At 40.5% G+C, this 112629-nt stretch overlaps 4 protein-coding genes across 4 annotated transcripts; 1 reads left to right on the forward strand and 3 right to left on the reverse strand.

Moving 5' to 3' along the window:
- Positions 1-7782: 7782 nt before the first annotated feature.
- On the reverse strand, positions 7783-22324 carry f10 (coagulation factor X). Its single transcript, XM_061716224.1, has 9 exons — positions 22156-22324; positions 17652-17812; positions 17490-17514; positions 17284-17397; positions 15268-15399; positions 14317-14558; positions 11911-12028; positions 10391-10578; positions 7783-8802 (listed from the first exon to the last, which is right to left on the reverse strand). Exons 1-9 carry the CDS (start codon positions 22217-22219, stop codon positions 8371-8373), a joined length of 1476 nt encoding a protein of 491 aa, XP_061572208.1. The 5' UTR covers positions 22220-22324; the 3' UTR covers positions 7783-8370.
- A 4831-nt stretch (positions 22325-27155) lies between these two features.
- Positions 27156-33858, reverse strand: si:ch211-207l14.1 (histone H3.v1). Its single transcript, XM_061716237.1, has 4 exons — positions 33287-33858; positions 30937-31161; positions 30427-30525; positions 27156-29119 (listed from the first exon to the last, which is right to left on the reverse strand). Exons 1-4 carry the CDS (start codon positions 33599-33601, stop codon positions 29012-29014), a joined length of 747 nt encoding a protein of 248 aa, XP_061572221.1. The 5' UTR covers positions 33602-33858; the 3' UTR covers positions 27156-29011.
- A 2151-nt stretch (positions 33859-36009) lies between these two features.
- On the forward strand, positions 36010-48247 carry LOC133425143 (zinc finger protein 74-like). The gene is made up of 10 exons (XM_061715824.1): positions 36010-36113; positions 38359-38540; positions 40373-40441; positions 41820-41906; positions 42924-43022; positions 43465-43901; positions 44692-44839; positions 45592-46162; positions 46845-47300; positions 48030-48247. Exons 1-10 carry the CDS (start codon positions 36110-36112, stop codon positions 48245-48247), a joined length of 2271 nt encoding a protein of 756 aa, XP_061571808.1. The 5' UTR covers positions 36010-36109.
- A 1950-nt stretch (positions 48248-50197) lies between these two features.
- On the reverse strand, positions 50198-93841 carry f2 (coagulation factor II (thrombin)). The gene is made up of 15 exons (XM_061716223.1): positions 93679-93841; positions 90715-90795; positions 89670-89749; positions 89564-89588; positions 87493-87558; positions 85848-85956; positions 84253-84389; positions 81017-81316; positions 61486-61605; positions 56046-56175; positions 54523-54690; positions 53518-53691; positions 51692-51870; positions 51514-51584; positions 50198-50457 (listed from the first exon to the last, which is right to left on the reverse strand). The coding sequence occupies exons 1-15, from the start codon at positions 93749-93751 to the stop codon at positions 50305-50307; spliced, it is 1866 nt and encodes a 621-aa protein (XP_061572207.1). The 5' UTR covers positions 93752-93841; the 3' UTR covers positions 50198-50304.
- Between the last annotated feature and the right edge of the window lie 18788 nt (positions 93842-112629).

A 112629-nucleotide genomic window follows, 5' to 3' on the forward strand; every position in this document is an offset into this window, starting at 1 on the left:
AAAATAAGGATCTCTAAAGAACTCAATTTACCTTCTGAATTAATTTCTTTTTTTATTATTCTGTTCCTTATGTGATCCATCATATATGATACAAACTGCCTGCATTCATGGACGGACAGACAGACAGATAGATTTTTTTATTAATTGTTTGTGTTGTATTTATTTTTTTTGTTATTATTTTGTCTTTTCTTTCTTATTGTGGACCAGTCAATTGTTTGTGTGTCTGCATGTGAGCTCTGAATTTTCTTTATTATCTTTATTTTACCTCGTCGAAATGCCGCCTAAGAAGACCCTCACGGCAGAGGAAGGCGAGGGAATTAAGTCGACACTGGAGTTTTTGGCGGAGGAGATCTCTACCATTAAACAACAGCAGCAAACCATACTAGACTTGGTGCTGGAGGTAAAGCTGCTAAAGCAACAGAACCAGGAGAAGGACCGGAGAATTGCCCTCCTGGAGAACAGAGTCTCGGATTTGGAACAATACAGCAGGATAAACGATGTTATTGTTACCGGACTCAAACTCAAACCCAGGTCGTATGCCACGGCGGTGGCGGCGGCTGCTAATGGGGGAGAGAACAGCGAACGGGAGGCTAACTCGGTGGAGCAACAGGTAGCTGCATTTTTCCACTCAAAAGAGATCAACTTTAACTGCAACGACATTGAGGCTTGTCACACGCTTCCAAAGAGGAACGACAAGAAGGAGAAAACCACCACAACCATCATCATGAGATTCGTCAACCGAAAACAGAAAATTGCCTTGATGAAACAAAGAAAGAAGCTGTATGGAACCGACGTTTTTCTCAATGAACATCTCACCAAGCGCAACGCTGACATCGCCAAGAAAGCCCGAGTCATGAAGAAGGAGGACAAGATACAAGCCACATGGAGCACCAACTGCAAAGTATACATCAAGCTGAACGGACCACCGGAGGAAGCAAAGGTACAATGCATACGAAGCATGGAGGACTTGGACAGGCTATAATGGCTTCATGGACGGAATCAAGGTACTCCATACTCAACATACGTGACATAATCATCTTTCAATCATGGCACACACAGAAATAACTCATTCATCTATCACAAGAGACAATGAACAGTTAAGGCAAATGATTATGGACTGCGACACGCTGGAACTTAAAACATGTGAATATACTGACCATAAGCAACTGGACATAGAAAATGACATTGACCCGGACAATCATTTTTTTTCCAACATCAATGACAACTGTTACTATTATACTGATGAACAATATAACCAGACAATCAAGGCTGCTGGACAATTATCAATAATCCACTTTAATAGCAGAAGCATGTATACTAACTTCACAAAAATCAAACAGTACTTAAGTCGCTTCACACAACCATTCAGCATAATTACCATATCAGAAACGTGGATTGACGAGGAAAAAGGTGTGGACTTTGGGTTAGAGGGTTATGAATTTAATTATATAAATAGGAAATGCAAAGGTGGAGGAGGAGTAGCTGTCTATGTAGATAGTAACTTGAACTATAAGGTGATAGAAAATATGACAACTGTGATTGATAATTTAGTAGAATGTTTAACAGTTGAAATATGTATGGAGAATAGTAAAAATGTATTGATTAGTTGTATATATAGAGCACCAGATACTAGTATTGAGGTTTTTAATGCCTGGGTAGAAGAAATGTATACATTAAATAATCAAAAAGTACTATTTATATCTGGTGATACTAATATTGATCTTTTGAAATCAAGCAATCATAGAATGACAGAGGCATTCATTAACACAATGTATAGTTTAGGTTTACATCCAAACATTACTAGACCCAGTAGGATTACATCCCATAGTACTACATTAATAGATAATATATTTACTAATGATATAGATAATAAAACAAGGAGCGGGTTATTAATTAATGATATAAGTGATCATTTACCTGTGTTTACTCTATATGACTGCAATTGTAAAAAAAATGTGTTAGAACCCAAGCTGCAATTTAGAAGAGTAAAAACAGAGGAAGCCATCAATGCACTTAAAAATGACTTAAATGCACAGGATTGGGAATCTATATATACAGAAAATGATATTGATAGAACATATGACAATTTCTTAAGAATATTTAAAATAATATATGATAAGAACTGTCCAATAAAACAGTATAACAGAAAACATAATTATATAGATCAACCGTGGATCACTAAAGGACTGCAAAATGCATGCAAAAAGAAAAACACATTGTATAGAGAATTTATTAAAAGAAGAACTAAGGAGGCAGAAGATAAATATAAAAAATATAAAAACAAGTTAACTAATATTATAAAGAGATGCAGGAAGGATTATTATATCAAACTATTAGATAACAATAAAAATAATATTAAAGGAATATGGAATATATTAAATAGTATTATTAAAAATAAATCTGGACAGGTGAATTACTCACAATATTTTATTGATAAGGACACTAATAATTATAATATGGATGAGGTAGTTAACAGCTTTAATAACTTCTTTGTGAATGTAGGACCAACATTGGCTGAGAATATTCCTGATCCTGTGACATCTGAAGAATACACTGACAATATTATAGAAAGAAATCCATGTTCAATGTTTCTTACAGCAGTAGAGGAGAGGGAAATTATAGATATTGTTGATAACTGTAGTAATAAAATGTCCACTGACTGTAATGATATAGATATGAAACTAGTAAAGAAGATAATCAGAGGGATTTCTAAACCACTAACATACATTTGCAATTTATCATTTCAAACCGGTAAATTTCCTGATGGCATGAAAATAGCTAAAGTGATACCAATATTTAAAGCTGGGGACAGACACAACTTCACGAATTATAGACCTGTTTCTTTACTTCCTCAAGTCTCCAAAATTTTAGAAAAACTTTTCAACAATAGATTAGATGCATTCATTGAAAAACACTGTCTACTCAGTGACAGTCAATACGGATTTAGAGCAAACAGATCAACAGCTATGGCATTGATGGATTCTATTGAGGAAATAACAAATTCTATAGATGAATATAAGTATGTAGCTGGGGTATTTATAGATCTTAAAAAAGCATTTGATACTATTAATCATGATATATTATTTAATAAATTAGAACGATATGGGATTAGAGAAATAGTGTTAAATTGGGTGCAAAGCTATTTAAGTGATAGGAAACAATTTGTGAAGTTGGGTGAGTCTGTGTCTACATGCTTGAGCATTGCTTGTGGGGTCCCACAGGGGTCAGTACTGGGTCCGAAATTGTTTATTTTGTATATAAATGATATGTGTGATGTATCTAATATCTTCAAAATGGTAGTTTTTGCAGATGACACAAATATATTTTGTTCTGGAAAAAACTTACAGGAGCTATTGGACAAGGTCACATCTGAATTATATAAGTTAAAAAGGTGGTTTGATAAAAATAAATTGTCGTTAAATCTGGCTAAAACTAAACTAATGTTATTTAGTAATTATAAGATAGATAATCAGGTAAAAATACAGCTAGATGGTGTTGAAATTGAGAGAGTTTCAGAAAACAAATTTCTTGGGGTAATAATTGATGATAAAATTAGCTGGAAATCTCATATAAAATATATACATAATAAATTATCTAGAAGTGTCTCAGTTTTAAATAAAGCTAAGCACTTATTAAATTATAACTCACTACGCATGCTATACTGTTCCCTGGTTTTGCCATACTTGAACTACTGTACAGAGGTCTGGGGAAATACTTATAAATCATCACTGAAAGTATTAACTATACTCCAAAAACGAGCTATAAGAATAATACATAATTCTGGATATAGAGATCATACTAATAGATTATTTTCAAATTCATATCTTTTAAAATTTAAAGATATTATTGAATATAAAACTGCCTTGACAATGTATAAAGCAAGACACAATCAACTCCCTAGGAATATTCAGGGGATGTTCTTTGATAGAGAAGGGGGGTATAATTTAAGGGGGGAATTAAATCTAAAAACCAGAGTGGCTCGGACAACACTTAAAACCTTCTGTATTTCAGTATGCGGAGTCAAGCTATGGAACAGTATACATGTAGAACTCAAGCAATGCTCAAGTATGAACCAGTTCAAAAAAAGATATAAAGAATGCCTTATTATGAGATATAGACAGGAAGAGTTACATTAAAAAAATAGCGTGTTAGATAATTGAATTTGTATGATGTATGTATGTTGACCAGTATATGATATATGCCAAAGGAAGGCTCTTTTTAAATGTATAATATATAGTATAGTATATACTATAGTATATAATATAGTATAATGTATTGCTCCATGGTGTATATTGAGTATTATAATGTATGGAGAATATGAATATGTGTGTGTCTGTGTGTGTGTGTGTGTGTGTGTGTGTGTGTGTGTGTGTGTGTGTGTGTGTGTGTGTGTGTGTGTGTGTGTGTGTGTGTGTGTGTGTGTGTGTGTGTGTGTGTGTGTGTGTGTGTGTGTGTATGTATGTATGTATGTATGTATGTATGTATGTATGTATGTATGTATGTATGTATGTATGTATGTATGTATGTATGTGTATATGTATGTATGTATGTATGTATGTATGTATGTATGTATGTATGTATGTATGTATGTATGTGTATATGTATGTATGTATGTATGTATGTATGTATGTATGTATGTATGTATGTATGTATGTGTATATGTATGTATGTATGTATGTATGTATGTATGTATGTATGTATGTATGTATGTATGTATGTGTATATGTATGTATGTATGTATGTATGTATGTATGTATGTATGTATGTATGTATGTATGTATGTGTATATGTATGTATGTATGTATGTATGTATGTATGTATGTATGTATGTATGTATGTATGTATGTGTATATGTATGTATGTATGTATGTGTGTATGTATGTATGTATGTATGTATGTATGTATGTATGTATGTATGTATGTATGTATGTATGTATGTATGTATGTATGTGTATATGTATGTATGTATGTATGTATGTATGTATGTATGTATGTATGTATGTATGTATGTATGTATGTATGTATGTATGTATGTATGTATGTATGTATGTATGTATGTATGTATGTGTATATGTATGTATGTGTGTATGTATGTATGTATGTATGTATGTATGTATGTATGTATGTATGTGTATATGTATGTATGTATGTATGTATGTATGTATGTATGTATGTGTATATGTATGTATGTATGTATGTATGTATGTATGTATGTATGTATGTATGTATGTATGTATGTATGTATGTATGTATGTATGTATGTATGTATGTATGTATGTATGTATGTATGTATGTGTGTGTGTATGTATGTATGTATGTATGTATGTATGTATGTATGTATGTATGTATGTATGTATGTATGTGTGTATGTATGTATGTATGTGTGTGTGTATGTATGTATGTATGTATGTATGTATGTATGTATGTATGTATGTATGTATGTATGTATGTATGTATGTATGTATGTATGTATGTATGTATGTATGTATGTATGTATGTATGTGTATATGTATGTATGTATGTATGTATGTATGTATGTATGTATGTATGTATGTATGTATGTATGTATGTAGGTGTATGTAGGTGTATGTATGTATGTATGTGTATATGTATACGGCTTAATTTCGGGTGGCAAATTATATTTTGTGTTGTAAATAACCGGGGCAGGGCTAAATAAGTTTTTTAACTTCTCCCTGCTCCATTTCGAGCATGCAAAAAAAGGAAGAAAAAGAAAAAAAAAAAAGCCAGTGAGGCATGTTTTTGTTTATGATTGTTATGATTTGTATTATACTGTATTTATCATGATTATTATTTAACTATTGTTCTTTGGTTTAAATATATATTTTTTAGCATGTTCGAAATAAAGTTTTTCATTCATTCATTCATTCATTGTATTTTAATTTTTAATTGTTATATTTTCTAGGGCCTATGATCTGATATAGTGAGGAAGAGACAGGACTAAATCAGCTCCTGTTCCCTCTCCAACACAGTATTTTGCTGCTGTTCTTTATTTTTGGATGAGACTGTTCAATTGTTTTGCTTTTTTTTTCTTTCTTTTTTTTCCTCCATCATCTTCCTCAGAGAAAAAGAACCTTAATTGTTCAGTGGAAGCTGAATTGGCGAGCCAGCCAGGAGACCCATCGAAAAGTTTGACTTATTTTCTTTTTTATTTGATCAAATTGAATTGATATAATTGTTATTATTAATTTTGATTGTTCTTAGTCTTGTACTTGTTTATTTATTTATTTTGGGTTTAGGGAAACTAATTAACCACCTGTAAAGAAATTCAATGAAATAGGAAAATAAAATAGGGATACATAGGGGATAAATAGAAATAAATGTAACCATTAATATTAGAATTAAATCAATATAAAAATAAACATTTATCGTACAGGTGGACTTCTAAATAGAAAGTTTTATTTATTTATTTATTGTATTTATTAATTTGAAATTTTTATGGTATTATTGTGTATTGATATTGTGATTGTGTGGTTCTGTCTTTACTTCCCTGTTTCCCATCTGCCCTGATTGTCTGATTGTTTGCACCTGTTTCATGAACAAGAGACATATAAACAAAAAATAAGATTGACAAGTAAAGTCAATACAAAGGAACAGTAAGGCATTTTAAAGCAAATAGCAACGACATTTCAGAAAGACACTCAAAATAAAAGATACTTTGATATATCGGTTAATAATTTTTTTGCAGTTATTTGACTTAATATTTTTTATTGAAACAAAAAAACTTTTGAAATCATTTAGAAAAAAATGGAAAGAGGCTTCATTTTTCTCCACTTACAACAGTGTAAATGATATTTAGCCAGTAAGAGAATGACATTAACCAAGAGAGACACTGATTTGTCAATTGTATCTATATAAAAAAGAATTAGCGATTTCTAATTTTGGAATCTCATTCATTTTTAAAGATTTCACGCCAAAACATTTGTGAGACACAATAGAAACATATGATCAAGTGATTCTTCAGATTCATTACAGAAATCACAACTTCAAATTTAAATCTTTGTCTCAAAAATTCAGCGGTTGGATACATTTTATTAATCAATTTAAAATGAGTTTCCTTGACTTTGGGACTTTGCACGTGCGTCTCGTCAAACCTTCCGGCTGGTCCAGACTTTTCCTTCCTCCACTTGTCAGGTCTGGTTTTGTGCAATTTTTTATTTATGTTATATATGTTGATGTGATATGTTTATATTATGTTTTGTGAGATTTTTTATTGCAATCCAAGGCAGCAGCCGAAGCTGGCGACCCTCAGCTTTCCAAGCTAACGGCCTTATTTTTGCAGTTTTAGAAGTGACTCTTTTCTCCAAAAAGTCGAAATGTCAAGAAAAAAGTTCAAATGTCGAGATTAATGTTGAAGTACAATTTCGAGAAAAAAGTCAAAATGTTGAGAAAAAAGGCGAAATTTCGACTTTATTCACGAAATTTTGATAAAAAAGTCGAAATGTCGAGAAAAAAAGCGAAATTTTGAGAAAAAAAGCGAAATTTTGAGATAAACAGGCGAAATTTCGAGAAAGAAGTCAAAATGTTGAGAAAAAAGGCAAAATTTCGACTTTATTCACGAAATTTTGAGAAAAAAGTCGAAATGTTGAGAATAATGTTGAAGTACAATTTCAAGAAAAAAGTTGAAATGTTGAGGAAAAAAAGCGAAATTTCGACTTTATTCACTAAATTTCGACTTTTATTCACGAAATTTAATTCTCCACCCAGGTTTCTGAAAAGTTTAATTAATTTCAGCTTCATAATAAACATAATCTTAAAAGCACACACAAAAATTAAGCTTTTATTCATTATGCAAACGTACATTTATAAGTAAAGCTTGTATTTGTAACATTTCAAGAAATTCCTGTAGCCAAAAAGGAAAGACATTTCTCTGACATATGATGTAAAACTGACTTCTCTTCAGTCAGTAAAAAAGTAAGAACATTTCAATAATTATTAAAAACACCACTCTTTTTCTTAATTTTTCTTTATTTTTTTCAGATTATTATCAAATTTCTGCCAGTAACTGTGAAAAATAACCAAATGAATAAATGACAAAAGATATTGGTTTGCACACAAATTGTAACTTTTCAAAACTTTTAATAATATTGGACAGTAAGCTACTAAATCCACCAAAACTAGCAGCTATTTACTAGCCTTCTTAGCAATTAAAGCTTTATCAACAGATTTTTAGGGCTAACATGTATAATAAAACCCACCACTGGTTTCAAACTGAAAATGTAAAGGCCCCAGACTAGAGCCTTGATGAACTCCAGCACCAGCTCAGTCTTGGTTGTATGTTTGTCTGAAATGCGACTATTTTGGGGGCGATTACTGCCAGATTTGTACTTTTTGCCGACGACTGAATCCTCTTCACAGGTAGATTCTCTGGATGGGGCCGCGGCTTCTCTTCCGCCGGCTTTTGTTCCCGCCGTTTCTCTCTTTGGGCATCAGGCTGTCGATGCCTTCGCGGATCCAGCGGACGTACTTGGATACTTGCGTGTAGACGCCGTACTTGCCGTCTTGCGCGCAGCCCTCGCCCCAGCTGACGATGCCGGTGACGAAGTAGGTGTCGCGGTAGCGCGTGACGTGCGGGCCGCCGCTGTCGCCCTGGCAGGCGTCCTTGGCGATGGTGTCGTAGCCGGCGCAGAACATGCGCATGGTGATGCGCAGCTGCGTGGAGTCGCGGCAGGTCTGCCGGTCCACGTACGGGATGCTGAGACGCTGCAGGATCGTGGAAACCTGCCGGCCTTCGCCGAGGCGGCCGAAACCGCTAACCATTCCGTCGGGCTGACGCATCAGCACCTGAGAGGAACAGAAGAAACGGAACACAGTTAGCGTCTCCTAACATGTAATTGTTTTATTGGCAGCCTTTATACACCAACTACGGAAGGGTACCAGAGCTTTGAAGGAGAAAAAATATTTGAGAAGGGAAGATTTTTTTTTTTTATTATGCACCTCGAGAAAAAAGTCGAAATGTCAAGAAAAAAGTTGAAATGTCGAGATTAATGTTGAAGTACAATTTCGAGAAAAAAGTCGAAATTTTGATAAAAAAGTCGAAATTTTGAGAAAAAAAGCGAAATTTTGAGAAAAAAAGCGAAATTTTGAGAAAAAAAGTGAAATTTCGAGATAAAATGGCGAAATTTCGAGAAAAAAGGCGAAATTTCGAGAAAAAAGGCAAAATTTCGACTTTATTCACGAAATTTATGATAATAATGAGAATAATGATAGATAGATAAAAAGGCGAAATTTCGAATAAAAAGTTGAAATGTTGAGGAAAAAAAGCGAAATTTCGACTTTATTCACTAAATTTCGACTTTTATTCACGAAATTTCGACTTTTATTCACGAAATTTCAACTTTATTCACGAAATTTCGAGAAAAAAGTTGAAATTTCGAGAAAAAAGTCGAAATATCGAGAAAAAAGTTGGAATTTTGAGAAAAAAGCAAAATCTCTACAAAAGTCGAAATATCGAGATTAATGTTGAAGTACAATGTCGAGAAAAAAAGTGAAATTTTTAGAAAAAAGCAAAATTTCGACTTTATTCACGAAATTTTGAGAAAAAAAGAGAATAATGTTGAAGTACAATTTCGAGAAAAAAGTTGAAATGTTGAGGAAAAAAAGCAAAATTTCGACTTTATTCACGAAATTTCGACTTTTATTCACGAAATTTCGACTTTATTCACGAAATTTCGACTTTTATTCACGTAATTTCGACTTTATTCACGAAATTTTGAGAAAAAAGTTGAAATATCGAGAAAAAAGTTGGACATTTTGAGAAAAAAGGCAAAATTTCTACAAAAGTCGAAATGTCTCGAAATATCGAGATTAATGTTGAAGTAGAATTTCGAGAAAAAAGTCGAAATCTCGAGAAAAAAGTCAAAATCTCGGGAAAAAAGTCAAAATCTCGAGAAAATGAAATGTCGAGATTAAAAAGGAAAGGAAAAAGGAGAAAAAAGGAGAAAAAAAAGAAAAAAGAAGGAAAAAAAAGAGAAAAATACAAAAAAAAGAAGAAAAAAAGGAAAAAAAAAGGTCAAACATTTTTGAAAAATCTCCAGGAGCCACTAGGGCGGCGCTAAATCTAATGACGAGCCCTGATCTAAACGTTGGTCAATCTGCCCAATAGATTAAAACTGTTAAAGGAAAAGTAAATATGTTGTTTGTGTGTAAATGTAAAGATTACTGGGATTACAGAAATACTGCTGGTTAAGGAAAAAATGCACAATGTCTTGTTTTTTGAACAAATGCAGATTAAGTTCAAAACTAGATGTATTCATGTAAAGCAACAAACTTCATATTTAATTGTTAATATCACAGATTTAAATATGTTATATTTACATGCGCTTAGATTGATTTTTCAGTGCATGTTTGAACTAAAATGTTCAAGTCAAACCTTTTCAGCGAAGTCTGTCTCGGGTAAACAGGCGGGGACGATGTATTTGCTGAACTTGATGGGCGTGGCCAGTTTGAGCAGCGCGATGTCGTTGTGATACGTTTCCGGGATGTATTTGAAGTGCGTGACGATCGCGGCCACTTCGTGAACGGATTCAGTTCCTTCGTTCACCAACGTGTCGAACTCGCCTGCGGAGAAAAGACGTGTTTGAAGTGGAAAGTTAGCACGATATCACGTAGATCTGTACGTCTACGGGAGAGTACCAGGACCACGCAGGAGAAATAATACTTTAGACCAGAGGTTTTAACTGGTTTATTATAACCAAGAAGCAACTTGGGGACCAACTGCTTTTGGGGATGTTTGTTTTATTTTGCACCTGGATTTTAAATAAGAGTATGGGCCTATATAGGCTAAACACACCCGAAAAAATCCGAATCACACCCGACAATTAACCCGAAAAAACACGAAAATAAACCCTAAAATAAACCCAAAACACACCCAAAAAACACCCGAAAAACACCCAAAAATAAACCCGAAAACACCCGAAAAAAACCCGAAACCCCCCCTTAAATAAACCCGAAAAAACCCGAAACACACCCGAAAAAAACCCGAAAAAACCTGAAAATAAACCAGAAAAAAAACGAAACACACCCGAAAAAAACAGAAACACACCCGAAAAAACCCTGAAAAAACCTGAAAATAAACCAGAAAAAACCCGAAAATAAACCCGAAAAAACCCGAAACACACGTTTTTTTTATTTGCACCTTTTGCTATAAAAAAAAAAAACAGTCAATGAAAAATGAACAATAGGAAGCCAAGAGGCTTATAATATTACAAAGTTCACTCTCACTCATTTGACATCATTTGGATGGGTAAATGATTCACACAAATGAATAGTAAATGGAAAATAAATTGAGTCTAAAGAATAAATATATATTTTTTAAATTATTATTGTTTTCCATTTACAATTTCACGGACCACCTGCAATACCGCCACGGACCACCAGAGGGCCGCGGACCACTGGTTGACAATCCCTGCTTTAGAGGAGGAAGATTTGTTTTATTGTGCACGTCGAGAAAAAAGTTGAAATGTCGAGATTAATGTTGTTATTTAATTTCAAGAATAAAGTCGAAATTTTGTGAATAAAGTTGAAATTTCGAGAATAAAGTTGAAGTACAATTTCAAAGAAAAAAGTCCAAATGTCGAGAAGAAAGTCAAAATGTATTTCAACTTTATTCTCGAAATTTCGACTTTATTCACGAAATGAGTTGCAGAACTACAGTCATATCATTCATACAACAGTTTTAATAACACTAACCCAAATCTATATCAGAATCGAATTGAATCAAATCTTGATAATCGATTCTGAATCTTAAGAATCGGAATAGAATCGATTATTGACATTTGGATGGATCCCCAGTCCTACGAAGGAGGTTAATGGTTTCATATTGTGATTGTAAAACCTGAAAGGTCCAAAGACGAGTGATGAATTATTACTGCAGTCGCTGGTCAAACGTACCTAGCTTGATGTAAATGTAGCGTGACTGGTTCATGCAGTGGGCGGCCGTCAGGATGATGTACTCGTTCAGGATTGTTCCTCCGCAGAATCCCTGGTCGTCCTCGTTCAGCAGGAGAGCCTAAAAACAGGAGATTAATCTGTGGTTAACGGTAGGAAGACATCCACACCTGGATGTTTGATTAACATTTAGGCTGCAGTCATGTGTAAAACCAAGTACTGAACTGGAAATAGACAAATACTTTGGCTTCTGTATCCAGATTGTTCCATAAATTGATACCTTTTACAGAAACACAACGTTCCATTAATTTTGTCCTGAATTTTTTTTTTTTTCAAAGATCTCTGTTCCTTTTACGTTATACTTATTTGATCTTTTTTCAAATTTTTTCTGTATATTGATTGGCAATATTTTCTTATGAGCTAATATCCACGTAATTACCGTATTTTCCGCTCTATAAGGCGCAACTAAAAGCCTTTAACTTTCTCAAAAACCGGCAGTGCGCCTTATATATGATCATTACGGTAATTTCTGTTACTGTAGTCAGGGGGATTGTGGGTAATGTAGTCAGGGGGATTGTGGGTAATGTAGTCAGGGGGATTGTGGGTAATGTAGTCAGGGGGATTGTGGGTAATGTAGTTGGCGCTAAAAACGTCAGGAATCGTCAGACGTTCAAGACAACAGCAGTGACTCTGACTCGCATCATGGCGACTTTGACGAGACGGAGCAAAGCTGGTTTTTATTTCGTTAATAAAGTTTGACATACGGTACTTTTCTTCTTGTTTTTTTTTTTTTTTTTGCATTTGCTGTAGGATTTTGTAGCATTTCCTGTAGCAGCTCCATCAGGTAGATACGTAACTCAACCCCAGCCACTATAGTACGGTATTTTACCAGATATTTAGTGCACCTTATATATGGAAAACGTTTTAAAATACGTAATTCATTGAAGGTGTGCCTTATTGTGCGGAAAATACTTCTGTAGTTCCACTAATTCAAGAAATGTCAACAGTTTGAACTGAAAGAATAATGGATTTGAAGGATGACTATATTGTTTTCTACTAATTAGGGCCCTAGCACTTACAGTGCGAAGGCCCTATTGTATCTGTATGAATTTACATTTTTTTCCTCATTTTTCTTCCGTATAAAGGAAGGCCTTTTTTTCCCCTAAACGTGCCCAAAAAGTCACCAAATTCTGCACCAAGCCAGGCCTGGTGATAAATGTGATATTTAATGGTTTACATTAATGGGCGTGGCCTAACGGCTCAACAGCGCCCCCTAGAAAACTTTGTGCCTCAAGCCCCACAATACGGTTTGACGTACATGCAGGAAAATCGCTGGACACCTGTATCATGTCGTAACTTAAAGAAAAGTCTCTTGGCGCCATGGCCCAAACCGAAAATTGCAAGCGCGAGGGCCCGTTCATCGCTGCTTGCAAGCTTTAAAGGAGCATGAGGCTCCTTTTAAGAAATGAGACTCTCTAGCGCCACCCTCCACCACGACGGCCGTCGGGGGTACTGCAGCCAACAGTGAAGCCGGCACGGGAGAACGGGGAGAACGAGCATGCAGCGTCATGTGACGTCACATCTGCAGGACAGCGCGGGAAATTCGGGACCAAATTGCAGCACATTTTGCAGCAACAGCCTGTTCAAGGCAAAGGAGAGATACACTAGAGGGCTCATTCTTTTGGGTTTGGAACGCTTCATCTGACATTATTACTGGAAAACTTAAAACATATACACATTTTTTTCATAAATTCTGCCTCAATCCTGCCTCATGCTCCTTTAAGTGCAAATTTTATTACATTTTCAGTTAGTTAAGTGCAAATTTTATTACGTTTTCGATTGAGTTAAGGGCAAATTGTATTACATTTTCGATTGAGTTAGGTGCAAATTTTATTACGTTTTCGATTGAGTTAAGTGCAAATTTTATTACGTTTTCAGTTAGTTAGGTGCAAATTTTATTACGTTTTCGATTGAGTTAAGTGCAAATTTTATTAAATTTTCAGTTAGTTATGTGAACATTTTATTACATTTTCGATTGAGTTAAGTGCAAATTTTATTACGTTTTCGATTGAGTTGAGTGAAAATTTGTTCAAGGCAATGGAGAGATACGCTAGAGGGCTCATTCGTTTTGGTTTGGAACGCTTCATCTGACATTATTACTAGAAAACTTAAAACGTATACGAATTTTTTTCATAAATCCTGCCTCAATCCTGCCTCATGCTCCTTTAATTATTCTTATGGCTTTTTTTGTAAAATGAAAATAGACATTTCCCCAAACTTCAATGCAACAGGTCAGATATGGCACAATCGTGTTGTTGATCATCTGAGGTTGTATTTACGACAGACACAGACCTTTAGATTAGTATTTTGGTGTGTACGAGGTGTTAGCATGTTTTAAAGTTGGTGTACCTGCCATGGACACTGTCCTGGAGGACAGTCCTCTCCGTTGACGATCCGAGTGTGTCCCGATCTCTGAGGGATTATCGTCTGCTCGGAAACGTAGGACTCGTTGATCGGACCAGAGGGAACGGAGTCGACGTCCATCATCTCGGTGGTGTTTACGTCCACGTTAGCCTCCGTCACGTTCTTTCTCTCGTACGTGAAAATGGTCCGAACGCTGTCCGACACGATGGCGCCACATTTGAACCGCTCTGGAAGAGTTTGAGAAAAGAGTGAAAATGTTGAGATTAATGTGGAAATGCAATTTTGAGAAAAAAGTCGAAATGTCGAGAAAAAAATCGCAATGTTGAGAAAAAAGTCGAAATGTTGAGAAAAAAATCAAAATGTCGAGAAAAAAGTCGAAATGTTGAGAAAAAAGTCGAAATGTCAAGATTAATATTGAAATACAATTTCGAGAAAAAAAGTCGATATGTCGAGAAAAAATCGAAATGTTGAGAAAAAAGTCGAAAGGTCAAGATTAATGTTGAAATACAATTTCGAGAAAAAAAGTCGAAATGTCGAGAAAAAAATCGCAATGTTGAGAAAAAAGTCGAAATTTCGAGAAAAAAATCAAAATGTTGAGAAAAAAGTTGAAATGTCAAGATTAATGTTGAAATACAATTTCGAGAAAAAAAGTCGGAATGTTGAGAAAAAAGTCGAAATGTCAAGATTAATGTTTAAATACAATTTCGAGAATAAAGTCGTCATTTCAACATTTCAATTTTATTCACGAATTTTCAACTTTTTTCTCGACATTTCAACTTTTTCCTCGAAGTGCATAATGAAAAAAAAATCTTCCTCCTCTAAAATATTATTTTTATTTTTCTCATTTTTATTTTTCCTAATACTCTTCCGTAGCTATCGTTGGTGTTTCAGACCAAACTAGACGGCCATATAAGTTAGTTTTTGATCTTTTCTCACCGTTGGAGTGACAGGATTTGTCGTCCGACGCCAGGAAATATCCGTCGGCGCAGGAACAAGTGGCACTTCCTTCCACGACGTGGCAGAAATGTTCACAGCCGCCGTTTCTGTTCTCACAAAGTTCAGGAATAACTGCAAAGGCAAGGCAAGGCAAGGCAAGGCAAATTTATTTATATAGCACAATTCAACACAAGGTAATTCAAAGTGCTTTACATTGACATTAAAAGCGGCAAGACATAATAACAAATGGGTAAGAATAAGAAAAGAAGTAAAATAATAAAAAGCACAAGCTGTTAAAAAAAAAATAAGGGCAAAGACCATGAAAACTGGAGTTTACAATCTGTACACTGATACAAATATTGTGCTTGATCTACTTTGCATGAGATTATTATGTAGATCAAGAAAGACTAGTCTTTGTATAAACTACTTAATTTTTTGTATGTAAATGATACATTTTGCAAGAATGACGAATTCCATCTGCAGATTGGTCCTTGATAAGATTTTTCCGATTCCAATTCCATTTTCGATTCTGCTTAACAATTCGGTTCTTTATCGATTCCCTTATCGATTCTCATTTGGAAAAAAAAACAATGAGGCAAAATGGCGTTAATATGATAAGCATGTTATTTAGTTAATTAGTTACCAGCAGTATTATTAGCCACGGACATGCTAACGTTGCTGCTGCTACTGGGTTGAGAATGACTGACATTAGTCGGGAGCTGATCGAAAACACATAATTCATTGATCATTATTGCTGTTGTGTACACAAATGTTTTTGCATGTTGGTAGCATTTCCTTCCTTTGACGAAATATATATATATATTTTTTTTGCTTTTTTGCTAATTTAGCTTTTTTATTTAATTTTTTTTTTTAATTTCTATTTTATTTTTATTTTCAATTTTTTTTTCTTCTTTTCTAATCTTTATTGTAAGCGCTTTGAGACTTGTTCTTCAGGTGAAAATGCGCTCTATAAATACAATTTATTATTATTATTATTATTATTAATATTATTATTATTCACTTTCGCTTATTCACACTCGTTTAATCGCTATCGCTAATTCTCAAAGACTTGGCCCGATTGGCACTAAAGGACCGAACAACCTCATTATTACAGTTATTACAGTTTTTCCGATATTTAGCTTTCAATTTAAAAAAAAAATTATTTTGGATGCTTGTTGCTAGGCAACAGTTTATCGTACAGTTTATGGTACAGACATCATTACAACATTGACAAACCTGGGGCGCGTTGTACTACAGCATATTTTAGTCTCATCATGCTAGCTATTCCGCTTTTTGAGATATTTAGCTATTCTAATTTTGATGCTAACGGAAATTTGGACGCTTTTTGCTCGGCAACACGATATCGGTTTGACCTACATGCACGAAAATCGGTACACACCTGCATCATGTCGCAACTTAAAAAAAAGTCTCTTGGCGCCATGGCCGAAACCCAACAGGAAGTCGGCCATTTTTAATTAATCGTGCAATTTTGGCACAATTTATGCCATTTTCACGTGTCGTACTTTAACAAACTCCTCCTAGCAGGATCGTCCGTTCGCCATAAAACTCACTCAGGAGACACAAAAGACGTTAACCATGAAAAGTTATCAAAATCGTGAGTTTTCGTGAAATGGCGTGGCCGTGGCGCCGCGTCAAACTTCAACACTAAACAGGAAGTGATACTAGTAGCTGATTGGTCCATATTTGATAGTTCCTACTTTCTGCCATAACTTTTGAATGGTTTGACATAAAGAGTCATGGGTGGAGTCATCGGACTTAGTTTTGAGTCCTTGATCTTTATGGGTGAAAATTGCACACGTGAGGGCCAGCTCATCGCTGCTTGCAGCTTTAATTATTATTATTATTATTGTTATTGTTATTGTTATTATTGTTATTGTTATTGTTATTGTTATTATTATTATTATTATTATTATTATTATTATTAACCAACCACACACCCTAAAATAAATCTACGAAGCTGAAAATGAGCGGACAGATGTACGATGATTCTTGTACCGATTTCGCAGTTGAAGCCCTTAAATCCCTCCGGGCAGTAGCAGGTGTAGCTGCCGATCCCGTCCTTGCACTGGCCGCTGTGAGCGCACGGGTTTGAGTCGCACGAGTTTCCATCTGCAGGAAGAGCGGGAAAAACAACGGTGACGAGTTTTACCTGCCAAAAAGATAAAACCTGCGTGGAAATGATAGAGTTAGAAACAACTTACCGACATAAATGGCCCAGAACTCGTTCTGAAAAGAGAAGAGTAGGCAAGTTAGCTAGCCTGGATTCGTGTTATTTAAAGAAGATGTTTGTCTAGAATTTGCCATGTTTATGCTGCTGCTTCGTTAAAGCTAGCGGTGGTTTCTTGTATTTTGGTGCGTCGTACCGTTTTGTCCACGTTCTCGAAGATCTCGCGTGCCTCCTCCCAGTCGCAGCGTTCCTCCACGCACTCGCGCTCCTTGTTCCCCTGTTTCAGCTCCTCCAGGAAGCTGTTGGCTCGTCTATGCCGGATCAGGACCTGGCTAGCCGCCGGACCGTCCAGGAACACTGAGACACACAGAGAAATTAACATTTTAGTACGGAAGAGTATCAGGGCCAGGCAGGAGGAAAATAAAAATAAGATTTTGGAAGAGGAAGATCGTTTTTTCATTTTTTTTCAAAAGTTGAAATGTCGAGAAAAAAGTCGAAAAGTCAAGAGAAAAAGTTGAAATGTGAAGATTAATGTTGAATTACAATTTCAAGAAAAAAGTCAAACTGTCGAGGAAAAAAATTTTGAGAAAAAGTTGAAATTTTTTATTAAACATACAGTACAGACTACAACAAAAGACAACATCGAGTTACAATGATATGTATCTAGGTGTGTGTGTGTGTGTGTGTGTGTGTGTGTGTGCGTGCGTGCGTGTGTGTGTGTGTAAATAACATAATGAAAGTAAATAAATAAATTAAGAATATTAACTTGAATAAGTGAGTGATATAAAGTAATATATGTAATACTATAATAGCATATAATAATATAATAATATCCCAATATAACATAATAATTTTATAATATTATAAAATATAGCAAAATGATATCACCATACTATAATATATAACAATATAATAATACTATAATATAACATCTCATGCTATATTGTTTTCACACTATAAAACAATATATCATGATAATGCCAAGAATAATTATTAGAATTAGAATTGGTAATACATATATTGCAAAGAACTAAAAAATGTTATTAATTAGCGTCAGTTTGAACGTTTGAACGTTTTATCGATGTCTCTGCAATATCGTGTTGCCGAGCAACAAGCGTCCAAATTTCCATTAGCAACAAAATTAGCATAGTTGAATATCTCCAAAACCGTAATAGCTAGCATGATGAGGCTAAAATATGTTGTAGTACAACGCGTCCCGGGTTTGTCGATGTTGTAATGATGTCTGTACGATAAACGGTTGCCTATCAACAAGCGTCCAAAGTCAAATTGACATTTTTTTTAAATTGAAAGTTAAATATCGCAAAAACCATAATAATTAGCTTGATGAGGTTGTAGGGTCCGTTAGTGCCCATCGGGCCGAGTGTTTGAACGTTTGAACGATGTCTCTACGATAAAGTTCGGCCGAGTAAAAAGGTATGGAATTTTTGCCCTTTTTTTTGCTTGCTAGCCGCTAGCGTTGCCACGGTAACACTTTTGACTGAGAAAAGCAATGCCCATCGAGGCACAATGGAGACGCATCCAACGATGTATGACATGCATGGGTGCACGTTGCGGTTCAGGCTACGTTAACGGATGATTTATTTATATTTTCCCCCATAAAAATGCATAGGTTTTTGTTGCCATGGTAACAAGCCCCACAGGATAGAATGGGATAATTTGGCTTCAATATCTCAAAAGCTGTAAAGGACAGCGTAATGAGACCTCAGTATGTTGTAGTCCACAGCAACCCGAGTCTTTTAACGTTGGATCAAAGTCTCTACGATATCGCGTTGCCGCGCAACAAGCGTCCAAAGTTCTGTTGAATATCTCAAAAACCGTAATAGCTAGCATGATGAGACTAAAATATGTTGTAGTACAATGCGTCCCGGGTTTGTCGATGTTGTAATGATGTCTGTACGATAAACCGTTGCCTAGCAACAAGCGTCCAAAATAGAAAGGACTTTTTTTTTTAAATTGAAAGTTAAATATCGCAAAAAACATAATAATCAGCTTGATGATATTGTACGGTCTGTTAGTGCCAATCGGGCCGAGTGTTTGAAAGTTTGAACGATGTCTCTACGATAAAGTTCAGCCGAACAATAAACGTGCAAATTTTCGCCTTTTTTTTGCTTTTTGGCATCTAGCGTTGCCACGGTAACACTTTTGACTGAGAAAAGTAACGTCCATCGAGGCACGATGGAGACGCATCCAACGATGTATGGCATGCATGGGTGCACGTTGCGGTTCAGGCCGCATTAACGGACGAAAAAAGCATGCGGAAAAAGAAGAAGAAAAGTGAAACCTTTTCTGTATACTAATATATCGCCTGCATTTTCATGTTTTTCCTCGTTTTTTCGGGCGCGTTTTATTTTTTGGGGATTTTTTTCTTCCACATCAGAGCGGGGTCATGCTGTTATTATGGCCATGCCAAGTGGCATGGCCATAATAACAGATTATGAACAAAACATGCTGTCTAGAGCATGCTGGGAAACCACCCTAGGCAGAACAATACAATATTAAAACCTTTCAGCCCTTTCAGAACGCTACCCAACCTGTGGAGCACGGGGGCGTCGGTATCATGCTACGGGACATGCTAGTGACGCTAGCTTCAGCAACAGAACTTCACCCGGAACAAGGAAGATTCTGCAGATATATTAATGTAACAACTCAACACATCAGCCAAAGACGTTAGTTTCGGCGTTGATGCGTCTTTCAAACGGATAACGACCCCCAACGGTCACATCTGAGACGTAAACCTGGACCCAGATCCACCAGTTCTGGGAGGAATGGACCAGTATCTCCCTGGAGCTCCAGTTTGAACCAAGTTAAACCAGTTAAAAACAGTTTAACCAAATACGATTACACTACACTGCATTGTGACGTAGAATTGTCAAATTGGTCGCGCAGATACTTAGCAACCAACAAAAATGGAGGATAACTTTACCGGTACCAGCAAAACTTGGTCCCTTAGCATCTGTTAAGCCTTCTTCTTCTGTTTCTCTTGACATAGAATTGTCAAATTGGTTTAATTTACCGCACGAATTGTTACAGATTACTTTTGTAATCCTGTATTTGACCTGGTATTTGTAGGTTTTGAACGTATAGAAACGTAATTCTTCCCATTGTAAGAATGAGATGAACCTGCTGGATCTACTGCCCTTACTGACTAACAACTGCTGCTTTTTATTATTTTACCTCTTTTCTTATCATTTTATTTCATTTTATTTGTTATTTATGTTTTAATTGTGTCTTGCTGCTTTTAATGTTGATGTAAAGCACTTTGAATTACCTTGTGTTGAATTGTGCTGCACAGATAAACTCGCCTTACGAACCGACGGCCTGTAAACTTTCACAATGAATAAACAAACTAAACAAACACATCAGGAAACAGGGAAAGTGTCTTCAACTTTGCTGATCTTAGGAGTGTTTTCTGTCACTTTTCCTTTTATTTCCACTTTTGTAGAAAAGATTTACGTGGTTTCGTTTCCCAGAAACAGTTTCAGGAGACGCTGTCAAGCAAGATGAGTAGGGACGTGAATTGATAAGATTTAAAGGAAAAAAGGAGAATAAACAGGTCGATTAGCATCAACTTTGTTTTATATCTTTGAACAAAACGATTTGGAAACGAAGCTTTTTCACAGCTAAATGGTTTTGAGGGCTTTTCCTTGGCCATTCCTGACATAACGCAGCGTTACTGTGAGTTAATGATCTTGACTAAAACTTGCCTTCTACACATGTTTCACATTTCTCTTTTCAACCAAATACCGAGCAAAAAACCCAAACGATTCCAAGGAATTGAAAAAATAGGAACCGGTTCTCAACAAGAAACCGGTTTTCGATTGCTGTAAAGTCAAACCAAAGTTAAATGAGTGCAAACACAAAGAACTGCAAAAGGACTACATTTTGAAAGTTGTTATGCTATTAGGGCATTTAATTTACTTAATTTATAGCATGATTTGAGTATTTTCATACTTTAATATTCAATGTCATTCTTTAAATGTAATTTAATTGTATTAATTAAAGTTTGACCGTGAACGTAATTAAGGTTAAATAAAATAATTAATGTTTAAACTAATAATTCATGTTAAAAATACATGCAGTAATGGTAAAGCGTCAGTTGAAGGTGAGACAATTTATGTCAAAATGCATTAAAATGTTAAAAAAGAAGGGAAATTCATACTTACCTGAAACATGATAAAATAATTGACAAATGGGTAACTTTATTTGTAAATTTGCAATTTAATGTTAAGGTTTGGGTTTCACAGTATTAATTTATTTATTTAGGTGTTTATTTTATGGTATTTCTGCACTTATGTCATATTTTGTATGCTTATTTCCGATTATAATAATTTGAATTATGTACAGAATTTAAACATTTTCTTTTTATGTGTTTGATTGGAAGGTTTTTCACCTAATGGCAAAGGATGGATTATGCACCTTGGAAATAAAAGAAAGAAAAGGAAAAGCTGTCTGGTCATTTGACTGGATTCCAGTTAAAAGACACTAACTTGACAATTGCCATCCCTAGAGATGAGGTCATCCAAACTCTCTCCAAACATCTCAGGGTCAAAGGTCAACCCCCCCCTCCCTCCCGCCGCCTCTTTCCACCTCCACCTCCTCCGTGACACTAAACAGATCCCTGTCTCTTCGTCTAAACTCCACATTCCCTCGTCTTCTTCTCCAGTCCTGAGTGAACGTACCGTTAGCGGCGGCGGCCAGGTGGACGGCTAGCAGGACCAGGGACAGTCGCAGACACCAGATCATGGCCCCGGCTGGACGAAAGCTGGCCGGAGAAAACCTCAGGAAACCTCGGAAACTCAGGAAACCTTGGTGTGGCGAAGGGGAACCAGCAGAGTTTCAAAGTGCAGAGAGGAGGAGGTGGAGAGGCCAACGACCTGGGAGGACCGGGGGAGGACGGAGAGCCGCGGCCCGGGCGGGGCTTATCTCTGATTTCTGGCATTCTGGCCGGAGAATACTGGAAATACTTCAGCAGGAGTTTGGAGGAAAGCTGCCGAGCAGGAAACGTCCCAGCAGAGAGTGACTGCGTTTCCAGCATCAATAACCTTTTTCTAACACATGGCACAGCCATGTAAACACCAACAACCCCTTTGAATAACCGGAATTTGCTCATATTCCGGTCGACAAAAAAAAAAAAGTTGAAATGTTGAAAAAAAGCCGAAATGTCGAGAAAAAAGTCAAAATGTCAAGAATAATGTTGAAGTACAATTTTGAGAACAAGGTCAAAATGTTTTCAACTTTATTCTCGAAATTTTGACTTTATTCACAAAATTTCAACTTTATTCAAGAAATTGTATTTCAACATTATTCTTGAAATTTCAAATTTCTTCACAAAATTTCGACTTTATTCATGAAATGTTGACTTTATTCATGAGATTTTGACTTTTTTCTCGAAATTGTATTTCAACATTATTCTCGAAATTTCGACTTTATTCACAAAATTTCGACTTTATTCACAAAATTTCAACTTTATTCAAGAAATTGTATTTCAACATTATTCTCGAAATGTATTCACAAAATTTCGACTTTATTCATGAAATTTCAAATTTATTCACAAAATTGCAGGAAACCGAGCAGAGAGTGACTGCGTTTCCATGCATCAATAACCCTTTTCTAACCGGAATATTAGCAATAACCCAGTTTTGCACGGCCATGTAAACACCAATAACCCCTTTGAATAACCGGAATTTGCTCATATTCCGGTTGACAAAAAAAAAAGTTGAAATGTTGAAAAAAAGTCGAAATGTCGAGAAAAAAGTCAAAATGTCAAGAATAATGTTGAAGTACAATTTCGAGAACAAGGTCAAAATGTTTTCAACTTTATTCTCGAAATTGCGACTTTATTCACAAAATTTCAACTTTATTCATGAAATTGTATTTCTATGGAGTCAAATCCAGGCAAAAAGTTTTGCTAATTTGAAAATAAAAATTTGAACCTGAAAATTATTGTTTGCAGTTTCAAATTTTTTTTTTCGGTATCAGATCTTTTTTTCAGTTTCAGAACTTTTTTTTTCAGTTTCAAATCTTTTTCAAAAAAATTTGAAACTGAAAAAAAAAGATTTGAAACTGAAAAAAAGAAGTGAAACTGAAAAAAAGATCTGAAACTGAAAAAAAGATTTGAAACTGAAATAAAAAGTTCTGAAACTGAAAAAAAGATTTGAAACTGAAATAAAAAGTTCTGAAACTGAAAAAAAAGATCTGATAGCGAAAAAAAATAATTGAAACTGTAAAAAAGAATTTTCAGGTTCAAATTTTATTTTCAAATTAGCAAAACTTTTGGCCTTGATTTGGCTCCATATATTTCAACATTATTCTCGAAATTTCGAATTTATTCACGAAATTTCGAATTTATTCATGAAATTGTATTTCAACATTATTCTCAAAATTTCAAATTTATTCACGAAATTTGGAATTTACTCACGAAATTTCGACTTTATTCACAAAATTTTGACTTTATTCTCAAAATTTGATTTTATTCACGAAATTTCGAATTAATCACGAAATTTCGACTTTATTCTCAAAATTTCGATTTTATTCACGAAATTTAGACTTCATCCTTGAAATTGAATGACCTGGGAGGACCGGGGGAGGACGGAGAGCCGGGGCCCGGGCGGGGCTTATCTCTGATCTCTGGCATTCTGGCCGTCGGCTGGAAATATTTCAGTCTCATCACAAGTTTGGAGGAAGCTGCCAATCCCAGGAGTGTTAGAAGTGAGACGTCTTGTGGGTTCCAGTCTGGCCAGACCTGTCAAGTCTCCCGTTTTGGCCGGGAAACGACCGTATTTAACCCCTCTTTTTAGTATTTTCCCTTAAATTTCCCGTTTTAAAGTCCAAACTTTAAAGCTATCTGGAGGATAGGAGGCAGACAGTCAAATGGGGAAACCATCTTTCTAAGCCGCAGGCAGTTTTATCGCGTCATTCAGGCAGCCAATCAGCACAGAGCCTCATTATCATAGCCCCGCCCACTCAGAATCCTGCATAGATAATGATGTTAAAGAATGGGAAGATAAAGACATGGATCAGAGGCTGAATTTCTAATTTATTTAGAAAAACCAGGATCCAACCTCTGGAGTTGAAGTGTTGAAGTCCCCTCTTGGCAATTTCTTAAAAAAAAATCAAAAATCACATTTGCAGTAATATTATGGTAAAAGGCCTCAAAAGTAAATTTTCTATCCTATTTTTTATTTTTTTTGATGACCAGAAACAGAGGTCCACTGTTAGTTGAAGTGCAATGACAGGTCCACTGATAGCGCGGTACGCGTGTTTATGTTAATGTGTGTGTGGGTGTGTGTGTGTGTGTACTTGCGTAACTATCCAACAGTGGACCTCGGCGTCGTTACACACTGACAAACAGTGGACCTCAAAGCCGGCAGGGACATTTTTCAGGTCCCCTGAGGGTCATGCTTTAAATCATGTCTGATACTAGGGGTGTAACGATACACTAATTCCACGATACGGTACGATACGATATTATTGCAGTATTTTTGTAACAACCTCTAATGAGGAACATATGACTGGAAAAAATTGTCTTTTATTTGAAAAACACAAAATACAAAACAATACTGTGCATTTGCCCTATTGTTCCAGTTTGTATAAACTTTATAACTGTTTAAGTTTTAAAGAGAAAGCCATGCCAACCATTTTCCACAAACTGAACTAAAAGTAAATGTCAGGTTTGCATTATGCATCTTCTGTTTCATACAAGTACAAATATTTAGACACAAACTGAATAGTTTCTCTCATGTATGACTTGACTTTTTTCTTTTCCAGAAATTTAACAACTAAAATTAAATAAATAAATAAAAGTAAATAAAAACATACAATTTTCCATCATAAAACAGATTGATTCATGCTCACCTTATAAGTGTAAGAGGAGATTTATTTTTGTTAAGGTTATTTCATTATTTTATAAATCTATTCTTTATATTGTGATGTAAATCAGGGACTATAATGACACTAGTCAGTTTATCTGTAGTGATTAGTCTGTTTTAGATTGGGCGGAGTGATACGCCACAGTACGGCACTAGGTGCTGTGTTGATGTTCTAAAATCCTACACTGTTGAGGGACATTAAAGTACACTGGAACTCAGCAGAAGTTTCCCCGTGTTTATCCTACTCACCACCCCAAAAAGGTTTAATTTAATAAGGTAAGGCTTAACTCTACACCAGCCTTACATCAGTAAAAGTTCAGAGCTCAAAACAGGACTAGTTTCTTCTGAGCGGAGGAAGATTTTGGTCCGCGCCGCCGCGGTCGGATGCGCGTTACTAGTCAACACAATAGATTAATATTAATAACCCAATATCGCGATACAGTTTGTCACCTCCACGACACGTATCGTGACGTTTTTGTATCGCGAAATTTCGTGGCAGGATATATCGTTACACCCCTATTAGATAGTATGAAGTGACAATCACACTCCAGCAGGAGTGAATAAAAGAAACAAGCTAATTTAAAACTTGTGAGAAAAATATCTCAACTAAATAGTCACCTGGAACAAGATTTGTAGTTGTGTTTTTTGTAACAAAACATAAAGACGGAACTTTAGTGGATTTCCTAACCAGTTTCAAGCTTCACACTCAGGGGTTAATTTGTGCCGGATCCTGCCGGAACAGGATCCGGCACCTCTCGATTTTGGCCTCCCTGCGTTCCGGGACTTATTTGGGCAGATCCGGCACCTCTCGTATATATATAAAACAATAATAATATAAAAAAGTTTTTTTTAATGTATAAAAAATAATTATATGCATAAATTCATTTGCAGAACAAATCCCAAGAATTTCATGTTGTTTATAAAGATTTAACGTCATTTGAAAGAGTCGGAGATTTGTTGATGCTATGAAAAGATGGGCCAGCAAACCGCGCCCCTGACCAAAAAAAACTTGACCAAACTGGAAATTTGCTGGATCTGGGGAGCAAGCAGCGAACGGTTGCTGTGTGGATTATGTTCTCACTACAAATAAAAAAACGGGCTGAAGCCCTCCAAAATTTGATCTCAGCCCCCCCAAAATTAAGAGGACATTTTTCCCTTTCCAACGATACCAATATTGTGTTTGTACAATTTAAAACTGCGTTATTTTGGGGTTGATGCAGCCGCGTCTCTCTACCTGCAGTCACTGCACTGTGTCCAGCAATGTCCCGTCCACAGCTCCGTCTGATTGGTTACACACAGAGACAGGCACGGGAAACAGCCAATCAGCGGTGAAGGCTGTGCATGCTCTGTGAGAACAAACAGAGGAGCGGAGAATAAGTTTAGCCGGGTAGAGAAGCTCCGGAGAGGATATCTATGTTTCCAAGGTAAGTTAAGGCAGCAGACACCCTATTATTGTTATTCTAGCTTTCCAAAGTGCACCAGATTGATGCATTTAAATGGATTATGCTAAAAAAAATTCCCGGGGGGGCGTCGTCTTCTATTCGGGGTCTAGACGTTATACCCATCACAACGCTAGATGATGCCAGATATCTGTAAATGCTGAACTGAACTCCCCAGGACAAAACTACGGAAGAGAATCAGGACCAGGCAGGAGAAAAATATTTGAGAGGGGAAGATTGTTTTTTATTGTGCACTTCGAGAAAAAAGTCGAAACGTCCAAAAAAAATTGAAATGTCGAGAATAATGCTGAAGTACAATTTCGAGAAAAAAGTCGAAATGAACAACGGAACAAACAACAATGGAACCAACAATGGGGAGAGTTTGGTCTTTATTCAGCTCAGACATGAAAACAGGGAGAAGCGCTAAGTAGGACATGATGGACGGATGAGGAAACCTAACAAGAAACATCACACAATACACTAAACAATCAACAGACCAATCAAAAGCCCCCAATCATAGATAAGTGGTTTCTGTACTTTTACCTGATGAGGTAATAAAAACTCTAACTAAAGGCCACAGAATAACATGTGCACCGAGAATATTGAGGTTGTAGTAAGTATGTATGTAAATAATACATTTTGCAAGTACAGTCAACTTAATTGTGTTAAGTTTACTTTATTTATCAAAATTAATTTGACTTTAAAAAGAAAAAAAAAAGAAGAAAAAAAAGGAAAAAAGAAAAAAGGGAAAAAAACAAAAGAAAAAAAAGGAAAAAAAAATTAAGTTGACTTTACTTGCAAAAATTAAGTTCACTTTACTTGCAAATGAATTTTGTACATACTAAAAATTAAGTAGTTTATACAAAGACTAGTCTTTCTTGATCTACATAAAAATCTTGTGCGAAAAAGTCGCCTTAATTTTTTGAAAGCAGATCAAGCCAGATATTTTTTCCTGTGGTTTCTACTTAAACAAATAAAGCATGTTTCATCTAAACGTTGGTCAATCTGCCCAATAGATTAAAACTGTTAAAGGAAAAGTAAATATGTTGTTTGTGTGTAAATGAAAAGATTACTGGGATTACAGAAATACTGCTGGTTCAGGAAAAAATGCACAATGTCTTGTGTTTTGAACAAATGGAGATTAAGTTCAAAACTAGATGTATTCATGTAAAGCAACAAACTTCATTTTAAATTGTTAATATCACAGATTTAAATATGTTATATTTACATGTTGGGATTAGTTCCCAGACGTCTCAGGGAACTTTGATTGTTGGGGATTGTTCCCAGACGTCTCAGGGAACTTTGATTGTTGGGGATTGTTCCTGGACGTCTCAGGGAACTTTGATTGTTGGGGATTGTTCCTAGACGTCTCAGGGAACTTTGATTGTTGGGGATTGTTCCTAGATGTCTCAGGGAACTTTGATTGTTAGGAATTGTTCCTAGACGTTTAAGGGAACTTTGATTGTTGGGGATTGTTCCTAGACGTCTCAGGGAACTTTGATTGTTGGGGATTGTTCCTAGACGTATCAGGGAATTTTGATTGTTGGGGATTGTTCCTAGATGTCTCAGGGAACTTTGATTGTTAGGAATTGTTCCTAGACGTATCAGGGAACTTTGATTGTCAGGGATTGTTCCCAGACGTCTCAGGGAACTTTGATTGTCGAGGATTGTTCCCAGACGTCTCAGGGAACTTTGATTGTTGGGGATTGTTCCTAGACGTCTCAGGGAACTTTGATTGTTGGGGATTGTTCCTAGACGTATCAGTGAACTTTGATTGTTGGGGATTGTTCCTAGACGTATCAGGGAACTTTGATTGTTGGGGATTGTTCCCAGACGTCTCAGGGAACTTTGATTGTTGGGGATTGTTCTTAGACGTCTCAGGGAACTTTGATTGTTGGGGATTGTTCCCAGACGTCTCAGGGAACTTTGATTGTTGGGGATTGTTCCTAGACGTCTCAGGGAAACTTGATTGTTGCGGATTGTTCGTAGATGTATCAGGGAACTTTGATTGTTGGGGATTGTTCCTAGACATCTCAGGGAACTTTCATTGTTGGGGATTGTTCCTAGACGTCTCAGGGAACTTTGATTGTTGGGGATTGTTCCTAGACGTCTCAGGGAACTTTCATTGTTGGGGATTGTTCCTAGATGTCTCAGGGAACTTTGATTGTTGGGAATTGTTCCTAGACGTCTCAGGGAACTTTGATTGTTGGGTTTAGTTCCTGGACGTCTCAGGGAACTTTGACCCGGCTGGAGCTCCAGTCGACCGGCTGAGGTGTCGACACCTGAACGTGACAGGTAGGACACGACTGCTTCCTCCACAACCACTCCTCGATGCACTGGAGAGAGAAACAGACGTATAAAAACATATACGAAACAACTCATTCAAATTATTGCACTGCAAAGAAAGAGAGAGAGCAGGAGTCAAAGGGTTTGGTTTGGTCAGTCTTGTCTCTGCAGATTCACAGCTGCTTCGTTGTTTGTGATCTTTGTGGTCATTCAAAGTCCTTTTTTATGGTTATTTGACTGACTAACGTATGACGTCAAAACTCTCTTCAAGAGCAACGTGATGGTCTCACTTTTGGAGCATCTGGAGTTTCCGTCGAGGACCTGAGGTTCGTCTGACTTTCTCTCCTTAAACTCGACAAAACCTTTGATCTTGATAACAGAGCGTTAACTCTGAAGAAGGAACCCGCTGGTTTGGGGTTAGGGTTAGCATTTGGGGAAAGGGTTTGGGGTTACATTTAGGGTTTTGGGTTATTTTGGGGTTAGCATTTTGGTTTAGCATGGGGGGTAAGGGTTTTAGGTAGGGGTTTGGGATTTGGGGAAAGGGTTAGGGTTTTGGGTTAGGGTTTGGAGTAAGGGTTAGGGGTAAGGTTTGGGGTGAGGTTTAGGGTTTGGGATTTAGGGAAAGGGATAGCATTTAGGGTAAGGGTTTGCGCTAATCGTTTGGGGAAAAGATTTATGGTTAGGTTTAGGGTTTGTGGTAAGGGTTAGAGTTTAGGGTTAGCTTTTGGAGTAAGAGTTTGGGATTTGCGATTAAAGTTTGGGTTTAGGGTTAGCATTTACGGTAGGGTTAGGGGTTTGGGGATAGGGTTTATGGTTAGGGGTAATGGTTTGGTATTTGGGGTAAGGGTTAGGGTTTGGGTTTACATTTAGGGTTTTGGGTTAGTATTGGGGTTAGCACTTTGGTTTAGCATGGGGTAAGGGTTTGGGGTTAGCATTTGGGGTTAGGTTTAAGGTTTAGTGTTAGGGTTAGCGTTTGGGGTAAGGGTAAGGGGTAAGGGTTTTTTGGGGATTTGGGGTAAGGGTTTGGCGTTTTTGGTTAGGGTTTTCGGTTGGGTTAGGGTTTGGGGTTAGAGTTTGGGGTTTGGTCGTTTATGGATCACCCTCCATCTTCCATCTTGTGGGGCTAGTTTTACCTCCTTGTGGAAGGTGTGGCTGCAGGTTTGGGGTTAGAGTTTAGGGTTTGGGGTTTGGGTCGTTGATGTATCTCTCGGTGTTCCGGGTTAGCGTTAGCGTGGTACGGTAGCGTGTTTTACCTCCTTGTGGAAAGTGTGTGTTTGTGTGTGTGTGTGTGTGTGTGTGTGTGTGTGTGTGTGTGTGTGTGTGTGTGTGTGTGTGTGTGTGTGTGTGTGTGTTTTACCTCCTTGTGGAAAGTGTGTGTACACTCCAACTCTCTGGTTCCGCCAGATCCTTGATGGAGGTCGTTGTGACAGATCAGACACACACTGTAGGCATCGCTCTGCAACACACACACACACACACACAAACAAACAGACACAAACAAACAGACACACACACACACACACACACACACACACACAAACAAACAATCAAACAAACAAACAAACAAACAAACAAACAAACAAACAAACAAACGTTTCTTTTACTGAAAACATCTTCACAGCAAACAGTTTAAGTGTGAGTTCCCTCTGGGATAAATCTGGGTTAGCTGGGTTAGCAGATAGCTGGGTTAGCTAGGTTAGCAGTTAGCTTCTCTGATCCGGTTGGTCCAAATAGGACAGGCAATTCTGGGCCCATGTCTTAATTAGGTTCACTTTTATGAGACATTTCGACTTTTTTCCCCCCATCTATATCACAGATCGGCCTCATGCTAGCAGCTAGCTGCTACCTGCTAGCCCCGTTAGCTCACCAGCGACATGACGTTGCGTCTCCGGAACAGCGCCCGTCTCTCGGGCGGCACGGCCTCGGGGATCGTGGGTATGAGGGATGACCTCCGCTCCAGCGGAGGAACCGCCGCCTCCTGCGGAGACGGGAGGAGCCGCCGCGACGACGTGCGTCGCAGCAAAACCCTCGCCGACACCGCAGCCTGCGTGGACGAGTGGAGACGGGACAGCTGCATCGCCGACAGGGTGGACTGGAGACAACGGAGACAACGGAGACAACGGAGTTAACGGAGACAACGGAGTTAACAGAGACAACAAAGACACTGGAGAGACCGGAGAGAACGGAGACACTGGAGAGAATGGAGACAAACAATCCAGGGTCAAAGATCTAGATCTGGAGTCCCTCTACCGACCGCTACGATCCAGATCCAGACCTGGATTCAGGTCCCTCGCACATGCAATTTTCACCAATAAAGGTCAAGGACTCAAAACTATGACACCACCATGAGTCTTTATGTCAAACCATTCAAAGGTTATGGCAGAAAGTAGGAACTATCACATATGGACCAATCAGATGAAGGGTGGGCGCGCTTTTTGGCGTCTATCGTCGCCACGGTAACGCTTTTGACAGAGAAAAGTAATGCCCATCGTCGCAGGATGGAGACGCACATTTTGATGTATAACACACCTGGGTGCACGTTACGGTTCGGGCCGTATTAACTGCCGAAGAAATGGCATAAATTGCGCTAAAATTGCACAATTAATTCAAAATAGCCAACTTCCTGTTGGGTTTGGGCCATGGCGCCAAGAGACTTTTCTTTAAGTTGCGACATGATACAGGTGTGTACCGATTTTCGTGCATGTACGTCAAACCGTATCGTGGGGCTTGAGGCGCAAAGTTTTCTAGGGGGCGCTGTTGAGCCGTTAGGCCACGCCCATTAATACAAACCATGAAATATCATTTATCACATTAAAATGAGCATAGTTGAATATCTCAAAAACCGTAATAGCTAGCATGATGAGACTAAAATATGTTGTAGTACAACGCGTCCCGGGTTTGTCAATGTTGTAATGATGTCTGTACGATAAACCGTTGCCTAGCAACAAGCGTCCAAAATTAAAATTGAATTTATTTTTAAATTGAAAGTTAAATATCGCAAAAAACGTAATAAGTAGCATGATGAGGTTGTACGGTCCATTAGTGCCAATCGGGCCGAGTGTTTGTAAATCTGAACGATGTCTCTATGATAAAGTTCGGCCGAGCAATAAGCGTCCATTGTGGATTCATACAAACAGAAGGGGTCTCAGCCCATCTCTGCTTTTTACCAAGCTATGGGGGAGAGCAGAGGGGAGTCAACCCTCTATATAAAAGCAAAATGGGAAGCAGAACTAAAGATCCAAATACAATAGGATGAATGGTACCACATGTGCGAGACACAATGTATGTCCACAAACTCATTAATTTGGAGGGAGTTCTGCTGGAAAAATCTAACTCGATATTTTATAACACCAAAAATAAAATCTAGACAACTTGCCACACAACAAAACTGCTGGAGACTGAGCGGGAATGTGGAGGCAGACCATGCACACATCTTCTGGAACTGTACAAAAATTAAAATATACTGGCAAAATGTAAATTTAGTAGTTAAAAATATTTTGGGATATGAAATCCCAAATACTTGCCCAGTGATGTATCTTGGGAATATTGTAAAGGTTGTAACGAGAGAAGATCTGTATTTGACTAAAGTGTTACTTGCAGCAAGTTAAAAGGCAGTCACAAGAAACTGGCTCAATGTAAATGCCCCGAAACAGGAACAGTGGTTGGAAATTGTCCAGGAAATTTGTGTTATGGAAAAATTGACATATCTTTTAAGGATCAAAGAGGATGTGTTTGAGAAGAACTGGGAAAAATGGAATACTTACATGAGACGTAACACCAACTAAACAAATGCCGAATGGAACAGTGGACTGAATAAAGGATCATCTCCAGACAGTTTGTTTTTGTTTTTGTTAATGTTATTATTATTGCTATTCCAATATGTAATTTGTTTGCTGTATTGTTTTGTTTGTTTCCTTGTGAAAAAATAATAAAAATTTAAGTTTTAAAAAAAAAAAGAAAAAGAAAATGGCCGACTTCCTGTTGGGTTTGGGCCATGGCGCCAAGAGACCTTTCTTTAAGTGGTGACATGATACAGGTGTAGCGATTTTCGTGCATGTACGTCAAACCGTATTGTGGGGCTTGAGGCACAAAGTTTTCTAGGGGGCGCTGTTGAGCCGTTATGCAATAGGGCCTTCGCACTGTAAGTGTTGGGGCCCTAAAAAAGCCATGTTTAAACCCTCTTGTGTAGATGTTGTTGTAGATATTAGTTATCTTACCGGGCAGGGCAGCGAGGCCCGGCGGGCCAACCGCGTGGGCGCCGCCGGTACCGGCGGTTCGATGCTGATCCGGCTCTCCGGCCTCCCCGTCCTCGACTCCCGTTCCTCGTCCTCTTCGCTCTCCTCGTTCTTCTTCTGCTGCTCGCCGGCTCGGTACTTCAGCATCCAGGCGTTGAAGATCCGGGCCCCTTCCTCGTCCTCCTCCTCCTCTTCCTCCTCTTCCTCTCCCTCCTTATCCTCCTCTTCCTCCCTCAGGGCAACCAGCTCTTCGGCCTCCGACAGATCCTCCTCCTCCTCCTCTCTGGCTGGCTCCATGCTGACGATACGCTGGTGTTTCTGTGAGGTTTCTAGGCGTTTAAACGGCTAAATCAGGGTCAGGGTTGGTCGTAGACGTGAAGGAAGGCTCAGGTCGGAGGAGGAAGAGGAAGAGGAGGAGGACCAAGAGTTCTCCGTCCTCTTCAGATCCATAAAGCTCCGTAAAGATCCATTAGCTGTTCCTCGTCCTCCTCCGGCTCGTTTCTGCTGCCGGTGCTGCTTTTGCCCTGAAGTTAATCCTCCAGGAGAGGAGGAGGAGGAGGAGGAGGAAGATTACACCTGCTTACTGGATCTGTGTCACAGGAGCTGAAAACTGCTGTGACTGGCCGTGTCATTGATCTGGTCCAGGGTTAGCTAGGCCGCTACAGGCCGCTAGACGCCGACCCACATCTCCAGAGAGAAGCTCAACAAACGTCTGAAATCAGACCCAGATCTTCCTCGCTGCCACAAACACATGTTTACGAACACACACACACACACACACACACACACACACACACACACACACACACACACACACACACACACACACACACACACACAGACATCTAGTCTGATGTTGACTGGGATTTGGGGTTAGGTGAAAGGTTTGTGGATGATGTGGTCCTGTTCGACCAGAACCAGGTGGAGGATACGAGCGGCTGGGATGAGGTTCCTCTGAAGGATGGATGGATAAGAATAATAATAACTAGAAAATTTCATGAAATTTTGATATGGGCATGCCCTACTGCCCATTCGTCCCCTCTCGCTGCTTTGGTTTGGGGCTGTAGTGTTTGTGTTCGGGGTGGTTCTATGTCAGTTTGAGGTGTTTACGGTTGTATTGCATTCATTCCTGTGCTCCCCACAGGGGGTGTGGTTTAGAGGTGGTAAAAAACCTTTGGGGATGGGCCCGTTTGGCCTGGATTTTGACATAAAATTTCCTTAAATCACAGCTTATATATATGTATATGTATATATATATCCATCTGTAAATATCCGTCTGTTATCTTTTTCATATACTAATATCTTATTATTTATCTTTATTCTTCTTCTTCTTCTTATTATTATTATTATTGTATACCAGTTTACTGTTTATAGTGTTTATAGTGTGTTATTATTATTACTGTGTTACTACTTTTTTCTATTGTTGCCTCTTGTTTTTGCACTATCCCCTTTGCTGCTGTAAACTGCAAATTTCCCCTCTGTGGGACTATTAAAGGTTTATCTTATCTTATCTTATCTTATCTTAGCTTCATGAAATTTGAATATGTTGAAGTCCACAGCGTGCCGAGTCGGGGAAACAAAACCGTCAAAACCGAGTCCGATAACACCACCATGACTCTTTATGTCAAACCATTCAAAAGTTATGGCAGAAAGTAGGAAATATCAAATATGGACCAATCAGATGAAGGGGGGGCGCGCTTTTTGGCGTCTATCGTCGCCACGGTAACACTTTTGACTGAGAAAAGTAATGCGCGTAGTCGCAGGATGGAGACGCACATTTTGATGTATAACACACCTGGGTGCACGATACGGTTCGGGCCGTATTAACGGCCGAAGGAATGGCATAAATTGTGCCAAAATTACACAATTAATTCAAAATGGCCGACTTCCTGTTGGGTTTGGGCCATGGCTCCAAGAGACTTTTCTTTAAGTTGTGACATGATACAGGTGTGTAGTGATTTTCCTGCATGTACGTCAAACCGTATTGTGGGGCTTGAGGCACAAAGTTTTCTAGGGGGCGCTGTTGAGCCATTAGGCCACGCCCATTAATGCAAACCATTAAATATCACATTTTTCACCAGGCCTGGTTTGGTGCAAAATTTGGTGACTTTTGGGGCACGTTTAGGGGGAAAAAAGGCCCTAATTTCAATCGTAACTGGAAGTTACTCGTGTCATTTGTTGATGTTTTTTTCCAGGATTCTGATTGGCTAGCATGACTTTATCTTCTCGTTACACTGCCCCCTGTAGGTTTGGCTGCTCATAGCACCTTAACAGTGTATATAATGATGGTATTTTTCAAAACATAGAGGGGGAAATATCCATTTTTGTAAATACCCGACTACGTGTGAACGTGGCCTAAATATCTCCAGACGAGATAGTTTAGCTGAAGCTTGTTATTTGCTTTTATTCAGACAAAGTGGGTTAAACACAGTTCTGGACTTGGTTTATTTTTACTATTTTTAGTCTCCAAAACAACATCCAGGTTTATTCCAAAGGTGTTTGTGAAAAGATAATTAATTATTGTAATTGTCTTGGCCTGGAGCTGAAGATGAGGAGGTGGAACGAGGTGATCTTCTTCTCCTAAGTAACCGTTAATCATCCTCACCTTCTCTCACCCCGGCGGGGCGCATGCGCACCTCGGCGGGGCCGGGAAACACGTGCTGCCGGCGCATGCGCACCGCGGCGCGGGTTCCATGTCCGGGTTAAGAGTTTCCCCCCCAGCATTGTGATTAGCCGTTAGCTCTTAGCTGCGGCGTTAGAGCCTAAAAACCCGGTTTTACCCGGTATTTGTGCGGCGGCGGCGGCATGGGTGAGTTTTAACGGATCTTTCTGACCCAAATTCAGCTGTTTTACCCGGAAGCAGTGCCGGTTTAATCCGGTTTCAGGAGCCTCGGCCCGGAAGTCCCTTCAGAAAACAGCCGATTTAAGACTTCCGTCGTTTATAAATGTGTTAAACCTTTTGTAAAGGTTTAATTGCCGTCTGGTCCGAACCGGGTGTGGTTTCACTTCAGTTCGGCGTGTTTGTTACACGTCGGTAAAGTATTATATTTGTAAAAATGACCTAAAACCCCGGCGTTGGTGGAGCCGTTTGTTGACATGAGTCAGAACCAGAAACTCCAAAAACTGGCTGGTGTAATTTCAGGGAGAAGTGAGATAAAGCTAAATTATAAAGCTGTTATAACCTAGACCACTTCAGACAGACAACGACTTAATATAAAAATACAATCTTTATTTGGAAATTCAATGGATAAAAAGACAAATGTAATATAAGCACGTTATCACAATATATACAGGGACATTAGAATATTGTGATTTTCTGTAATGCAATTACAAAAACAAAAATGTCATACATTCTGGATTCATTACAAATCAACTGAAATATTGCAAGCCTTTTATTATTTTAATATTGCTGATCATGGCTTACAGCTTAAGAAAACTCAAATATCCTATCTCAAAAAATTAGAATATTCTGGGAATCTTAATCTTAAACTGTAAACCATGATCAGCAATATTAAAATAATAAAAGGCTTGCAATATTTCAGTTGATTTGTAATGAATCCAGAATGGATGACATTTTAGTTTTTTTAATTGCATTACAGAAAATAAAGAACTTTATCAAAATATTCTAATTTTCTGGGACAGTCCTGTAAAGTTAATGGACAATAAAATAGACAGGTTGGTACAATAACAGCAGCTTTAACGTGACCAGGTCTAAAGCAGTGACCACTCAGGACAACTCTGTGTAAAACATCAAAATAAATACCATTAATAAACAGCGATCACTTGAGTTTGAGTTTCTGCCGATCACGATTTTCCCCGATCCGATCACTTTTTTTGGCTCCCGATACATTTCCGATACTAAAAAATAAAAAGGACTAAAACTAAATGATCCCAGGTTTCTTTTCTTGTCCATTGGAAACACATTTATTTCAACAAATTATCAGCTCTGGTACCACAAAATGTAAAAACATGAAACTGTAAACTAAAACAAAAAGTGCAGAATAGTGCAATAACAAAAATAAATAAATTTAACTTCAAGAGAGGTCGTTGAAACTCACAAACACAAGAAAATTAGAATACTTTTGTCTTAACCTTAGTGCAACATTCTGAATGAATGAATGAATGAATGAATGAATGAATGAATGAATGAATGGATGAATGAATGAATGAATGAATGAATGAATGAATATCAGCAGCTTAATGAACATGAACAGATAGAACATTTCACTATTCAAACATTAAACCGTGTTAGTTTCACTGACTTCGTCAAATGCAACAATATATAAAAGGATTTAATATCTATTAAAAATATTAATAACTAGGTTTGTCCTGATACTTTTTTGGCCGATACCGATGTTTTGAAAATGCCGTGATCGGGCCTGATCGATATAAAGATATAAAGATATAAAGATTCTGGGCACGCCTGGCCCTGCTCTGGCCCACACACCAGAAAAAAGTCGAAATGTCGAGATTAATATTAAAGTACAATTTTGAGATATCGAGAAAAAAGTGGATGATATCCACTGATCCCGTTTCCATGCCGACACCGTTTCCATGCCGACACCGTTTCCAAACCAACACCGTTTCCGTGCCAACAGGTCCCCCCCACCTCCCCGTCTCCTCCCTGCGTCTCCTCGTCCCCCCCCTTGTTGAAAAAAGTTGAAATTTTGATGAAAAAGTTGAAATTTTTATGAAAAAGTTGAAAATTTGAGAAAAAAAATTGAAATGTTGAGAAATAAAGGCGAAGTTTAGTGGAAAAAAAGGCGAAATGTTGAGAAATAAGTTGAAATGTCAAAAATGCACGAAAAAACGCACGCACGCAATGGTGGTTAATGGTGGTTTTATGAGCCTCCACTGATCCTGTTTCCATGCCAACAGCCCCCCACCTCCCCGTCCCCCCCTGGTCCTGGTCCTGGTTCTGGTTCTGATCTTGTTTCCATGCCAACACCCCCCCCCCCCCCCCCCCCCCCCTCCCGGTCTCCTCCCTGCGTCTCCTGGTCCCCCCCCCCCCCCCGGTTCTGGTTCTGGTTCTGATCCTGTTTCCATGCCAACAGCCCTGCGTCTCCTGGTCCCCCCGCTCCGTCTGCTGACCGGGTCCGTGTGGCGGGTTCTGCAGCGCCGCAGCGTGGGCCAGTACGGGATGCTGGAGGACTTCGTCTCCATGGTAACGGAGGCGGCACCGGACCTGCTGACGGACCGGCAGAGGAGCCTGATGCTGCTGGCGCTGCGGGCCAAGGTGGGTGTAGAACCAGCAACCTGATGCTGCTGGCGCTGCGGGCCAAGGTGGGTGTAGAACCAGCAACCTGATGCTGCTGGCGCTGCGGGCCAAGGTGGGTGTAGAACCAGCAACCTGATGCTGCTGGCGCTGCGGGCCAAGGTGGGTGTAGAACCAGCAACCTGATGCTGCTGGCGCTGCGGGCCAAGGTGGGTGTAGAACCAACAACCTGATGCTGCTGGCGCTGCGGGTTAAGGTGGGTGTTGAACCAGCAACCTGATGCTGCTGGCGCTGCGGGCCAAGGTGGGTGTAGAACCAGCAACCTGATGCTGCTGGCGCTGCGGGCCAAGGTGGGTGTAGAACCAGCAACCTGATGCTGCTGGCGCTGCGGGCCAAGGTGGGTGTAGAACCAGCAACCTGATGCTGCTGGCGCTGCGGGCCAAGGTGGGTGTAGAACCAGCAACCTGATGCTGCTGGCGCTGCGGGCCAAGGTGGGTGTAGAACCAGCAACCTGATGCTGCTGGCGCTGCGGGTTAAGGTGGGTGTTGAACCAGCAACCTGATGCTGCTGGCGCTGCGGGTTAAGGTGGGTGTTGAACCAGCAACCTGATGCTGCTGGCGCTGCGGGTTAAGGTGGGTGTTGAACCAGCAACCTCCCGGGAACTGGTCCTGGGACACACGGGTCTGGTAAAGATACTAGGGGTGTAACGGTACACAAAATCTCGGTTCGGTACGTACCTCGGTTTGGAGGTCACGGTTCGGTTCATTTGCGGTACAGTAAGAAAACAAAATGCAAATTATAAACGTGCTAGTTGTTTATTACACACACACAAAATAACATTGGCTCTACGTGTGCCGGCACTAGGACCCAGCGGACGCATGGTGTGTGGTCCGGCTGTGTTTTCCTTCATGCTTCCCTGCAGCGTCTCATGCAAACACAAACACACGGACCTGCAGAAACATTTCTTTATATCATGTTGTCTGTCGCCCGCCATATTTTTTCTTTTTTTGGCCGGCGCCATAGTTGGCTGGCTACAAACTCTATACATCCCATAATGTATAATAATATGCCCGCGCTCTCAGCAGCGGTACTCGCATCGTTAAGGCTGATTTATGGTTCCGCGTTACACCAACGTAGAGCCTACGGCGTAGGGGACGCAGCGAGCGGGCGTACGGTGCACGTCGCTGCGTACCCTACGGCGTAGGATCTACGTCGATTTAACGCCGAACCATAATTCAGGCTTTACTAGGCAACGAAACAGGTTGACTCACGTTGCAGAACAGCGCTGCAGAGGCTCCTAAACGTAAATGATCAAACGTAAATGACGCCAGGCCTAAACAATGGTAGGGGAAACACTGGACTTGTCACAATTATGTGCTTAGCTCTTTAGTTCTTCATTAGTTAGTGCTTTTTTTTTTAATCCTAATACTTTCTCGGTGTGAGCGCAACTGCATGTGCAGCTGCAGCAGCGCTCTGCTCCACAACGTGCGGTCCTCTACTTAATATGTCCGTGTGGAAACTCGTTCGGTACGCCTCCGTTCCGAACCGAACACGCTATACCGAACGGTTCAATACAAATACATGTACCGTTACACCCCTAAAAGATAAGGGTTTGGTAAAGAAAGACACTGGTCTATCATCGGCGTAGAGAAGTTGTCCGGTTAAGAGTTACAAGGTAGCAGCAACTCTTTGCCGGACCAGAAGAACCGGTTCCGAGGTAGCAGCAACTCCCAGAACTCCGGTTCTCAGCTGGTCCCAAGTTGAACGAGTTGTGAACCAGAACCAGCTCTGGAACCGGTTTGGTGGGAAAGGCGTCGTCTTGTGTCCAACAGAATCTATGTTTTATTCTCCAGATGACGCTCAGCGACCCGGATGATGTTCCCGCCCACCTGGAGAGGATCCGGGCCATCGCCACGGCAACGGTAACGACTCGCTAACGAGTGACTGGGAACGATTCAGATTCAGAAAACTTTATTCATCCCCGAGGGGCAATCGCAGGACAACTGAGCAGCAAGACGTTGAAAATATCAAATAGAACAAGAAATAAAATAGAATAAAATGAACAGATAAATAAATGGAGCATGTCTCGTTATGTACAAAAAATATATATAAATATAAGAATGTGGGGGGGGGGGGGGACTCTGTGGATGTGGGGGATGAGTTTAGCAGCTGGAATTAAAGAGCAGGGTAGCTTTGGGGACAAAAGTGTCTCTCCTCCTCTCAGTCCTGCAGGCAACGCAGCGCAGGCGCCTCCTGGAGGGGAAACACTGGAATGCAGGGTGGAGTATGTGGGAGGGTCCTTCATGATTTTATCTGCCTGGCTGAGGGCCTGCTGGTTGAAAACCACAGACAGAGTTCTGACCGGCAGGCCGATGATTTTAGAGCATAAAGATGCTCTGCAGTCTGTTCCTGTTCTGGTGCTGAGGGAGAGGAACCAGCAGGAGAAGCTGAGGGAGAGGAACCAGCAGGAGAAGCTGAGGGAGAGGAACCAGCAGGAGAAGCTGAGGGAGAGGAACCAGCAGGAGAAGCTGAGGGAGAGGAACCAGCAGGAGAAGCTGAGGGAGAGGAACCAGCAGGAGAAGCTGAGGGAGTGGAACCAGCAGGAGAAGCTGAGGGAGAGGAACCAGCAGGAGAAGCTGAGGGAGAGGAACCAGCAGGTCATGGAGAAGCTGAGGGAGAGGAACCAGCAGGAGAAGCTGAGGGAGAGGAACCAGCAGGAGAAGCTGAGGGAGAGGAACCAGCAGGAGAAGCTGAGGGAGAGGAACCAGCAGGAGAAGCTGAGGGAGAGGAACCAGCAGGAGAAGCTGAGGGAGAGGAACCAGCAGGTCATGGAGAAGCTGAGGGAGAGGAACCAGCAGGAGAAGCTGAGGGAGAGGAACCAGCAGGTCATGGAGAAGCTGAGGGAGAGGAACCAGCAGGAGAAGCTGAGGGAGAGGAACCAGCAGGAGAAGCTGAGGGAGAGGAACCAGCAGGAGAAGCTGAGGGAGAGGAACCAGCAGGAGAAGCTGAGGGAGAGGAACCAGCAGGAGAAGCTGAGGGAGAGGAACCAGCAGGTCATGGAGAAGCTGAGGGAGTGGAACCAGCAGGTCATGGAGAAGCTGAGGGAGAGGAACCAGCAGGTCATGGAGAAGCTGAGGGAGTGGAACCAGCAGGTCATGGAGACGGTCATGATGCTTTCCAGGAAGGCATAGTAGAAAGTGGGAGGAGCTTATTGGGAAGGAGGGAGGAGCTTGTTGGGAAGGAGAAGAGAGTGAGACATGAATCTGCAGCTAACGGCTAGTCTGTTTGTCTGTCCTTTAGCGTGACGAGGACGTTAGCGGCTGCTGCTCCGCTCTGTCGGCTCTGGCCAACCGGCTGAGTCCGGCCGACACGCGGCGCCTCCTGGAGGTGAGTGTCGGTTCCACCGCCGCCGCCGTAGCATGTCGCCTCGGCGTTCCAGCGCCGTTTGTTGAGCTGCATTTTGTAATAAACGTCCAAAATGTAATAACTTTGTCATTTAATTTTGTGATAAAGCTGCATTTTCTTATTGCGGCTTTAGTAATTGCATTTTGAAAAGATTATTATAAAATTAATTGGAACTTTTTTATTTTCTAGGAAATGTAATAACTTTTACATTATGTAATAAAACCTATTATTGTTGTTTGTTTAACAATGAATTTATACAAGAGTGACTTTTTTGTTTTTCATGCAATTTCCCAATAAATCTATGTATAAAACTCTGAATATAACTTTAGTTTCCTATTAGAAGTTTGTAATTATATAGGCCAATAACAAACTAATAAACTATGATTTAGAATTGTTATTACATAATTTCTCGACATTTCGACTTTTTTCTTGAAATTTTGACTTTTTTCTCGACGTTTCGACTTTTTTCTCGACGTTTCGACTTTTTTCTCGACATTTCGACTTTTTTTCCTTTTTTTATTTTTTTCTTCTTTTTCTTTTTTTCTCTTTTTTTTCTTCCTTTTTCCTTTCCTTTTTAATCTTGACATTTCGACTTTTTTCTCGACATTTTAACTTTTTTCTCGATGTTTTTGACTTTTTTTCTCAACATTTCGACTTTTTTTCTCGACATTTCGACTTTTTTCTCGACATTTTGACTTTTTTCTCGACATTTAGACTTATTTCTCGACATTACGACTGCACCATGTTATTACATTTTCTAGAGAATAAAAAAGTTGCAAGTGCATTTATTTAATAATCTTCTCGAAATGTAATAATTTATTACATAATGCGGCAAAATGTATTACAAAATGCGTTGGGGCAGTTTATTACAAAATGCAGCAGTTTATTACAAAATGTGGCTTTATTATTATAGGAAGGAATAAATGACAAAGTTATTACATTTTGGACATTTATTACCAAATGCGTCTCAACACCGCGGTTCCTCTGTTTTTCTTCCAGGAGGTTTTCGGCCAGGGCTTCGACTCCGCCCTGCAGGCCCTGGTGGAGGACTTCCTGTCCAGGATGGAGCAGCTGCTGCCGGTTCCAGACTTCAGACAGGTCGACAAAAACGTTTTCTGTTTTAACAGAGCAGATTTTTTTTCTTTAAAACTTTTCTCTGAATTCTGAGATAATTAACTCGTTAATTCAGAAAAACAGCAGATTTTTTTTTTATATCAAGTGAATGCAATACGCTTCCGTAGAAACGATTTTAGAATCAGAAAATTGATTTTTTCAACCCAGGCCTAGCGGTGTAGCCTTCATGCTAAACATAATTAAAAAAAAAAAACACTTTCCAATAAACGTAATTTAAAAATAAACACTTTCCAATAAACGTAATTTAAAAAAAAAAAGAATTACACAAAAAAAAAACACTTTCCAAATTACGCAATTTTAAAGCAACAAAACGCTTTCCAATTAACATAATAATAAAAAAAAACTCTTTCCAATAAACGTAATTTAAAGCGGTGTAGCCTTCATGCTAACCTAACCGTGTCCCCAGGCGGCCTCCCTGCTCGACGGCGCCCCCTCTGTTCTGGAGGACTGTCTGCAGGAAGTGAACAGTAACGACCTGAAGGAGCTGCTGACCAATCAGAGCTGCGGGGGCGGAGCCACAACCGCCGGTACGACCAATCAGAGCTGGGGGGGCGGAGCCACAACCGCCGGTACGACGACACCAACCTCGGAGAAGCTCCTCCTCTCCGCCTGGTCCCACCCCCTCCTGGCCCGGCTGACCAATCCTGAGCCTCCGCTGGCCGAGGCTCCGCCCCCACCCCAGATGGAGGTGAGGACGGAGGCCGAGCCGGAGCGGCTCCAGGAAGCTCCGCCCCCCCAGGCCGAGGCTCCGCCCCCGGCCAAGCCAGAGGCGTCCAATCAGAGCCCGGCGGCGGCGGCTAGCGAGGACGGTCCGGTGGCTCAGGTGGATCCGGACCTGGACAGGTGAGACCCGGTTCCCTCTGTTGTAGGGGTTTGGTTTTATTTGATTTTTATTTTTGTACATGTAAAAAACAACACCTCAAGAGAAGCTAAGAAAACAAAACAAAGAATTTCGTCCTTTAACACTTTATCTTAATTTACATGTGCAAAAAAGGAGTAGGAAGAAGTGTAAACTTATTTAATCCTACTGTCATTCACTAATCATTTAACGCAGGGCTCGTCAACCCGCGGCTCTTTAGCGCCGCCCTAGTGGCTCCTGGAGCTTTTTCAAAAATGATTGACCTTTCTTTTTCTTTTTTCTTTTTTTTCTTCTATTTTTCTCTTTTTTTAGTCCTTTTTCCTTTCCTTTTTAACCTCGATATTTCGACTTTTTTCTCGAAATTTTGACTTTTTTCTCAACATTTCGATTTTTTTCTCGAAATTTTGACTTTTTTCTCGACATTTCAACTTTAATCTCAACATTTCACCTTCATTCACGAAATTTTGACTTTTTTTCTCAACATTTTGACTTTTTTCTCCACATTTCAACTTCACGAAATTTCGCCTTTTTTCCTCAACCTTTCAACTTTATTCACGAAATTTTGACTTTTTTTCTCAACGTTTCGACTTTTTTATCGACATTTTGACATTTTTACTGACGTTTCGACTTTTTACTCAAAATTTCGACTTTTTTCTCGACGTTTCGACTTTTTTCTCAACATTTTGACCTTTTTCTCTAAATCGGTTCCCTCTGGGTTCTCCAGAGTCCAGATCCGCAGGGAGACCCGTTAACGCCGTCTGTTTGTCCCGTCAGGACGGACGACGCACCTGGAGACGCCGCCGGCCAATCAGAGGACGGGTCGTCCTCCCAGGTCAATCCCCTCCACACCATTTCCCACAATTCCCAGCGTGTTGCTCACCGGTGTCCTCACTGTGGGAAATGTTTCATCTACCGCTCTCAGGTGAGAGGCCGAGCCGGTGTCGTAACGATGTCGTAACGATGTCGGAACGATGTCGTAACTAGGGATGGGCACGATTGATCCACGATCGATTACTGATCGTTAAGAATTTTGTCGATCATGTGAATTTCTTATCGATCGAAACAGGGGGGGAATTTCTTATCTCCCCCTGTTTCACGAAATTTCGCTTTTTTTCTCAACATTTCAACTTAATTTGCGAAATTTTGACTTATTTCTCGAAATTGTACTTCAACATTATTCTCGACACTTCGGCTTTTTTCTCAAAATTTTGACTTTTTTCTCAACATTTCAACTTTATTCACAAAATTTTGACTTTATTCACAAAATTTTGACTTTTTTCTCGAAATTTCAACTTTTTTCTCGAAATTTCAACTTTTTTCTCGAAATTTCAACTTTTTTCTCGAAATTTCAACTTTTTTCTCGAAATTTCAACGTTTTTCTCGAAATTTCAACTTTTTTCTTGAAAATTTTGACTTTTTTCTCGAAATTTTGAGTTTTCACGAAATTTTTACTTTTTTCTCGAAATGTTGACTTTCCTCGAAATTTTGACTTTTTTGTCAACATTTCCAATTTTTTTCACTTTTCCACTTTTTTCTCGAAATTTCCAATTTTTTCTGGAAAATTTCCACTTTTTTCTCGAAATTGTACTTCAACATTAATCTAATTAATCGAATGCTCATCCCTAGTCGTAGCTGGTTTTAAGGTGATTAAGTTGTTTGTCGTTGCTACTGCAGGTGATCCGACACCTGCGCAGCAACAAGTCCTGCCGCTCCGCCGTTAGCAGCGGTGCGACGACCCGGCCGAGTCCCCCGGGAACCCCTGGTACTCCGGGAACCGCGGGAGCCCCTGGTACCCCGGACGGGGAGCCCCACCCCCCGGACACAGAGCCCCGCCCCCCAGAGCCCCCCGAGCCCCGCCCCCTCCGGACTCTGGCCTGCTTCCAGTGCGGCGCTGCGTTCGCGTCGCGGGAAGAGCTGCTAGCGCACCGGCGCAGCCACCAGGCGCGGCCCGTGTTCCGGTGCGGCCAGTGCGACCGCGCCTTCCGGCACCTGTCCAGCCTGACCAACCACAAGCAGACGCACCTGGACAAGGACGGCTACGTCTGCGGCCGCTGCCACCGCGCCTTCGCGTCGCCGCAGGAGCGCGACGCCCACCGGCTGCAGCACCGGCCGCCCGACCTCGCCTGCAGCGTCTGCACGCAGACGTTCGGCTCGCAGACGCTGCTGCTGCGACACCTGCAGACGCACGCCGAGGAGGGCGTCGCGCCGCGCTACAGCTGCCGCTTCTGCGAGCAGAGTTTCCCAGGTGAGATACGAGATTACGGAGGAACCTGGAGGTCCGTACGGAGAGATGCACCGATCAATCAGCCGCTAAGGCATTTTGCCGGAAATGCCGCTAAGGCATTTCGACTTACTCACGAAATTTCGACTTTTTTTCTGGACATTTTGACCTTTTTCTCGAAATTGTACTTCAACATTAATCTCGACATTTCCACTTTTTCTTGAAATTGTACTTCAACAATCCTAAAGTATAATCCCAAAGTATTTGACCAAACTACAAAACAATAATCCAGTTGCAACAAAACCAAAGCATTCAAAACCTCCTAACATCTAGAGATAAAAATTTGGAAATTCTTCTTTTCTCAACGTTTCGACTTTTTTCTCGACATTTCAACTTCCTTCACAAAATTTCAACTTCATTCACCAAATTTGGACTTTTTTCTCGACATTTCAACTTTATTCACAAAATTTTGACTTTTTTTTTTCAAAATTTTCGAATTTCTTTTTTGAAATTTCGAGATTTTTTTTCATTCTGCAAAGTCGAAATGTCGAGATTAATGTTGAAGGATAATTTCGAGAAAAAAGGCAAAATTTCAACTTTTTTCTCGAAATTTCAACTTTATTCACAAAAATTTTGACGTTTTTCTCAACATTTCAACATTAATCTCGATATCTCGACTTTTTTTCCCCAACGTTTCTGTCTGCAGGCGTGACGCAGCTGCGGATCCACCAGCGCTCGCACGCGTCGCGCTCGTTCCGCTGCGACCAGTGCGGCAAGTCGTACGGCTCGCTGACGGGCCTGAGCGCGCACCGCGCTAGCCACGGCGCCGACAGCCGCTTCCTGTGCCCGCAGTGCGGCAAGCGCTTCAAGACGCGCGACGGCCTGGAGGGCCACCTGCGCGGGCACCGCGGCGAGCGGCCGTTCCGCTGCCGCTTCTGCCCCAAGACCTTCACGGCGCTGGCCGGCCTCAACGTGCACGTGCGGCGCCACACCGGCGAGCGGCCGTACGTCTGCGCCGTGTGCGGCAAGGGCTGGCCGTCCGGCGGCGACCTGCAGAAGCACATGCGTACGCACACCGGCGAGCGGCCGTACGTCTGCCAGGAGTGCGGCAAGGCCTTCTCCATCTCCTGCCACCTGACGGAGCACCGGCGCATCCACACAGGTGAGACCGGTCAGGTGACCTCGGCCCGCGCCGCCGGCGTTTGTTTTATTTAGGATCCCTATTAGCATTAGCAACAGCATTAGCTTTTCTTACTGGGGTCCGACATACACACAACACACAAATAAATCACCATCATTCTCAGACATAAATAGAGAATTAAAAGTTGAAATGTCGAGAAAAAGTAAAAATTTCGTGAATAAAGTTGAAATGTTGAGAAAAAAGGCGAAATTTCAACTTTATTCACCAAATTTCGAGTTTATTCTTGAAATTGTATTTCAACATGAATCTCGACTTTTTTCTTGACATTTCGACTTTTTTTTTAAATTTCGCCTTTTTTTTCAAAATTTCGTGAATAAAGTCGAAATTTCGCCTTTTTTCTTGAAATTGTATTTGAACATTTAATAATATCGACATTTTCAACTTTTTTCTCAACATTTCGACTTTATTCACCAAATCTTAACTTTTTTCTCAACATTTCAACTTTATTCACGAAATTTTGACTTTTTTTTTAAATTTGAACTTTTTTCTCGACATTGTACTTCAACATTAATTTCAACATTTCAACGTTATTCATGAAAATGTGACTTTTTTCTCGACATTTTGACTTTTTTCTCGACATTTCGACTTTTTTCTCGACATTTCAACTTTTCTCTCAACATTTCAACTTTTTTCTCGACATTTCAACTGTTCTGTCTCCCCCCCACCCGTTTCCTGTGTCCCCCATTCCAGGGGAGAAACCGTTCAGCTGCCCCGAGTGCGGGAAGTGTCTCCGGAGGAAGTTCGACCTGAAGAAGCACCTGTTGTCTCACAGCAGCGTCCGCCCGTTCGCCTGCAGCTGCTGCAACAAGAGCTACACCCGGCGGACGCACCTGAACCGGCACCTGCTGACGCACCGGGGGGGGGAGGGGCTGAGTGACATCACCGAAGGGGAGGGGGAGGCGGCTTAGTGACATCACCAAGGGGAGGTGGCTTAGTGACATCACCCAGGGGGAGGGGCTTAGTGACATCACTGAGGGGAGGGGGAGGCGGCTGAGTGACATCACCGAGGGGGAGGGGGAGGCGGCTTAGTGACATCACCAAGGGGGAGGGGGAGGCGGCTTAGTGACATCACCAAGGGGAGGTGGCTTAGTGACATCACCCAGGGGGAGGGGCTTAGTGACATCACTGAGGGGAGGGGGAGGCGGCTGAGTGACATCACCGAGGGGGAGGGGGAGGCGGCTTAGTGACATCACCAAGGGGGAGGGGGAGGTGGCTTAGTGACATCACCCAGGGGGAGGGGCTTAGTGACATCACCGGCGGGGAGGGGGAGGTGGCTTAGTGACATCACTGAGGGGGAGGGGGAGGCGGCTTAGTGACATCACCCAGGGGGAGGGGCTTAAGTGACATCACCGAGCTGAGGATCCATCGTCCTGCTTCGTCTTCTCAGGTCCTACAGGGACTCCTTGTCTCAGATGTGAGACTTGGTGCCGTCAAACCCAGGCTCCGCCCCCAAAAGTGGGCGGAGCTTGAACCAGGAAGCAGGACTGGATCTGTTTTTGCTGGAAAACCTTCATGTTTGTGAGACTTTCTGCTCCTCTGGATCCGCGGATGTTGAGATTAGCTCTGCCCACTTTAGAGATTAGCTCCGCCCCTTTCGAGATTAGTTCCGCCCCTTTAGAACTGTTTATAACTGTTTAAAACTTTGTTTAAAACTGTAACATCAGGAAAATAAAGGTACCATATTTTCGATTGCTGTCACATTTCAACTTTTTTCTCAAAATTGTTTTTCAAATTTATTCACTAAATTTTGACTTTTTTCTCAACATTTCGACTTTTTTCTCGACATTTCAACTTTTTTCTCAAAATTGTATTTCAAAATGAATCTCGACATTTCGACTTTTTTCTTGAAACTTCGACTTTTTTCTCGAAATTGTATTTCAAGTTTATTCAAGAAATTTCAACTTTTTTCTGAACTTTTGCGTCTTTTTTCTCTACGTTTTGACTTTTTCCCGACGTTTCGACTTCGTCTTCTCAGGTCCTACAGGGACTCCTTGTCTCAGATATGAGACTTGGTACCGTCAAACCCAGGCTCCGCCCCCAAAAGTGGGCGGGGCCAGCGGGCCTGGGCGGAGCTTGAACCGGTGCGAGCTGGTTCCTGAAAGAGGAACCAGGAAGCAGAACTGGATCTGAGCAGCTGGAAAACCTTCATGTTTGTGAGACACTTTCTGCTCCTCTGGATCTGCGGATGTTGAAATTAGCTCCGCCCCTTTAGAGATTAGCTCCGCCCACTTTAGAACTGTTTATAACTGTGTTAAAAACTATGTTTATAAATGTAGCAAAAGGAAAATAAAAGGACCATATTTTGATTGTAACGTTCTCATTTCATCCGAGCCGAGAGACGATCGTTGGAGGATATTTTTTTTTTCTCGACATTTTGACTTTATTCACGAAATTTTCACTTTTTTCACGAAATTTCGACTTTTTTCCGGAAATTGTATTTCAACATTAACCTCAACATTTCAACTTTATTCACGAAATTTTGACTTTCTTCTCGAAATTTTGACTTTTTTCTCGACATTTTAACTTTTTTCCTGAAATGGAATGGGAGGAGGGGGAGGCGGCTTAGTGACATCACCGAGCTGACAAACACCACCGGTCCAGTTCGATCCATTGTCCTGCTACGTCTCCTCAGGTCAAACCCAGGCTCCGCCCCCAAAAGTGGGCGGAGCTTGAACCTGGAAGCAGGACTGGATCTGTTTTTGCTTTTGACTTTTTTCTCAACATTTCAACTTTATTCACGAAATGTGGACTTTTTTCAGAATCAGATCAGGTGCAGGTCTTCGGTACCAGAACCAGTACCAGTAATAGTACTAGTACGATATTCAGGTGGAGGTAAATGAGACCAGAGAGCAGGTGGCAGCAGTTATGAACACAAACTTTATTAGCATCATGTTGTTTACAGGTGGACAGGAAGTGGGTGGGGCTATCCGCCCTGTGGGCGGGGCTAGCCTCGGTGGGGGCGGGGCTAGTCGTCGTCCCCGCCCACCCTCTCGATCACCTTCCTCATCCACCTTCCCATCCGGAACAGGTGCGTGTAGAAGCCGTACTTCCCGTCGCGGTCGCAGCCCTCGCCCCACGACACGATCCCGATCTGGTACCAGCGGTTCTCCAGGGGGTACTGGGGGTTAAAGGTCAGAGGTTAGAGGATCTGGTACCAGCGGTTCTCCAGGGGGTACTGGGGGTTAAAGGTCAGAGGTCAAACGATCTGGTACCAGCATGGATCTATTATAAAACTGGATGTGATATCAAAAATGGCCGCCCATTCATTTCAATGCATTCTGCTCAGCCAGCCAAAAATCTCTGACTTCCTGGTTTACTTCCGCATACACGGGCCCATAGAGCATGCTCAGTTGAGTCACCTCCCATCATGCCCCGGGGCAATGACCCGTTATTAATATAATATGTATTAATATCATATATTAATTAATGTATATTATTACATGTATAGTATTACATATATTATTAATGTATTAATATAATATAATTACATAATATATATTAATATAAACATCCATGAATGCACGGACACGGCAGTGACGTCAGCCGTGACGTCACGCCCAGAAAGAGACTTTTCTTTGACTTTTCTGGCCGTTATAAAACATTTTTGACATTTTCAGACCGACAGATTAGGAGAAAATGAACTTTGTTTGAGACCTGTCTCTGTCTGAGCAACACACTCTCGCGAGATTTGGCTCTCATCGTTTTCCCATCGGATAAAATGAAGTTTAAAACTAAAATAAAACTTGCTTCTTTGCTTAATAATACTGTTATTTTTATTATTTAAGTCTTTTTGGAAGGGAAAAAAAGAATATTAGACTGATCCGATGATCTTGTACTGGGTGGGCAACCACGCCCACTTAGGAGACTCCCCCTCCCAACGGCAGGAAGTGCTGCTGTTACCATGGTAACAACTCCCCCTCCCAACGGCAGGAAGTGCTGCTGTTACCATGGTAACAACTCCCCCTCCCAACGGCAGGAAGTGCCGTGTAGCTCTGAGTAGTACGTCCCAATTAATGCATTACTGATATTTACTCAAAAGTGTGCCGAACTTGAGTATTTACTGTTCATTTTGGACGCACCACTAGTCTTCTGGCCTGTTGTTGCTGGAACTTCCAAGTATTAAAATAAATAAATATAATAAGTGCAGATTAGCGGTGGCGTTGGTTCTTCTCACCTTCATCACGAACGGTCCTCCACTGTCGCCCTCGCAGGCGTCGCCACGTTCTTTATCTGTGGGTTTGAAACCTGAAACACAGACAGAGGACTGAATATTCTGATTCCAGCAGTCCTACAGAGTCCAGCTCGGTTCTGGTTCTCGGGGATGTTTTAAACTCAGATCAGGGAGGTTTTACCGGCGCAGAACATGTTGTCGGTGATCCTGACGGACGTGGACCTGACGCAGACGTCCTGCTCCACGATGGGCAGGTGGATCTGCTGCAGGACGGTGGGAAGGTTCCTGGACGACGGGTTCCACGTCTCCTTCAGGTTCCCCCAGCCGGTGACCCGGCCCTTGAAGCCCTCCGACATCAGACTGGAGAAGAAGAATGTTGTAACGTAATACATGACAAGAGGAGAAGAAGAACATCAGACTGGAGAGACGGAGAAGAAACACGGCAGGTTCAGAGAAGAACCTTTTTTCTCTCTTTTTTCCTCCTTTTTGTCCTTTTTTCTTATTTTTTCCCCTTTTTCCTTCCTTTTTTTTCTTTTTTTTCTTATTTTTTATTCTTTTTTCCCTTTTTGTTATTTTTTTCTCTTTTTTTCCTTTTTCTTTTTTTCCTCCTTTTTTTCCTTTTTTCTTATTTTTCCCCTTTTTTCCTTTTTTCTTTTTTTTCTTATTTTTCTTTTTTCCTTTTTATCTCCTTTTTAATCTCAACTTTTTTCTCGACATTTCGACTTTTTTCTTGAAATTTTGACTTTTTTCTTGAAATTTTGACTTTTTTCTCGACATTTTGACTTTTTTCTTGAAATTTTGACCAGGAACCAATGACCTAAAGAGGCTACGATGTTTAGAGCAGTAACATATTGGAATAAACTTCCACCACATTTAACCATGATAAACAATAAAGCTAGATGCAAAAATAAATTAAGAAAAGCAGAACTTAGCAAGGGATGCCTCTTGTCAGAGCTTATGCAGATGATTCCCAGATCTGCGTTGAACCCTCATGATTAGGATCCTTTTTTTATTTTGTAATCTACATTTTAGTCTCATTCTATTCGCCGACGATGTTGCATTATATCTTTTAATTATAGTTATCGTCACATGACTAGCATTTTCGTTGCGTCTCGTTTACCTCAGGTGATGAAAGTTCAATGACGATATTTAGACAAGATTTTCGTTGATGACGATATTTTGCCCGAATTTTCGTTGACGACAATATTTAGTCAGAATTTTCGTTGACAATATTTAATCAGAATTTTTCGTTGACGACAATATTTAGTCCAAATTTCCGTTGACAACGATATTTAGTCAGAATTTTCGTTGATGACGATATTTAGTACAAATTTTCTTTGACAATATTTAGTCCGAATTTTCGTTGACGACGATATTTAGTCAAAATTTTTGTTGAGAACGATATTTAGTCAGAATTTTCGTTGACGACGATATTTAGTCCGAATTTTTGTTGAGAACGATATTTAGTCAGAATTTTCGTTGACGACGATATTTAGTACGAATTTTCTTTGACAATATTTAGTCCGAATTTTCGTTGACGATGATATTTAGTCCGAATTTTCGTTGATGACGATATTTAGTGAGAATTTTCGTTGACGATATTTGAAAGATGCAGATGATTCCCAGATCTACGTTGAACTTTCATGATTAGGATCCTTTTTGTTGTTTTTTATTTTGTAATCTACATTTTAGCCTGGTTTTCATTCGTCAACGATACTGCATTATATATATATATATAATATATTTAATTATTGTTATCGTCACATGACCAGCATTTTCGTTGCATCTTGTCTCGTTTTCCTTAGGTGATGAAGGTTCGTTGACGACCATCTTTAGTCTTTACCCCCCAGTACTCGCTACATCCCTGACGGGAGTGTGTCGGTTATCATGTGACTTACGCCCGGGCCTCCTTCTTAATTGAATCTATGTTTTACGGTTGTTGGTGATCATGTGACTTAATAACGACTGAATATATGTTTTACGGTTATCGGTGATCACGTGACTTACGCCCGGGCCACCTTCTTGCTGGGCAGGCAGATGGGATGGATCTCGTCGGTGAAGACGACCGGCCGTCTCAGGTGCAGCAGCGCGATGTCTCGGTTCAGGTTCTCCCTCCAGTTGTATTTGGGGTGGACGATGATGTCGTCGATCGCCACGATCTTCTCCGTCCCTCGCTCGAACCTGCGGTGATGACGAGGGAAACTCTGTCAGTGCAGGGTCTAGGCTAGGCTAGGCTAGGCTCAGCTAGGTTAGCCACAATCTTCTCCGTCCCTCGCTCGAACCTGGTTATGGTGACGAGGGAAAATCTGTTAGCGCTAGGCTAGGCTTGGCTAGGCTAGGCTAGGCTAGCCACCCGTCCCTCGCTTGAACCTGGTTATGGTGACGAGGGAAAATCTGTTAGCGCTAGGCTAGGCTAGACTCGGCTAGGCTAGCCTTGAAATACGGAATTGTTACGTAATTGGGAATTAAAAGTTCCGTATTGAACCAATACGGACATTTATTTATGCTCTTATTTATTGATGTCATAATTTACAGGTGAGGGTCGGAAAATTTGAATATATTACAAAAATTAATTCGTAGTAAATTCAACTAAAGTTGAAAGGCAAGGCAAGTTTATTTATATAGCACAATTCAACACAAGGTAATTTAAAGTGTTTTACATCGACATTAAAAGCGGCAAGACACAATTAGACAGTAAATAACAAATAAAATGAAATCAAATTATGAGAAAAGAAGGTAAAATAATAAAAAGCACAAGTTGCTGATTTAAGAGTATGCTTAAATAACAAATAAATGAAATAAAATTATAAGAAAAAAAGTATATAACAAATATATTATTTCCCACTGTCCCATTGTTTTTACATAATTCACCACGTTATTACATTTTCTAGGGAATAAAAAAGTTGCAAGTGCATTTTGTAATAATCTTCTCAAAATGTAATAACTTATTACAAAATGCGGAAATGTATTCCAAAAGGCACCGTTGTTAGAAAACGCGTCTCAACGTGTTACCTGGCTCGGTTGTGCTTCCCCAGCCGGACCAGGATGTCGTTGGACGTGAAGTTCTTGTTCCAGGGCGGGTACAGGATACAATGAGCCGCCGTCAGGATCCACTGGTCGCTAATCAGGCTAGCGCCGCATAGCAGCTCCTGGGGGCTGCGCTTGTACAGCATCACCTGCCTGGACACACGACATGCTAGGAACATGCTAGGTGGTGACACACGGACACGCTAACGCTAGCTGGAGGTGGAACAGTCTGGACACACGGACACGCTAGCGCTAGCTGGAGGTGGAACAGCCTGGACACACGGACACGCTAACGCTAGCTGGAGGTGGAACAGTCTGGACACATGGACACGCTAACGCTAGCTGGAGGTGGAACAGTCTGGACACATGGACACGCTAACGCTAACTGGTGAAGGTACAACATTCCGGACGGAACTACGGAAGAGTATCGGGGCCACGCAGCAGAAAAAATATTGGATATTTTTTTATTTTGCACTTTCGAGAAAACAGTCGAAATGTTGAGATTAATGTTGAAATACAATTTCAAGAATAAAGTGGAAATTTCGTGAATAAAGTCGAAATTTTGACTTTTTTCTCAACATTTCAAATTTTTTCTCAAAATTGTATTTCAACATTAATCTCGACATTTCGACTTTTTTTTTCTCAAAGTACATAATGAAAAAGAAATCTTCCTCCTCTAAAATATTGTTTTTATTTTCTCCTGCCTGGCCCTGATACAGAAACATCCTCCTCCGTTGCTACATCCGGTTTATTTGGTTGGAACAAACAGCCGTCTCTCTCATTCACATCAATGGAAAAAGCCTAGTTTTTATTTGCTTTGTATCAACATTTAAATCACTGGATTATTTAATATAAAACTTTATATTAATAAAAAGAACACTCTCATTCACATCAATGGAAAAAGTAGTTTTTACTTAACTTGAATCAACATTTAAATCACTGGATTATTTTATAAAACTTTATATTAGTAAAAGGAACATTTGCAGCGAATTTTATCCCCAAACTGGCAGAAATCTGATCCGTACTTCCTAAACAAAGTCAGTTCGGCAGCAGCTACAACCGCAGGAGCTTTTATTTACACTGCAAAAACTCAAAATCTTACCAGGAATATTTGTCTTATTTCTAGTTAAAATGTGTCATTTTTAGTAAAAAAATTCTCATTACACTTAAAACAAGTCATTACCAGAAAAATAACTTGTTTGACAATTTTCACCTGTTTCAAGTAAATTTTCACTTGAAATAAGTAGAAAAATCTGCCAGTGGGACAAGATTTATCTTCTCATTACAAGCAAAAAAATCTTGTTCCACTGGCAGATTTTTCTACTTATTTCAAGTGAAAATCTACTTGAAACAGGTGAAAATTGTTGTTTTTTCCAGTAAGTGTAATGAGATTTTTTGACTAAAAATGAGACATTTTAACTAGAAATAAGACAAATATTCCTGGTAAGATTTGGAGTTTTTGCAGTGTAGTTACCACGGTTACCGTGGTAACTTAAGGCGGTAGTTACCATGGCGCCGAGGCCACCTCGGCGTCGTCGCCTCCAACGACGCGTTTCTGTGCCGTGTACGACGCCAGCAGCTCGTTCTCCTTCTCGTCCTTCTTTCCCGCCTTTTCAAAAAGTGGACGCAGCCCGCAGTCTGAAACACAAGCAGCCGGAAAAACAGTCAGTCTGAAACACAAGCAGCCGGAAAAACAGTCAGGAAGACGGACAATGTCGCGGTAAAACACTTAACTAGCTGGTTGAGAAGCTAGCGGGTTATCGGTGTGATTAATGTAACCCAGCGGTCGGCAACACAACATGTTGAAAGAGCCGTATTGGACCAAAAACACAAAAAACAAACTAGTTAATAAGCCCGCTAACCCGCACTCACAACCAGCCTGTAAACTAGCTAATTAGCCCGCTAACCCAAAGTAACAACCAGCCTGTAAACGAGCTAATTAGCCTGCTAACCCGCACTCACAACTAGCCTGTAAATTAGTTAATTAGCCCGCTAACTTGCACTCACAACTAGCCTGTAAACTAGTTAACGAGCTGGTTAACTAGGTTATATATTAGCTAGTTAGCTAATAAATAACTTTAATTAGCTAGTTAGCTAATAGGTAACTAGCTAGTTAACTGTTATCTAACTGGACCACCTCCTGATGAGCCGGTTCGTTGCCTGACATCGATTCTGCGGTGGATCAACGAGGCGACTCATCGATTCTGGATCAACGAGGCGACTCATCGATTCTGGATCAACGAGGCGACTCATCGATTCTGGATCAATGAGGCGACTCATCGATTCTGGATCAACGAGGCGACTCATCGATTCTGGATCAACGAGGCGACTCATCGATTCTGGATCAACGATCGACTCATCGATTCTGGATCAACGATCGACTCATCGATTCTGGATCAACGAGGCGACTCATCGATTCTGGATCAACGATCGACTCATCGATTCTGGATCAACGATCGACTCATCGATTCTGGATCAACGATCGACTCATCGATTCTGGATCAACGATCGACTCATCGATTCTGGATCAACGATCGACTCATCGATTCTTGATCAATGAGGCGACTCATCGATTCTGGATCAACGATCGACTCATCGATTCTGGATCAACGATCGACTCATCGATTCTGGATCAACGATCGACTCATCGATTCTGGATCAATGAGGCGACTCATCGATTCTGGATCAACGATCGACTCATCGATTCTGGATCAATGAGGCGACTCATCGATTCTGGATCAACGATTGACTCATCGATTCTGGATCAACGATCGACTCATCGATTCTGGATCAACGATCGACTCATCGATTCTGGATCAACGAGGCGACTCATCGATTCTGGATCAACGATCGACTCATCGATTCTGGATCAATGAGACGACTCATCGATTCTGGATCAATGAGGCGACTCATCGATTCTGGATCAACGATCGACTCATCGATTCTGGATCAACGATCGACTCATCGATTCTGGATCAACGAGGCGACTCATCGATTCTGGATCAACGATCGACTCATCGATTCTGGATCAACGATCGACTCATCGATTCTGGATCAATGAGGCGACTCATCGATTCTGGATCAACGATCGACTCATCGATTCTGGATCAATGAGGCGACTCATCGATTCTGGATCAACGATTGACTCATCGATTCTGGATCAACGATCGACTCATCGATTCTGGATCAACGATCGACTCATCGATTCTGGATCAACGAGGCGACTCATCGATTCTGGATCAATGAGGTGACTCATCGATTCTGGATCAATGAGGTGACTCATCGATTCTAGATCAACGAGGCGACTCATCGATTCTGGATCAACGATCGACTCATCGATTCTGGATCAATGAGACGACTCATCGATTCTGGATCAATGAGGCGACTCATCGATTCTGGATCAACGATCGACTCATCGATTCTTGATCAATGAGGCGACTCATCGATTCTGGATCAACGATCGACTCATCGATTCTGGATCAACGATCGACTCATCGATTCTGGATCAACGATCGACTCATCGATTCTGGATCAACGATCGACTCATCGATTCTGGATCAATGAGGCGACTCATCGATTCTGGATCAACGATCGACTCATCGATTCTGGATCAATGAGGCGACTCATCGATTCTGGATCAATGAGGCGACTCATCGATTCTGGATCAACGATTGACTCATCGATTCTGGATCAACGATCGACTCATCGATTCTGGATCAATGAGGCGACTCATCGATTCTGGATCAATGAGGCGACTCATCGATTCTGGATCAATGAGGCGACTCATCGATTCTGGATCAACGATTGACTCATCGATTCTGGATCAACGATCGACTCATCGATTCTGGATCAACGATCGACTCATCGATTCTGGATCAACGATCGACTCATCGATTCTGGATCAATGAGACGACTCATCGATTCTGGATCAATGAGGCGACTCATCGATTCTGGATCAACGATCGACTCATCGATTCTGGATCAACGATCGACTCATCGATTCTGGATCAATGAGGCGACTCATCGATTCTGGATCAACGATCGACTCATCGATTCTGGATCAATGAGGCGACTCATCGATTCTGGATCAACGATCGACTCATCGATTCTGGATCAACGATCGACTCATCGATTCTGGATCAATGAGGCGACTCATCGATTCTGGATCAACGATCGACTCATCGATTCTGGATCAACGATCGACTCATCGATTCTGGATCAATGAGGCGACTCATCGATTCTGGATCAACGATCGACTCATCGATTCTGGATCAATGAGACGACTCATCGATTCTGGATCAATGAGGCGACTCATCGATTCTGGATCAACGATCGACTCATCGATTCTTGATCAATGAGGCGACTCATCGATTCTGGATCAACGATCGACTCATCGATTCTGGATCAACGATCGACTCATCGATTCTGGATCAACGATCGACTCATCGATTCTGGATCAACGATCGACTCATCGATTCTGGATCAACGATCGACTCATCGATTCTGGATCAATGAGGCGACTCATCGATTCTGGATCAACGATCGACTCATCGATTCTGGATCAATGAGGCGACTCATCGATTCTGGATCAACGATTGACTCATCGATTCTGGATCAACGATCGACTCATCGATTCTGGATCAACGATCGACTCATCGATTCTGGATCAATGAGGCGACTCATCGATTCTGGATCAATGAGGCGACTCATCGATTCTGGATCAACGATTGACTCATCGATTCTGGATCAATGAGGCGACTCATCGATTCTGGATCAATGAGGCGACTCATCGATTCTGGATCAACGATCGACTCATCGATTCTGGATCAACGAGGCGACTCATCGATTCTGGATCAACGATCGACTCATCGATTCTGGATCAACGATCGACTCATCGATTCTGGATCAACGAGGCGACTCATCGATTCTGGATCAATGAGGCGACTCATCGATTCTGGATCAACGATCGACTCATCGATTCTGGATCAATGAGGCGACTCATCGATTCTGGATCAACGATCGACTCATCGATTCTGGATCAACGATCGACTCATCGATTCTGGATCAATGAGGCGACTCATTGATTCTGGATCAATGAGGCGACTCATCGATTCTGGATCAACGATCGACTCATCGATTCTGGATCAACGATCGACTCATCGATTCTGGATCAACGAGGCGACTCATTGATTCTGGATCAATGAGGCGACTCATCGATTCTGGATCAATGAGGCGACTCATCGATTCTGGATCAACGAGGCGACTCATCGATTCTGGATCAATGAGGCGACTCATCGATTCTGGATCAATGAGGCGACTCATCGATTCTGGATCAATGAGGCGACTCATCGATTCTGGATCAACGATCGACTCATCGATTCTGGATCAACGAGGCGACTCATCGATTCTGGATCAATGAGGCGACTCATCGATTCTGGATCAACGATCGACTCATCGATTCTGGATCAACGATCGACTCATCGATTCTGGATCAACGATCGACTCATCGATTCTGGATCAACGATCGACTCATCGATTCTGGATCAACGATCGACTCATCGATTCTGGATCAACGATCGACTCATCGATTCTGGATCAACGATCGACTCATCGATTCTGGATCAATGAGGCGACTCATCGATTCTGGATCAACGAGGCGACTCATCGATTCTGGATCAACGAGGCGACTCATCGATTCTGGATCAACGATCGACTCATCGATTCTGGATCAACGAGGCGACTCATCGATTCTGGATCAACGAGGCGACTCATCGATTCTGGATCAACGATCGACTCATCGATTCTGGATCAATGAGGCGACTCATCGATTCTGGATCAACGATCGACTCATCGATTCTGGATCAATGAGGCGACTCATCGATTCTGGATCAACGATCGACTCATCGATTCTGGATCAACGATCGACTCATCGATTCTGGATCAACGATCGACTCATCGATTCTGGATCAACGAGGCGACTCATCGATTCTGGATCAACGATCGACTCATCGATTCTGGATCAATGAGGCGACTCATCGATTCTGGATCAACGATCGACTCATCGATTCTGGATCAATGAGGCGACTCATCGATTCTGGATCAACGATCGACTCATCGATTCTGGATCAACGAGGCGACTCATCGATTCTGGATCAACGATCGACTCATCGATTCTGGATCAATGAGGCGACTCATCGATTCTGGATCAATGAGGCGACTCATCGATTCTGGATCAACGATCGACTCATCGATTCTGGATCAACGAGGCGACTCATCGATTCTGGATCAATGAGGCGACTCATCGATTCTGGATCAATGAGGCGACTCATCGATTCTGGATCAACGAGGCGACTCATCGATTCTGGATCAATGAGGCGACTCATCGATTCTGGATCAACGAGGCGACTCATCGATTCTGGATCAACGATCGACTCATCGATTCTGGATCAACGATCGACTCATCGATTCTGGATCAACGAGGCGACTCATCGATTCTGGATCAACGAGGCGACTCATCGATTCTGGATCAACGATCGACTCATCGATTCTGGATCAACGAGGCGACTCATCGATTCTGGATCAATGAGGTGACTCATCGATTCTGGATCAATGAGGCGACTCATCGATTCTGGATCAACGATCGACTCATCGATTCTGGATCAACGATCGACTCATCGATTCTGGATCAACGAGGCGACTCATCGATTCTGGATCAACGAGGCGACTCATCGATTCTGGATCAACGATCGACTCATCGATTCTGGATCAACGAGGCGACTCATCGATTCTGGATCAACGAGGCGACTCATCGATTCTGGATCAACGAGGCGACTCATCGATTCTGGATCAATGATGCGACTCATTGATTCTGGATCAACGATCGACTCATCGATTCTGGATCAACGAGGCGACTCATCGATTCTGCGTTGGATCGATGATCAAACTCACCGTCTTCTCCGTCTCCGAAGGTGCGAGGATTGAAGAAGCGTTTCTTGGCTGGAGTTAAGACGGAACGTTCCATTCCCTTGACCTCCGTCTGCTCCTCGTATCCTCCGGCCAGAGAATCGTCTGAGACACAAACAGGTAGCGGGTTTGACAGGTGAGACAAGTGAGACAGGGGAGAGGCAGCTAGCCGGGTGAGGCTCCGTTTCCACTAGCATCACGTAGCTAACGGTCTGTTATGTACACCAGGTTAGAGGTGAGTGCCATGTTGTAACTTCTTTTTTTAAAGGTATTGTGACATCATTTTTAACATGCTTTTAACACTATTAAAAGTCTTGGCCAACATCCCTCAAATGTGTCTAAAAGAGTGTAACAAGAAAAACTTCACTCCAGTACTCCATTCCTGGCTTTTTATTACAGTGTTTTTTTGCACCGTGAAAAACGCTTCCTTTTCTCCCTTTCCTGTCAATCATTGCTCCGCTCCTCCTCCAAACCTCCTCCTCCTCCAGCCATACGCTCACAGCGGCGTCGGAGAGTTAAGCCGGGTGCGACAGGCGAAGCATGCACGGAAAAGCAGCACGGCGAACCACAGCAAACAATCATAAAAATAAAGGCATGCAAGCAGCACTGTCCCCTTATCTTAAGTCCAGTCAGTGGCCGCGGGTCTTTTTAGCAGTTTTCCTCCGGTGATTAGAACAAAAGAGGCTCTAAACAGCTCCGTGTTAAGCCTGATTTATGGTTCCGCGTTAAAGCGACGCAGAGCCTACGCCGTAGGGTTCAGCGTATGGTGCGCGTCGCCGCGTAACCCTACGCCGTAGGTTCTGCGTCGGTGTAACGCGGAACCATAAATCAGCCTTTATGGTGCGCTGGAGAGGAGAGGAGACAGGGAGCTGGGTGGAGGGGGCGGTGATTTAGCGGGTCGTTACGTAACGATCCGCCACCAAACCACATGCGCCGTTTTTGCACAGTTATGCGGAAAATCCCAGAAAGCACACAATACACTGAATGTTAAAAGTTTGTTGTTTTTTGGGTGTAATTGATGTCAAGACACCCAACAAAACACAAAAAATCAAGAAAAATGTGTTTTTCATGTCACAATACCTTTAAGTAAAGTAGGAAGTTTTGTTTTGGCTAGGTAGGTTAGATTTTTGACTAAACTTAGATAGCATTGTTTGATTGTACTCTTTACTCGGCACCAGTGTTGTTCAAGTTACTTTGAAAAAGTAATTAGTTACTGATTACTGAACCAAAAAGGTAATCCCGTTACTTTACTGATTACTTATTTTCAAAAGTAATTAGTTACATTACTAGTTACTTTACTTAGTTACTTTTCAAAAACATGATGCACAACCTGAATACAGAAGAATCTCAACATCTCCTGTGATGCAACATCTTCCTTGTACCTTACTGGAACAATATAAAACAATAGAACTTTCAGTTTCATTCTATTCTTTATGCATATTCCACCATATAAAATTAAATGACGATAAGTAAATGAAACGGTCTATTTTTAAACTTGTTCTTATTATTTTCAGTCTTAAATTTATGCACATTGCGTCGGGCAAAATACAGCTCTCTCTGACTTGAACTACAATATAACCTGCGACAAGCTTCTTCAATTCAGCTGCACTAAGTCCCGTTGGTCTTACATCTAGTTCCAGCTGTTCAGCAGCAGAGGGGGAGTCTGATGAGGCAGCCGGCGCTGCAGCCCCAGTGGGGGACGAGGAATCTGAGCTTTCCTCCCACACAGACTTTACAAGCGGACCAGAATGTTTTTATCACTTTTGACCGAGTCAAACTCAAAATAATGTCTGTAATTCCAGGCGTTAAACGCCGCATGCTCCAGCTCTCTCTCGCACTCCATGTCGTCTCTGGTTTACCACTGAAGGCTGATTTATGGTTCCGCGCCCCGACGCAGAGACTACGGCGTAGAGTACGCGGCGACGCACACCGTACGGCGCGCCTCGCCGCGTACCCTACGGCTACCCTACGGCTACCCTACGGCTACCCTACGGTGTACCCTACGGCTACCCTACGGCTACCCTACGGCGTACCCTACGGCTACCCTACGGCGTACCCTACGGCTACCCTACGGCGTACCCTACGGCTACCCTACGGCGTACCCTACGGCTACCCTACGGCTACCCTACGGCTACCCTACGGCGTACCCTACGGCTACCCTACGGCTACCCTACGGCGTACCCTACGGCTAATTACTGTTTTTGCAATTGTAATCCCTTACTTTACTTGTTAGTTGAAAAAAGTAATCGGATTACAGTAACGCGTTACTTCTAACACGTTACTGCCCATCACTTTTCTCGAAATTTCAACTTTTTTCTCAACATTTTGACCTTTCTAAACATTTTGACTTTTCACAAAATTTTGACTTTTCTCAACATTTCGACTTTTTTCTCAACATTTCAACGTTTTTCTCAACATTTCGACTTTTTTCACGAAATTTCGACTTTTTTTCTCAACATTTCGACTTTTTTCTCAACATTTCGACTTTTTTCTCAACATTTCAACTTTTTTCCCAAGATTTTGACTTTTTTAAACATTTCAACTTTTTTCTCAACATTTCGACTTTTTTCTCAACATTTTGACTTTTCTCAACATTTTGACTTTTTTCTCAACATTTTGACTTCTCAATATTTTGACTATTTTCTCAACATTTTGACTTTTCTCGAAATTTCGACTTTTTTCGACATTTTGACTTTTTTCTCGAAATTTTGACTTTTCTCGAAATTTTGACTTTTTTCTCGAAATTTTGACTTTTTTCTCGACATTTCAACTTTTTTCTCGAAATTTCGACTTTTTTCTCAACATTTTGACTTTTTTCTCAACATTTTGACTTTTCTAAACATTTTGACTTTTCACAAAATTTTGACTTTTCTAAACATTTCGACTTTTTTCTCGACATTTCAACTTTTTTCTCAACATTTCGACTTTTTTCGACATTTCGACTTTTTTCACGAAATTTTGACTTTTTTTCTCAACATTTCACCTTTTTTCTTGAAATTTTGACTTTTTTCTCGACATTTCGACCTTTTTCTGGAAGTGCATCATCAACATAACGTACATAACGTACCCTACGGCTACCCTACGGCGTACCCTACGGCGTACCCTACGGCGTACCCTACGGCGTACCCTACGGCTACCATACGGCGTACCCTACGGCGTACCCTACGGCTACCCTACGGCTACCCTACGGCGTACCCTACGGCTACCCTACGGCTACCCTACGGCTACCCTACGGCGTACCCTACGGCGTACCCTACGGCTACCATACGGCTACCCTACGGCGTACCCTACGGCTACCCTACGGCTACCCTACGGCGTACCCTACGGCTACCCTACGGCGTACCCTACGGCGTACCCTACGGCTACCCTACGGCGTACGCTACGGCGTACCCTACGGCTACCCTACGGCTACCCTACGGCGTACCCTACGGCTACCCTACGGCTACCATACGGCGTACCCTACGGCGTACCCTACGGCTACCCTACGGCTACCATACGGCGTACCCTACGGCGTACCCTACGGCTACCCTACGGCTACCCTACGGCGTACCCTACGGCGTACCCTACGGCGTACCCTACGGCTACCCTACGGCGTACCCTACGGCGTACCCTACGGCTACCCTACGGCTACCCTACGGCTACCCTACGGCGTACCCTACGGTGTACCCTACGGCTACCCTACGGCTACCCTACGGTGTACCCTACGGCTACCCTACGGCTACCCTACGGCGTACCCTACGGCTACCCTACGGCTACCCTACGGCTACCCTACGGCGTACCCTACGGCTACCCTACGGCGTACCCTACGGCTACCCTACGGCGTACCCTACGGCTACCCTACGGCGTACCCTACGGCTACCCTACGGCGTACCCTACGGCTACCCTACGGCTACCCTACGGCGTACCCTACGGCTACCCTACGGCTACCCTACGGCGTACCCTACGGCTAATTACTGTTTTTGCAATTGTAATCCCTTACTTTACTTGTTAGTTGAAAAAAGTAATCGGATTACAGTAACGCGTTACTTCTAACACGTTACTGCCCATCACTTTTCTCGAAATTTCAACTTTTTTCTCAACATTTTGACCTTTCTAAACATTTTGACTTTTCACAAAATTTTGACTTTTCTCAACATTTCGACTTTTTTCTCAACATTTCAACGTTTTTCTCAACATTTCGACTTTTTTCACGAAATTTCGACTTTTTTTCTCAACATTTCGACTTTTTTCTCAACATTTCGACTTTTTTCTCAACATTTCAACTTTTTTCCCAAGATTTTGACTTTTTTAAACATTTCAACTTTTTTCTCAACATTTCGACTTTTTTCTCAACATTTTGACTTTTCTCAACATTTTGACTTTTTTCTCAACATTTTGACTTCTCAATATTTTGACTATTTTCTCAACATTTTGACTTTTCTCGAAATTTCGACTTTTTTCGACATTTTGACTTTTTTCTCGAAATTTTGACTTTTCTCGAAATTTTGACTTTTTTCTCGAAATTTTGACTTTTTTCTCGACATTTCAACTTTTTTCTCGAAATTTTGACTTTTCTCGAAATTTCGACTTTTTTCTCAACATTTTGACTTTTTTCTCAACATTTTGACTTTTCTAAACATTTTGACTTTTCACAAAATTTTGACTTTTCTCAACATTTTGACTTTTTTCTCAACATTTTGACTTCTCAATATTTTGACTATTTTCTCAACATTTTGACTTTTCTCGAAATTTCGACTTTTTTCGACATTTTGACTTTTTTCTCGAAATTTTGACTTTTCTCGAAATTTTGACTTTTTTCTCGAAATTTTGACTTTTTTCTCGACATTTCAACTTTTTTCTCGAAATTTTGACTTTTCTCGACATTTCGACTTTTTTCACGAAATTTTGACTTTTTTTCTCAACATTTCACCTTTTTTCTTGAAATTTTGACTTTTTTCTCGACATTTCGACCTTTTTCTGGAAGTGCATCATCAACATAACGTACATAACGTACCCTACGGCGTACCCTACGGCTACCCTACGGCTACCCTACGGCGTACCCTACGGCGTACCCTACGGCGTACCCTACGGCGTACCCTACGGCTACCATACGGCGTACCCTACGGCGTACCCTACGGCTACCCTACGGCTACCCTACGGCTACCCTACGGCGTACCCTACGGCTACCCTACGGCGTACCCTACGGCTACCCTACGGCTACCCTACGGCGTACCCTACGGCTAATTACTGTTTTTGCAATTGTAATCCCTTACTTTACTTGTTAGTTGAAAAAAGTAATCGGATTACAGTAACGCGTTACTTCTAACACGTTACTGCCCATCACTTTTCTCGAAATTTCAACTTTTTTCTCAACATTTTGACCTTTCTAAACATTTTGACTTTTCACAAAATTTTGACTTTTCTCAACATTTCGACTTTTTTCTCAACATTTCAACGTTTTTCTCAACATTTCGACTTTTTTCACGAAATTTCGACTTTTTTTCTCAACATTTCGACTTTTTTCTCAACATTTCGACTTTTTTCTCAACATTTCAACTTTTTTCCCAAGATTTTGACTTTTTTAAACATTTCAACTTTTTTCTCAACATTTCGACTTTTTTCTCAACATTTTGACTTTTCTCAACATTTTGACTTTTTTCTCAACATTTTGACTTCTCAATATTTTGACTATTTTCTCAACATTTTGACTTTTCTCGAAATTTCGACTTTTTTCGACATTTTGACTTTTTTCTCGAAATTTTGACTTTTCTCGAAATTTTGACTTTTTTCTCGAAATTTTGACTTTTTTCTCGACATTTCAACTTTTTTCTCGAAATTTCGACTTTTTTCTCAACATTTTGACTTTTTTCTCAACATTTTGACTTTTCTAAACATTTTGACTTTTCACAAAATTTTGACTTTTCTAAACATTTCGACTTTTTTCTCGACATTTCAACTTTTTTCTCAACATTTCGACTTTTTTCGACATTTCGACTTTTTTCACGAAATTTTGACTTTTTTTCTCAACATTTCACCTTTTTTCTTGAAATTTTGACTTTTTTCTCGACATTTCGACCTTTTTCTGGAAGTGCATCATCAACATAATGGCGTACCCTACGGCTACCCTACGGCTACCCTACGGCTACCCTACGGCGTACCCTACGGCGTACCCTACGGCTACCATACGGCTACCCTACGGCGTACCCTACGGCTACCCTACGGCGTACCCTACGGCTACCCTACGGCTACCCTACGGCGTACCCTACGGCGTACCCTACGGCGTACCCTACGGCGTACCCTACGGCGTACCCTACGGCTACCCTACGGCTACCCTACGGCTACCCTACGGCGTACCCTACGGCTACCCTACGGCGTACCCTACGGCGTACCCTACGGCGTACCCTACGGCTACCCTACGGCGTACGCTACGGCGTACCCTACGGCTACCCTACGGCTACCCTACGGCGTACCCTACGGCTACCCTACGGCTACCCTACGGCGTACCCTACGGCGTACCCTACGGCTACCCTACGGCGTACCCTACGGCGTACCCTACGGCGTACCCTACGGCGTACCCTACGGCGTACCCTACGGCTACCCTACGGCTACCCTACGGCGTACCCTACGGCTACCCTACGGCTACCCTACGGCGTACCCTACGGCGTAGCCTACGGCTACCCTACGGCTACCACACGGCGTACCCTACGGCGTACCCTACGGCTACCCTACGGCTTTTTTCTCAACATTTCAACTTTTTTCCTAACATTTTGACTTTTTTAAACATTTCAACTTTTTTCTCAACATTTTGACTTTTTTCTCAACATTTTGACTTTTCTCAACATTTTGACTTTTTTCTCAACATTTTGACTTTTCTCAACATTTCGACTTTTTTCTCAACATTTCAACTTTTTTCCCAAGATTTTGACTTTTTTCTCGACATTTCAACTTTTTTCTCGAAATTTCGACTTTTTTCTCAACATTTTGACTTTTTTCTCAACATTTTGACTTTTCTAAACATTTTGACTTTTCACAAAATTTTGACTTTTCTAAACATTTCGACTTTTTTCTCGACATTTCAACTTTTTTCTCAACATTTCGACTTTTTTCGACATTTCGACTTTTTTCACGAAATTTTGACTTTTTTTCTCAACATTTCACCTTTTTTCTTGAAATTTTGACTTTTTTCTCGACATTTCGACCTTTTTCTGGAAGTGCATCATCAACATAACGTACATAACGTACCCTACGGCGTACCCTACGGCTACCCTACGGCGTACCCTACGGCTACCCTACGGCGTACCCTACGGCGTACCCTACGACGTACCCTACGGCTACCCTACGGCTACCCTACGGCTACCCTACGGCGTACCCTACGGCGTACCCTACGGCGTACCCTACGGCGTACCCTACGGCGTACCCTACGGCGTACCCTACGGCTACCCTACGGCGTACCCTACGGCTACCCTACGGCTACCCTACGGCTACCCTACGGCGTACCCTACGGCGTACCCTACGGCGTACCCTACGGCTACCCTACGGCGTACCCTACGGCTACCCTACGGCGTACCCTACGGCTACCCTACGGCTACCCTACGGCTACCCTACGGCGTACCCTACGGCGTACCCTACGGCTACCCTACGGCGTACCCTACGGCTACCCTACGGCGTACCCTACGGCGTACCCTACGGCTACCCTACGGCGTACCCTACGGCGTACCCTACGGCTACCCTACGGCTACCTACCCTACGGTGTACCCTACGGCGTACCCTACGGCTACCCTACGGCTACCATACGGCGTACCCTACGGTGTACCCTACGGCTACCCTATGGCTACCCTACGGCGTACCCTACGGCTACCCTACGGCGTAGCCTACGGCTACCCTACGGCTACCACACGGCGTACCCTACGGCGTACCCTACGGCTACCCTACGGCTACCATATGGTGTACCCTACGGCTACCCTACGGCTTTTTTCTCAACATTTCAACTTTTTTCCTAACATTTTGACTTTTTTAAACATTTCAACTTTTTTCTCAACATTTTGACTTTTTTCTCAACATTTTGACTTTTCTCAACATTTTGACTTTTTTCTCAACATTTTGACTTTTCTCAATATTTTGACTTTTTTCTCAACATTTTGACTTTTCTCGAAATTTCGACTTTTTTTTCCGACATTTTGACTTTTTTCTCGAAATTTTGACTTTTTTCTCGAAATTTTGACTTTTTTCTCGACATTTTGACTTTTTTCTCAACATTTTGACTTTTCTAAACATTTTGACTTTTCTAAACATTTCGACTTTTCACAAAATTTTGACTTTTCTAAACATTTCAACTTTTTTCTCGACATTTCAACTTTTTTCTCAACATTTCGACTTTTTTCGACATTTCGACTTTTTTCACGAAATTTTGACTTTTTTTCACAACATTTCACCTTTTTTCTTGAAATTTTGACTTTTTTCTCGACATTTCGACCTTTTTCTGGAAGTGCATCATCAACATAACGTACATAACGTACCCTACGGCTACCCTACGGCTACCCTACGGCGTACCCTACAACGTACCCTACGGCTACCCTACGGCGTACCCTACGACGTACCTTACGGCGTACCCTACGCCGTACCCTACGCCGTACCCTACGGCGTACCCTACGCCGTACCCTACGCCGTACCCTACGGTGTACCCTACGGTGTACCCTACGGCGTACCCTACGGCTACCCTACGGCGTACCCTACGGCGTACCCTACGGCGTACCCTACGGCTACCCTACGGCGTACCCTACGGCGTACCCTACGGCTACCCTACGGCTACCCTACGGCGTACCCTACGGCGTACCCTACGGCTACCCTACGGCGTACCCTACGGCGTACCCTACGGCTACCCTACGGCGTAGCCTACGGCTACCCTACGGCTACCACACGGCGTACCCTACGGCGTACCCTACGGCTACCCTACGGCTTTTTTCTCAACATTTTGACTTTTTTCCCAAGATTTTGACTTTTTTAAACATTTCAACTTTTTTCTCAACATTTTGACTTTTCTCAACATTTTGACTTTTTTCTCAACATTTTGACTTCTCAATATTTTGACTATTTTCTCAACATTTTGACTTTTCTCGAAATTTCGACTTTTTTCGACATTTTGACTTTTTTCTCGAAATTTTGACTTTTCTCGAAATTTTGACTTTTTTCTCGAAATTTTGACTTTTTTCTCGACATTTCAACTTTTTTCTCGAAATTTCGACTTTTTTCTCAACATTTTGACTTTTTTCTCAACATTTTGACTTTTCTAAACATTTTGACTTTTCACAAAATTTTGACTTTTCTAAACATTTCGACTTTTTTCTCGACATTTCAACTTTTTTCTCAACATTTCGACTTTTTTCGACATTTCGACTTTTTTCACGAAATTTTGACTTTTTTTCTCAACATTTCACCTTTTTTCTTGAAATTTTGACTTTTTTCTCGACATTTCGACCTTTTTCTGGAAGTGCATCATCAACATAATGGCGTACCCTACGGCTACCCTACGGCTACCCTACGGCGTACCCTACGGCTACCCTACGGCGTACCCTACGGCGTACCCTACGGCTACCATACGGCTACCCTACGGCGTACCCTACGGCTACCCTACGGCTACCCTACGGCGTACCCTACGGCGTACCCTACGGCGTACCCTACGGCGTACCCTACGGCGTACCCTACGGCTACCCTACGGCGTACCCTACGGCGTACCCTACGGCTACCCTACGGCTACCCTACGGCGTACCCTACGGCTACCCTACGGCGTACCCTACGGCTACCCTACGGCTACCATACGGCGTACCCTACGGCGTACCCTACGGCGTACCCTACGGCTACCCTACGGCTACCCTACGGCGTACCCTACGGCTACCCTACGGCGTACCCTACGGCTACCCTACGGCTTTTTTCTCAACATTTCAACTTTTTTCCTAACATTTTGACTTTTTTAAACATTTCAACTTTTTTCTCAACATTTTGACTTTTCTCAACATTTTGACTTTTTTCTCAACATTTTGACTTTTCTCAATATTTTGACTTTTTTCTCAACATTTTGACTTTTCTCGAAATTTCGACTTTTTTTTCCGACATTTTGACTTTTTTCTCGAAATTTTGACTTTTTTCTCGAAATTTTGACTTTTTTCTCGACATTTTGACTTTTTTCTCAACATTTTGACTTTTCTAAACATTTTGACTTTTCTAAACATTTCGACTTTTCACAAAATTTTGACTTTTCTAAACATTTCAACTTTTTTCTCGACATTTCAACTTTTTTCTCAACATTTCACCTTTTTTCTTGAAATTTTGACTTTTTTCTCGACATTTCGACCTTTTTCTGGAAGTGCATCATCAACATAACGTACATAACGTACCCTACGGCGTACCCTACGGCTACCATACGGCGTACCCTACGGCGTACCCTACGGCTACCCTACGGCGTACCCTACGGCGTACCCTACGGCGTACCCTACGGCTACCCTACGGCGTACCCTACGGCTACCCTACGGCGTACCCTACGGCGTACCCTACGGCGTACCCTACGGCGTACCCTACGGCTACCCTACGGCGTACCCTACGACGTACCCTACGGCGTACCCTACGGCTACCCTACGGCGTACCCTACGGCTACCCTACGGCGTACCCTACGGCGTACCCTACGGCGTACCCTACGGCTACCCTACGGCGTACCCTACGGCTACCCTACGGCGTACCCTACGGCTACCCTACGGCTACCCTACGGCGTACCCTACGGCGTACCCTACGGCTACCCTACGGCGTACCCTACGGCGTACCCTACGGCTACCCTACGGCTACCATATGGTGTACCCTACGGCGTACCCTACGGCTACCCTACGGCGTACCCTACGGCTACCCTACGGCTACCATATGGTGTACCCTACGGCGTACCCTACGGCTACCCTACGGCGTACCCTACGGCTACCCTACGGCGTACCCTACGGCTACCCTACGGCTACCTACCCTACGGTGTACCCTACGGCTACCCTACGGCGTACCCTACGGCTACCCTACGGCTACCCTACGGCTACCATACGGCGTACCCTACGGTGTACCCTACGGCTACCCTATGGCTACCCTACGGCGTACCCTACGGCTACCCTACGGCGTAGCCTACGGCTACCCTACGGCTACCACACGGCGTACCCTACGGCGTACCCTACGGCTACCATATGGTGTACCCTACGGCTACCCTACGGCTTTTTTCTCAACATTTCAACTTTTTTCCTAACATTTTGACTTTTTTAAACATTTCAACTTTTTTCTCAACATTTTGACTTTTTTCTCAACATTTTGACTTTTCTCAACATTTTGACTTTTTTCTCAACATTTTGACTTTTCTCAATATTTTGACTTTTTTCTCAACATTTTGACTTTTCTCGAAATTTCGACTTTTTTTTCCGACATTTTGACTTTTTTCTCGAAATTTTGACTTTTTTCTCGAAATTGACTTTTTTCTCGACATTTTGACTTTTTTCTCAACATTTTGACTTTTCTAAACATTTTGACTTTTCTAAACATTTAGACTTTTCACAAAATTTTGACTTTTCTAAACATTTCAACTTTTTTCTCGACATTTCAACTTTTTTCTCAACATTTCGACTTTTTTCGACATTTCGACTTTTTTCACGAAATTTTGACTTTTTTTCACAACATTTCACCTTTTTTCTTGAAATTTTGACTTTTTTCTCGACATTTCGACCTTTTTCTGGAAGTGCATCATCAACATAACGTACATAACGTACCCTACGGCTACCCTACGGCGTACCCTACGACGTACCCTACGGCTACCCTACGGCGTACCCTACGACGTACCTTACGGCGTACCCTACGCCGTACCCTACGCCGTACCCTACGCCGTACCCTACGCCGTACCCTACGCCGTACCCTACGCCGTACCCTACGGTGTACCCTACGGTGTACCCTACGGCTACCCTACGGCTACCATATGGTGTACCCTACGGCGTACCCTACGGCGTACCCTACGGCGTACCCTACGGCGTACCCTACGGCTACCCTACGGCTACCCTACGGCTTTTTTCTCAACATTTCAACTTTTTTCTCAACATTTTGACTTTTTTCTCAACATTTTGACTTTTTTCTCAACATTTTGACTTTTCTCAATATTTTGACTTTTTTCTCAACATTTTGACTTTTCTCGAAATTTCGACTTTTTTTTCCGGCATTTTGACTTTTTTCTCGAAATTTTGACTTTTTTCTCGAAATTTTGACTTTTTTCTCGACATTTTGACTTTTTTCTCAACATTTTGACTTTTCTAAACATTTTGACTTTTCTAAACATTTCGACTTTTCACAAAATTTTGACTTTTCTAAACATTTCAACTTTTTTCTCGACATTTCAACTTTTTTCTCAACATTTCGACTTTTTTCGACATTTCGACTTTTTTCACGAAATTTTGACTTTTTTTCTCAACATTTCACCTTTTTTCTTGAAATTTTGACTTTTTTCTCGACATTTCGACCTTTTTCTGGAAGTGCATCATCAACATAACGTACATAACGTACCCTACGGCGTACCCTACGGCTACCCTACGGCGTACCCTACGGCGTACCCTACGGCTACCCTACGGCGTACCCTACGACGTACCCTACGGCTACCCTACGGCTACCCTACGGCTACCCTACGGCGTACCCTACGGCGTACCCTACGGCGTACCCTACGGCGTACCCTACGGCTACCCTACGGCGTACCCTACGGCTACCCTACGGCTACCCTACGGCGTACCCTACGGCGTACCCTACGGCGTACCCTACGGCTACCCTACGGCGTACCCTACGGCTACCCTACGGCGTACCCTACGGCTACCCTACGGCTACCCTACGGCGTACCCTACGGCGTACCCTACGGCTACCCTACGGCGTACCCTACGGCGTACCCTACGGCTACCCTACGGCGTACCCTACGGCGTACCCTACGGCTACCCTACGGCTACCTACCCTACGGTGTACCCTACGGCGTACCCTACGGCTACCCTACGGCTACCATACGGCGTACCCTACGGTGTACCCTACGGCGTACCCTACGGCTACCCTATGGCTACCCTACGGCGTACCCTACGGCTACCCTACGGCGTAGCCTACGGCTACCCTACGGCTACCACACGGCGTACCCTACGGCGTACCCTACGGCTACCCTACGGCTACCATATGGTGTACCCTACGGCTACCCTACGGCTTTTTTCTCAACATTTCAACTTTTTTCCTAACATTTTGACTTTTTTAAACATTTCAACTTTTTTCTCAACATTTTGACTTTTTTCTCAACATTTTGACTTTTCTCAACATTTTGACTTTTTTCTCAACATTTTGACTTTTCTCAATATTTTGACTTTTTTCTCAACATTTTGACTTTTCTCGAAATTTCGACTTTTTTTTCCGACATTTTGACTTTTTTCTCGAAATTTTGACTTTTTTCTCGAAATTTTGACTTTTTTCTCGACATTTTGACTTTTTTCTCAACATTTTGACTTTTCTAAACATTTTGACTTTTCTAAACATTTCGACTTTTCACAAAATTTTGACTTTTCTAAACATTTCAACTTTTTTCTCGACATTTCAACTTTTTTCTCAACATTTCGACTTTTTTCGACATTTCGACTTTTTTCACGAAATTTTGACTTTTTTTCACAACATTTCACCTTTTTTCTTGAAATTTTGACTTTTTTCTCGACATTTCGACCTTTTTCTGGAAGTGCATCATCAACATAACGTACATAACGTACCCTACGGCTACCCTACGGCTACCCTACGGCGTACCCTACGACGTACCCTACGGCTACCCTACGGCGTACCCTACGACGTACCTTACGGCGTACCCTACGCCGTACCCTACGCCGTACCCTACGGCGTACCCTACGCCGTACCCTACGCCGTACCCTACGGTGTACCCTACGGTGTACCCTACGGCGTACCCTACGGCTACCCTACGGCGTACCCTACGGCGTACCCTACGGCGTACCCTACGGCGTACCCTACGGCGTACCCTACGGCTACCCTACGGCGTACCCTACGGCGTACCCTACGGCGTACCCTACGGCGTACCCTACGGCTACCCTACGGCGTACCCTACGGCGTACCCTACGGCTACCCTACGGCGTACCCTACGGCTACCCTACGGCTTTTTTCTCAACATTTCAACTTTTTTCTCAACATTTTGACTTTTCGCAACATTTTGACTTTTTTCTCAACATTTTGACTTTTCTCAATATTTTGACTTTTTTCTCAACATTTTGACTTTTCTCGATATTTCGACTTTTTTTTCCGACATTTTGACTTTTTTCTCGAAATTTTGACTTTTCTCGAAATTTTGACTTTTTTCTCGGAATTTTGACTTTTTTCTCGAAATTTTGACTTTTTTCTCGACATTTTGACTTTTTTCTCAACATTTTGACTTTTCTCAACATTTTGACTTTTCTAAACATTTTGACTTTTCACAAAATTTTGACTTTTCTAAACATTTCGACTTTTTTCTCGACATTTCAACTTTTTTCTCAACATTTCGACTTTTTTCGACATTTCGACTTTTTTCACGAAATTTTGACTTTTTTTCTCAACATTTCACCTTTTTTCTTGAAATTTTGACTTTTTTCTCGACATTTCGACCTTTTTCTGGAAGTGCATCATCAACATAACGTACATAACGTACCCTACGGCGTACCCTACGGCTACCCTACGGCTACCCTACGGCGTACCCTACGGCGTACCCTACGGCGTACCCTACGGCGTACCCTACGGCTACCCTACGGCGTACCCTACGGCTACCCTACGGCGTACCCTACGACGTACCCTACAGCGTACCCTACGGCTACCCTACGGCGTACCCTACGACGTACCCTACAGCGTACCCTACGACGTACCCTACGACGTACCCTACGGCGTACCCTACGACGTACCCTACAGCGTACCCTACGACGTACCCTACGACGTACCCTACGGCGTACCCTACGGCTACCCTACGGCGTACCCTACGGCTACCCTACGGCGTACCCTACGGCGTACCCTACGGCTACCCTACGGCGTACCCTACGGCTACCCTACGGTGTACCCTACGGCGTACCCTACGGCTACCCTACGGCGTACCCTACGGCGTACCCTACGGCGTACCCTACGGCGTACCCTACGGCGTACCCTACGGCGTACCCTACGGCTACCCTACGGCGTACCCTACGGCGTACCCTACGGCTACCCTACGGCGTACCCTACGGCTACCCTACGGCGTACCCTACGGCTACCATACGGTGTACCCTACGACGTACCCTACGGCTACCATACGGCTACCCTACGGTGTACCCTACGGCGTACCCTACGGCTACCCTACGGTGTACCCTACGGCGTACCCTACGGCTACCCTACGGTGTACCCTACGGCGTACCCTACGGCTACCATACGGTGTACCCTACGGCTACCCTACGGCTACCCTACGGCGTACCCTACGGCTACCCTACGGCTACCCTACGGCTACCCTACGGCTTTTTTCTCAACATTTCAACTTTTTTCCCAACATTTTGACTTTTTTAAACATTTCGACTTTTTTCTCAACATTTTGACTTTTCTCAATATTTTGACTTTTTTCTCAACATTTTGACTTTTCTAAACATTTTGACTTTTCACAAAATTTTGACTTTTCTAAAAATTTCGACTTTTTTCTCGACATTCAACTTTTTTCTCAACATTTCGACTTTTTTTGACTTTTTTCACGAAATTTTGAATTTTTTTCTTAACATTTCACCTTTTTTCTTGAAATTTTGACTTTTTTCTCGACATTTCGACCTTTTTCTGGAAGTGCATCATCAACATAACGTACATAACGTACCCTACGGCTACCCTACGGCGTACCCTACGGCTACCCTACGGCTACCCTACGGCTACCCTACGGCGTACCCTACGGCGTACCCTACGGCTACCCTACGGCTACCCTACGGCTACCCTACGGGTACCCTACGACGTACCCTACGGCTACCCTACGACGTACCTTACGCCGTACCCTACGGTGTACCCTACGGCGTACCCTACGGCGTACCCTACGGCTACCCTACGGCGTACCCTACGGCTACCCTACGGCTACCATATGGTGTACCCTACGGCGTACCCTACGGCGTACCCTACGGCTACCCTACGGCTACCCTACGGCTACCCTACGGCTTTTTTCTCAACATTTCAACTTTTTTCTCAACATTTTGACTTTTCTCAACATTTTGACTTTTTTCTCAACATTTTGACTTTTCTCAATATTTTGACTTTTTTCTCAACATTTTGACTTTTCTCGATATTTCGACTTTTTTTTCCGACATTTTGACTTTTTTCTCGAAATTTTGACTTTTCTCGAAATTTTGACTTTTTTCTCGAAATTTTGACTTTTTTCTCGACATTTTGACTTTTTTCTCAACATTTTGACTTTTCTAAACATTTTGACTTTTCTAAACATTTTGACTTTTCACAAAATTTTGACTTTTCTAAACATTTCGACTTTTTTCTCGACATTTCAACTTTTTTCTCAACATTTCGACTTTTTTCGACTTTTTTCACGAAATTTTGAATTTTTTTCTTAACATTTCACCTTTTTTCTTGAAATTTTGACTTTTTTCTCGACATTTCGACCTTTTTCTGGAAGTGCATCATCAACATAACGTACATAACGTACCCTACGGCGTACCCTACGGCGTACCCTATGGCTACCCTACGGCTACCATATGGTGTACCCTACGGCGTACCCTACGGCGTACCCTACGGCGTACCCTACGGCTACCCTACGGCTTTTTTCTCAACATTTCAACTTTTTTCTCAACATTTTGACTTTTCTCAACATTTTGACTTTTTTCTCAACATTTTGACTTTTCTCAATATTTTGACTTTTTTCTCAACATTTTGACTTTTCTCGATATTTCGACTTTTTTTTCCGACATTTTGACTTTTCTCGAAATTTTTACTTTTTTCTCGAAATTTTGACTTTTTTCTCGACATTTTGACTTTTTTCTCAACATTTTGACTTTTCTAAACATTTTGACTTTTCTAAACATTTTGACTTTTCACAAAATTTTGACTTTTCTAAACATTTCGACTTTTTTCTCGACATTTCAACTTTTTTCTCAACATTTCGACTTTTTTCGACATTTCGACTTTTTTCACGAAATTTTGACTTTTTTTCTCAACATTTCACCTTTTTTCTTGAAATTTTGACTTTCTCGACATTTCGACCTTTTTCTGGAAGTGCATCATCAACATAACGTACATAACGTACCCTACGGCGTACCCTACGGCGTACCCTACGGCTACCCTACGGCGTACCCTACGGCTACCCTACGGCGTACGCTACGGCTACCCTACGGCTACCCTACGGCGTACCCTACGGCTACCCTACGGCTACCCTACGGCGTACCCTACGGCGTACCCTACGGCTACCCTACGGCGTACCCTACGGCTACCCTACGGCTACCCTACGGCGTACCCTACGGCGTACCCTACGGCTACCCTATGGCTACCCTACGGCTACCCTACGGCGTACCCTACGGCTACCCTATTGCTACCCTACGGCGTACCCTACGGCGTACCCTACGGCTACCCTACGGCGTACCCTACGGCTACCCTACGGCGTACCCTACGACGTACCTTACGGCGTACCCTACGGCGTACCCTACGGCTACCCTACGGCTACCATATGGTGTACCCTACGGCTACCCTACGGCTACCATACGGCGGACCCTACGGCGGACCCTACGGCGTACCCTACGGCTACCCTACGGCTACCCTACGGTGTACCCTACGGCTACCCTACGGCTACCCTACGGTGTACCCTACGGCTACCCTACGGCTACCCTACGGCGTACCCTACGGCTACCCTACGGCTTTTTTCTCAACATTTCAACTTTTTTCCCAACATTTTGACTTTTTTAAACATTTCAACTTTTTTCTCAACATTTCGACTTTTTTCTCAACATTTTGATTTTTCTCAACATTTTGACTTTTTTCTCAACATTTTGACTTTTCTCAATATTTTGACTTTTTTCTCAACATTTTGACTTTTCTCGATATTTCGACTTTTTTTTCCGACATTTTGACTTTTTTCTCGAAATTTTGACTTTTCTCGAAATTTTTACTTTTTTCTCGACATTTTGACTTTTTTCTCAACATTTTGACTTTTCTAAACATTTTGACTTTTCTAAACATTTTGACTTTTCACAAAATTTTGACTTTTCTAAACATTTCGACTTTTTTCTCGACATTTCAACTTTTTTCTCAACATTTCGACTTTTTTCGACATTTCGACTTTTTTCACGAAATTTTGACTTTTTTTCTCAACATTTCACCTTTTTTCTTGAAATTTTGACTTTCTCGACATTTCGACCTTTTTCTGGAAGTGCATCATCAACATAACGTACATAACGTACCCTACGGCGTACCCTACGGCGTACCCTACGGCGTACCCTACGGCTACCCTACGGCTACCCTACGGCTACCCTACGGCGTACCCTACGGCTACCCTACGGCTACCCTACGGCTACCCTACGGCGTACCCTACGGCGTACCCTACGGCTACCCTACGGCGTACCCTACGGCGTATGCTCTGCGTCGATTTAACGCGGAACCATAACTCAGGCTTGACTTTGCAAAGTCATGAGACATTTTCACAAAACAAATAGTGCATTTAGTAACGCAGTAACGCAGCCTTCTTTCAGAAAAGTAAAGGTAATCTAATTACTGTTTTTGCAATTGTAATCCCTTACTTTACTTGTTACTTGAAAAAAGTAATCGGATTACAGTAACGCGTTACTTCTAACACGTTACTGCCCATCACTGCTCGGCACCACCACTCCCTTCCCTTAACCTTTTGTACTGTTGGATTTTCAGTTGCTTTAGTTAATAAACAAGTATTTTCTGTTCACTTTACCCATTTGTCAGTTTCCATTTCTTTCATTTTTGGGTATACACATGTTATTGTCCCTATCGAGCTAATTACCACCACCTTGGGACTTTACATTTGGGGGCTCGTCCGGGATCTACCTTGTTATCCAATCAGTATACCCAAAAGTGACAGATGGATATTGTGACATTACACTCCAGTTAGCGGGTTTCTACCATACCACACAGCTGCAGGTCGCAGTAGTCCTTTAAATAAATAAATAAATAAATAGATAAATAAACACCGTACCACACAGCTGCAGGTCGCAGTAGTCCTTTAAATAAATAGATAAATAAACACCGTACCACACAGCTGCAGGTCGCAGTAGTCCTTTAAATAAATAAATAAATAAATAAATAAATAAATAAATAAATAAATAAACACCGTACCACACAGCTGCAGGTCGCAGTAGTCCTTTAAATAAATAAATAAATAAATAAATAAACACCGTACCACACAGCTGCAGGTCGCAGTAGTCCTTTAAATAAATAAATAAATAAATAAATAAACACCGTACCACACAGCTGCAGGTTGCAGTAGTCCTTTAAATAAATAAATAAATAAATAGATAAATAAACACCGTACCACACAGCTGCAGGTCGCAGTAGTCCACGGTGATGTTTCCGTGGACGTTCACGTAGCACCACGGCCCCTCTGGGTCGCCGTCCGGGTTCCGGCACTTGTTTCCTGGCAGCGCGACCTCCGGGATGAACTCCTTGTCCTTCCTCCGGGCGAGCGTTAGCGACGAGGACCAGGGCAGGCAGGTGTGGCCGCCCAGGGTGACGCTCAGGCCGCCCACGTAGTCGATGCCCACGTTGGGAAAACACTCGGTGCTTCGGACAAGAGACTGGGTCGGGGCCGCGGTGGAAGGGACAAAGTCCTGGCCTGGGGGGAAAGAGACAGCGTTTCTCGACATTGTACTTCAACATTAATCTTGACATTTCGACTTTTTTCACAAAATTTTAACCTTTTTCTCAACATTTTGACTTTTTTCACTGAATTTTGACTTTTTTCTCTACATTTCGACTTTTTTCTCGACATTTCAACTTTTTTCTCAACATTTCGACTTTTTTCTCGACATTTCAACTTTTTTTTCAACATTTCGACTTTTTTCACGAAAATTTGACTTTTCTCGACATTTTGACTTTTTTCTCAAAATTTTGACTTTTTTCACGAAATTTTGACTTTTTTCTCAACATTTTGACTTTTTTCTCGACATTTTGACTTTTTTCTCAAAATTTTGACTTTTTTCACAAAATTTTGACTTTTTTCTCAACATTTTGACTTTTTTCTCGACATTTTGACGTTTTTCTCGAAATTTCGACTTTTTTCTCAACATTTCAACTTTTTTCTTGAAATTTTGACGTTTTTCTCGAAATTTCGACTTTTTTCTCAACATTTCAACTTTTTTCTTGAAATTTTGACGTTTTTCTCGAAATTTCGACTTTTTTCTCAACATTTCGACTTTTTTCACGAAATTTTGACTTTCTCGACATTTTGACTTTTTTTCTCAACATTTTGACTTTTCTCGACATTTCGACTTTTTTCTCAAAATTTCAACTTTTTTCCCAACATTTTGATTTTTTTAAACATTTCGATTTTTTTCTCAACATTTTAACTTTTTTCTCAACATTTTAACTTTTTTCTCAACATTTCAACTTTTTTCTCAAAATTTTGACTTTTTTCTCAACGTTTCGACTTTTTTCACAAAATTTTTACTTTTTTCTCGACATTTTTACTTTTTTCTCAACATTTCAACTTTTTTCTCGAAATTTTGACTTTTTTCTCAACGTTTCGACTTTTTTCACAAAATTTTTACTTTTTTCTCGACATTTTTACTTTTTCCTCGAAATTTTTACTTTTTTCTTGACATTTTGACTTTTTTCTCAAAATTTTGACGTTTTTCTCGAAATTTCAACTTTTTTCTTGAAATTCTGACGTTTTTCTCGAAATTTCAACTTTTTTCTTGAAATTCTGACTTTTTTCTCAACATTTTCGACTTTTTTCATGAAATTTTGACTTTTTTCTCGACATTTTGACTTTTTTCTCGACATTTTGACTTTTTTCTCAAAATTTTGACTTTTTTCACAAAATTTTGACTTTTTTCTCAACATTTTGACTTTTTTCTCGACATTTTGACGTTTTTCTCGAAATTTCGACTTTTTTCTCAAAATTTTGACTTTTTTCACAAAATTTTGACTTTTTTCTCAACATTTTGACTTTTTTCTCAACATTTTGACGTTTTTCTCGAAATTTCGACTTTTTTCTCAACATTTCAACTTTTTTCTTGAAATTTTGACGTTTTTCTCGAAATTTCGACTTTTTTCTCAACATTTCAACTTTTTTCTTGAAATTTTGACGTTTTTCTCGAAATTTCGACTTTTTTCTCAACATTTCGACTTTTTTCACGAAATTTTGACTTTCTCGACATTTTGACTTTTTTTCTCAACATTTTGACTTTTCTCGACATTTCGACTTTTTTCTCAAAATTTCAACTTTTTTCCCAACATTTTGATTTTTTTAAACATTTCGATTTTTTTCTCAACATTTTAACTTTTTTCTCAACGTTTTAACTTTTTTCTCAACATTTCAACTTTTTTCTCAAAATTTTGACTTTTTTCTCAACGTTTCGACTTTTTTCACAAAATTTTTACTTTTTTCTCGACATTTTTACTTTTTTCTCAACATTTCAACTTTTTTCTCGAAATTTTGACTTTTTTCTCAACGTTTCGACTTTTTTCACAAAATTTTTACTTTTTTCTCGACATTTTTACTTTTTTCTTGAAATTTTTACTTTTTCCTCGAAATTTTTACTTTTTTCTTGACATTTTGACTTTTTTCTCAAAATTTTGACTTTTTTCTCGAAATTTCGACTTTTTTCTTGAAATTCTGACGTTTTTCTCGAAATTTCAACTTTTTTCTTGAAATTCTGACGTTTTTCTCGAAATTTCAACTTTTTTCTTGAAATTCTGACTTTTTTCTCAACATTTTCGACTTTTTTCATGAAATTTTGACTTTTTTCTCAACGTTTCGACTTTTTTCACAAAATTTTTACTTTTTTCTCGACATTTTTACTTTTTTCTCAACATTTCAACTTTTTTCTCGAAATTTTGACTTTTTTCTCAACGTTTCGACTTTTTTCACAAAATTTTTACTTTTTTCTCGACATTTTTACTTTTTTCTCAACATTTTAACTTTTTTCTCAACATTTTAACTTTTTTCTCAACATTTCAACTTTTTTCTCGAAATTTTGACTTTTTTCTCAACGTTTCGACTTTTTTCACAAAATTTTTACTTTTTTCTCGACATTTTTACTTTTTTCTCAACGTTTCGACTTTTTTCACAAAATTTTTACTTTTTTCTCGACATTTTTACTTTTTTCTTGAAATTTCGACTTTTTTCTCAACATTTTGACTTTTTTCTCAACATTTCAACTTTTTTCTCGACATTTTTACTTTTTTCTTGAAATTTCGACTTTTTTCTCGACATTTCGACTTTTTTCTCGAAGTTTTGACGTTTTTCTCGAAATTTCAACTTTTTTCTTGAAATTCTGACCTTTTTCTCGAAATTTCAACTTTTTTCTTGAAATTCGGACATTTTTCTCAACATTTTCGACTTTTTTCATGAAATTTTGACTTTTTTCTCAACATTTTGACTTTTTTTTCTGGAAGTGCATCATCAACATAATGGTAAGATTTTGAGTTTTTGCATTGTGTAGTTATGAATAATTTAGTAAATTTTTGGGGACACAAGAGTTGATTTTCAGCTAGCGTGGGAATCGTACTACGGGCCACAACAACGAGGTCAGGCGGGTCGTTTACCACATATTGGTACATGGCACGTGTCTTTCTTGACTTCCGGGTCGGTGGTGAAACACCACGGCCCTTTGGGGTCGTTGTCAGGGTTCCTGCAGAAGTTCTCCTCCAGGATGCTGCCGGGTTCCGAAACGTTGAACTCCCTGCAGGGAAACAAATCAACGAGTAATCACTGCCAATAAAGGAAACTCCAAGTCACTCTTCTCCCTACTCACCAATATCACTCAACCCCATGACTCTCTCCAACCCCAGGACTCTCTCCAACCCCAGGACTCTCTCCAACCCCAGGACTCTCTCCAACCCCAGGACTCTCTCCAACCCCAGGACTCTCTCCAACCCCAGGACTCTCTCCAACCCCAGGACTCTCTCCAACCCCAGGACTCTCTACGACCCGAGAAATCTCTCCAACCCCAGGACTCTCTCCAACCCCAGGACTCTCTCCCCTCCCACTTCTACACAACCTCTTTCTGCAACTCCATCATGTCATTTTTCACTGAAAAAATCAAGACGATCCCCGAGCACCTCGGATCAATCCCTCACCTCAGCTCCTCAGCCGACTTTCATCCGTCCACACACCTATTCTCCTCCTTCCATCTGCCCACTCTCTCAGAAATCACAGAACTCATACAGAAATCCAAGCCATTTTGACTTTTTTCTCGAAATTTTGACTTTTTTCTCGAAATTTCGACTTTTTTCTGGACATTTCGACTTTTTTCTCGAAATTTTGACTTTTTTCACCAAATTTCGACTTTTTTTCTCAACATTTCGACTTTTTTCTCGACATGGACAGGAATCTCCAACCCCAGGACTCTCTCCCCTCCCACCTCCACACAACCTCCTTCTGCAACTCCATCATGTCATTTTTCACTGAAAAAATCAAGACGATCCCCGAGCACCTCGCATCAATCTCTCACCTCAGCTCCTTAGCCGACTTTCATCCATCCACACACCTATTCTCCTCCTTCCATCTCCCCACTCTCTCAGAAATCACAGAACTCATCCAGAAATCCAAGCCATCCACTTGCCAACTGGACCCCCAGTTCATTCAACTCAAGTCCCTGAAATCCACCCCCTCCTCCGTCACTTCTGGTGTGCCCCAGGGCTCTTTCCTGGGGTCCCTTACTCTTCATCATCTACCTCCTTCCGCAAATTCCGCAAATTCAACATTAATTTCCACTGCTATGCCGATGACACCCAGCTCTACCTCACCACCAAACCCTCGTCCTCTCTCCCGCCCACCTCCCTTACTGAAATAAAAACCTGGTTCACCCAAAACTTCCTTAAATTAAACAGTAATAAAACAGATGTTCTCCTCATTGGCAACAAATCCACTTTATCCAAAACCGACAGCTTTTCTCTCACTATCGACAACTCAACTGTTTCACCCCCGAGCTAAGAGCCTGGGTGTCATCCTGGACAGCACACTATCCTTTCAATCCCACATCAATAACATTACCCGGTCTGCCTACTTCCATCTATGTAACATCAATCGCCTAGAAAGGCACCTTAAAAATAAAATGTATTATTATTAGAAACCAGTCAAGAAAACACAGAGGGTAACAGGTCAGAGGAGGTCGTTATCTAATCCACCTGGTTGTTACCTGAAGATGGGATGAGGGAAGCTGCCGCTCCAGCGCTGGCAGGTTCTGCCTAAGCGTGTGATGTTGATGTCGCCTCGGTAGGTCTGTCCGTTACCGGAGATGCAGTGACCTGCACAAACGGGAACATGACGCTAGCTTTAACTGTTTTAAACTCGGTAGGTCTGTCCGTTACCAGAGATGCAGTGACCTGCACAAACGGGAACATGACGCCAGCTTTAACTGTTTTAAACGGGACAGGCCAACAGTTTGAGGAATGATTTGATTGTCGTCACCGTTCTCTTCTCTGACCCACGAGAGCCAACAATCTTATCAATAGATACGTATCAGGAACTTTATTCTCATTTTCTGTCCCAAACGTTTGCTTGGATGACTCGATCCTGATGTTTGATACCAGGAAGTGACAGCAGATTGAAACGTCATACAGAGAACTGGGAAACGGGTTCAAACGAGGCCAAGAGTCCAGCTGGTCCTGAACTCGGTCGACTGGCGTCAGTGCAGTCGATCCTCTGGACGGTGGGGGACGTGGTCTGGTACAAGGTGGGGTTAGAACCAGGTGTTGGTTGGAACCAGATCTTGGTTGGAACCAGGTGTTGAATGGTTCCAGGTGGTGGTTCGAACTAGGGCTGCAACGATTCGTCGATGTTGTCGACAAAACTCAATAATCAAAATTGTCCACAATGAATTCCATCGTCCACAATTGTCTCCAGGCGTGTTTTTCCAACGGAGTGAGGCGTCTCACTTCAATACAATCTCTGCCGAGAGTCGCGCAGCACGACAGCGTCTCAGCAGCTGCAGGTAATAAAACTTTGGGAGTTTGGGAGCATTTTAGCCTCGATACGGTGAATAAAAAGATACTTGCAAGGTTTGCAAAAGCCGACGTTGCTTTTCACGGGAGCAAAAGCATTTGAAGAGAAAACACGTCGGAGTGCTGAACGAAACGGACCCGCCTTGGTAAGATATTAAGCCTATTTTCATTTGTTAAATTAATTTGTTCCAATCGTTAACTTTGTTTATTTTATGTTATTAGTATTATTTGAGCCACTCACAGCTACTCTCGTTGCTTTAACCTCAATCACATAATTGATGCGTGAGTGAAAGGTGAAATAGCTTGTGTGATGACAATGATGGATTATCATCTTAACTTTCAGTCAGGTTTCCTATGAACTGTCAATTATCCATCAAGCTCCACAATGATCATGTTAACATTAAATCAGATTGATTTGTCTGGACATTTCTCTTGCGGGACGGGAGAAGAAACTAAATCAATGCATCTTTATTATTGTGCGGCATGAATTCTCAGAGTTTTGTGGGTGGGGACAGTGCGGTGAATGCGCGCGGTAATGGTCAGAAATTCAGCGGGAGCGGGATGAAGAAAACAGTCTCGCTATAGCAGAGCTCTAGTTGGTACAAGGTTTTGGTTGGAACCAAATTTACCCGTTTCAAGCCCAAACTTAAATAAACAACCTACGAAGCTCATGTTTCGTACAGAAGGGTCACATGACCATAGTTGGGGGAGGGGCTACAGCCATCCTCTTCCAGTGACGAAGCTACAGAGAACAATATTTACCCAGGAATAAAACTCAACGGTTAACCAATTCCCCAAACTGTTGGTGTAGTTTAACATCCATGTTATGTTTGTGTTTACCTTCGATGCACATTCTGACGGAGCCGATGGTCGCTGTTGTTCTTTCCAACACGTCGCCTTTACAGTCTGGAGAACACACACACACACACACACACACACACACACACACACACACACACACACACACACACACACACACACACACACACACACACACACACACACACACACACACACACACACACACACACACACACACACACACACACACACACACACACTTACAATGTTTGTTTGAGTGTTCTGGACTTTGTTCGTGTTTGTTCGTATTTGTTCGTGTCCAGCTGAATAAACCCCATTACACAGATAACAATTATTAATTAATAATTACGGGACGGCAGTAGCTCAGATGGTAGAGCGGGTCGTCCAATGATCCGAAGGTCGGCGGTTCGAATCCCGCTCTGTCCCAGTTTGCTGTCGTAGTGTCCTTGGGCAAGACACCTTACCCACCTTGCCCCGTGTGAATGTGTATGAATGTTGGTGGTGGTCGGAGGGGCCGTTTGGCGCGATATGGCAGCCACGCTTCTGTCAGTCTGCCCCAGGGCAGCTGTGGCTACAAACGTAGCAGCTGTGGCTACAAACGTAGCAGCTGTGGCTACAAACGTAGCTTACCACCACCAGAGAGAATGTGTATGAATGAATAATGGTCTAAATCAGTACGTTCACATGCAGCGATTCAAGCTGGTTGCAGATCTTATCAGATAATGACATGCAGAAGATTGGATCAACTTGTCTGATTACACATGCTGTTCTGAGATCAGACTGAATCAGATTGAATAAGCCAGTGTAACCAGAGCATGGCTGACTCCGTGACGCTAGGTGGCGCTGTACCCGAGGTAACCATGGTAACCATTTCAACAAAGAGCCACTTCCGGTTGACCTCCGCTTACCAACAACAAGAAAGAAAGATGGCGTCCGAGCACCTCGACGAGGCTACAGCAGCCTACATTTCCTGCATTATGTAGCTTTTAGTGCTGATGATGAAAAGAACAACGGATCTTTTGACTGCAGTGACTGCAGTGATGATAGAAGAACGATGCCGGCGGCGAGTAATACGTCAAGGGGCCATGAACCTCAAAATGTTTAACTCTTGCATCTGCCGTAGCAGAAAACGCGTCTCCTCGTCCAACCAAAAATTAGTTCTTCCTGTAGACATGTTTTGAAGAATGAAAGAATGGCTAAACACGCGCCGCCTCCTTTTCAACTACTGAGCACGCGTCGTCTCCTTTCACTTCCGGGTGAATCCCCTCCCCCGGGGGAAAACCCCACCCGGGAGAAAATCTCGAGCATGCGCAGACTGCAATATCTATGTCCCCGTATACATGGCGTTAACAACCTGGTTGCAACTGGATTATCTAGGTGCTCCAACCTGGTTGATGGATCGGGTTAGTCAGTCCCACACAGGTCCCAACTTGACCAGGTTGAGGTGTTTACATGCAGTTTAAAAGTCGGAACGATGTCTAACCCGATCTGCAACCAGGTTGAATCACTGCATGTGAACGTACTGTAGCACTTATGAGATTCATTGAGTGGAAAGTGCGTTACAAGTTAAATTCATCATTATTATTATTATTAATAACATGTTTCTTAAACAGAAAAACAGACTGTAGACTGTTCTGTAGCGACCGCTAGCAAGAACACCTTGCAGCAGCAGCCGTAACGGACGGACGGACGGACGGACGGACGGACGGACGAACTAACTAACTAACTTACCATCCATTGATCACAATCAATGTCGTAAAGACAATTCTTGTATTCTGAACCTTGTTGTTCAACTTTATTCACGAAAGTTTGACTTTTTTCTCAAAATTGTACTTCAACATTAATCTTGACATTCCGACTTTTTTCACGAAATACACAATGAAAAAAGAATCCTCCTCCACTAAAATATTATTTTTATTTTTCTCCTGCCCTGATACTCTTCCGTAGTTTGGGATGTTACAGATACAGATTTATGACCGGATCCGATCGCACTTCAGTGGAACCAGGTTTTTGAGTCGTAAAACACACATTTTTATTAATTTAGTGCGACGTTGGGGCAGATGTTGAGAATGAAGTGGCAGCTACTCACCCAGATATTTCCCCCAGAAGTTTTCCTGCAAGGACAGAGTCGGTTTCATCAGTTTAAGCTGATTAAATAGTTAAACATGTTGCAGGAGAACAGAGAAACGTCCTACCGTCTTATCGGGGTTCTCAAACACCTCCCGAGCTTCTTCGTGATCGCAGATTTCCTCCAGACATTCTCTCTCCAGGTTTCCTGGTGGCAGAAATCACATCAGTATCAGTTACGTCTCTGCAAAAGTCAGTTTTTTTTCTTTCTTTTTTCTTTTCTTTTTTTTCTACACCCAAAAAAATAAATTAAAAATGTTTTTTTCTTTTTTCCTCACCTTTCTTTTTTTCTTTACGAAAAAAATAAATTAAAGGTTTTTTTCTCTTTTTTTTTCTTCACCCCAAAAAATTAATTAACGATGTTTTTTTCTTCTTCACCCAAAAAAAGAAATTAAACTTTTTTTTCCTTTCTTTTTTTCTTCACCGAAAAAAAAAGATTTTAAAGGCTTTTTTTTTGGGGGGGGGGGGGTCCTTTCTGTTCTTTCTTCACCCACAACAAGTTAATTAAAGGTGTTTTTTCTTTTTTCTTCACCTAAAAAAAGAATTTAAACATTTTTTTTCTCTTTTTTTCATCACCCCCCCAAAAAAATTTAAGGTTTTTTGGGGGTTTTTTTTCTTTCTTTTTTTCTTCACCAAAAAAAAAAGAAATTAAATGTTTTTTTTCCTTTCTTTTTTTCTTCACCCAAAAAAAAGATTTTAAAGGTTTTTTTTGGGGGGGGGGAGTTCTTTCTCTCCTTTCTTCACCTACAAAAAGTTAATTAAAGGTGTTTTTTCTTTTTTCTTCACCTAAAAAAAGAAATTAAACATTTTTTTTCTCTTTTTTTCATCACCCAAAAAATAAATTAAAGGTTTTTCTTTCCTTTCTTTTTCTTTTCTTTTTTTTCTTCACCAAAAAAAATAAATTAAAGATGTTTTTTTAATTTTTTTTTTCATCAAAAAAATAAATTAAAGGTGTTTTTTCCTTTCTTTTTCTTTCAAGGGCATCTAACAGAGTTTTTTTTTCTTCTTCACCAAAAAAAGAAATTCAATGTTTTTTTTTTCTCGTTTTTTTCTTAAGCCCCCAAAAAATAATTTAAAGGTTTTAAAGGTTTTTTAAAGAGGAAGAAGATTCACCAGGTTTCAGCTCCTCAAACATCTGATTGGCTCGTCGGTTCCGGACCAGAACCTCCGCCGCCTGCTGGCCATTCAGGAAAACTGCAGGAAAAGAGAAAAAAATCAAGTTCAATTCAATCCAGTTCATGTGAGTCGTTCCAGTTTAAAACCCTGAAACATTTTAACTGCAGTTCAGTTGAAAACAGTTAATTTTCCCGTTTGAAGTAACGGATCAGAGTTGGAATGAAGTCCAACGCGCTGAAAACTAATAAAAATCAAGGAGAAAAGAAACACGGGCGAGCTGGTTGTTTATCAGAGTTTGAAGTTTGTGGCAGGGTGGAGGAGCTGCAGCCACTCAGGCTGACGGGCCACACCTGTGTCCCGTCAGCCTGAGTGGCTGCAGCTACTCCACCCTGCCACAACGTTTTTATCTTCTAGTCTTGTGAAGATCCAGACTGACCCCAGAAACCCGGTAGGGGAAGGTGAGATTATGTGAGACGTCGGGTAATGTGAGGCCCCCCCTGTATCTCGGCAACAGTTGTGGTCACGTGACCGTCATCTTTTCAAGCCCCTCCCATTTCCCACTGGCTATGAAGAAAAGAACCTCATGGTGATTTGGTAAGCATGCTTTTTGGATAAAAATATGTTTTTTGCATGTAAAAGTAAAATTTCTTCCTGTCAACTGAGGCCACGTTTCCACGTAGCCGGGTATTTACAAAAACAGATATTTCCCCCTCTACATTTTGAAAAATAGCATCATTTCGAAGAACCTGCATAAATAGTTGCTTCTCAACATTTCGACTTTTTTCTCATCATTTCGACTTTTTTCTCAAAATTTCGACTTTTTCTCAAAATTTTTACTTTTTTCTCAACATTTTGACTTTTCTTTACATTTCGACTTTTTTCTCGACATTTTGTCTTTTTTCTCGACATTTCAATTTTTTTCTCAAAATTTCAACTTTTTTCCTCAAAATTTCGACTCTTTACTCAAATTTCGACTTTTCAACTTAGGGCACGTAGATACGTAGCCAGGTATTTACAAAATCAGATATTTCCCCCTCTACGTTTTGAAAAATCCCATCATTTCCAGGAACCTGCATAAATATCTGTTAAGGTGCTATGAGCAGCCAAACCTGCAGGGGGCAGTGTAACGAGAAGATAAAGTCATGCTAGCCAATCAGAATCCTGGAAAAAAACATCAACAAATGACACGAGTAATTTCCAGATACTTCCAAGATGAACCAGAGTCTTTGGTTTGGAGTGACAGAGAAGTGGAGTTACTTTTAAGTGTGACGTTAGAATATAAAACAGGTAAAATACAAGAAAATATTGACGGTTACAAACTAATTGTAACCACAGGTGTCACTCATGACGGTGCAAAAACTCAAAATCTCAACAAGAATATTTGTCTTATTTCTAGTTAAAATGTCTCATTTTTAGTCGAAAAATCTCATTACACTTAAAACATGAGTCATTATCAGAAAAATAACTTGTTATTTAACAATTTTCACCTGTTTCAAGTAAATTTTCACTTGAAATAAGTAGAAAAATCTTCTCACTACAAGCAAAAAAATCTTGTTCCACTGGCAGATTTTTCTACTTATTTTAAGTGAAAATTTACTTGAAACAGGTGAAAATTGTTGTTTTTTCCAGTGATGAGTCTTGTTTTAAGTGTAATGAGATTTTTTTGACTAAAAATGATACATTTTAACTAGAAATAAGACAACTATTCCTGGTAAGATTTTGAGTTTTTGCAGTGTAATATCAGTAAATAGTTTGGTGTTTGTTCTAAACTCAATCTCTGCTTCTATTTTGACTCTTGACCCAAACAAAGTCCATTTTTGAAGCATCAGGACTCGGTTCTGTTCAGGTTTTAAGACTAGAAGATAAAAACTTAAAACTTGATAAACTTTTGAATGTGGAGGCTTACACTTACCCAACTTCTAATATTATTTGTTTGTTAATAAATTGCAGTATATTTTAAAATGGTGTAAAAATCACTCTCTAGATTCTAGAGAGTGATTTTTTACATCATTTTAAAATCATTTTTGTTGGGGTCAAGAGTCAAAAGAAGCAGAGAGAGTCACATTTGGAACAAACACCAAACTATTTACTGATATTAGCTGATTTTAGCCCAAATATTTACTGATTTTAGCCCAAATATTTACTGATTTTAGCTAATTTTAGACAAAATATTTACTGATTTTAGCCCAAATATTTACTGATTTTAGCCCAAATATTTACTGATTTTAGCCCAAATATTTACTGCTTTTAGCTGATTTTAGCCCAAATACTTACTGATTTCAGCTGATTTTAGCCCAAATATTAACTGATTTTAGCTCAAATATTTACTGATTTTAGCTGATTTTAGCCCAAATATTTACAGATTTTAGCTGATTTTAGCCCAAATATTTACTGATTTTAGCCCAAATATTTACTGCTTTTAGCTGATTTTAGCCCAAATATTTACTGATTTTAGCTGATTTTAGCCCAAATACTTACTGATTTCAGCTGATTTTAGCCCAAATATTTACTGATTTTAGCTGATTTTAGCCCAAATATTTACTGATTTTAGCCCAAATATTTACTGATTTTAGCTGATTTTAGCCCAAACTATTTACTGATTTTAGCCCAAATATTTACTGCTTTTAGCTGATTTTAGCCCAAATACTTACTGATTTCAGCTGATTTTAGCCCAAATATTTACTGATTTTAGCTGATTTTAGCCCAAATATTTACTGATTTTAGCCCAAATATTTACTGATTTTAGCCCAAATATTTACTGATTTTAGCCCAAATATTTACTGATTTTAGCCCAAATATTAACTGATTTTAGCCCCATTATTTACTGATTTTAGCCCAAATATTTACTGATTTTAGCCCCAATATTTACTGATTTTAGGTGATTTTAGCTCAAATATTTACTGATTTTAGCTGATTTTAGCCCAAACATTACCCCCAGTATTCCAGATCAGGGTTCGGTACCGTGTTGGGCGGTGCAGCCGTGCAGAACCAGCAGCAGCAGAACTGCAGATAATCCGGGATTCGGGTCCAACATGATCCAAGTCCAGCAGAACCTTCAGAACCAGAACCAGAACCTCCTCAGAACCAGAACCAGGTCCGTCGTCTCCAGCAGCTTCTGCGAGTCCGTTTCTCCGTCTCTGTTCCCTGTCGGGGATTATTGATCGCGGGGTCAAAGTTCAGGAAATGTTTAATGTGGGTCGTCGTGTGTTTGTCTTGACTCAACACAGACGTCACGTCCACAAAGATCCAACCACACAGTTGTTGAGCTGCATTTTGTAATAAACGTCCAAAATGTAATAACTTTGTAATTTCATTTTGTAATAAACTACCCCATTTTGTAATAAATTTTGTTATTGCATTTTGAAAAGATTATTATAATTTCAAGATGACATGTCTGTTCTTTAAAGAAGAGTTTCAGGGCCAGGCAGGAGAAAAATAAAAATAATATTTTAGATGATGATTTTTTTTTCATTATGCACTTCGAGAAAAAAAATCAAAATGTCGAGATTAATGTTGAAATAAAATTTCGAGAATAAAGTCGAAATTTCACCTTTTTTCTCGTCATTTTGACTTTTTTCTCAAAAATGCATAATGAAAAAAAAAATCTTCCTCCTCTAAAATATTCTTTTACAATACTCTTTTTAAAATACTCTTCTTTAAAGAACAGACATGTCATCTTGAAATTATAATAATCTTCTAAAAATTTGGGCTAAAATTAGCTAAAATCAGTAAATATTTGGGCTAAAATCAGTAAATATTTGGGCTAAAATCAGTAAATATTTGGGCTAAAATTTGTAAATATTTGGGCTAAAATCAGTAAATATTTGGGCTAAAATCATTAAATATTTGGGCTAAAATCATTAAATATTTGGGCTAAAATCAGTAAATATTTGGGCTAAAATCAGTAAATATTTGGGCTAAAATCAGTAAAAAAAACACTTTTTCTCGACATTTCGACTTTTTTCTCAAAAATGCATAATGAAAAAAAAAATCTTCATCTAAAATATTATTTTCATCTTTCTCCTGCCTGGCCCTGATACTCTTCCGTAGTTCTTTGTGTTGGATTTTATTAAAATCAGTCAGTCCCTGACTACTGATCAGAAACTTCCTCCTCCGTTGCTGAATCCGGTTTATCCAGTTGAAACAAACAGCCGTTTCTCTCATTCACATCAATGCACTGCAAAAACTCAAAAACTTAACAAGAATATGTGTCTTATTTCTAGTTAAAATGTCTAATTTGTAGTCAAAAAAATCTCATTACATTTAAGACAAGACTCATCACTGGAAAAAACAACAATTTTCACTTGTTTCAGTAGATTTTCACTTGAAATAAGTAGAAAAATCTGCCAGTGGAACAAGATTGTTTTGCTTATAATGAGAAGATAAATCTTTTTCTACTTATTTCAAGTGAAAATTTACTTGAAACAGGTAGAAATTGTCAAATAAGTTATTTTTCTGGTAATGACTCTTGTTTTAAGTGTAATGAGATTTTTTTACTAAAAATGAGACATTTTAACTAGAAATAATACAAATATTCCTGGTAAGATTTTGAGTTTTTGCAGTTTTGAGGTCGAGTTCCCGCCACGTTTGGTCCTCCGGTTGAAGAAGAGACTAACATTTAGCAGATCATCGTCCTCCACCTCCGTCTGACTCACAATCCAAATATTGACCGTCAGATATGGAGGTGAAAGTCTGCCGGTCCAGAGTTTGTGGGCGGCAGTAGCGCTTCATTTGTCCATGAAGACATTACTTGAAACAGGTGAAAATTGTCAAATAAGTTATTTTTCTGGTAACGACTCTTGTTTTAAGTGTAATGACTATAGACTATTACTGCATATTACAGCTGAATGAACATATAGGATAAGAAAATATCACTGGGTATGTTAATATACTGAAACAACTGGATGGAAGAGTTTTATTGTCCTTTTTTGAATTCTCTTGTCTGTGGCAACTTTCAGACAAATTCAACTCCAACAAATTACATTATAGTTAAAGAAAGATGCACACATATATATATATATATATATATATATATATATATATATATATATATATATATATATAAATATTAAAATAAATATAAATATTAAAATAAAATATTAATATTAAAATATTCACATCCCATATACTGTACAATGTAATCTTTTCTCGCAATTATTCACAGTTGTTATCATGAACCTACGGTGGCCGACGCTTCAAATAAAAAGAAATCGCGCTGCAAATAAAAGAAATGCTGCAAATAAAAAGAAATCCTGCTGCAAATAAAAGAAACGCTGCAAATAAAAAAAAAGAGGCAAATAAAAAAGCCCCAACAGAAGTGAATTACCGGGGACTATTTTTGCTGATGCACCGGTGTTTTTTACGTAAGAAGAAGACGACGAAGAGGACGTAAGTGAAAAGGAAGAAATAAGAAGAGCGAGGAATAAGAAGAACAACGAACGAGAAAATAAGTGAAAAGGTTAGTGTTCAACGTTTCTACGTGTAATTTTTAATGTGCAACACCGGTGCATCAGCAAAAATAGTCCCCGGTAATTCACTTCCCTTGTGGCTTTCTTTTTGCGTCGTTTTTTTTAATTTATTTGCAGCGGCGTTTATTTTATTTGCAGCGTTTCTTTTTATTTGCAAAGCGTTTATTTTATTTGCAGCAGCGTTTGTTTTTATTTGCAGCGTTTATTTTATTTGCAGCGTTTCTTTTATTTGCAGCGGCGTTTGTTTCTGTTTGCAGCGTTACTTTTATTTTCAGCAATGGCGGGTCTCGGACACCGTGATTTATTTGCAGCAGCGTTTATTTTATTTGCAGCGTTTATTTTATTTGCAGCAGTGTTTCTTTTTATTTGCAGCGTTTCTTTTATTTGCAGCAGCGTTTGTTTCTGTTCGCAGCGTTACTTTTATTTTCAGCAATGGCGGGTCTCGGCCACCGTACGAAATAGACAAACAGGCGATCTATGAGTAACTTCAATGAGAAATAAAACACAGAGAGAATATGGATAAAACAAGGTACAGTTTATTTACAGATTTTCATTTTGGAGGGGCCGGATCCAATCAAATAGGTGCCGGATCTTGTTTTAATCAAATTAATCCCTGGGCGGCAGCGACGGTAGATATATATAAAGGCTTTTATATATATCTACGATCAGAATCCAGGAGCTTAAATCAGAAAAACCTGGTCCCGGTTCAAACGTGGCCTGGCTGGACTCGTTTAGAGCTGCTCTGGTAAAACTGATGTTTTATTCCAACATCCCGCTGTTTTTATCTCCCCTGAATGTATTAAATGTTTGCCTCCAAACAGGAAGTAGTAATTAAGTTAATAAAGACGGTAATTTCCTGTATCTGAGTCAGTGTTTGATCTGTGAAGATAAAGTAAGTAAAGAGTTAATAATCTGCACTTATTAATATCATTAATTTATTTTAATTTTTATTCTTTATTTCATTCATTAAAAGAAAAACAAAAAACAGTTCAATATAATTACAACAAATCTCTTTCCTTGAATGAAAGAGAACAGAAAGAAAACTAAGCTTATTTTATCTGTCCCTTTTTACTAAGAAATCACATTTCAATTAATGTAATAATAAAAAAAAAATAAAAATTACGCAATTAAAAAAAAACACTTTCCAATAAACGTAATTTAAAAAATAAATAAAACAAATTACGCAATTAAAAAAAAAAACCTTCCAATAAACGTAATTTTTTTTTTAAATTACAAATTACGAAATACATTTTTTTTCTCCAATAAACGTAATTTAAAATCAAAAACAAACAAACGAAAAAACCAAAACTACAACAAATTTATAAAATAACAAAATATCTTTCGTCAAACACAGATAGTCGTATTCTTTTTGGATTCAAAGAAAAATAAATGTGACAATGATGCTAAAAAGAGAGAGAGAAAAAAGAAAACCCAACTAACTTAACAAATATCATGATATTTCTTAATCAAACTGGCTTTTATTATTCTTTTAAATGTAATGTTTGGTTTAAATTATTTGGCTTCTGTTTCCAGATTGTTCAAAAACTGAAACCTTTTACAGAAACACAACGTTCCATTAATTTGGTCCTGAATTTCATGTAATTCTCCTCGTGGCCACCAGGGGTCAGTATTTACTGTATTTACTGTATTTGTTGTATTTACTGTATTTGCTGCGTCTCAGCTGATTCCAGATCAGCTGGTTATTTAACCTGGTGAAACAAACAGGTGATGCTGATTGGAGAAACAAACAGTTATGTGTTTTTGGAGGTTTGAGCAGTTTGGTTTGTTGTTTTCTTTATGTTTTATGAGTCAAAGTTAAGAAAAATAAACCTACGCTGCAAAAACTCAAAATCTTACCAGGAATATTTGTCTTATTTCTAGTTAAAATGTCTCATTTTTAGTCAAAAAATCAAGTAAAGTAAAAAAATCAAGTTTCAAGTAGATTTTCACTTAAAATAAGTTGTAATAAGTAAATCTTGTTCCACTGGCAGATTTTTCTACTTATTTCAAGTGAAAATCTACTTGAAACTTAATTTTTTTACTAGTTTTTATTTGTCTTGTATCAACATTTAAATCACCGGATTATTTTATAAAACTTTATATTAGTAAAAAGAACACAAGAAACATCCTCCGTTGCTACATCTGGTTTATCCGGTTGGAACAAACAGCCGTTTCTCTCATTCACATCAATGCACTGCAAAAACTCAAAAAAATGTCTAAAATGTCTAATTTTTAGTCAAAAAATCTCCTTACACTTAAAACAAGACTCATCACTGGAAAAAACAACAATTTTCACCTGTTTCAAGTAAATGTTTTTGCTTGTAATAAGAAGATAAATCTTGTTCCACTGGCAGATTTTTCTACTTATTTCAAGTGAAAATTTACTTGAAACAGGTGAAAATTGTCAAATAACAAGTTATTTTTCTGGTAATTACCCTTGTTTTAAGTGTAATGAGATTTTTTTGACTAAGGAACACTATCAGGTCTTGTAAATACTGCAGAGCTAAGCCGTTTTGGGCTTTATATGCAAGTAATAAAATTGTAAATTGGATTCTAAATGTAGATAGAAAAGACTGAAATAAATCCAGAAAACTACCGACAGCGTAGCTCAGGGGCATTTCAACTTTTTTCTCAAAATTTCAACTTTTTTCTCAAAATTTCAATTTTTTTTCTCAAAATTTCGACTTTCTTCTCGACTTTTTTCAAAAAATGTTGACTTTTTCCTCAAAATTTCGACTCTTTTCTCAAAATTTCGACTTTATTCTCGACATTTCGTATTTTTCTCCAAATTTCCAGTGAAGACTGAAATAAACCCAGTGGTCTACCGACAGCGTAGCTCAGGGTGTCAGAGAGCTGCCTGGGGAGTCAGAGGACACAAGTTCAATCCCCTGGGAGGATCTGGGTCAAAGTGATGGAGACACAACTTATGGATCCAGTTTTAAAGTCCACCGCCTGAAACCAAAGGTTAAATGTTCTACGAGAACCGGTCTCAGCGTGAAGGGTTGGTGGCGTGGTGGGTTAGTTCACGGCTGTAAGGACCAGGAGGACGGTGCACGCCGGTTCAAACCCCACACCGGGACCTGGAGCCCTTAAATCTGGTGTCACTGTGGTGGAGAAGAGGAGGTGAGGGAAAGGGGAGGAGGTGAGGGAAAGGGGAGGAGGTGAGGGAAAGGGGAGGAGGTGAGGGTGTCTCCTCCCCGAAATACTGGGACACAAAGGTTGGAGGTTATGGAGGAGGAAGCAGGAGCAGAGTGGGTTTTACTGCTCAACATGAGACTACAGTTAATTATGTAAGAAACTGTTACCAACTTCGTTACTAATTACATAACTCAGTTTCTTTCTTCTTACGTAACTTAGTTTCTTTCTACTCATGTACGTACGTAACTTAGTTTCTTACTTAAGTAACTTAGTTTCTTACGTAACTTAGTTTCTTACGTACGTAACTTAGTTTCTTAAGTAACTTAGTTTCTTACGTAACTTAGTTTCTTACGTACGTAACTTAGTTTCTTACGTAACTTAGTTTCTTACTTACGTAACTTAGTTTCTTACGTACGTAACTTAGTTTCTTAAGTAACTTAGTTTCTTACGTAACTTAGTTTCTTACGTACGTAACTTAGTTTCTTAAGTAACTTAGTTTCTTACGTAACTTAGTTTCTTACGTACGTAACTTAGTTTCTTAAGTAACTTAGTTTCTTACTTAAGTAACTTAGTTTCTTACGTACGTAACTTAGTTTCTTAAGTAACTTAGTTTCTTGGATTAAAAACTGAGCCATCATAAGTTGAGTCTCCATCACTTTGACCCAGATCCTCCCAGGGGATTGAACTTGTGTCCTCTGACTCCCCAGGCAGCTCTCTGACACCCTGAGCTACGCTGTCGGTAGATCGCTGGAGACCACGTCTCTCCAGTGTTAGCGTCGCTCCACTGGCTACCTGTAAACTTCAGAATCCAATTTAAAATTTTATTACTTGCATATAAAGCCCAAAACGGCTTAGCTCCGCATTATTTGCAAGACCTGATAGTGCCTTATGTTCCTGGCAGAGCTCTCTGTTCTCAGAGTGCGGTGGACGTTAAAACTGGATCCATAAGTTGTGTCTCCACCACTTTGACCCAGATCCTCCCAGGGGATTGAACTTGTGTCCTCTGACTCCACAGGCATCTCTCTGACACCCTGAGCTACACTGTCTATAGTTTCCTGGGTTTCTTTCAGTCTTTTCTATCTACATTTAGAGTCAAAACCACAAAAGTCTTTCAGCTGAGTCTCAAACCCTCGACCTCTGGATTACAGAGCGGTCTTCTAACCCTCTGAGCTACTTGTCCCACACAGGGAAATGTGTTTTTTGAAGCTTTACACTTCAATGTTGGTGGTTGATTTTAGTCAAAATGCTTTGCCAAAGGAAACTCAGTGAGGGACTTGAACCTGGGACCTCCAGGACACCAGGGATCATGTTAGTCCACTGAGCTTTTTACCAGCTGGTCTGGATGGTTTTCCATCGTGTTAGGCCACGTTTCCACAGAGCTCAGGATATTTCCCCTTCTACGTTTTGAAAAATCCCATCATTTCCAGGAACCTGCATAAATATCTGTTAAGGTGCTATGAGCAAATGACTATGAGCAAATGACACCAGTAACTTCCAGATTGACGTTTTGACTTTTTTCTCAAAATTTTGACCTTTTTCTTCACATTTCGACTTTTTTTTTTTTCAGTGCGTTAAAAAAATTGTCGGCTGTCCAACGCGTTAACTTGGACAGCCCTAATTTTGATGTATCATATATTTATTTCATTAATACCCTGCCCCCGCCCGAAATGAATAGGAAATAGGAAACAGAGACCTTTAATCCATGTTAGTGACTTTGTATTTTATGTTATTTATTATTCATCTTAAGTTTTGTATAGATTGTTCTAAAATTTTACACTTTTAGGCATTTCTTACTTTCTTTTAATCTTTTAGTTTTTAGCTCCAGTGTTTCCTCAGGGGGGTCGTCCACACTGGGAGGTGTGTCTGCTCCGCCCATGGGGGTGTCGTCATGGGGATCCCTCAGGCCTGGGGGGCTGGGGGTGGGACTCCACCTTCTGTGTGGGGTCTGTCCGGGTTGGGGGGGTCTCTGTGGCGATGCTCCTTGTGGTCATGGCCGGTGGAGCCTCTCGGTGTGGACGGCCACCCATAGGTAGTGTTTTCCTCACCTGGATCGTTAGTGCTAAGCCATGTCACCAGTCCACTTACTGTGTGTGTGTGTGTGTGTGTGTGTGTGTGTGTGTGTGTGTGTGTGTGTGTGTGTGTGTGTGTGTGTGTGTGTGTGTGTGTGTGTGTGTGTGTGTGTGTGGGCGTGTGTGTGAGTGTATGCACATGTGTATGAGTGTGAGTGAGGGTGTGTGTATGTGTGGGGGGTGGGGGGTGGGGTCGTATGGGATGTTTTAAATTGTACTTTTGATTGTTATTTTATTTTTGTATGTAAAGCACCATGAGTTGCACTTACACTGCATGAGTTGGTGCTATATAAATAAATAAAGTTTAAGTAAAGTTTAAGTTTAAAAGAGTTTTCCACCCACTGTTTTAATTCCCAATTTCGATTTTCAAACACATCAATGAAATCGGAAAACGGATAATGGATAACGGATAACGATCCGTTTTCCGTTTTTTATTTTCAAAACAAAAGATGGGAAACGGATTATTTTGGATTATTTCTCTATTTTTATTTTGTCATTTCAAAACAAAAAACGGATGGCCGCGAAGTCCACGGACCGTGTACCCTAGGGCGTAGCCTACACAGTGACGCGGTACGGTTGGTGTAACGCGGAACCATAAATCAACTTTGACACGTGACGAGTGCGCGCAGGGAGGAGTTTTCTAGTTAAAATGTCTCATTTTTAGTCAAAAAATCAAGTAAATTAAAAAAATCAAGTTTCACGTCGATAAGTAGAAAAATCTGCCAGTGGAACAAGATTTTTTTGCTTGTAATAAGAAGATAAATCTTGTTCCACTCGCAGATTTTTCTACTTATTTTAAGTGAAAATTTACTTGAAACAGGTGAAAATTGTCAAATGACAAGTTATTTTTCTGGTAATGACTCTTCTTTTAAGTTTAATGAGATTTTTTTTACTAAAAATGAGACATTTTAACTAGAAATAAGACAAATATTCCTGGTAAGATTTGGAGTTTAGTGCGATCTTGGTAAAGGAATGGAAACATGCTAATGCTAACTTGTCTTGTCTTGGGAAAAGGTTATTTTTGAGTCCAGGCAGTTTGGTTGTTTAGACACAGTTATATTCCTGAATAATAAAATTATTAAAATAAATTGTGTGTTAATCTGTCCTCTACTTTCATCCAGGCAACATCACGATGCATTTGGTCATCACCCTTTCTCATAGACCAGGGAATGTTAACCAGTGGTCCGCGGCCCTCTGGTGGTCTGTGGTGGTATTGCAGTGGGTCCGGGAAATTGTAAATGGAAAACAATAATAATTAAAAATTAAAGCTGCAAGCAGCAATGAACGGGCCCTCGCACTCACGGCCACCGCCCCCCATAAGCATATCAGACATGACACCACCCACAACTTCCTATGTCAAACCATTCAAAAGTTATAGCAGAGAAAATTATTCTAGGGGGCGCTGTTGAGCCGTTAGGCCACGCCCATTAATGCAAACCATGAAATATCAAATTTATCGCCAGGCCTGGCTTGCATGCAAAATTTGGTGACTTTTGGAGAACTATCAAATATGGACCAATCAGATGAAGGAGGGGCGTGCTTGTTGGCGTCTAGCGTCGCCACGGTAACACTTTTGAAAGAGAAAAGTAATGCGTGTAGTCGCAGGATGGAGACGCACATTTTGATGTCTAACACATCTGGGTGCACGTTACGGTTCGGGCTGAATTAACTGTCGAAGGAATGGCATAAATTGCGCCAAAATTACGCAAATTCAAAATGTTCAAAATGGCCGACTTCCTGTTCGGTTTCGGCCATGGCGCCAAGAGACTTTTCTTTAAGTTGTGACATGATACAGGTGTGTACCGATTTTCGTGCATGTACGTCAAACCGTATTGTGGGGCTTGAGGCACAAAGTTTTCTAGGGGGCTGTTGAGCCGTTAGGCCACGCCCATTAATGCAAACCATTAAATATCACATTTATCACCAGGACTGGCTTGGTGAAAAATGTGGTGACTTTTGGGGCACGTTTAGGGGGGAAAAGGCCTTCCCTTTGTCAGAACAATAAGAAGAAGAAGAATTCCTACAGATACATTAGGGCCCTAGCACTGTAGGTGGTAGGGCCCTAATAAGTCTGAGAGGATGGAAGAGGAACTATTACAGAATAAAACCACATACTAGCAGCAGCAGGAGTTCCAAAGGTGTACTAGTACTAGCTGGTGAAGTATTCACATTAAAGGAAGTACTATAGGGGAACATGTCTGATCTGATCTATGTCTCCCTCTGGTGGCTGAAACGTGTTACTGCAGCAAACTTCATCTTCAGGTTTTATTCAACAACAAATAAACTTAGATTTAAACAAACAGATTTTTCCTCTTTTATTGTGGATATCCAAATATATTTCCCTCTGAAATATAAAAGTTTAGATAAGAGTATTTCTGGTCCTGATACCTACCTGGTGTTGTGATTATTTCCTTCGGTGCAACATCTGATGGTTCTTATGTATAGCTGCTTTCTAGGACTTTAGCTGATGAAAGTTAGAAAATAAAAGTTGTAATCGGTGTGAAATATAACCATGGAGACCAGAACAGTTTCCAGTGAGTTAATTTATTGATCAGCCTAAGCTTTACAAGGATCTGGAAACACAGTAAATGCAAATACACTTCCAGGGAACAGAAAAGGTGCAATCAGAGCAAGTTTTTAGTTAAATACATCAACTCCTTAAACAACAGCCGTCAGAAACACTTGGCTTCACAATATGTTAGTTTGCTTGTTAAAGGATATTCACAACGTGACGACTGTTGGTAACAGAAACGGTTCACAAATAATAATAATATAGTGAAATAATAATTTCACTATATTATTTTGAAATAACTAAGAAATAAATAACTCAAACAGGCATTTAAAGTAGTTGTATTGTGTTCGTTATGTCTTCAGATAGATATACTATTTAGGCATAGGCACTTAAAGTGGTTAAAAAAAGAAATTGCAACAGCTCAAGCAGAAAACAAATAATTTTAGCTTGTGTAATTTATTCTGTCACCAGAAACACAGCTGGACATGAAGCACCAGCATTTTTCAGGTATTTCATGACAAACCGTGTCCGATAACAGAGAAACCAAACAAGCTATAATAAATATGGATAATATCAACTTCATTGAACTAATATAACACTTTTAAATTTCAGCTGAAATATCCAAAACACTGAACACTGGTTGTGCACGTGTATGGGGGTGTGTATGAGTGTGTATGAGTGTGTATGAGTGTGTATGAGTGTGTATGGGTGTGTGTGAGTGTGTATGAGTGTGTATGAGTGTGTATGAGTGTGTATGGGTGTGTGTGAGTGTGTATGAGTGTGTATGAGTGTGTATGAGTGTGTATGAGTGTGTAAGAGTGTGTATGAGTGTGTCTGTGTCCGTGTGTAACGTGTCTGGAGATTCAATGATCTGCAGGTTTTCCCAGCACACGGTTGACTGGAGATGGAAGGATACGAGCGAGGATCACTTACAGAGTTAAAAACATAAACGTTACAACACTTTTAGTCTGACGATCGTGTACTTTAACAGTGACGTCTGTAATAGGTGGAATGGTAATTTTGTTTTACAGTAGGGGAGGTGGGGGGGGGCAGAGAAGTGTCAGTGCAGTGTCAGTTTTTACATTGTCTCGAAAGAAAAGTTAATTTACTTCAGGAGTTTTAAAAACCAAGGCTTTGCTAACGCTACCGCTACTCTTCGACGCCATGCTAATTGTTTGATAGTATCACACCAGGCGCATGTGTTAATTAGATGACATGACCACTGGGATAAAGTTCACCGGGGGGAAAATGTAATAATGAGAAAAATAAATAAATGAATTTGAAAAAAATCGATCTTTAGACATAATCGATTTTTAGGAATTAATATGAGAATCGATTTAGAATCGGAAAATCGATCTTTTCAACACAGACCTACTAGAGATGTCTTATGGAAATGTCCTACTGCTCCCACGACCTGAACCCGCAAAAAGGTGGATGGATAAATAAAGTAGCTAAAGAAAGGCATTGTATATATAATTAGAAGTCCCACTAAATGCAGTAATGGATAAATTAATTAAACAGAAAGGTCATTATCTATCTAATCAGGTATTCCTTCACTTATTTTCTATTACGGCATCATTATGTTTGGTGTTTAAATAATCAGTTCGAATTATGTGTTTTGTTCCATGATTTAACATAATGACTTGGATTTATTTAGCTCCTTCAAGGCACCCAGAGCTTTACAGATATCATTATTCATTCATTCACGTCCTCACTGGTGGTGGTAGCTATGTTTGTAGCCACAGCTGCTACGTTTGTAGCCACAGCTGCTACGTTTGTAGCCACAGCTGCTACGTTTGTAGCCACAGCTGCCCTGGGGCAGACTGACAGAAGCGCCAAACGGCCCCTCCGACCACCACCAACATTCATACACACTCACACGGGGCAAGGTGGGTAAGGTGTCTTGCCCAACGACACTACGACAGCAAACTGGGACAGAGCGGAATTCGAACCGCCGACCTTCCGATCATTGGACGACCCGCTCTACCACCTGAGCTACTGCCGCTACTAACGACTATATTAGTAACTGGATTCTTCAGTGATACGTTTGTTCTTTTTCTTCTTCTTCTTGTGAGAGATGTGTAGCAGCTGTCGTGACGCTGACGGTCCAACCCGACTGAAGTTTCTATCAGCAGAGCAGCAGACAGAGAGCAGAGAGGACGACCAGTGGGGGGAGCTTCAGTCCTGCTGCTCCGCCTGATGGAGGATCAGTTGTTCCTGCAGGTTTATCTGAAACACAGAGACCACGAGGTCAGTTCATCACCTGGAACAAGATGTTTGTAGAGGAGCTGCTGAACATACAGATGTTCCTCACAACATTCTCTCTGAACTTACCTGAAACCGTCAGGTCGATTACCATACGATACGACACCGTGGCGAGGTAACAATCATATCTGCCTGTGTCGTTCGTCTGCAGGTTCGTCATGAAGATGGAGAAGTTCCTGTTCCCGTACTCGGCAGGGAAGCTGGACACTCGACCTCGGTACTTCTTATCCTGAGACATAGAATCTGGTGAACTCTTCTTGATGTCCAGGACAATCAAGTCATCTTCGTCCCTCCAGTAGACGTTGCACTCTTCTGCTGGTGGAGACTGGTCGTAGATGCAGGGCAGTAGGACGATTCCTCCAACAAAACCTTTAACTGACTCCAGGCAGCTCACTGAGGGAGACAGGAAGTTCACATCATTACACCTGTCCACCAATCAGTGGCTGTAACCTCCTCTGAATCAAACTCGCGTCTCTGTTCAGGGGAAGGTGGTCATAAGTCGCCTGCTCAACCCGTTGAAACATACGGGCACTAGCACTGGTGTTGAAAACATCCACTCTCCCAATGGCAGGGAAAAAATGCAAGTCATCACGACGGGCCGTGGTTCTTTGGCCCGACGCGCAATGATATAATGAGCGTATACCACGGCCTGTCCTGATATAAGCGTATACCACGGCCTGAATGATATAATGAGCGTATACCACGGCCTGGAGTGATATAATGAGCGTATACCACGGCCTGAAGTGATATAATGAGCGTATACCATGGCCTGAAGTGATATAATGAGCATACACCACGGCCTGAAGTGATATAATGAGCGTATACCATGGCCTGAAGTGATATAATGAGCACATACCACGGCCTGAAGTGATATAATGAGCGTATACCACGGCCTGAAGTGATATAATGAGCATACACCACGGCCTGAAGTGATATAATGAGCGTATACCATGGCCTGAAGTGATATAATGAGCATATACCACGGTCTGAAGTGATATAATGAGCACATACCACGGCCTGAAGTGATATAATGAGCGTATACCACGGCCTGAAGTGATATAATGAGCGTATACCACGGCCTGAAGTGATATAATGAGTGTATACCACGGCTGAAGTGATATAATGAGCGTATACCACGGCGTGAGTGATATAATGAGCGTATATCACAGCCTGAAGTGATATAATGAGCATATACCACGGCCTGAATGACATAATGAGCGTATGCCACGGCCTGAAGTGATATAATGAGCATATACCATGGCCCGGAGTGATATAATGAGCGTATACCACGGCGTGAATGACATAATGAGCATATATCACAGCCTGAAGTGATATAATGAGCATATACCACGGCCTGGAGTGATATAATGAGCGTATACCACGGCCTGAAGTGATATAATGAGCATATATCACGGCCTGAAGTGATATAATGAGGGTATACCACGACCTGGAGTGATATAATGAGCGTATACCACGGCCTGAAGTGATATAATGAGCGTATACCACGGCCTGGAGTGATATAATGAGCGTATACCACGGCCTGAAGTGATATAATGAACATATACCACGGCCTGAAGAGATATAATGAGGGTATACCACGGCCTGGAGTGATATAATGAGCGTATTCCACGGCCTGAAGTGATATAATGAGGGTATACCACGGCCTGGAGTGATATAATGAGCGTATACCACGGCGTGAATGACATAAGGAGCATATATCACGGCCTGAAGTGATATAATGAGCGTATACCACGGCCTGAATGATATAATGAGCGTATACCACGGCCTGAAGTGATATAATGAGCATATACCATGGCCCGGAGTGATATAATGAGCATATATCACGGCCTGAAGTGATATAATGAGCGTATACCACGGCCTGAAGTGATATAATGAGCGTATACCACGGCCTGGAGGGATATAATGCTTTTATAAAACGGTTACCATTAATCTAAATATGAAAAAGGAATACACAATCTATTTAATGTAGTTTTTAATTATACATGGAACACTGAGAACATGGAGAACGTGTGTGTACTGAGACTCACCTGAGTTCAGGAAGAAAACCAGCAGCACCTGAAGTTGGAATCTGCAGAAAAACCACAGACAACAGTCACATTTCAGTTTCCTGATGAATAAGTGAATATTTATGGTATTTATTTGCTATTCTGGCATTTATTCTAACAGTTTCCTGATGAATAAGTGAATATTTAGGTATTTATTTGGTATTCTGGTCTTTATTCCAACAGTTTCCTGGTGAATAAGTGAATATTTAGGTATTTATTTGGTATTCTGGCCTTTATTCCAACAGTTTACTGATGAATAAGTGAATATTTATGGTATTTATTTGGTATTCTGGTCTTTATTCCAACAGTTTCCTGATGAATAAGTGAATATTTAGGTATTTATTTGGTATTCTGGTCTTTATTCCAACAGTTTCCTGATGAATAAGTGAATATTTATTTGGTATTCTGGCCTTTATTCCAACAGTTTCCTGGTGAATAAGTGAATATTTAGGTATTTATTTGGTATTCTGGTCTTTATTCCAACAGTTTCCTGATGAATAAGTGAATATTTATTTGGTATTCTGGCCTTTATTCCAACAGTTTCCTGATGAATAAGTGAATATTTAGGTATTTATTTGGTATTCTGGTCTTTATTCCAACAGTTTCCTGATGAATAAGTGAATATTTAGGTATTTATTTGGTATTCTGGTCTTTATTCCAACAGTTTCCTGATGAATAAGTGAATATTTATTTGGTATTCTGGTCTTTATTGTAACAGTTTCCTGATGAATAAGTGAATATTTAGGTATTTATTTGGTATTCTGGTCTTTATTCCAACAGTTTCCTGATGAATAAGTGAATATTTAGGTATTTATTTGGTATTCTGGTCTTTATTCCAACAGTTTCCTGATGAATAAGTGAATATTTATTTGGTATTCTGGTCTTTATTGTAACAGTTTCCTGATGAATAAGTGAATATTTAGGTATTTATTTGGTATTCTGGTCTTTATTCCAACAGTTTCCTGGTGAATAAGTGAATATTTAGGGTATTTATTTGGTATTCTGGTCTTTATTCCAACAGTTTCCTGATGAATAAGTGAATATTTAGGTATTTATTTGGTATTCTGGTCTTTATTCCAACAGTTTCCTGATGAATAAGTGAATATTTAGGTATTTATTTGGTATTCTGGTCTTTATTCCAACAGTTTCCTGATGAATAAGTGAATATTTAGGTATTTATTTGGTATTCTGGCCTTTATTCCAACAGTTTCCTGATGAATAAGTGAATATTTAGGTATTTATTTGGTATTCTGGTCTTTATTCCAACAGTTTACTGATGAATAAGTGAATATTTAGGTATTTATTTGGTATTCTGGCCTTTATTCCAACAGTTTCCTGATGAATAAGTGAATATTTAGGTATTTATTTGGTATTCTGGTCTTTATTCCAACAGTTTCCTGATGAATAAGTGAATATTTATTTGGTATTCTGGCCTTTATTCCAACAGTTTCCTGGTGAATAAGTGAATATTTAGGTATTTATTTGGTATTCTGGTCTTTATTCCAACAGTTTCCTGATGAATAAGTGAATATTTAGGTATTTATTTGGTATTCTGGTCTTTATTCCAACAGTTTCCTGGTGAATAAGTGAATATTTAGGTATTTATTTGGTATTCTGGTCTTTATTCCAACAGTTTCCTGGTGAATAAGTGAATATTTAGGAGATTTATTTGGTATTCTGGTCTTTATTCCAACAGTTTCCTGATGAATAAGTGAATATTTAGGTATTTATTTGGTATTCTGGCCTTTATTCCAACAGTTTCCTGATGAATAAGTGAATATTTAGGTATTTATTTGGTATTCTGGTCTTTATTCCAACAGTTTCCTGATGAATAAGTGAATATTTATTTGGTATTCTGGTCTTTATTGTAACAGTTTCCTGATGAATAAGTGAATATTTAGGTATTTATTTGGTATTCTGGCCTTTATTCCAACAGTTTCCTGATGAATAAGTGAATATTTAGGTATTTATTTGGTATTCTGGCCTTTATTCCAACAGTTTCCTGATGAATAAGTGAATATTTAGGTATTTATTTGGTATTCTGGTCTTTATTCCAACAGTTTCCTGATGAATAATTGAATATTTAGGTATTTATTTGGTATTCTGGCCTTTATTCCAACAATTTCCTGATGAATAAGTGAATATTTAGGTATGTATTTGGTATTCTGGCCTGTATTGTAACCGTTTCCTGATGAATAAGTGAATATTTAGGTATTTATTTGGTATTCTGGCCTTTATTCCAACAGTTTACTGATGAATAAGTGAATATTTAGGTATTTATTTGGTATTCTGGCCTTTATTCCAACAGTTTACTGATGAATAAGTGAATATTTAGGTATTTATTTGGTATTCTGGCCTGTATTGTAACCGTTTCCTGATGAATAAGTGAATATTTAGGTATTTATTTGGTATTCTGGCCTTTATTCCAACAGTTTACTGATGAATAAGTGAATATTTAGGTATTTATTTGGTATTCTGGCCTTTATTCCAACAGTTTACTGATGAATAAGTGAATATTTAGGTATGTATTTGGTATTCTGGCCTGTATTGTAACCGTTTCCTGATGAATAAGTGAATATTTAGGTATTTATTTGGTATTCTGGCCTTTATTCCAACAGTTTACTGATGAATAAGTGAATATTTAGGTATTTATTTGGTATTCTGGCCTTTATTCCAACAGTTTACTGATGAATAAGTGAATATTTAGGTATTTATTTGGTACTCTGGCCTTTATTCCAACAGTTCCCGGGTTTCAGAGAAAATGAAAGCAGCATATAGTTTAATTTCTTCACTCAGAAACAGGTCTGGATCCATAAGAGGGTTCAGGTAGTTTAGTTATCTGAAACTAAAGTCCCCCAGATCCCGTTTACCCCAAAAAACAACATGTGTCCCTTTATTTCCGTCACTTGCAGGAACATGCGAGTTTATGCCGCGTTCCATTTGTCCTCGGAAGTCGGAATTTCCCAGTTACCAGTCGGAATTTTCAACTGGAACGGACCACGAAGTGGGATTTCCTACTGGGAAAGTGGGAGAAGCTTCACCACCCCCGAGTTACCATTCCAAGATGGCTGCCATTCCCAGTTCCCAGTTCCGATTTCCGAGGACAAATGGAACGCGGCATATGACCTGCTGTCAAATCAGCCGCTCCTAAATCTCAAGTAAGATGGAAATAAAGTATCCATCCAAATAGATCCATCTATATCTATAAAACATATCTGCATTAACTCAAACTCAGAACTTCATATCTTTCTGTTAAATTAACCGCAGTCATTGATTTACCGTAAAAACAGAAATAGGAGCGGCTGATTTTACAGCAGGTAGGAGTGACGTAGACCAGTGGTCCCCAACCTTTTCGGTACCGCGGACCGGTTTAATGTCTGACAATATTTTCACGGCCCAATCTAAAGGTGTAGTTGATAAAAACTAAATAAAATGACAAGATCGGCATTAAAAACTGTGATATTTTCTCTATAGTAATAATAATAATAATGAATAATAATAAAACATAATTTTCGAAAAAATAAAATAAAATAATGGAAATTGTAAATTACCTTTAATATGAGTATTTCTATAAATGTGTTTTTATGTCTCATTAACGTTATTTAAAGCCAGGCTTTTATTTTGTTTATTAAGGAGACCGATATTTAGTGCTTTTATTTTGAAGGTGTCTCGCCGAGACCTTGTAAACATCCGGTGCTTCGGACTTTGACGCTAGAAGTTTAACGGCAGTAGAGAGTATGTCTGAAAGACTAAACTAGTGTCCTGAAAGCTAAAGTGGTGCCCAACTGACACAAAAAACACCTTCTGATAAGGATTTGTTTTCTTTGCAAATGTTAGGCCTTATTTATGTACATATTGAGTTTTGCTGTCAGCGGTAGGCCTGATTTATGGTTCTGCGTTAAATCGACGGCGTAGCATACGGCGTCGCCGTGCACCCTACGCCGTAGGTTCTGCGTAGGTGTAACGCGGAACCACAAAAACGCCCGGGGGTTGGGGACCACTGACGTAGACAGCTCACCTGGATAAGTTTAAACAACTAAACTTCGTCACATTACTTTATCCGACCGTCGTTTTCAGAATCATGTTCACTTTTTTAATCACGTACCTGCTGCAGTTTGTCTTCATGTCTCTTTCTGGGATCAAAGTTAAAGACAAATGTGAACGGATCCCTGAGGAACAGCTCCACGGGAATCCTGCCGGAAGTTTCACTGAGTGGTCACGAAATCTGTTTATTTACTTAACATTAAACATATTATTAGTTACTTTGATTATCCTAACGATCGTGCTCTTACCTATTCAACACCTATTGAATTGTATTATTATTATTGTGTGTGAGAGATAATTGTCTCGCCACCAGCATATGCTGCCTCCGTTACCTGCTCTGGACAGGTAAC

Source organism: Cololabis saira, chromosome 24 (genome assembly GCF_033807715.1).
Source record: "Cololabis saira isolate AMF1-May2022 chromosome 24, fColSai1.1, whole genome shotgun sequence".
Lineage (NCBI taxonomy): Eukaryota > Metazoa > Chordata > Actinopteri > Beloniformes > Belonidae > Cololabis > Cololabis saira.

Coding starts and splice junctions, on each gene's coding strand:
- f10 (XM_061716224.1), bottom strand. CDS start 22,219: ATGATCTGGTGTCTGCGACTGTCCCTGGTCCTGCTAGCCGTCCACCTG. Junction 17,813..22,155: donor CCTGGCCGCCGCCGCTAACG/GTACGTTCACTC, acceptor TGTGTGTCTCAG/TGTTCCTGGACGGTCCGGCG. Junction 15,400..17,283: donor GGGCTTCAACTGCGAAATCG/GTACAAGAATCA, acceptor TTGCCTTTGCAG/TTATTCCTGAACTTTGTGAG.
- si:ch211-207l14.1 (XM_061716237.1), bottom strand. CDS start 33,601: ATGGAGCCAGCCAGAGAGGAGGAGGAGGAGGATCTGTCGGAGGCCGAA. Junction 31,162..33,286: donor GGGCCTCGCTGCCCTGCCCG/GTAAGATAACTA, acceptor CGTTGTCTCCAG/TCCACCCTGTCGGCGATGCA. Junction 30,526..30,936: donor GACGCAACGTCATGTCGCTG/GTGAGCTAACGG, acceptor TGTGTGTTGCAG/AGCGATGCCTACAGTGTGTG.
- LOC133425143 (XM_061715824.1), top strand. Junction 43,902..44,691: donor GTGGATCCGGACCTGGACAG/GTGAGACCCGGT, acceptor TTGTCCCGTCAG/GACGGACGACGCACCTGGAG. Junction 46,163..46,844: donor CTGCGAGCAGAGTTTCCCAG/GTGAGATACGAG, acceptor TTCTGTCTGCAG/GCGTGACGCAGCTGCGGATC.
- f2 (XM_061716223.1), bottom strand. CDS start 93,751: ATGTTGGACCCGAATCCCGGATTATCTGCAGTTCTGCTGCTGCTGGTT. Junction 56,176..61,485: donor CTTCGGAGACGGAGAAGACG/GTGAGTTTGATC, acceptor CTTGTGTTTCAG/ACTGCGGGCTGCGTCCACTT. Junction 51,585..51,691: donor CGACAACATGTTCTGCGCCG/GTAAAACCTCCC, acceptor TCTGTGTTTCAG/GTTTCAAACCCACAGATAAA.